At 39.4% G+C, this 128,948-nt stretch overlaps 8 protein-coding genes and 1 long non-coding RNA gene across 12 annotated transcripts in view; 5 read left to right on the forward strand and 4 right to left on the reverse strand.

Annotated features, from left to right (window-relative positions):
* The window catches only part of tlx1 (T cell leukemia homeobox 1), a 5,500-nt gene extending 4,765 nt beyond the window's left edge, over positions 1-735 (forward strand). The window contains exon 3 of the mRNA XM_067611079.1: positions 1-735. This exon is cut by the window's left edge and continues 327 nt beyond it. The gene's annotated coding sequence lies outside the window, so the exon portion shown is untranslated.
* A 6,133-nt stretch (positions 736-6,868) lies between these two features.
* Positions 6,869-9,997, forward strand: sdhaf4 (succinate dehydrogenase complex assembly factor 4). The gene is made up of 3 exons (XM_067609274.1): positions 6,869-7,038; positions 7,281-7,394; positions 9,416-9,997. Exons 1-3 carry the CDS (start codon positions 6,960-6,962, stop codon positions 9,523-9,525), a joined length of 303 nt encoding a protein of 100 aa, XP_067465375.1. The 5' UTR covers positions 6,869-6,959; the 3' UTR covers positions 9,526-9,997.
* Positions 9,998-10,939: 942 nt separating this feature from the next.
* cep68 (centrosomal protein 68) lies at positions 10,940-24,482 on the forward strand. Of its 4 annotated transcripts, none has more exons than XM_067609269.1 (9): positions 10,940-11,069; positions 15,811-15,896; positions 16,011-16,295; positions 18,071-19,162; positions 20,362-20,560; positions 20,792-20,991; positions 21,137-21,259; positions 23,002-23,098; positions 23,228-24,482. In XM_067609269.1, exons 3-9 carry the CDS (start codon positions 16,044-16,046, stop codon positions 23,395-23,397), a joined length of 2,133 nt encoding a protein of 710 aa, XP_067465370.1. In that variant the 5' UTR covers positions 10,940-11,069; positions 15,811-15,896; positions 16,011-16,043; the 3' UTR covers positions 23,398-24,482. The 4 variants fall into 4 exon arrangements, with proteins under 4 accessions (XP_067465370.1, XP_067465374.1, XP_067465372.1 ...); XM_067609273.1 differs by having other exon boundaries at positions 20,795-20,991; XM_067609271.1 differs by lacking the exon at positions 10,940-11,069 and adding an exon at positions 11,106-11,339.
* A 7,928-nt stretch (positions 24,483-32,410) lies between these two features.
* Positions 32,411-42,259, reverse strand: LOC137196585 (ras-related protein ORAB-1-like). The gene is made up of 6 exons (XM_067609275.1): positions 41,842-42,259; positions 38,477-38,549; positions 37,968-38,063; positions 37,157-37,252; positions 34,315-34,446; positions 32,411-33,658 (listed from the first exon to the last, which is right to left on the reverse strand). The coding sequence occupies exons 1-6, from the start codon at positions 41,853-41,855 to the stop codon at positions 33,458-33,460; spliced, it is 612 nt and encodes a 203-aa protein (XP_067465376.1). The 5' UTR covers positions 41,856-42,259; the 3' UTR covers positions 32,411-33,457.
* Positions 42,260-43,833: 1,574 nt separating this feature from the next.
* On the reverse strand, positions 43,834-52,788 carry LOC137196586 (calcium homeostasis modulator protein 2-like). The gene is made up of 3 exons (XM_067609276.1): positions 52,463-52,788; positions 51,552-52,172; positions 43,834-47,611 (listed from the first exon to the last, which is right to left on the reverse strand). The coding sequence occupies exons 2-3, from the start codon at positions 52,101-52,103 to the stop codon at positions 47,198-47,200; spliced, it is 966 nt and encodes a 321-aa protein (XP_067465377.1). The 5' UTR covers positions 52,104-52,172; positions 52,463-52,788; the 3' UTR covers positions 43,834-47,197.
* A 949-nt stretch (positions 52,789-53,737) lies between these two features.
* calhm3 (calcium homeostasis modulator 3) lies at positions 53,738-59,408 on the reverse strand. Its single transcript, XM_067611080.1, has 5 exons — positions 59,281-59,408; positions 58,714-59,066; positions 57,195-57,322; positions 56,958-57,085; positions 53,738-55,161 (listed from the first exon to the last, which is right to left on the reverse strand). The coding sequence occupies exons 2-5, from the start codon at positions 58,998-59,000 to the stop codon at positions 54,712-54,714; spliced, it is 993 nt and encodes a 330-aa protein (XP_067467181.1). The 5' UTR covers positions 59,001-59,066; positions 59,281-59,408; the 3' UTR covers positions 53,738-54,711.
* A 633-nt stretch (positions 59,409-60,041) lies between these two features.
* Positions 60,042-71,349, reverse strand: hells (helicase, lymphoid specific). The gene is made up of 23 exons (XM_067609278.1): positions 71,225-71,349; positions 70,586-70,683; positions 69,938-70,056; positions 69,655-69,777; positions 69,462-69,503; positions 69,340-69,367; positions 69,171-69,229; positions 69,036-69,077; positions 68,654-68,881; positions 68,115-68,297; positions 67,734-67,877; positions 67,108-67,304; positions 65,373-65,466; positions 65,009-65,170; positions 64,264-64,406; positions 63,822-63,966; positions 63,526-63,609; positions 63,225-63,344; positions 62,934-63,050; positions 62,176-62,335; positions 61,871-61,967; positions 61,687-61,763; positions 60,042-61,096 (listed from the first exon to the last, which is right to left on the reverse strand). Exons 1-23 carry the CDS (start codon positions 71,230-71,232, stop codon positions 61,008-61,010), a joined length of 2,559 nt encoding a protein of 852 aa, XP_067465379.1. The 5' UTR covers positions 71,233-71,349; the 3' UTR covers positions 60,042-61,007.
* Positions 71,350-72,949: 1,600 nt separating this feature from the next.
* Positions 72,950-94,109, forward strand: ncapd3 (non-SMC condensin II complex, subunit D3). The gene is made up of 35 exons (XM_067609277.1): positions 72,950-73,059; positions 74,471-74,643; positions 74,868-75,030; positions 75,355-75,521; positions 75,699-75,869; positions 75,958-76,019; positions 76,111-76,198; positions 76,299-76,432; positions 77,232-77,304; positions 77,523-77,648; positions 78,519-78,771; positions 79,001-79,039; positions 80,318-80,410; positions 80,570-80,643; positions 80,801-80,935; positions 81,038-81,258; positions 82,220-82,411; positions 82,515-82,612; positions 82,699-82,808; positions 83,643-83,750; positions 84,239-84,353; positions 85,260-85,355; positions 85,603-85,841; positions 87,002-87,081; positions 87,175-87,312; positions 87,530-87,663; positions 87,801-88,009; positions 88,127-88,237; positions 88,529-88,696; positions 89,508-89,620; positions 90,368-90,435; positions 90,556-90,603; positions 93,104-93,160; positions 93,285-93,336; positions 93,865-94,109. Exons 1-35 carry the CDS (start codon positions 72,999-73,001, stop codon positions 93,929-93,931), a joined length of 4,236 nt encoding a protein of 1,411 aa, XP_067465378.1. The 5' UTR covers positions 72,950-72,998; the 3' UTR covers positions 93,932-94,109.
* A 4,116-nt stretch (positions 94,110-98,225) lies between these two features.
* On the forward strand, positions 98,226-99,139 carry LOC137197590 (uncharacterized). The gene is made up of 2 exons (XR_010931466.1): positions 98,226-98,469; positions 98,939-99,139. It is a non-coding gene; the product is annotated as an uncharacterized lncRNA (long non-coding RNA).
* The last annotated feature ends 29,809 nt before the right edge of the window (positions 99,140-128,948 follow it).

Below are 128,948 nucleotides of genomic sequence, written 5' to 3' on the forward strand. Positions count from 1 at the left end.
TGCACGACACTGTCTGATAGATCTCTGATCCAGGGTCTTCTCCCTGCTCTTATTATCTCCCACCTTCTATCAGACAAGACGACTAACACGCTCTTAGATGGGGTCCCTCAGCACTAACTCTCATCTAATGAGGGTCCACAGTCTGATCTGGATCCCTTCAGAGGTCCTGGACTGAATCCTTCCTTCAGCCCTGCAAAGACATGACTGACTTTTTGGAAATATTTTTGGAGGCAAGAAGCCCGTCAGAGGATCACGCACAGACTAGCTTCAGTGGGTTGTTGTATAATAGTCGAACTATAAGGGACTTGATGTTTCATAAACAGCATATTTTCATATTTTATGTCTGACAAAATATGTGTGTACGTCTCTGCCATCAGAGTCTGTCAGTATTTATCTGCCATATTAATGGACTCCAATGCAAAATAAGAGAGCACTTGTTTCAGCACCTTTGTATGAATTCAAACATGTAATCAGACACATCACCTGACTCCATGTGATGATTTACACCTGATGATATCTGTTTATTTTACCATTTTATACGTGGGCCAAAAGGCCAACAAGCATCTGATCAAAATAAAAATAATATTTAATGGCATTTTGCGACTGCGTTTACCATGACACATTTCACATTTCCTTGAACTCTTATTTTTGTATAAACATTTTCCTATTCTAACCACCAGTCACAAAGAAAGACCAGTCATGTGTCTAGATGGTATATAATATTTTTTTCCTTGTGTGTACTCATAGTCTGCCATTGCATTTTGTTTGAGTGTGTGTGTGTGTGTGTGTGTGTGTGTGAAGAAGAGGTCGAAAGAGAGAGTGATGGGGTTGTAATGTATTAAAATACTCCTGGAAGGCTGTTTTATCAGAAGCAGAAACAATAAGAGCGAGACGTGTTGTACATGTTGTCTGGTCAATAACACAAGCTTTCTAATAAGTGACTGACACTAAAGGCTGCTGTGATAAATGAGAAGATTAGTGCAGCTGTGCAGAGGTGTGTGTGTGTGTGTGTGTGTGTGTGTGTGTGTGTGTGTGTGTGTGTGTGTGTGTGTGTGTGTGTGCATTTGTGCACCTTTGCATCTCTGTGTGCATCATGTCAGAGCGCACATGCAAAGACAGACAAGTATAGATGTGGTGCAAAATGGCCAAAAATGATACGTATATGATGACAATAATATATTTCCAGCAGTGAAACTGATTTTTCTCTCTGCAGAGTTCATCATGCAGTTAATTCAAAATCTATTTGTCACTTTTATTTTGCTTTGCTTACATTCTCAATCCATGTTCATTTTCATACCATACATATAGCGTACATACAGTATATTTAGTCAGTCAGAGTGAACTTCAATGCAAAATATAGTATTATCACCACACACATCTTTTTCTTCTTCTCACAGTTATTTTCAGTCACTGTTGCTGTAATGTTTCCATCAGTCACAGAGCTTCACCTGGAACAAAACATTTCCACAAATATGACATTTTATACTCTACATGTCTCAAAACGATGACAACACACACAATGCAGCTGTGTGTTTGATGACAATGGAGTCATCATCAGCCACAGTTGACAGCTATTATAAAACAAAGCAATATGACAAACAGTCAGACTAAACCACAAAGCAAATATGATTTTAAAAAAAGTGTAGGAGAAATAACAATTGATCAAATACATTGAAATAAATGTAAAAATATTTTTTTTAAAAAATTGATGAATTTGTTCTTTAAATCTTTATTCATCTTTCTTCCGTACATGTTTCGATGCTAAATACTCCTCCATACTTTCAGCGACAGAAACCATTCAATATCAAAATGTTCAGCTCTTTAAGGACATTTATGCTGTGACTTTTCTGCTTTCTAGCATATTCCACTGATTTTATATATATTTTTTAAATATTAAAATTTATAATGGAAAGTCTATGGGAGGAATGTTTAAAAGTTCGTATCTCAAAAACTTAAAGTGCTGAAGTACTCATACGTCATGGACAGGTATCCCATGTGGAAAGAATTAACGTATTAAGACATGGTATCAATAGCGCCACCATGTGGTCAGTTATCACGTGTTTCACGTTTTGGCGAATAACTCACCAACCATGAGGCTGGTATAACAACATTTGCAGTGTGTTCTGCTTAGACTGATATAGGCCACGCCCCTTTTGCGCCTGGAAAGATTTTCCATGATTTTGGATTTTTAGGTAAACACATTTTTTGCTTCTGTTGGCGCATATTTTATCTAATCTTAACCAAATTTGGCACACACCATATTTAGATGATCCCGAATAAAACTTATTGGCTTGTTTTTGGATATCACTCAATGTATATTTTGGTTACCAAAACTTTGAAGGCGTGTCCTGATGCAATTAACAGACCATAAGTCTTTAAGAATAAATTTGATTGCAATTAAATTTGTGAATGTTGCACATAGTCTTATTGCACAAGTGTGTAACGTTTGATACAATTCTAACCACAGGGGGCGCTATTGTAATATTATAACATGACATTTCTACAATAAAATTTGGTACACAAGTTCTCCATGTCGTGTATGTGCACGACGTACTGAAGTATGGCATCAATAGCCCCACCTTGTGGTCATTAGTAAAACACCACCATACTACTTATTAACTGCCATATCTCTCCAATGTAATATTCCATGGTAAACAAACTAAGCAAAGCTGTACAGATGGGGATGCTGAACAAGTCTGTATCATTTTCAGCAATACTTTGTGATTTATTTCAGCTGTCAGCATTCACACACAGTTTCTGCAGGAAATGCATTTTCTAGTTATAACAGGAGTTTCACATCAAAAATCCAAGTTGAGATGAACTCTCTCCTAAATGACATGCTATTTATGTCATCCCATCTTACTCTGACATGCTCTATACCCATGTATTTGAGATGTATTTTAATGAATGCTGTGTTTTCCTAACACTGGCCAGTCTATGTGGTCATTTTTGTGTTTACAAGTAATTTCATCTTTAACTGTTTTCCAGAGTGAAGATGGCTGAAAAAGTGACAGACTGAAATGAAATTACAATGGCAGTTGCCATGTGGGACAGAGGGCAAGAAAAGAGTCAGCTCTCACAATAAGGTCATTAATATAAGTAGGGTGTTTGTACACAAAGCACCAAGGCTTCAAGAAAATCTATTAAGATTATCTGAAGCAGGATCGGAATTGCCTTTTTTCTTTTTCCAAGGAAGAATATTGTCTACAACATATCCTCAGCATTTCTTTTCTCTTCTTCAAGCAGGCATCTCAGACACAGAGTAAACTTCACATTTATTTCTCTGTGTGCAAACACATTCTTAGGCAATTAGTGTAATTGTTTTGATCCATATAAACATTACACTGATGTAAAAAAAAAATGAAAAATGTACTTTATGTCGAAGAATTTAGGGGTATCGGCAGTGCCTGCTGAACCAGCTGTTGGGAAGTTGTGGAAGTGTGTATGTGTGTGTGTGCGTGTGTTAGGTGACATTCTCCAGAATTGCTTTCTTAAAGGTTAAAGGAGAATTTCATCATCCACTCAGAAATATCAGCACTGAGCTGCTGGAGTGGAGCTACAATGAAAGCTCCTGGAATTCCTTTCACACACACACACACACACACACACACACACACACACACACACACACACACACACACACACACACACACTAGTTTCTACCCTCAGGGGAGGAAAAGTGGTCACAAGAGCTGATAAAGATAAAGCAAGTTGAGAGAAATACACCACTCTGCACAGCAAAGGCACTTCTCTTTTCAGTATTTGTCCCACATAAGCTACTCAAAAGTATAAAGAATGTGCTTCTTTAAATAAAGACATCTGATTTCTTCTCCACCATATTTCTAAATTCTATGTACTTTACAAAAGAAAATTATTAAAATTCTGAAGGGATTTCAAGTATCATGAGTTTTGTTGTTGTTTGTTTGTTTGTTTTTTTCATGAGGTTTCATTTAGATTAAAATCATTCCTTGCCCTGGTCTATGTATATATTTCACTCTCCAAGTGTTGATGAGATTGAGATACACCATGGCCCAAAGTATATGGACAGCCCACATACTTCAGTGTATTTTTGGTCTGGGTCTGTTTCTCCTGGTTTGGGCGTTTAGGTTCCAGTGAAGAGAAATGTTAATGCTGAAGCAGACAATGATATTTCAGACAACAGTGTGCTTCTAGCTTTGAGGTCAAAGTTTGTCCAACATGACAATGCCTTTGTACACAAAGAGCTCCATGTAGAAATGCTTTTCCCAGTTTGCTGTGGAAGAACTTGACTGGCCTGCATGGAGCCCTGACCTCAACACTCTTCAACACCTTTAGGATGAACTGGAATACCTGCTCTGTGAACCAGACCTTATCACCCAACATCAGTGATGAATGAACACTGTGTCATAATCACAGGTTACACAATCACATATGCTGTCCTCATACATCTGCCATTTAATGTATATCCACATACATATCCTACATCACAAACCTTCATACACATCCTACATCACAAACCTTTGAAACTATCATTTGGCAAAAGAAAACAAGATGAACTTAAGGTCTTCTTCTGTTGTCAACATGACATCTCATTCATGACAACTGATCTATCTCCATGTCAACTGAGCAAGATCTTGAAAATAGGGTTGCAACCTAAAGAAAAATCTGGAAAGTGGACACTGAGTGTTTTTGATGTGAGGTCATATTAAGCTAAGATTTTTTAGCAGAACAATTATGGTGCACAAAATAATCTCAACTCAAAGGCACACACACACTCCTGGGTCTTTCAGTGCATTCAACAGTGACTCATACTTACACTTACTCACTTTCAATGTATTCTCTGTCATGGTGTAAATTCCAGTAACACAGCACTTCATTATACAGAAGCAAACAAACCACATTACTGAAGTTTCTGGGTCTTTAATCTTCAATGAATCAATGTGTCTTGGGAAAGTTGCTGTTAATTTAGAATAGTGTCTGGATAGTAGAGATAATTTGATCTGCTCTCTGAGGCTGTGGAGGATTCATTCCAGTACAGACTTGTAGGAACAGTATCAACAGAATGACACACTTACTGCCAAATTAGTGCATTTGAAATGCCTGAGTGGAAGATTTTTCTCTTCTTCTGCTACAGTCATGTACAGGAACATATATTCAAGGAAAACTGAGATAATCTTATTTATACAGAGGACACTGTGGTCATATCCTTTGTATTTTGGGGGATGTGTGGCAACTTCTTACTAAGTTTAATCTTTTTTTTATACTTACTTACTTATTTTTTTTACTTACTTACTTACTTTACTTACCACACAGACATGAGACTGATATCCAACTGAACATCTAACTCTAACATCTGAACAAGTGTATTTCACAAAATGTAAAAACTAAGCTTTACTAACCTTTGGTCACTTTACATGTGTCTGAAATGATCACATAGTAAAACCTTCAGCCTACTGGTGAGTCACCAGGCCAAATACACTTATTATGCATAAAAGACTTCAATACTTCTAAAATCTTGACTTTATTCCAATAGGCTTTTTCTCAAAAGGTCACTGTGCACAGTTGCAGCAGGTACAGTCAATCTTTTAAGTAGGAAAAGCATAAATTAATGATTTTCAGTGGTGAAGGAAGTATTCAGATCTTAAACTTAATGAAAAGTAGCATTACTTAAAAATAGAAATGCTCCCCAACAGGTAAAAGACCTGCATTCAAAATGTCAGCTCAATAATAGTATGCAAGCACTACTAGCAAAATGTACTTCAAGTATCAAAAGTAAAAGCAGGCTACTCATATTGCAGAAAAATGGCTCCTGTAAGTGTTATACTACTTCTATACTGATATAAGTTGCTTTTTACTGCTTTAATTAGTTGAGGTGCAGCAGATGAACTATGCTATTTACTTTGGGGTAGTTTAATCTATAATTGAGAGCATCATAAGTTTTGTACCAACATGTAACTGAATTACAATCCACCACTGATGCTTTTACAATAATGTAAGTACTGTTTATAATGGTGTGTGGTGATAAGTGTTCCTGAGGAATAATTTGTGACTTTTTTAATTGTACTACATTACTAATTGGTCTAAAGGACTTTGGTATGACCTACACATGTTTCTACACATTAAGCTATAATGACATGATGATGATAATGCTGAAAATACAGAAACAAAACAATAATGGGGCTACTGGCTAGGAGAGTAATGCTTCTTAAATGGAAGTCTGCAGTGCCTCCGTCTTACAAACACTAGATAAGAGATGCCCTCTGCTTTCTTAAGTTGGAAAAAATTAGTCTGTCACTACAGGGTACACCTCATAAATTCATAAAGATTTGGGGCCCTTTTCTGCAATATGATTTGAGGCTTTTTCGGTGGTGTGGCGGCAGGCAGCGGGGTTTTGGTTTTGGTTTTCTTAACTGTCTTGTCAATTTGTTAGGTTTGTCTCATCGGGTTTTTTTTAGTACCTCCCTCCATTTCCTTTTCTTTTCTTTTTTTTTTTTTTTTCCTTGTGTGACTTGTTGAGACACTGATTCAGATGTTCTCTTTTTTGGTCGTGTCTTCTATGGGATTTTTTTTTTTTATTTGAACCTATTTTTACCTCTTCATGTTTACAAAGATGTTTAGGGGGGTTAGGGTTGTACATGATGCTTTACAATTTCCTTCTTTTATATGAAACAATGTTGCTTGTAACCCTTTTACGATGTGAACTCTATACTCTGATACCTAATAAACAAAGATTTAAAATAAAAAAAAACAATAATGGAACAATCTTGACGTCAGATTGGAGACAATGATCGATTACTAACGTGATATCCAGCGGTCTGTCGCCCCCTAGTGGCATAATGGAAACATTGCAGTGCCTTGTAGCGAACTTTGTGACGCATTGTGATGACGAGCTTTACGTGGTTTTAGCTCGACAAACAACAACAACATCATTGTGTAAGTGTCCGAGAGAGAGCCTCGCTGTTCTCTTCTTAACAGTAGACATGTCTGTCCTGCGGTTCTGCGCCTCAACCAGCAAACATGTTGTTTCAAAGAGTTTGGCTTTGGAGTCTATTTTTACAGGTTAGTGTCTGCCTCAGTATGAGCTAACGTAACCCAGCAGCGGTACTGTCAACCGCTCTGCGTTCAAAACCTGCAGTTGTTGCAATATATTTAATGTTGGCAGAAGTAATATTCATACGCCGTAGGACATGGTGTAGCATCACTTCACAGCTGTGCTCCATCATGTAAGTCTGTCCTAAATGAATGCAGCTGTGCTTCAGTTTGTCACAGCAGTGTCGCGGTGTTGTCCTCTGTGTGTTCAGGAGGTTTCCGGGCTGCCAGCGGAGCAGCGGGGGACCGGCAGCCGCTGAAGAAAGCTCAAACCCCGCAGGGTCGATTCGACATTTCCGAGGAGAAGAGCAAGGATGTTCTGGAAAGTAAGAATACAGACCTGTCAAAAGAAGATTACAAAATGAGAATTCCAAACAGATACAATTGCAAATAGGGCGAAATATTAAATGTATAAAATGTCAACATTTAATTGTATTGTGTTTGGTGACCACTGCCCTGATGAATCTAATTTCAAAAACTCCTGAACAGTGAGATCAAGTGCAATCTATGCAAATAATGTGTTTATATTTGGCAGTTTAAATCCAATTATTCTTTTCAGTGTTTATTCCAGAAATCTACACTCCTCATGCTGGAAACACTTGAGGTTCACACCCTCCAGTAGAAAGACATGAAGTGATCAGTTCTACACTAATTATATAATCAAGTTGCATCATATCCTCAGATGAGTCCACAGCTAAACTATTGTGTGGAACAAATCTGCTTGATAAGAATTGTCAAAAGACCAGCACCGGGTGTTGGAAGCTGGTTTCCATTATGTTTCAACATCTGTATTGTTATATCAATGATGGATTTAGTCTACCCTAGTTTAGATAATGGGATGGACAAAAGGCCTCTCATTATAACCCAAAACAGCAACCACAGCATCCACAGCACCACAAACTACAGCCTCCAAAAGGACATAAAATAAATCAACTCCTCTGTAAAACAGATGAAAGAAAAGCTGAACAGTATATCTTTCATGGAGGCATATTAATGCAAGGCTGTTGTATTATACTGCATTAGCTGAATATAGCTGTACCTAATAAACTGACAACCAAGCTTACCAGGAGACAGAATGATCTTCATGTTCCATCTCTGCACTTCAGTGTGATTCAGTGGGCGGGAGAGGGAAGTGATGTTCACAGCCCAGTAATGTTATTCAATAGCAGAATTGTTTGAACATCTTGAACCACCAACCAGAACAGCTAAAGATCCAATCAAGCACAACACCTTCATGTTACACCCCTTGTCTAGAGGACATGACCGCATCTTCATACTGAAGCAATAAAAAGTATCTAATTTTGAGGCGAAGGAGCTACAATAACCTATCAGAAGGAATAATTAATCTTTTAAAAAAAAACAAAACGGACAACTAGCTACCTAACAGGGAAAAAAGTATATGAAACAAATAGGAGGATCAGCCCTACAACTGCAAGAAGAGAGAAAGAAAGAAAGAATCATGAATAGATACACTGTAACCTACAGCAAACACTATTTACACCATGAACACTGTTACAGGGTTCCAGCACTATGACTTCTGATGCAGACAATGACAATAAAAGGCAAACAGGTTTGGAGAACAGTGAGGAGAATGCTGCTCTCACCGTCAGCTGTAGAACCACAACAATTCATCAATTAATTCATCAGTGGATTGACAGAAAATTAATCTTAAACTATTTTCATCATTGAATCATTAATATAGTCATTTTTTTAAGTAAATATGCCAAAAATTTTCTGGTTCTCAAATAGGATGATTTAATGCTTTTTTGTCATACATGATAATAAACTCAATACATTTTGGTTTTGGACGGTTAATCTGACAAAACATGACGTTTAAAAATGTAATGTTTGACTGTGGGAACATTTTTTTCACTATTTTCTGACATTTTATAGACAAAGTGATTCTCACACACTCCTGACCAGTCCTCCTACACCCACACACAGACCATACACCCACACAGGAGAACATAGCAGAGACACTCATACAATTCCAGCAAAAGTTATTGTATTGTATTTAATGGGACAATGTACAGTTTTAAACATAAATGTTAACATTTGATATACTGCACCAGAGTTAACTTTAAAGCTAATTTACACCCACAATGTCAACTAGAAATTAATAATGTAATCATGTCAAATTAAAAGCAGGATTATTTGAAAAGACCATGAGATTAAATTTAGTTGTTTTTTAGCAGATAACACCTTAAGTTATCAGCCATCAGATTTATTCTATGAGATGAAAGATGATGAGATCAGAAAAAAATGATGTGTTGTAGAAGAAAGTAAAGCAGTTGTTGGAAGTTCAGCAGCATCTATCAGACTCATTCATTTGTTTGTTGTCCTCCAGAGTACCCTGATGATGTGAACCCTGTGACAAAGGAGAAGGGTGGGCCCCGGGGTCCAGAGCCCACGCGCTACGGAGACTGGGAGAGGAAGGGCCGCTGTGTGGACTTCTAGTTGACCTACCTGTACATGTTAAAACCTTGATTGTTTTTGCTGTAACCTCAAAAGTCAGAACTTCAGATCAGGAGGTGAGAATGAGGGAGAAGTACAAACTGTGTATGTGACTGTGACTGTAGATGTACTCACAGGTACCAAAGACAATTAGAAACATCAATATTTCAGCCAGTTAACTCTGCAAAAGAAAGTAGTTTTACACAAGTGTACATTAATCCACTCGCTCTTCCTGACTGTCTGATGACACATCATCCATGCAGACTGGACTGTCAACCAGTTCTCTGACACCATGTAGGAATACTGATTTCATGCTCATAAAAACAAAAGATCAACATAAATCACTGATATTTTGCACATTGCTGATGTTTTGTTTCAGATGAGAGTAAGACATGGTTCTAAGTGCTGGTCCTGTAAGTTTGTCCACAGGTATGAATGTTAAGACCAATTAAAGAGGTGATGACTCTGTGTTCAAGTCCTGTATGTTGATGGTTTTATTTTGAGGATGTATTTCACTTCACCTTACAACTGTATGAAGACAGATAAGGATACCTCAAAAGAAACAGCATCTGACTTTTTTCCAGAATAACCACAATTTCACTATTTTCTTACTAATAATTGCATTTATTTGGCACTTAATATTCAAGTATAATGTGATTAATCTGGCAAACACAAGAGTTTGGGGAACGCACACAGAAAAGTTTTTCAACAGCTTTCTCATTTCACCATTTTTGCGGTTTTCATTAATTCCAAATGGGATCTGTTGGTACAGACTGCGGTGGATTACCTGTGGTTTCATGTGTGTTTTCTGCTTATGTGGCTCCAAAGAAAAAGAAATCCTTTATTGATAGGTTACACTTTTCAGTATATTTGTGATAACTGTAGTACATCGTACTATTGTACTACACTGTAGCACTAGTAGCAGTATTAGTAGTACTGGTATTAGTGAAAGTACTTGCTACAAGATCCATTATGTCTGATCAGTGATGCTATTTTAAAAGATGCACATGCACGTTATTTAGCCTGCTAGAGGGGAGTAAAGATCTACATCAGCTTCCTCCTGATGAAAATTGAACTCAGCTGTATGTTATGTTGCCTTCAAATGCCATCAGCAGCATTGTAATTATGATATTCTCACCCCACACTATACAATAAATCAATAAGAATTTGCATGCATTTATCTGTTATTGTTTGACATTTATGCGAATTATTACCATAGTAGACATAAGTTATATGCCTGTCACATTTTACACGTTACATACTTGTTATTAACTTCGACACTTCTTTTATAGAAGGACTGGTAAGTGCTAAACACACGAAATGTGCATGTTTTTTGTTTGTTTGTTTTGTCGTTTTGTATAACAATTTGTTTGGACAGGGACTGTTAGCTAAATGTTACGAAAAGACTTGGAGTAAATGAATTCAGACAGTCTGGAGGCGGGAGAGGAGTTGAGGAGAAGCACGTGAAGGCAGCACGGATAGAGGAAGGAGACAGCTAGCTGCAGTAACAGTGCTACTGCTAACAGCTACACCTCGGTGTTAATGTGGTAAGAACACGTCTTCTGTATTGTTTGACACAGCCAGGGTTGTAAAGCCTGTTCGAGGAGTTAGTTCATGAGACTGTATCGATACTTTTTCGATAAATTACGTTATCGGTCTCTCTTCCGCCGACCTAAAACAGCTGTGGGCGGCAGAAAAAAGTGTCAAATACTTAAAATAAGAGATTGTACGGGAAGAAAGTACAATTTGTGCAACATAGTTATGCCGAATTCATTAGAAAAGCCCAAAGAATCGACCTGGTACTAATTTGAGGTCCAGTGAGTATCTACGCTTGACGATAGATACCCAATAATTGCAGGATTTTTGAAATGACTTCAATACGTGTGGCATATTTTTCTTATTCCTAGTCATACAAGCAGCAACTTCACTTTAGCTTTAATTCTACATCCCGTAGCTTTCTGTATCATATGGTTTCAAGTTTTCACAAGTCTTTGTCAATTTCATATGTCGAGTTTTCTTGTCAGGTAAGTAAATGAAGTCCGTTTGTGCTGTGATGCCGGTACAATGGCTCCTGGCTTTGTGTAGGTCACTAGTGTTTGCTGTCACTGCTTTGTTGCGATGGTTACTGACACAGTCCCACACTGACCACTGTCCCCTGTGTTTGACATAGATTTAATGTTGAACAAATGAACAAAGGCTCAAACATAAAGGCGCTGCAACTCATGTGTACAGGTGTGTAACAGTGATGATCCCTATGAGTGACACTGGGGTACTATGAACTGATGTGGCAGTTACTGGATAGACATTAAAGATCCCCTTCAGACATATATATATATATATATATATATATACACATACATCCAGACAGTGAAGCTCAGATATTCAATGTTAGGAACACATTCATGTTCCAAAAGCATGATGTTAATGGAAAAAACTTTACTGTTACACATATAAATCCAGAGACTATTCAACAATAAAAGATACATGTACACTCGTATCCTAGCCACGAGTGTATACTAAAGCCTTATCAGGTCCATTTTTGACCATTTATTGGCATAGTGGAGTGTTGATCGGTGTGGTCATATTTTCTGTGAGACAGTATAAATGTGGCCCTGCTGTTAATACTATGCTATCTATCTGTTTAACATCTGTGGCTGTGTTGAAGGAAATGTTAGTGGCAGTATTGGATTGACAGGATTTTTACATTAATGTGATGAAATTAGAGCTGCAGTGATTAATCGATTAGCTGCCAACTGTTTTAATAACCGATTAATTGTTTTGAGTCATTTTTTAAAGAAATTCTCTGATTCCAGCTTTTCAAATGTGAATATTTAGTTTTTTCGTTTCTTTAGTCCTCTATGACAGTAAACTGAATATCTCTGGGTTGTGGTCAAGACCAGAAAATTAGAGACCAAACGACTAATCGATTAATTGAGAAAATAATTGACAGATTAATCGATAATGAAAATAATCATCAGTTGCGGCCCTAGATGAAGTACTGAGATTTATTAGGTAGCCTATTACATTTCAGGTATTAAACATCTATGAACTGTTTCTCAATTGAATTTCCACAAATTTACAAATCACTATATATATATATATATATATATATGTGTGTGTGTGTGTGTGTGTGTGTGTGTGTATACATATATATATATATATATATATATATATATATATATGTATGTATGTATGTACAGACATCATGATAATAGATGACATACTGTATACCATGACAAAAGGTTTTATCCATATCGCCATTGTAAGTCAACAGTATACAGCAAATCTAGTGCTGAAATCAAAAACTAGTCAAACAAAACAAGACATTTGAAGATGTCACCTCTTTTTTCACACATGACAATATAAAAATTAACTGATCATGAAAATAATCATTAGTTGCAATCCTAAAGAACCCCTTAAAGATGTATTTGAAATGGTCCACGTTGTATCCAGTGCTGCTGTCTGTTTTCACACAGTAAGTGAATAGTGTTTGCTGTGGGATGTATACTTCCTGAAGATGCTTGTTGTACTTTAGCTTTACAGCTTCATGTTTTCACTAGTGATGTCACTTCCTCATTCACCGCTTCACACACAGTTTCTAATGTCTGTGACCGAATATGGGTGTGAATAGCAGAGTGTGACATGTACTGTAGCTGTGCATGTAGGTGTTTTCTGCTCAACAACATGATCAAAGATCCAATGAGTGCAGGATTTAAAGAGGAAGGTGTTTGCAGTGAATGCTATCTATCCCTGCTGTCAGAGTGGGTTCCACTTCATCCTGCTTATGTTTTTCAGTGTTGAGTTGGTCTTTGTTCTGGTGTAGCCTTTGACTGACACTTCCCTCTTGAGTCTAGCACCACCCTCTCTATGCCATCACCATGGCAACCAGGCAAACCACTTACAATGGAGGGTAGTGTGAGAGGAGAAGATCCTGACAGTCACACAGGAAGACAAGAAAATATGTAGTGATCATGTCATCACTGAGGCATTCTTCTCATTTTCACAACAGTACTGTACATAATGTTTGTACCCTTTATAAATCTTTGGGTTGTGGACAAAACAAGACATTTGAGGACGTCATCTTGGGCTTTGAGAAACATTGACCAATATTTTTCATTTTATAGACCAAACAACTAATTGATTAATCAAAAAAAGAATCAACATATTTATCAATAATGAAAATAATAGTTAGTTGCATTATTAGTCTAAAGTCATATGTTTCTACTTGTTCTGGCTGGCTGTATCACGCTGCCTCTCTGATTGGTTTCTAGTAGCAACCCAAGACCTGGGTCAGGCTGGCTTTGAATTATATTCTGTCTAATCAGGTCAAGAGGGATTCTGGGGTATTGCCACAGGTCTTGAGTGAGTGTGTTAGATGATCTATTTTGGAACATTTCCTAGAGAAACACTTGAGTTATGAAGTTAATGCACCCATCCAGCTGTAAACTATGACCAGCATGCTGTGATCCAGTGCCTGTGTGTCAGTGGACCTGTGGACAGTACTCTTCCTCGTTGGTCCAGTGAGCACAGGCGGGTCTGAGCATGCAGTCTTAATGAGATCAGTCAGGTGAGGAGTGAGCATTTCGTTACACTCGGGGACCCAACTGGATGCTTATCTGGCCTGCTGCTTAGTGATCCCACAACAACAGGTAGAGACATTCCACTCACTAAGCTACTGTAGGTGTGTATGAGCTGCTCAAACATGTCTTAATCTAGAGCAAATGTTCACAAGGACTGAACGATTAATTTAATCTGTTTGTCTGTATTCCTGTGTGTTCAGGCCTAAACTGTCCTTCATCTGAGGAGGCTTTGTCATGGATTACAACTGATCAGATGAGTGACAGCTGTTAGAATGATGACATTTGTCCATTATATTGTAGCTTTAAACATACAGTATGTTTACAGTTGCACTTATCAGTATTTTTATAGTAACAGTGATCCAATGAGTGTGGGATTTAAAGAGGAATGGTTTTGCAGTGTGTTATATCTATCTCTGCTGTCAGAGTGGGTTCCAGTTCAACACTAAACACTACCTGCCCAGCAGCAGGCAGATAAAGTTAGACACTAGCTGGTGAACATAGTGGAGCATTTAGTAGCTAAAGAGACAGATGTTAGATGTTTTTTCTCAGGAGTTGGTGGAGACCAAACCAGAGCTAAAAGCAGAGTGAATGTTGGACTTCTGTTCAGATGCAAAAACAAGTCCAAAATAATGCTAATGTTGCTACTAGAGCTACAACTAACAATTACTTTCATTTTCGATTAGTCTGCTGATTATTAAGTCCACGGTGACAAATTGCCTGGTTTGCTTGGCCAACAATCCGAAATCCAAAGATATTCAGTTTACGATAAGACTTAGAAAAGCAGCAAGTCCTCACTAATGATGGAACTGGAACTGGGAAATATTTGACTTTTTTTTGCTTTAAAAGATCAGTCAATTACCCAAATAGTTGCAGATGATTTCTTTTGTTGATCAAGTAATCAACTAATCATTGCAGCTCCAGTTGCTACATGTGTGCTGCAGAGTTCTGCTTCCATTTCTGGGCCAATTTGTTGCAGAAGCTTTCTGACTTGGACTGGGTTTGGTCATTTAAAATGTGACAAAGAAAAAAAAATAATTTTCATAATTTGTACATATATGTGTTGCAGGAGAAAGACAGATTGTAGCCAAGTTAGCCTAGTGAGTGACAGGTCAGTAATGGATGAAATTTTCATTGATAAATCTGTCAGCTGTTTTTTTGATTCATCATTTAGTTTACAAAATCATTTTTAAAAAATTTAAATGCCCATCAAAATTTCCCAGAGCTGCAGGGGATTTCTTCAACTGTCTCATTCTGTCTGACTGACAGACTAAAACCCAAAGACGTTTCATTTACAATGATATAAAACACAATAAAGCAGCAAATCATCACACTGGAGAACCAGGAACAGAGCGTGATTGACTGTAGCAGTGGGGTCAGTCTTAAAGGTGTGGCTGTGGCTCTGGTTTGGGTCTTAGTTTTAGGCCTGTGCAGAACTGATATGTAGGCAACTGTTCAGCTTGTTCTGCTGCCCCCAAGTAACCAAAAAATCTAATAATGGAGCTTTAAACTTCTTATGTGTAGAATTTTTGAATTATAGAAGAATTCCTAATTATTCGGATAACAAGAAATTAGGCAGTGTGATGAAAATAGGTGCAGCCAATATGTTGCTTTTGGTCAGAAATGTTCAAATGTGACACACAGTAGCTTTTACTTCTTTAGGTGTCTGTTAACATGTTCTTATATGTACGTCTGTCCTGTGTCATTACAGAGCTCCTGTGTGCCTCACCTCAGCAACATGTTGTTTGTTGTTGAGGAAACATTGGATAAAAAGCACAACCTTGCAGCTCCTTCAAGGTACGTGAATGAAACTTAAACTTCAAGAATATAATCATGAATTAAACGTAAATGATAAACAAAAACAACTTATCATATAAATCTGAAAGTTACTAAATGATTACATTCCTGTAGTTGACAGACCTTCCTAGATTCTCTTTTCGTCCAATGGAAACCAAAGGATGCAGCCAGCGATGGAAGATGCGTCTGCCAGAGTTTAAAGACAGCAGAGGAAAAGACACTGAGAGAGGCAAGACAGAGAAAGAAAGGAACGGGGCAGGGCCACAGAAAAGTGTTACTATGGCGCCCACCTCTAGGTATCTGAGTGACAGACAGTATGTAATGAGGAAGCCTCTCTTCTCCGTAGAACAACATACATCTATCTTAAAGAAGACTCATCCACTGAAGCACCCGCAGAAGGTGAGGAGGAGTAGAACACTCATTTATTTTTACTAGACTCATTCTTCAGTTTTACGTGTTGGTCTCTGTATGAATATATCCCCTGGTCATATTTCCATAACACTGCCAACTGAACTGAATACTGTCAGATCAACATAAAGGCTGCAGCAGCACAAGATTAAATACACACAGCCATAAAATCCTTGAGTTGTTCCATCTTCTTAAGAGATTTGTAACAAGTTGGAGTATTTAAAAAATGTAAAAAGTGTTATGAGATAAAGTCATAATTCTAGAAAATATAGTCCTAATATTACAGGAATAAAATGAAAAATTGAAAAAGTTATAATATATGATATACTATGAGAGTAAAGTCATACTTTTTATGAGAATATGGATGTCATATTTTTAGAACAAAATGTCATATGTTATGATTAGATAGATTAGATAGATATTAGATTTCATGTGCATGTTGTAACAATTTCCTTATTGTGCAGTTGCTATTTTTCCCTGCAAAAGACTGACAAAATACTAAAACATTATTTCATATTATGCTTTTTTACATAAAATGAAGATTTTGTCTCATGATTAGTATGACTTTTTCACATAAAATTACAACTTTACTTTTGTGATATTATTGACTTTATTTGAGAAATTCTGACTTTATTCTCCAAACAATACACATTTTTCTTAAAATATTTCTACTTTATTCTCAAGCTGTCTTTCTACTTGAGATTTTCTTTTATTTTTAACTATGCTATGTAATATTTAGGGGATCCAAGGGTGAAAAGAGGGTGTGAGTGTCCCCCACACTCATGATGGGATTCATTAAGGCTTCAACTGCAAAAATGTTAAAAATTCATCAATGCTGCAAACTCTGAGAGACCCGAGAATTCTCATCTTCCTTTTTTATCTGTACCAGTCAAAAGTAAGAACACACCTACTCATTCAAGGCTTTTTCTTTATTTTTACTATTTTCTACATAGAACAATACTGAAGACACCAAAATGATAAAATAACACATACGGAATCATGTAGTAAACAAAAAACAAACCAAAATATCTTTCACATTTTAGATTCCTCAAAGTAGCCATTTTCTGCTTGGATGACAGCTTTGCACACTATTGGCAATATCTCAACCAGCTTCATGAGGTCGTCCTCCAGAAATCAATTGATCAGAATCAACAAGCACTCAGAAAAAATATGTTTCTCTTTACCTCGTAGAGATGTTCTTGTCATAATGTGGATTACTACAGTAGTGGATGTGTACCCACACTACCTCAACACAACACAACTGATGGTCTCAAATGCATTAAGAAGGCAAGAGATTCCACCAATTAACTTTGACAAGACTCACCTGTTCATTTAAAACCATTCCAGGTGACCTCATGAAGCTGGTTGAGAGAATGCTAAGAGTATGGAAAGCTGTCATCAAGGCAAACAGTGGGTACTTTGAGGAATCTAAACTATGGAAGATATTTTAGATATTTAACTCTTTTTTTGTTTACTACATAATTCCATATGTGTGTAGTTTTGATGTCTTCTGTATAAGAAAAACCCTTGAATGAGTAGGTACTGGTGCTGTATTTTAAAACTCACTGCCAAGTCTATTGCAGCTCTATCCATCATGTTCGTGGCATGTTTGAACAGAGCCATTACAAAACGTTTATTTAACCCAGATGTGTGTGTGGAAACAGAAAAGCAATCATTTCAGCAGACAGATGAAGCCACTGATGTAACAGATTCCATGTCTGAAAATGACTAATCACTTTAAATTCTATCTGTTTCCTTCCTCACAGGAGAAACATTTAAGTGTCAGCAGGACAGAAGATCAGCAATATGCCAACATCAGCTTGTTGACCAGTGCAAGAGAAGAACTGACCCCAGAGAGCTTCAGCTTCTCTCACTGTGACCTGTCATCACCCTCAGCCTCCAGAGAAGAGCTTTGCTCACCCTTGGGTGTCTCAGACCTGAGAGGCAGGCTGTCCCATGAAAAACACACTGTTGGATCACCTTTCCCTGGATGCAGATCAGCTCAGCGGAGCCTCTCTAGCTCCTTCCTGGAGGTCCAGAGACTAAACCCTCCTCTGAGGCCGCCATTAACCTCCACTGTCCTATATCCTACTTACACCCCTCGCTCAGGTTACTCAAGGCGAGGCCAGACTGAGCTCAGGCTTGGGGGGAGGGAGGGGAGAGGGGGAGGGGAGACCAAACTAAATACATGCTCTTTTGTAGGACAGTCAAGGGGACGCACTATGTCTTCCTGTCAGGCAAACTACTGGGCTTGTGCCATCCCTAAAGCTTTGCCACCTTCCCCAGACAGGCACTCTGTAGGCTGGGATCCAAACAGAGAGTACCAGGCCCTGCTGGACTACACCTACCCTCTGAGACCAGGACATCTGGTCAGTGAGTGGGACCGCTCTGAGCTCCGGGGAGACTCTCTCCTCCAACCAGACCCGAACCTACAGGACTCAGGGATTGAACTGGACCACCTTTGTAGCTCCACCAACCTGTCGGGGTTAGACTTTTCCCTGAGCGGCACAGGGCAGATCAGAGAAGGGGGCACTCTTAGCGTGGGTCAGAGGTCACCTGACCTGCAGGGATTCTCCAAATCCTCATATGGTTTGCCCTCTGGTGCCCCGCTGTCTCTAACGCACCCAGCCAGTTTGTCCTTGGAGAGTATGGACTGCTGTAGAGACAGAGGTGAGATGAATAGTTACAGGAGTGGTGGTCACCATCATGAGCACCACACACCATCCTCCTCCACCTCCACTGCTTTCATCCGCTCCACCAGTGTGCTTCCTCAGTCCAGGCGTGTTGGTGTGGAGGTAGATGAGGAGTTCCGGCCTCTCCCAGAGCAGCTGGAGGAGCTGCAGCTTCTGTCCAGACAGGTCAGTGCTGTGCACACTCATGGACCTCTACTCACCCATACATTTCATTATCGCTAATCATGTTGCACATGAAACATTTTTACATCGTGTAACTTTCATCATGGTCTGAAAATCAACCTACACACACTTCACAGTGAACAATTCATTGCTTTTATGTTTCTCTCAGTTCTGTCATTGTTATATGATACTGCAATTGTGAGCCGGGACAATTTTCCAATTTTCCATTCAAGGATACCTCAACATCCAATAATAGTCAGCTACCAAAAAGCGATACACTGATGAGCTGTGATGTTGGAAAATCTAAAAGGCAACAAAGAAATGTTGCAAATTGTGAAAAGGATAATGTGAATTGTATATGTGTGTGATGTGATGAAATTTTTCTGTCTTTTCTTGTCTGTCCGCCATCAGACTGTATTTTTTACAATGTGTGATGATGATGTGGATCGTAACCTTAGTGGGACATTATTACATGTTGGGAACTCAATAACTGACTGTTGCCATGGCTACAGTTGTCACCCCTGCTGAGGTGAGACCCTTACCTGCCGTTAGTCACTGTGTGCTAACATGTAGCTGTCAGCAGCTGCTGGTGGGTTCAGATGTTGACCATCTCAGTACACAACACGCCCCCACCAACACAGCCTCTTGTATTGTTTTACACAGGGCTGAGGACTTCCTGTATGTTGCTGAACAACAAGAAAAAGTTGAACAAACAAAAGCAACAGTTTAATGAGAATAGGAATACATACATACAGTAGAAGATACAGGCATTCCTGTTTGCTTTTCTAGCACATGTGCAGTTGGCGTGCTTGCAATGTGTACAGTCTGCGCGGTCTTTTGGGCTGCACACAGGCGTCCACAAGAGAGGTTCACACACCCTCACGGACATAGGCAGGTGATGAAATTTATGTCACGCAGACCCTTGTGGCCACGTTGACATGAAAAACAATGAGCCGTAAAGCACAGCGAGGGATGTCACAGTAATTTCACCTCGTCTGAAGACATGTTTCCTTTCCTCTCTGTCCCAGTTTTGTGTCAAAGTCTGTTCCTACACACATTATAGGCTGTTTAAACAAAACTGCACTTTCCATTGAACCATGAATACAACCATGGAGGGACAGACACAGTGGATCAGTGTTACTAAAATGCTTTTGAGCTGTAATGATGTGGTTTGATTGTAAGGGTTTGGTCCATGTGTGCAGGTGAGGGAGGTGACGGCACAGCTGAGGCGGCCCATCACAGCCAGCTGGGAGTCTCTGGATCCAGGCACCACCTCCATCCTCTCCTCCATCACCCTGCCTGAGAAACAGGAGGCTGAAGAGGAGGAGGAGGTCAAAGAGCAGGAGGGCAAACAAGACACAGATGAAGGACACAGAGAGGAGAGCAGTGCTGCTGAGACAGGTATGCATTAATAATGAAGAAATTCTTCAGTCAGAGCTCATAACTCAGAGCTCAGATTTGACATATCTGTGCATCTTGCCTCCATCCCAATACGATGGTGGTGAAAGGAATACATTTTGTGATGCTCACAGCATGAAAAAAATGGCAGCAGTTATCACTGTAACTTCTTTCTACCAAAGACACAGTCCATGGAAATGTGTGCACGATGTCAGTTTGGTGAATGTCTATCAGCAGCTGATGATGGAGACTCTGAGGCAGTGAGGAGGAGTCCCGGAGCCTGGATGGAGTCTGTTGGAGGAGGTCTGACTCGGGCTAGTCTCAGGGAGGTGGAGGCTTTGGCAGAACAGCTGTGTGGCCTCACCCTGCCTGACACCCAGAGGAGCAGCCAGGAGGACCAGGAGCAGAGTGACTCCCTCATGCGACACATTCAGGTAGAGACAGAATCTGACCTGCCAGTGAAACATCTGATTGAAACTCTCTAAATGTTTTCATACTGACTAAATTCTGCAGGCTTTTATTGTAGCTGGACCATGATAATCTAAAAGCAGCCATGAATGTGAACCATGTATGTTTCAGATCTTCTGTTCACACCTGGGGCAGCTCATCCAATGGCTCTACACAGTGTCAGAGAAGATGGACCTGATGGCCCCGCCCACTGTGGATATAGACAGTGTGAAGTCATCGCTGGCTGAATATCAGGTGAGGGCCGAGCCTCGGCACCCTGTTATACTCCAAAACAGAGCGGACAGCGGGCACATGTGGTTCTGTTTATGCTACACTGGCTGTAAGCATGGGCAGATTGCACCTGTGGGTCTACTGAGTCACTCACTCATAAGTCACTTGTTTATTCTTATGTTCATAATAAGGCTGTAGGCTTGCTGTTGTCAGAGAGAAACCTGACAGTGAAGACCAGTCTCTGTCGCTAACGCTACTCATAAATTCTCATAGCGAGGCCAGGTAAAAAAAAAAAAAGGGGACTCTGTGTAGGAACGTAGTTGAGATTGGCCCTAAAATGAGAATAGCTGGTCCACCGTAAGTGAGCCTGGTCAGGTTAGGCTAAGCCATTGTTGCTAACTCTGGAGCTAACCCCGCAGTTGGGGAAACAACAGACAAGACTTTTCTTGGTCTTGAGAAGCTGCAGCATTTATTAACTGACACACTGTAGTCTGAACTGTACATTTACTGCCAGACTGACAACATACTGCTAACCTTTTCCTCTGCTCTGCTCGCATTCATCGTCACTTTTCAATCATAAGTAGCCCATTGATATTAATGATCATGTGAAATTTTTAGCAGGGAGGGGGGGTGTATTCATTTGGTTGCAATCTGCAGCCTCACTGCTAGATGCCACTAAATCTTACACACTGGTCCTTTAAAAAAAAAAAAAAAAAAAAAAAAAGGTTTTTACAGCTACATGTCTGTGTGGAAACCAGAAGCGTTGAGAAATAAATGCAGCTTTTGACCATCATATAAACAAAACAAACCCCCCAAAACATGACATCAAAACTTGAATCAGAATGATGTCACCAGTCATATTTATGCTGAATTAAAAACCTCTGGGTGTAAACACAAGAAATTTCAACATTTCAATTTACATTTTTTTCCATTCAAAGTTTCCTAGAACAGGTATTGTACTACTCACATGAGAAATGATGGCATTTCTGAATAGCCTAAATGGCATATATAAATATGGCATGTCTGTGTGACACATACAGTGACCCTGTAATCCTATAAATGAGGGAAATTAAAAACAAACAAAAAAGACCCTGGGGTTCACAGGATTACCAGAATAATGTTTTAATTCATAATTTGATTCATACTGATCAATGTTAACACTTCCTGATGTGACTCCCTATCCCTACCTTTCTTTAATATTGATAATTAATACATATATATACTATATATTCTCCAAATTCTTTCCAATACAGTAATTTCATTTCATTTTCATTTTCAAATGGGAAAAAAGTGAGCCCACCCTCAAACAAAAGTGACTTGCAGATTGTTTGAGTGGCACATGTCTGGACGTAGAGTCACAGCCTCAGCATCAACAGTCATATAAAATAGAGAAATTGAAGAAGCTGCAAACTGAGAATGTCATTTTTGCTTGATGAAGGAGCTAAATGATTGGTTAATTATCAAAATGTGTGAGCTGTTGATGGACTAATCAATTAAGTGACCAGTCAGCTCCACACTAGTGTTTTTCTGCTTGTACTCATTGCTTTCATTTAAGCAAATGCATATCCACAATCATTGCAATTTAAACCTTTGCCAACACAGACAGTGAGTAACTGAACTAGATAAAGTATCTATCTATGTGAAACTATCTTACTGTACATGTTCCAAGTGTTTCCTCAGCAAACTCAACCCCATTTTCTAACTTTATACTCACTCAGTGCACATGGTACAATGCTGACAGTTTTGTATGATGGTCTGGTTGTCAGAGTTTTCAGAAAGAAGTGAGCAACCATCAGCCACTGACCTCTTGTGTCCTGCACAGCGGACAACTTCTCCTCAGCTGCATCAACACCACCTCTCCAGGTGAGTCTCTCTGGTTTCACATCACCAGCTACATGTATTAACAGCAAATACTGCTAATACTGTATTAAGAGGAAAACTTCAAAATGAATCTCAGGATTTCTGTTTTCTGTCCACTCTCCTCCTCTCCAGTTTTAAGAGATACCCTGCTGTTGATTGAGAGGCAGTCTAGAGCTCTGGAGAGCCACACTGAACACTTCTTCTCCTCCATCCTGTCTGCCATGGACAGTCTGACCCAGCCCAGTCAGCCCAGCAGGGTGGAGGCCCCAGGCCCTGTGGGGCTGCAGGGGTCCACTCTGTGAACATTCAGTAGAAGCGCAGAACATGTCTGTGTGCAGGGATATGATTCGTTTCACTTATTTATTTCTTTATTTTCTTACTTTTTTCCAAAGATTATGTTTTTTTAATATACAGCTTTCATTTATGCATCACAAAAAAAAATCTTTTATACACATCAATGATCTAGAAGAAAATGTCCTGAGTTCTTAAAAGTTTCATGAAAGAAAAATTTAGGACCAGTATGTTGTCTGAACTAAAGTGATCACTTAAAATACTGCAGGAACTTGAAGTGCTCTTAAATGGTGTCTGAAAATTAAAAATATAGAGCTGTAAATTAGCACAGTAAGTCCCCTTTAAAGAGAGGGACAGCTGCATTCACTCTGTCATTTCAACACATCAGGTTTACATCTGTTTCTCTGATCCTGATCTCTGATCAGTTGGCAGCTACTGCAGGATGTGATCACCAGCCGGTACTATGATCCTTTTTATGACCTGATTATCTCACAGGAAACAAAAAAGTTTTTTAAAAACATTTTCTATTAGCTGGTTTAACAAGGTTATCAAATGTGTCCTTATGTGAAGTGCACTAGAACATCACACACACAGCCTTAAAACATTTTTATCTGTTCTCATGGACGTCAGTGTTATGTGTTCTAATGTTAACATGTATGTCAAAAGGTCAGTTCACCCAAATTACAAAAGATACATGTTTTCTTACTTCCCTCTACTCGTATCTATTCTGCAGATAGTTTTGGTTTTATTTGTCCAAGTTTGGACAATCTGAATCTGAGACTTCAGACACAGATATCCACCCCAGTACAATATAATATTTAGTTTGTGGTGCTTACAGCATTGATTTATATATCACCGTGGATAACCCACTGTGGGCAGTTGTCATTAGAACTACTTACTACCAAAGATATAGTCCCTGTTGGAGAAAATGGACAAATAGAAACTGAACAAATAAAACAAAAACTATTTGCGTGGCTAGTTATAGTCATTTGGGTGAACTGACCCTTTAAAAAAGCCTTTACAACCCAAAACAACAAAGCTTTTCACTATACTGTAATTCGATCAAATCACTAAATAAAGCTGGTTGTTTAACCTAGTGGTATGAGTGTCTATATCTGTCAATGTTTTGCTGTATTCTTTCCTGTCTGGTCTGCACATTTAAAGGAAAGGTTGTTTCACTGACAGGTCTGTCAGGTCAGACTAGCTCATTATTTCAAAGGCTTAAGCTTAGATTCATTTTTGGTTATTGGTAAATTATGAGGGGAAAACATCTTCTGATGTTTCCATATGGAAACATGCTGGTGTGTTGGTCATGCTGCCAGAAATACTCACTAGAACATCAAATGTGGATCAATTCATTGGCTCCCAGTGCAATACAGAATCAACTTGAACAGAACACAACATACATTTGATATGACAGAACCTACAAATAAAGACAGTGAACAACAGAGCAGTGTGTGGTACAAAACAGAAGATGACAGAAGATGCTGCTGGATAAGGAGGTTGGCAGAATATCCTGTGCAGATGTATATGTGTGAGTGAGAGTGTACAGGACATGTAGGGATATTATATATACACTTAAAAATATGACATGATTTCTTTATTTCCAATCTGTACATTGAGACATTAAACTACATACACCCCAATAAAAACTGGAAAAATTGAGGTGTTCTAAAACTTTTGACTCGTAGTGTATATACACATACAGTACATACATATACTGTATATGCATATATGCACAGTACTGTACAAAAGTTTTAGGCACCAAAAGTGAAGGGATGCTTTCAAAAATTATGCCATGAATAGTTTTTATTCATCAATTAACTTGACACAAAGTTCAGTAAACAGAAGAAACCTACAGTAAATGAAATCAATATTTGCTGTGAGCAGCTTTGCCTTTAAAACAGCAGCAGTTCTCCTCACTACACCTGCACACAGTTTATAGAGGAGTTGCCACAGTTCTTCTGTGGATTTAGTTGTCTCAGCTGCTTCTGTCTCTTCATGTAATCCCAGACTGACTCCATGATGTTGAGATCAGGGCTCTGTGGGGGCCAGACCATCTGTTGCAGGACTCCTTGTTCTTCTTGTTGCTGAAGATAGTTCTTTATGACTCTAGCTGGATGTTTGGAGTCATTTTCATGCTGCAGAGTAAATTTCCAGGGTGGGACCAATCAATTTGTGTCTAGTTTATAAAATTTTAAATGGTTTGGCTCCTCCTCCATTATGTGACTTTGTGTACACTCGCTCAGTAAGTTCTATTAGATCCTCCAGAATATCCTTTATACAAGATTGTACCATACCATTTCATCACACTACATTTGGGCAGTCAGCTTTCTCTGTGAAAGCCACAAGTCAGTGGAATGCCCTACCTGATGATATGAAGAACTGTAATTCCATCAGTATGTTTAAAATCAAATCTGCTAAAAACTATTCAGTTCTGTAACCACTGACTCTACATTTTATCTCATGTAGAGATCTTATGAACGCAAATAACATTGATTTTAATTTGACAAACATACATTAGTCATTTCTATACACACACACACACACACACACACACATATATATATATGTATAATATAATTTTCTGAAGTAATAGGAATGTAAAGATATAATGTTTGAGGAATTTCAGGTTGAAGTTTTCCTTTATTATGAAATAATAGTCATTGAATGTTTTTATGCTATGAAATAAGAGTTGTGTTGAATTTATATTTGAAGACGTTTCTGAAAGTAATCTGATCACATAGTGTTGCTTAACTTTATTCCGTTCGCTTTAGTATTAAACTTTTATTTCAGTGTAGATGGTTTGAGAAAGCTGAATCAATGAAAACTGGATGTCTAGACATTGTCTAGACGTTAGCCTCAAGTCACACACTTCAAGCCACTATCTCTCAACAATTTTCTTTATTATGTTATGTTATTATCATTTATAGGCCTTATTATTCTTTTTATCTAGTATCTTATGCTTTATCATGTATTCCCAAGATGTTTAGCTATTAATAAATGTCTTCATTTATCCTAAGAAGTTATGATTGTGGTTTTCTTTGAGCTGCAGTAAACAGAAATCACTGTTTGGGACAAGAACTTATGGTTATGAGACTGATTCATTGATTAAATTGAATAAGGGTTATTGCTTCCTGCTGGCACTAACAAATTTAACCAAAAGGGAGGTAGCGCCCAGATGACGTTATGTTTTATATTAATAAAAGTATTAATGTTACAACATATTCATTAAGCCTCTCCTGCTTAATGAATTTTGTACAAATACTCAAAGTATATATTTTGCTCTATTTCTGTGTGATGTGTTCGGCTTCTGATAGTTTAGAAAAGGGCAGAGAAGCACTGCTTATATTTAAATGTACAGTGCTCCAGCCCCATGGGTTAGTGTATTACATTATCAACATTGGCCAACTACATGGGCATTTCACAAAGAACTTTAACTTTGTGCATATACATAGAAGTGACTCTAGTCAAGGATTTAATTGACACACATCAACATTTGTTCTTCCAGCCAACAAGACAAGCTGAACATGCTAAACCATTCAGTCTCATTAATTAAAGGGAGAAAGTTGCACACCTCTACTGAGGATGAATGCACCAACCATACTGAGCCCAAGTGCAGAGCAGGGAGACTGGATTCTTAATACCTGCACCTTGCAGACGGATATACATTTACATACATTACATTACATTTATTAAAGATTGATTTTGAATTGAAAAAATATTATGCTCAAACTTTATTTGCATAGCCACCAGAGCATGTGAGCAGAGTTGAGTAAAAAGAAACTCCACTCCCCGGCAGCGTGGTTGTGCTCTGCCTCACTGCGTTACCGTTCTCTGCTCCCAGGAGGAAAAAACTCCAAATTCACTCCCTTTTTCTGCTAATCAGCCAAAAAACTGTAGTGTTTTGAATCAAATTATTTCAATAATCTGGACAGCTCTTGCTATTTATTCACCACAACAGGAAAAGATGATAGTCTCTATTTTAGATTTAAACAAAAAGGAATACAACAAAAATACTCAAATGTGTGTGTAATGCACACATCTAAAGACCTATAGCCTAATTATAGGGACAATTGGCCTACAGAAGGAAAACAGAACAATATTAGGCTAACTAGGTTATCACCCTCATGCATTTAGTGTCATGGCTAAATGCATGAGGCTCAGGTTTGAGTGAAACCTGTTCAAGTTCAAGTATCTGTTCTTATATATATGTCAATGGTTCAAGTGCACTCCTCGCTCAGGTTAAATTAATGGTGCTCTGCTCCCTGGTCCAGTCCAACTCCACTCCGCCCATACTCTGATAGCCACTGTACATCCTCTACAGGTTCTCATTCCTGTCCAGAAGGTGAACAAAAGACCATGTGTGTGTTTTCATCCAGTCTCGATAATAGAAGAATTTCTTTCTAAACAAAATGTGGTGTTTTAAACAAGAAACATGCACCACTCATGTACCGTTAATGCATATTACTAATTTGGCTTCTTCCCCAGTTATCGTTGGCAGGGACCATGGCTGCAGGGACACCGTTGTGGTGTGGTCCTATGGGTGTCCTGCCTGGACACCACGCCTGCTGTTATTGTTACTAGTCATATTTCTATGAATATTAGCCTCCTTCTTTCTCTCTCAACCCAACCGGTCAAGGCCGATGGCCACCCACCTAGAGTCGGATTCTCCTTGAGGTTTCTTGGCTGCACTAAAAATGTTGCCATTAATCAGAGAGGATCTTAACCAGTTTACATCGAAATCAATGACCTGCAGAACACCAAATTCTTTCTTTTTTCCATAAATCTACTAAAAAAAAAAAACCCAGGTTGCCATGTGTTCTCTAATACTGCCATCTAGTGGGCACTGAGGAAAACACACCACATTAAATGAACATGAACATGTGTGTGCATGTGTGTTTGTGCTGGAGTGGAAAATACTTACCACAGAATCATTGTTTTCTGCTGGCACAAGAGAGAGAGACAGTGAATTGTTTAGAAGATACCAAGGAAATGTTTCTTGCACAGGCTAGAGCTGGCAGTACTGACCAAGAGCCAAAGGTGTCTGTTGCGTACGATCTTCTGGATCTGACATGGAAGACGCATCACTTAAGTGGAAAATTCAAACAAGAGCTCTATGGTCTCGGAGAAGAGCTTGGTGTTATTTGCACACCGTCTAGTGTCAAGGGAACCTGCTGGATCCCTCAGTCCACAGAGCCCACAAAGTGTTCTTGTGGCATGGACAAGACAAGGACCTTGCCACTGACGAGGGCCAGTACTCCGTTGTTCTGCAGCGCATGGAGCACCTGGCTCTAGCATCAACAACAGCAGAAGTTCAAGGGCAGGCAAAGAAGGTCAGTTTTACACAGTAAATCTAATACCACTAGTTTTAAAAAGTAGGTTCAAGAGTCAAATGAACTTTAAGAATCAAGTAATTGACGGGTGGCTAAGGAATAAAAGTTTAACTAACACTTTTATTGTGTTTTTATTTACTTACCACTTAACAGGTAAAGCGGGAAATGGAGAATGCACTATTTTGTGTATTCTGCCATTTTCTCTCAGACATGTTTGAGGAGCTATCCTCACTTAGCCTCACCCTGTAAAGAAATGAACCTGATCCTCCCCCAAGCCACGTCAGAGTTGAGAAAGACAGTAACCAGACTAGAAGCACTAAAGTTTAGGGCAAAGGCAGGAAGCATGCTGGAGAAGATCCAGACCATGCTCGCTCAGCAGCAGGGTGATGAGAGGAGATTCCAGGCTTTTTAGGACAGGAGTTTGTTAGGATGTCAGAGAAATCAATGATCAGTATGAGAATCATTGTATTCATTACACAATAGAATGATTTGAGGATGTGGAGAGAAATGCAGTGAAGTCTTTGAAAAAATTATGGGAGACAGACAAATGGCCAGATATTCATTGTGGGTTGGTGTGTGTGTGTTTGTGTGTGTGTTATTTCTGTTAAAGAGAATAACACTGAAGGGGAATCTGAAAGGCTTCATGGGCTTCGCTAACACCAACTTCAAGCACTTCACACCCCACCATAGGAGGTGGTGGTAAAGCACCGTAATGCTGGTTGCCGCTATCACATGACTGACAGGCATCTCAGCTGGTGTTACACCGTATTTGGTTACCCATCGGATTCTGTGACCTGCAGTGTTGGAAGAAGCAGTCAGATCCGTTACTTAGGTAAAAGTAGCCTACCAATACAACAATGTAAAAATACTTAATTACAATTTAAAATTCTGCATTTAAAATCATGCTTAAGTAAAAGTATAGAAGTGCTACCAGCTAAATTTACTTGAAGTACTAAAATAAAAACACTAATTTTGCAGAAAATTGGGCTGAGTGATATATTTTAATGCTGTTTATGCATTTACTCATCAGTGTTAATGATGTACTTTAAGTTTATTTAATATACCAGATACTTTTACTTAAGCAAAGCATCTTCCAACACGGCAGGTTGACACAGAATCTGATGGGTCACCAAATACAATGTAACGTGCCAGCAGCCCCTTCATATCTCGAAAAAACATTGCAGCATATTAATAGCATAACTCTCTCAACATGACTCAGAATCTCCACCATTGCACAGTCTGAAGAGACGCAATGCATTCTGGTTTTGGTTGGTCATGATAATCCTGCCCTCAGGCCCTGACGTAAGCGGTTCTTTCTTCTAGAGCAGCTAAGTGTTGGTGCCACCCTGGAACCAGTTCTCCTGGTTTCCTGCCAGTTCTTTGGTTCTTTCCTTCTATAGCTGGTTTTGATAAGTTAAAGTTGGAGTTTGGGACTGCAACCAGCATGACACAGAATGTGACCTTTTTATACAACACAACATGTGGCATTTTCATAGTGTTTGAAGCTACTTAAAAGGAAATCAGTTCAAGGAGTTGAAGAGAATAAAGCAGATACTGTTGGTCAAGCAAGTTAATCATAAAGATAAATTTCACTCTGTTCTCTGATGGTAGTTGGTTACATTTGCCTCATTGACAGTCATTTACATATACTTTGCCTAATTACCCTCCTGAGCTTCTCTGCATAATTTTGCCATTGCAGGAAGAGCATGTTCATCATACATTTTAAATATTGCCAATATTGACACTGACAAATTGTACACTCATTCATGTGCAGTAAATTTATTATTACAGCCCACAAGTAGGTATACACTGCAAAAGCCAATAACTTCAGTGTGTAATTGTGGTAGTCATGGAGATTTATCTTCTTTATTGATTGTAAAAAGTACCCTGCTGTCCACAGAGGACTCATCCAGATATCCATGACAGTTGGACATTTAAGCCAAATAACACTTTCATTTACTTGGCACTCTGCCGTGGAGGAGCTCTATGCACACCGCTCTGCACAGTTTGGCCTTTTTCCTTTTGCACCTGCTGAGAAGAATTTTAGGAGTGCAGACACCTAAACTCACCAGTACTCTATGTAGTAAAATGACATACAGCAACATTTTGATCCAAAAAAAAAAAAAAAAAAAAAAGCCCAGCTAGATTATTTATATTGATCAATCATGAACTCATCACATCTCTTTTAGGCAGCTGGTGAGCTGGACACAAGAGGACGAAAATGACTGTTTCAAGCCTGTTTCCCTTTGTTTAATGATTTGATGAACAATCACCTCCTCTGCACATGAATAAAGGAAAAAAAACTATAAAATGTATCAATTTAATGTTGTGGTTGTTTTGATCTATCAATAATTAGTTCTACTCTTCATTCTTTATGCAAATTCTGCATTTTTAATGCACATTGAACATCATATTTTATTGTTCAAAGTATTTTTTTCTTCATTGTAGCTCATTAAAATAGATTTGAACAAATCAAAGAAAACAATGAGAGACAGGTGAAAGGCAGGATGCCCTCAGAGGGTCATACACCTTTAAGAAAGAAGTGGGGGTAACTTGAAGTGGGCGTAACTTATAGTCTCGCAGGCTGCAGACAGATTCTTTTGGGATGAATCACACACTCCTCTAATTTCTTCTTCTTTTTCCCTCCCATTTTCTTCCTCCCTTCATCTATCTCTTGTCCTTTTGCACATCTTTCATACTTCCCTCTTTCTTCCATTCTATTCTTTGCTCCCTTATCTATTTTTCCTTCCCATTATTTTAGTCCTTTCTCCTCTTTATCTCTCACACTTTCTTCCTTTCGTCCTCTTTCCTTTTCATCTTCTGTACCTCCTTTCTCCCATTCCTCCTGCCTTGCCCTTTTCACCTTTTTACTTTGTTCTTCCCTTTTCTGTTTTAACTACCGATGGAATGTAAGTACATTTACTGTACTATAGTATAGTTTATACACTCAAGTTCTTGTATTTTACTTTATGCTACTTTATACTTCCACTCCACTACATTTTTATGACAGCTGGAGTTGGTGGTTCCCAACAGCATATAAAATGTAGCTCCACCTCCAGCACATATGTCGAAATACTGCTTACATGTTACTACATCAGCAAATAATAACACTCTGACAGGGGCCATTCTGCTGCATTGTGGGTACTATTACTTTTGTAGTATTGCTATTTTTACTTTAGTAAAGGATGCTAAAAATCAATCTATTTCTCCTATAAATTAACAAGCAATTACATGACTTTGAGTATGAAATGCACTTTCAATTTTACTAAAGGTCTATTCTAAATGCAGGTATCAGTCCAGGTTTCACTGACTGGGATTTTCTCTGTAGACAGTAACTCTGGAGGAACCACACTTGTGAAGGTTTCTGGGAAGTCTGCTCAGTGTTATATCCACTGACATGTCTCATGCAGCATTTAGGATGTCATGTTTTAGAGAAGTGCTGACTCAGACGCTTTCTCCTGACATTCAACTGGAACTTTAAGGGATTTCCTGAGTAATTCTGCTGACTTGTGTTCAGTAGAAACTAGGCTGCACACTAGCAGTTTAGGATTGAGGTTAACGAGCTAACGTATGCACACATACACACATCTATAGCCGCTGTGTTGTGACCTGACCTTCACATAGTTGAGCTGTACAATGGAGCACTGTTCTGACATTCTTATCCATACAGCAAACACTGGTCCCAGAGTTCCTTTCAAACTGAATTCAGTTGCCTTTATTATGAAAACAAAAGAACATTGTATTTTATATATGCAATTCTGTACTGAGATTACACAGCAATTTGCAAACAGACCCTATGTAACTGGCAGTAGATTTGCCAAATGAATGTAGAATAAATAATTAAAACAGCTTTTCTACACATCTCACCAAGAATCGCAGACAGGTCTCTCCATTTCATACAGTCTGGTAGTACAATATTTATTTTCAGTTGAAGTGTTACATGTTGAGCAACAAACTTACAGTTGTCTTCAGCCACAAATTTAATGCAGAGATAAAGAGTCAAGACTATCCCAAGAATGTATTGAGCACTACAGAACTGGCAAATCAGATTTTACTTATATATATATACATAATGCTTATGTACATATACTGTTGCACTAGACTTAAGATGCTGGACAGTGAGACACACTGCTGTGCAGAAAATAAAACACACCTTGAAATGGGGACAGAGCGACAGACACATGCTGATATAAACAGCAACAGAATCATTGAAGGAAAAGAGAAACGACAGAAAAGATCCGTACAAACAGAAACCTTAATGAAACAAATTCAATTACCAACCCTGCTGTAGGAATGCAGAGAAACACACACATACACACACATATACACACACACACACACACACACACAGACCGTTCTCATGAATCTGCATTCAGAGGGCCAAATAAAAGATTAGTCTCTGAGAGGTCTGAGATGGGAGGTGATGGGGGAGTCAGGGCCGGGTCGAATGATCACCTATCTGTAGAATTTGTCATCAATAACAGGACAGTATGACAAGAAGGATGCTTTATTTGTTTTTGGTAGTGCGGCTACATTATGTACAGTACAAATACAGGCAACTTCATCTTGTTCTCACATACACACGTTGTGACTCATGTCTTCCCTGTCCTGTCTGGTTGTGGTGGGCCTTTGCTGGGACACAGTGGAGTTTAGAGGAGGGTGGCGGCCGGGCTGACAGGCCTGCAGAGGGGGAGGCAGGGAGGGAGGGTCAAAGTGGAAGTGGCTTCTCTCTCTCTCAGCAGCATCCTCCTGATGAAGGCTTGACAGTAGTGCCAGGGGTCAGCTTCACGTTGGGTTTCTCCCCTCCGCCGGCTGTGGCCCCGGGGCCCATCCTCTTCTTTATTTCAGCAGCCATGGTCATGAAGGCCTGCTCCACATTGGTGGCGTTCTTGGCGCTAGTTTCCAAGAATGGGATACCCAGAGAGTCTGCAAACTCCTGGACACAATGTAGGAGAAATGGCCGTGTTTAGGCATATTTTTTGTTTTTGCTAGTGCTGAGTGACAGGGCATGAAATGGCAGAGAAACACTAAGCATTACAAGACATTAAAGGGGACAGCAGAGAAAAACACAGGATCTACTGTAGTGTAAATGTGAGGAATAAGTCCAGAGTGTAACCTGAGTCCTGGATTCTGTGTCAGTACATGCTGGAGGTGTGTAAAGGCCTCAGTCTGCTTCAAACTAAATGCTTCTCATACTCTCTATCAGCATCTGAAAACCATTTTCTCACATCTGAATTGGGGGGGCAGCATCTCACAATTGTGATTACTTTCCAAAACAGACAATCAGATGTGGAGGTGTCAAAATAGGCATGGTTTGCACTTCTCTCTGTGCTGCAGGTTTCCCTACAAAGGCGCCCTCTAGAGAGAGACCTATCTGAGTTTATCACACTAAGGTTTTTTGAGTAACACATCTTAGATAAGTCATCTGTCAGTTATCTCCCATATCTCTTTATTGTCGTACTAATGAAAAGCTACTGACTCCCAGCCAGTAAATTGGATACAGCAAAGAAAATAAGGAAAGAATTCAAATACAAAAACTGTTAAAAGCATAAAAAGGTTATTATCAACACGTTATGTGCCTGGGAGCCTTACCTTTGCTGTTGTGTAATCCACCACCTTCTTTGTTGTCAGGTCACACTTGTTCCCAACCAATAGCTTGTTGACATTTTCACTGGCGTAGCGGTCAATCTCCTGTAGCCACTGTTTGACATTGTTGAAGGACTCCTGTGACAGGAAGCAGACAAACATTAGCACAGGAGGTTAAAGATCTACTACAGCAGCAGCTTTCACACACACTCATTCAAGGCGGCTGTATATTTATGCTAATGTGACTTCTATCAGCCTGCCACACTATTTATTGAAAGTCATTCTGTCACTCAAACAGCCCCAGTCTTTTCTATTCTGCTCTATTCATTTGTTGCAGTAAGCTAATGTTGCTGCATTAAGTTACTGTTGATACCAGCTCAACACAACAAATGTGCAGCAGTGGTAGGTCCTCACTGTGAAACAACCTCAAGACTCGCTGACAGTGCCAGTGAGCTAAGTTCACATTTTTAAACATTAAACACAACACTTTTAGCAACTCCTGTAAAAAAAAAACTACACTATACAGCAGCTTAATGTTTGGTTCTGGTTTGTGAGCTGGAACCATGCACAGGTGAAGTGGATAGATGAAGGGATGCAGAAACGTTTTACAGTGCTTCCAATATGTAATGAAGGAGCGATCAATCCTACATGAAGACTTGTATTAGACAAGGAAATCATGTCAGGATGTGGGAAAAGTTCCACAGCAGAAAATCACTGTTTTCATCAACTAGAAAAGCAGTGCAACTAGTCAACATCACAGGTGAAAATCTGCCTACTGAGACAAGTATCAACTGAGAGTCAAGTTCAGCAGCGATGAAGTATTCCCAGAGACTCCTGCTTATCATGTCCAAACCATTCCTGACTTGCTGTGTAATCACAAAAGGCGTTTTCTTCACCATGCAAATCATCTTCTGATCATCCACAAGACTCCTCGGTCTACCAGCTTGTTTGCCTTTTTCTAGTTTTCCTGTGTTCACCTGCATTTTTAAAACAAACCCACCCGATGATTTTGGCAAACCAATTACCTTTGATATCTCTCATAGATTTGAGCTTTTTTTTTTAGCCTCATTATTATCTTCTTCACGTGCATGGTCACCTCTTTACTCCTCATATTGACAGACAACTCCACCTCAGTCTAAACTTTCAATCATCTCTGAGCCACGTTTCAGCTCTTTTATGCTGAACTGATGTTGGAACGACACACAGCTACCCAACAAACATTTAGTAACCAAGTGTCCAATTACTTTTGAAACCCTAAGCACTATGTTTTAAAAATATTATCTCTCCCACACAGTCTTTCTATATTAAACCACCTGCTCAAATGAAATCTGAGACTTGGCACTTTCATGTAGTATCCATGACTTTATTTACATAATGTGCTGAAGCACAGAGCCTGAAGAACAAAACGTGGAACTGTTTAGACTGCTGTTTTAACTGAACTTTTTCATTACCAACACTGCTTCCAGGAAGACCCACCTCTCATTTCACCACCACCACTTATTAAACAATCTCCTGGTGCCAAGCAACATCCAGCTACTGGAAACCAGATGCATTTTTGTGAAAACCTAAAAGATGGAAGCTAGAGGCCAACCTTAAAAACAGATGTATTCCTGGCCAAATATAAACCAAACAAAAGATGCTAACAGTAGATAATGTTTCAGCCATCTAAAACATGAACATTTTTTGTTGTTTACCCCTGAATCAAATCTGTTTGACCCGCATTCAGAATCATTCAGTGAGAGTTTCATTCTTCCATTTGTGGAGGACAGACTGATTTCTCCTCATCACAGACCAGACAGCAGTGATTTGAGTAAGGTCTTAAACACTTATTATTGCAGTTAGGGATGTCAACGGTTAACCACTTAGAATATTTTTGACTGGTTACGCATGCATACCAGGGTTGGGTACCGAACTTGTTACTTCATGTTCAATCGGTGCCAAATTTTGGTACCTTGTGGGACTGAGAATGAGCACAGCCCCGAAATAAGTTTTAAAAACACACATTTCCAGACTGAAGCCTTTCAAACAGAGGCTCCAATACTGACAGGAGCACCAACCCGCAGATACAAAGAGATGTGACAGATCCATTTTACCAGCCTGCATGGCAGCAAGCAGCTAGTTAGCATGACTAGCATCATTAGCATAGCCATGCTTTGCAGTGTGTAGTCAATAGACTGTATAAAAATAAGGTGTAGCTGCAGTGTCTCCGGTTTAACAGCAATGGAGGCAGGTAACAGGTGTGTTTACTGTGTTTGTGTGCTCTGAAAGACGTCACGGCGTATCTGTATTAACAACGTAGGTGTTACTTTGTTATTAGGCCATAACCCAGTTGGTGTGCTGAATGATTGAGACCCATATCCTGCCAATTAGTGAGGTAGAGGGTGAAGGATTGAAAGAGCTAGTTCGGTAACTCAAGCCTGAGGACATTATGCCATCGAGAGCTTTTGTGACTAAACACATTGAAAACACTTTGAAGAAGGATGAGCTAAAAGTCAAGCCAAGCAGGGCAGTCAAGCTAGTTCTGACCACCAAATGCTAGACAGCTCTCCCAAACAAAAGCTACATCACAACTCTCTTAACAATGAACTGGTTAGTTATCAGTTATTGGGTGTCGGTCTATGGAAAGTAACCGAAACTGACATCCCTAATTGCTGTCTAACTCTGGTTTGTTTCACTGAATTTCAATGTCAAACCCCAATTTAGATGGTAGGAAGTTCAACCTAGTTCAATAAACAAATGACCATGTCTTCCCGTATGAGGTTCCCGTGACAAAATCTCATCTGCTAGTGTAGAAATGTATTAAACACAGAGTTTGAATGGTCAGGAGATGGTGTGTTGTTACACTGACCTGGTCTGTGACGTCGTACACTACGATGATACCATGAGCACCTCTGTAGTAGCTGGACGTGATTGTACGAAACCTCTCCTGACCCGCTGTATCCCACTGTCAAAGGAAAAAAGAGGGAGGTGATGACTTGCTGTGTGCTTACATTGAGGAAGACAAAAGAAACACTCTTTGATATTAAATATCTTTAAATTTGACCATTGGACAAACACAATTCAAGTATTAAGTGCTTCCTAACACAATTTTATTCTTGTGAGAGTCTAAAAGTCTCCTGGGATGTTCAAATTCTCCACCGAGAGCCACAATAACAACAGCAGCATTCATAGTTCATCACATGTGTCTACTCTCTTTACATGCGCATTCCTTTTTGTTCCAAAGGAGACGTCTGGTGATATTCTATGTTTTTGTTATTGTCAACAAATCCTTAATGACTCAAACCAACAATGAATTAATCTAACAATAAGTATTGTGTGTGTATCAAAGCCAGATATATCTCATTCCTCTGTGCCGTAGAGCTCCACTGTTGTCTAAACACACATCAATGACATGTTCCTTCCTCACCATGAACACAAGATTTACATATTTTGGGCTTGGAGATGACAGCCACATACAGATTAAGGTTTGGTTTGGTTTCTTCCTGGGATTAGTTGATAATAAGAAAATTATAGAATATCACCAGACTGATCCTTTAATGTTTAGAAGGGAAAATATGTTCTCCTTCCCTGTAAATGTGGCATTCTGGGTGAGCCAATGTTACTGAAGGGCACTAATATGAAAGAACTTAAAAGCAAAACTGAAACCAGAAGTTACTTACAATCTGAAGTTTAATGGTCTTTCCATCTAGTTCTATGGTTCGTATTTTGAAGTCCACACCAATAGTGCTAATGTAACTTTCTGTGTATGTGTCATCCTGGAGAGAGAAACAGAGTCAGAGTTAGACGGCTCACACATCCTGTTCACTTCCTGCTTCACTGTGCACACACATGAACAGCACCATCAGTCATTACTAACACTAGTGGAAAATAGACTGGAGGTTTCAATAGTATACCAACAGGTGAATGAATGTGTTACAGTTTGCTCATGTGAGCATCATATCCTGTGAACAATAACTTGAATAGTTTCTTATTCAGGTAATAATAAACCCAGTTAAGATAGTGAAAATATACTGTTGAATACTGACTGCTGCCTGCTTAGAGGGAAGATAGAGATGTTTTTTTTTTATTAACATTCTTGCATTTGTACAGAACTATACATTCAAGCTTGTTACACAACACAAACAACACATACATAGACTATAACATCATACATTTTGGGGAAACTTACTGCAAATCGGAGAAGAAGGCAAGACTTTCCAACACCAGAGTCACCAATCAGGAGCAGCTTGAATAAATAGTCACTGCAAGGTAAGGGTATGGGTTAGCAAAGTAATAGATTACCCATTTGACTTCATAAATAGCTGCCATAGTGACAGCCTGAGAACACACAAGTCAGTGATGGGTCCACTTCAGTCTAAAACCTTCTAGTTCTTTGATCTAATGTCCATTTCAGTTAGACACAAATATGCTGATGGGTCGTAGTGTCTGATAGTGTCATTACATCATTTGGCATCATGGTTGAAAGGTTCGCATTTTACAAGAAAAAGAAACTGTCAGGACAATGAACACTGCTGAGCTCAGCCATATTTTCAGAAGGACGTGCAGGAAGCCAGCAGATCATGTGATTGGACACATGAAGCAGAGCAGGAGGAGTGGAGAGGTTCTCTTTTCTTGACCACATATTGTACCTCTGTGCTCCGGTTCTCAGTTTAGTCTAATCCATGTTTAAGTAGGAATTCACCTTGGTTTTTAATCACATGGTCTACAGTAGTTTCAGTTTTGGTTCCTGGATCAGAGCTCCTTGCTCCTCCTAAGGTACTTCCCAGAGACCCAAACACAAGGGCTAGTTATGTCTACTATCAATATTAGGATACAGAATGGGACATTTGTTAAATGTTTTTGTTTCAATAAACAGTTGCGTTGCCCACTTCCTGTCTACTCTTTTTGTGATGAGTCAGCAAGAGAGGAAAAAAAGAACTAAACTTCATTTAATTTGCTGATTGTTTCAAAATTGTTACCAACAAAAAACCCTCTGACATTGTCTAAACATGAGTCACACAACTGTGTGGGATTTTGAGCAAAAAATGATGTCTCAGACAACATGCTTTTCAATCCATTACCAGTCTAATATGCTTCATATTCACAGTTGTTGAGATGCCATAGAGGCCCAAGCTTTTTGTTTCTGGGACTGAAAGTTTGGGATTACAGAGTCTGACATTGTATTCTACTGTGAGAGCTGCTCACTTTTCCTTCTGTGAGAGCGCTGTTCAGGCACAGGACAACTACCATATTAAGGGCAGGGCATTCTGAATTACATTCAGATGAACCAACCCAATGACCCACTTAAAACACATCTTGCAGCAAGGCAAGCATAAGCAGCCTACAGCCTGCAAACAGGTCTAAACTACATCCTGCTTCACTTACACCCATATCAAATTAGCCAATATAATGATAATACTTAACCTCCCAAAAACACACACAGAGTATCAACGCAATGTATACACAGGTTACTATGCCTGTCTAATATTTGGTTTGTCAAGTGTTCAGCCTTTTTCTGTGTCTAACTGTTCCTACTGATCCTCTGCAGCTCTACACTCTGATAAAAGAATCCTAAAACAACACTTTTTTTCTCTCCATCTCTAGGACTTCTCCTACAAATTATGGTCTCCAGGAGTGAAGTCCTGAGTGAGGACCTCTTGTGATGGTGGAAGAATAATGTGCAACTCCCTGTTTACATGGAATGCGGGTGTCCTGGTTACAAATAGATCCCAGCATGGAAACTTAATATTCTACCTTATTCACACACGCAACCTGACCTGAATGACTCGTGTCAGTCAATCTATTATAACTAACAATCACAATGTGGCAAAAAAACCCTACTGATATGCATCACCAGCAGAGGAACAGCAGTAATGTGCAACTTTATTCTCACACATCAGCTGAGCCGGGAAGTCTTATCCTGCCTCCCTAAACCGTCTCCAGTTCCTCTTCTTCTCATTGTAATAGATTCCAGTCATGCCCCCTTCGTTAAGCCTATGACTGGGGACAATGGCTGTCCCTGTGCAAGGCTGACGGCTCACTACTCACTACTCAACACATTTCTCATGCTTCCACGTTGGAAAGCCGCATCACCAGCGTACATAGTTACTGATGCCTATGATGTTACCATAGCAACCTATGCAGATAAGTCGGTGATGTCTGGACACACAAATCCAATATGATCACTTGCAAATAACAGTACAGATAGTCTGTCTTATAGATCTGATTTGAAAAACAAATTTGATTTGCCTATAGTCTGAACAAAGTCCTACATGCAAATTCCAATTACCATCACGCTCGTAACTATTCACCACAGTATCCCAAATACACCACTGATCAAAAGTCAAGCTGTGCAATTTAGAAATGCATACAGACACATAATTGCTTGCTCATCATTTCAAATTCAATGTGGTATTCAGCGTAAAGAACTGTGCTCTAAACTGTAATGTGGATAAAGATGCCTCCTTTTCATTTTACCATTGACTCTCATGGAGTAAGAAGGTTTTGGACCTCGCCTAGGGGTATCTAGTCTGTACCAAGGAGGTGAATCATTAATACACGATTAACAGTCTACAGAGGAATATGGGGATCAAATATCAATGTCTATAATTGAGTAACGACAAGATCATTTTTTTAGCTTAAAGAATAACACTGTGAAACAGCTTGCCAAATCAGGGAAAATTGTACTCATAACTACAGTCCACTCATCAATTTATGAATGGAGAGCCACAGAAAGACAGAAAGCTTAAGTAAGTGATTGCTCAACACTGCTGTGGTGAAATCGTGGGCTTGTCCTGTGGCATGTGACCTACACATGACTGAGACTGGAGGGGCTGCTTCAGCTCTACAGGACAACAATATGACTGAAAACTGAGTCATGCTCAACTTCAGGTAATGCGTAAAACCGGTTACCTGGCCGTAAACAACGGGTCATTGCCGCTTCAGTATCTGTTTGCTGACAGTAGCGAGGATATCAGTGGGCTATCAAATAAACCCACAACACTGAACCATAACCACCGACCAAACGTTACAAATGTCATCGATCAACATTTCTGATGAAGGAAGCCATTGTAGTTAAGTCGTATCCATTATAATTTTATGAATTCAATAGGTCAATTCTAGCTGCTACCGCTGATAATATAAATAGACTAACAGTTCCGCAGAAAGACAGACTCGCAATAACGGATACAGGTAGCGTTAGCAGTCAGCAAGGCACCTTTGTCCTGTATTTACATCTGTGCCGCTGCCCAACAGCTGGCTAACAGCTGGCTAACAATGTTCCTCAGAGGACTGAATGTACGCTTCGTAGTTTATTAAAACACAGCTATCGACTGATTTCTGTTCAACACCAACATACCACCAATATCCCGAGAAAATGTTCACAGCAAGTTATCTCAGGCAGGCATGAGGCTAATGTCAGCTGACGTTAGCTGCTAACTTAGCTCAACTGCTAATATTAAGTTATTTGCCAATAGCTGACTTACCTGTTAGCCCATGGCTAACCTCAGCTAGCTGGTGAGAATCTAACACAGTGGTCTTTATAATGATACTTACTATTCAGGATTCATTGTTGACTCGTTGTATAGGGTATCCCGTGTCGTGAAATGTCTCTTGTCCCGTGTCTGCAAATAAACAGCGCTGTCTAGCTAACACTGCTCCCAGAAACTGAACCAGAACCAGAAACACGGCCGGCTGGTTGCTGCTCAGTAAAAATCCAAAATGGCTGCAACTCCGACCAGGAAACAGCTAACATTAGCCAGCTGGTTAGCCGAGGCAGTAGTAACACAAAGTGCGCGGCTTGATTTTACAGATGCCTGGTCTTTTAGAAGAGACTGTTAACTCGTTCTCTAGCCGTAACCCGTCAGCGGATAAACAGGGGATGTGTATGGATGTCTCCCTCTCGGTAAGTGTGTCGTTACCGCAAACAGCAACCTGTCAAGCCCTCAGAGAGATTACGTCATTTAGTGAAACGTGGCAAAGAAGAGTCAGCGAGTGCTCTGTGTCAAGGTACACATAATACGCAGCTTCCGGTCAAATACTTCAAAATAAACCACACTAAGGTGCATTCTGTGCGATTCACTTCTTTTTAACAGTGATGCTTTTATTTTTAAAGACATGACGAGCTTGACACATCTGCTGAGTAAATGAGTTTACCATACCAGCTTCACTGCTGTTTATCCCAGATTGACACTCTATTGGCCCGTGGTCCCTAAAAGTATGTATCAGTGTGAACAAATTACTTTATTAGAAACATTCAATATAATCTAATAACATTGCAAACAAGTGAGCCGTAAATCCAGAAACTTCTCTCCTGAGTTCATGTCATGAGTCACGGTCTTGTTATCACTAGTCTTCAGAAATAGGTGTGAGTAAGAACGGTGGTAGCTCATGTCAGCACCTGTGCACAGGTACAAATATCATGAGTCATCATGAGTCAGTCTGATTAATGGTAGCAAATTATTTTTTCCAATCATACCTATAAAGAGTCAGTGGGTTTTAAAAAATATTTTAAAGGTACATTATGTTAAAGATATGCGTGTGCTTTTGTATGTTTGTCTGTTTTTTCAGTCTGCTGGTCTACAATGACAAACACAACTTTACCTCCTGCTCTACAACATGGCTACTGTCCACTTGATTCAAAGTATAGGTGACATTCTTTTTTATAACTCATTCCAAGTCAGAAGGCTAAAGTCCAGGTGTCGTCATCAGCCACTGGTGCCAAAATCCAGTTGCAAATGATGTTTCATTTCATCAAGTCAACTCTTAAGTCATCAGATTCATGACTCAAGGCTGACTCAATTGTCTTATGTCCACTTGAGTCCACACTTCTGCAATATAATAACAATTTGGCTGACATACTGTCTGATCAGCACAGGTAAGTAGTGTTCATGTTTGTGTGTTGATATTGTGCAAGAGAAAATTAAAGAGAAAACTTCAAATAAATATGTAATAATCAGATGGTCAGAGGGCTGTCTGGTTCCAAGTTTTCCTGTTTCCTGTTTGAAGTAATAAGCATCACGAATCACCCCTGCCTTGGGTCGGGCCCAGACCTTTAGGAAAGAGCTGGATCATTGTGGATTACAGTTTTTTATGATTGCTTAAGCATGATTTTGGAAACAGAGTTCATTTTGTCAAAACACTAATCACAATTCATGCAACCACACATACAAGTAGCAGAACACCTCATATCTTTTGCAAAATGAAACACTTCATTCAAAACTATGTAATAATTCATAAAAACCCCATTTTGTCACGGTATGGCACACACATGGTTCATATGAACTGATTGTTTGAACCACTTACAAACTGCTGTGCTCAACCTGAAACATCTCTACTTCTAACATTTCTACTTTTCTAATGATATAGTCTCACTTTGATTTCTTGAGTTTGATTTTTTCAGAGATATTATTAAAGTACATGAATATATCGACCAAACACAACACACAAGACCAGTACTGCACACCGATGAAATCAAGACTGGTGGTGAGTCTGTGTCTGTTGGGAAAAGGGAGGTTCTATTTTCTTATGGCTTCAGAGACTTTATTGTAATTATTATTCATTTCTCTCCACATTGTAACATCAGTCAATACATCTATGCATTTCCAAAGGTTGCATTTTGCACTGAAAATCAGAACAGAACATATTCCAAATAGAATGTGTGGTCACTGAGGATGTTTGTTTGAATTTGTCTGAGGCATATCGCATTATTGGCCAAAACCATGTTTACAATAGCTCTCTCTTGTTCCTCTGAGAATGTGGTCCCCTTCATCCTTGATGTTCTAGACACTCAATCCTATGTAGACCAATCAAATTACATGTAAAATGTCACAGGACAGTGTACAAGGCATTGTTTCAAACATGGAATGCAGTGAATTGTACTGATTTTACTTTAGAAGGTAGAGAAAAGTTGTTTTTCACCTGTGCTCTTGTCAAAAATGTCCAAATAACTGTTGCAACAGTATATCTGCTGAGGATGGGCTGAACTATCTGTCCGGCCTCTGTCATTGTCTTCCTCCAGGTCTACCTCTACCTCTTCCTCTCCCTACCCCTCTTCCTCTGCGGGCTCCCCCCTCTCATCCTCACTCTCCCTCCTCCTCTTCCTCTTATTGCAATGTTGCCTTCCATTTTTGTTGAAGACAGGTACACTCACCTGATGCCTTTTTTAAAGCTTACCCCTGATTGGTGAGTTTACACTTAAGCACCTCAGTTTCTGTACACTTGACGGCCATGTTTAATCAGTTGGTTTATAGGTGTGGTATTTTGAAAGGCAATGCCTTGAAATGGCAAAGTAGTGACATCATGTTAGATTTCTGTGTAATGTGGAGAAGTGTGTTTAGTGTTTTGCAAAAAGTGTGAAGCTGAGAACGTACTTATAGTTGTGCAGATCTGAGCTGATGTTTTGCTCCTTCACTAACTGTGTTAGTTAATCTTAGTGTGTAAGCAATCGTAAAAAACTGTAATGTATCTTTTGTAAGTCATCATATCTAATGGAGAGTATGTATAAAAAGATTCAGGCCACTTCCTCCCCATATTGCATTGCACTGCCCCCTAGTGACCCAAGGGTCAAAGTGAAAGAGCATGCCATAACAGAATCTCTGTGAAGACCTACTGGTAAGTCATGCAAATAAGATCAACTAAAATGATAAAGACAGTAAATATAGTAAGTAGTAAATATTAGGATGTCTACATAAAGATTTTTGTTCTTTATATTACCCACCTTAATTTTTGTGAAAAATTATTTATTACATACAAAAAAAAAAAAAAACAGAAAAAAAAAGAGACGATTTCAGTCAGGAAGGTGATTAAGACACACTTTGGTGCTAATACAATTCTTCATATGTAGCACAGTGGTACAGGAGCACAAGAAGGAGAGAAACAGAAGGGCACAAGTAACAAGAAAGACAAAATCTAAGATAGGAAGAAGAAAAGGGGGAAATCTATACAAAAAGTGTGTATAAAATACAGGAATTCCAAATTGCAACCCCAAGAAAGAAAAGAGAAATGTACTATTATGAAAATGATCTTTCAGGCATTCCTTTGACCAATTATGTGGCCCAAGGCTTCAGTATAAGCTATACAGTGCATACACTGTTTTAAAGGGATGTTACTCTATTTTTGATAAAATTCCTCAACATTTTAAATTTTTGATAAAATATGTTACTATAAAAATGAAAACAAATGAACTGAATTATTTTCTTCATAGACTACAACTTGTAAGATTAGAATGAAAAAAATAAATGAGAAAAAAAACCTGAAAAGGTGAAAAGCAGTGTTTCTCTGGCTATGGATTAAAGTTTCAAGCCTGTTTCACCTCCGATCACACTGACCATCACATAAGCGTGTGGTCAAAATTGTGCGCTATTAAAACTGTAACCACTCCCAACATGATGTCACAGTGTGAAATGATAGGAAACTGTCTGAAATAGAAACAAATCTCATCAGAAAAAAACAAACAAAATCAGTGCTCTGCTGTTTTCAACCCCTGAAGAATGCAAAAGGTGGTACAACATCCTGGAGTTACAGATTACAAGTAAGTAGCAGCTCCAACCCGTAAATTATAAAATAGTTTTTTTTACAAGGGCATAAATATCATGATATAAATGGTCCTCTGCTGCTGCCACCCTCACAAATGTTACAGTAACAGCAGGCAAGCTGGCTTCTCCCAGTCATCTCACATGTATTCTTTTCACATACTGGATAAGAGTCCAGGCCTGAAGACATATACACGCCCATATTGAGTCATAGTCATAGCGCCACCTACTGACAACAGGAAGTCAGCCTTATATGAGAAACATAATCCGATTTACATGAAATTTATATGGTGTGGTCTCCACATGATATACAGCAGCATGACATATGATTAGTGGTTGTTCTCTAGCTCCACATATACATTGTCCAATCTGCAGTAAGCATGACATGTTTGGCTTGAGGATTTCTACATGTCAAGGGAGCTCCAGTAAATGTATTGCTGCATTAATGACCAACAGGTGATCAAACTGTGATCAAATTCAATAAATCAGGTGGGTGGAGCAGTTGGACTTGTCAACAAATATGAATATGGTGCCTCTCAGATCGAGGGAAAGATGCTGCTGTAGGTTCCACTTATCTTTTATTTGCAGAGGAAGAACTCGTCTTTGGCTTTTTGAGTTTGAGACAGCAGGAAGAGATGGAGTCATGTGACCTTTCAGCATTGATCAGTTTTTTTTTTCTTAAGAATGTGGCTTACATTTCTTTTTACATTTGCTTATATTTTCCTCACTGTATAACAATAATATTCTGAATCTACTTGTTCCAACATTAATGTACCACGTGTCTTTATAAAGATGGAGCCAACAGAGTTGAAGGGGTTGAAGGGGAAGATTGTTAGGAAACCTGTGTCAACCGCTGACAGTGAATTTTTGCTAATAAATTAACGAAACACAATAATTACAGGTCTGAGGTTTATTTACTGCTCTTCCATCCTTACTGCTGTAGCACTATAGTTCTGTGCTGCTTGGCTTCTGCTACAGAATTTTTTTGGTATTTAGCACTTCAGCACTTGACAAGTTGTATTGATGAATTAAGGGTTCAGTATGCTTCAAATGAACCAGTTCTTACAAAAGCTCATTCAAACACATTGAAAGGTGAAAGCCCATCTTTTATAGAGAGTGATGTAATCAATCAAAAGGAGTTAAGGGTGCACACTTTCAAAAAGTCTCTCTTTGACAGCGTTCAGCATCACAATGTGTTTGGTGGCATTCATGGTTGTACACATGAAAAGTATCAGAAGAGCATGAGTAGAGAAGTTCAAATCCCACCTACTGTCATACCTCCACACACCTGGCCAATCACTGCATACAGATTGTCTAAAATGACAATCTGACCAGCAGTTTATTTGAAGCATACTGATGCCTTAATGGACAGAATACTGTCAGCTGAGCACATCCATCTCTTTCTCCATGGCCTCCATGTTATTCTCCAGGCTGTACGTGGCCCATTTATTGAGCCTGCTGTACAGAGGCAGTCCGTTCTTCTCCCTGTAGAGGTACACACCAGTCACTCTGTTCCACTCATTGCTGCAGATAGGACTAGCACTCTGGTGTTCAGCAAGCAACTCCTTTTCATCATTCTCCAAAGCCACGAAGCCAAAGAAGCTCTTAATGTTCTCAGCAGCCAGGAGGCGGGCATGGACAGCAGCTGTGCGTTGGAAGAGGGTATTTTCACTGGAGCGGTACTGAGACCAGTACTCTTCTTGCCGGTACCCAAAGGGAGAGGAGCAGCGCTTCATACACAGCAACAGGAACACCATCAGAGACATTCCTGCCACCACCAGCCAGCCAATCAGCTGTAAACAACAGACAGTCCCTGAGTCAACACTTTAATGCAGGTTCTGAAGCACTGGACCATGATAACTAAAACTCTCTGTATGCACATAGACAGAAATATGCATATACAATCTTTTCATCATGAAGCCATTCATATGCATGTTATGTTTTACACTGTACATCTCCACCATTGTAAACCTTAGCATGCATCCAATAGACTGGCTTCCACTCCCATAGATGAATGTAGGCACACAGGAACTGTTTGTATATTAATACCTATCTCTGTTCTACCAGTCTTTATATCTGTTCATGAAAAGAATGGCAAAGAGAAAATGCTGTGACTTACTGACGACAGTGGCTAATTATAGCACCTTTGTTATCACTAATTTATCACATGTACCCATAAACCATAATTGGTAGTGATTTCTTAATCATCAATAGCCAATATCAGAAATCAATGACAGCTAATTCACAATTTTTATTTTGCAGCTTTTTTTCTATTTCCAGCTGTCCAGCCCAATATCCTGTTCATATTGGATGATTACATACATGTAATCCTAAAGTTCAGTTCCAATGCTGGGAGTAGTGTAGGGAATAGGAGAGTAGGGGTGTGGAGGTGGGGATGGTGGATGGGCATGTAGCACATCTGACTTTCATGCAGAATACCAAAGTTCATATCTCATCGCTGTCCTGCAATATTTGCCTTTTTATTAACCGTAACAATGATCTTTCCCTAACTTTAACTGTAGCTGCCATGCACAGATATTGTAGGAAGTGAGAATCCTAAAAAAATGTTGGCACTGGATGTAAAAAAACATTATATGTGGTTTTGCAGAATTGTCCAATATTGACTGTTTGTCATGTCTGGCGATATGGTTGGTCTGTCAGTTACTATTCTCTCCTGTTGTTCCAGTATCTGCCTGTTCCCTCTCTGTTCAACTTTCCTGAGCACAATGTCTGGCTGTTAATACTCCGATCTTGTTCTCTGGCCTGATTTTAAATTGTGCAAAAAAAAGAATAAAAAATAAAAAAGCATCCATGTTGAGCAGTTGTCTGCAGTGTGGTCCTGCCTTTCTGCATCACCTGACCTCCACACCCACCTGCACACCTGCCTCTAATTCCTTCATTACCTCCTCAGTATTCTTCATACAGTATATACCTTCCCCTTAGCCGTCACCTAGACTGCTTTTTTAAAAATCCTTGCCTGCCTGTTTGGATGTCAATCTGCTTGGTTATGCTCTGTTAGACCTGGTTGTCTTTTCTGACTCCATGCTTGTTGCCTACCTGTCCTGCCTGTGAGTTGTGCTTTTGAGTCTAAATCCTGTGTTACTAAGCTGTCACAGATTTACAGCTGCTTACAGCACTCATATTGAGAGAAGCTTTACAAAGTGCTTCATAATGAAGGATTGTTTAATGTGGGTGGGAAATGGTGTATGTATGTTTATTGTGCATATCCCTGTATTCATGTGGGCATCTGCTGATGCAAAACTGTGTGCTACACTACTACTGTTTGTATTAGCATACAAGCAGGAATGGCAGATCCTACCTTCAACATGGAAATTAGTGCAATAGAGGAGCACATATAATGCAAATACATTGTGAATGGCTTTTGCAAAATGTCAGCGGGAAAAGGTGTTAAATCATTTTTTCTTAGTCACCATAAAGATTAATTATGTAATAACTATATAATAATATTCCTTATTTTTCTTACTGTCAACAAGTCCCATGGTAAAAACGAAAACCAACACTTTGTTACTCTCTCAACACCTTCTGACTTCCCAAGTCCATTGATCCCTACTTAAATGTTTAAAAACAGCTCACAAATATGTAGTTCCTAACAATGTAGTTTTTAACAAATGTGCATTTGTTCGGGCCTATTTTCAGCTGCGGATTAATGCATATTTGGTGCTCTAGTGAGTATTTCTGGCAGCAGGACAGTGTGTTGGTGATTGAGTCCAATTAAACTACAGTGTGTGTGTTCATGGTAATGAAGGCACATGTTCATTACTGGTTTGGGCCTGCATATGGGATTGGTTGACAAGAAGAAAAATATAGAATATCACCAGACTTATTCTTTTACAGACAGTTTGACATTTTTGTTTGCTGTCTTACTTACAATCAGATTGAGAACATCATTACCACTTTCATCTCTTTGCATCCAGTACAGAGATTCAGTAAGTCCAGGATGTGTTTCTACTTGTTTAGCAGAACGACTGGAAGTAGGGGGAAACTGCTTGTCTAGTTCCATCAAAAGTGGGAAAAAGGCACACAGAAAAATGATGCTTGGAGTCTTCCATCAGCTCCAAAGCTGTGTTGTTCACACAGCTTATCTTGGTTTTTTAACATGTGTGAGAATGTAAAAGGAGCTATTTCTTTACTAGCTTTTTGCTGTGACTGTGTGCAGCATCTCAAAAGTCATGATATCCTTATAGTGAGGCTGCCAGGTCTTAATTACACTGGGCCCTTTAGCTGATAGATTTTCCACAGCAGACAATCTGAAATGCAGGAAAAACACAGATACAATTAATAACATTAATGATGACTAAATTACATTTAGTTTTCCAAATTCATGACACTGGTATTGTTATTATGATTCACCAGTATGGCTTCCTTGTCAAAATGTCTGCTGTGAAAAAGGTCCATCAGTGCAATTTTCAACATATATAACCCATGATGTGGTTTATGGATGTTTTTCTAATATCAAGTGCCTTCTACATAATAGTAACTCTATGCTGTTTATGTACTGAAGTTATTGCTTCCACACACAAGTTATATAAACAACATAAGATGTAAAGCTGACACATCTGGAGTTGTTGAAAGGTGTATTTTTTAACCTTTGACAGATTCCTTCCTGTTCTAGTCCTTGTGTAAGTAGGTGAAGGATATCCTGGACCAACTGGACATACAGGTGAAATTAATATTAATCTTCTCATTGTGGGTTTCACAGTAGACCAGTTGTCAAGCAATTGTTTTAAAGGCCCCACACACCCATGGTACACCCACACCGATGTTTTCATTCATTTTGCACAATTAGACCTCTACTTACAGGCATGTGGGCTTACAACTTTATCATTCTTATTAGTACATAGAGATTGGTGACATCATGTAATTCCCAGCATTGCTCCACACAAGTTCAGCCTGAGCAGAGGTCTAATCAGCGGCAGTAATTGAAAACACCTGTGTGGCTTAGTTGGGCCTTAAAGGGAAAACGTCCCCTTTGCGGTTAGTTGAGCCATAGCTAAGGTAATGATTAAATCACACTGACTAAATATTGCAATAGCTCATTGTTCCACGTTGCTCCACACAGTTAATTTATGTCAAAGGAATAGTTTGATATTCTAGGAAATGTTTATTCACTTTCTTCTCGATGAGGACTCTCTGAAAGTTAAACTACATACTGGAACTATTTCTTGGTGAACAACAGCAAGGTGCAGTGACTGTGTGCTTCGTCCTGGAATCGTGTCATAACAGTGAGGTTGACAGGTTTGGTACCATCACGCTGGGCGGATGGATAAACTGTTGTTCATCAAGGAATAGTTCTAGCCCCTAACTCCCCCTAAAACCACAAATTACATTTCTGTTTCAGGTAAAACAAATGAGACACAAAGTGACACAATAATGAGCTGTGGAAGGGTTGGTAGGTGTATTTTTTTTAACTTTGGACAGAGCCAGGCTAGCTGTTTCCCCCTGCTGCCAGTCTTTATGCTAAGTGAGGCTATCCACGTCCAGACTCCTGCTTAGACATTACAGTGGAATTGATTTTCTCACTTAACTTTTGGTAAAAGAGTGATGAACATATTTCCCAAAATGTTGTATTCCTTTAATGGGTTTTGATGGCTAAGTAATATTTAAATGTAGGGGCTAGCATTAATTTTTATGCAGCTATGATGACTGCACGAAACCAATGTCTATCAAACACACAAGAGATAAAAGACAGTTGTAGAAAAGGTACTCTACTACCTGAGATTCATATTTCAGACGCCGCTCAATTTCTGCCCAGAAGCCTTGCAGCTCTGTTGGAACACTTTCTTGACACGGGAACTTCGCCATGATCTCTGAACCCTGGCCTAAGGGGAAGCCCTCCAGTGTATTGGGATCAATAAACTCACTGAGGGCACATGTGTATGCCTGACCCTGCAGCAGAGAGATAACTGCCCATGTTAGCGGTGCCACCACAGCTCGACCGATGATGGTTCCCAGCAGTGCAAAGGCTGCGGCTCGCGAAAGCTTACGGCAGTTTCTGAGGCGACACTCGAACACCAGGTCCCAGGTATTCTTGTTCATCATTATTCCTATTAGGAAAAATGCCAAAGCTGGAGCACCAATAGCAGCCAGGCCGTAGCGGTAGTTCCTCCCAGAGGAACATGGACAATGAAAGGCAAAAACACTGTACGCTGTCTGGCTGGCCACAGTGCCCAGAGCAATCAGACCATTGAAGATCATCACATCTTTGCTCTTGAAGAAGAGAGACACAAACTTAAAGTTCTCTGTTACAAGGGCAGCAGCAGCCATGTTGGGATGTTGGGTCTTTACTGAGAATAACACTGAAGAGCTGTGAGTTTGGTTTACAGCGATATCAGGCTACAGAGAGAGAAAGAGAAGGGAAATAAATGAGAAACCAAACATCTCATAGGAATTTCTGTTTCAAGCAAACACACTGTTTGGTTATTACAGCAGTCTGAAATGTGAATGACTGTTTTGTAAATGAATGGGTTATGTTTTCTGGCAGGAAATAAGTATTACAGTTATGTAATGCTTATGGCGTCGATCAAAAAAGATGCGAAAGTCTGTTGAAAACACAAATGAAAGTTTTTCAAAAATAAATCCAGCAACTTCAGAGACAACAAGGACATGCAGTCATGCGAACTCACCCTCTGGCAGTGTCCTGAGGCAGGACATGTGACTAAGCCTTAACAATCCATTAGCAATACATCCAGTGCATTGAAATCTCAGGAAAAACTGGGAAAAAATACGATGAGTCCAAAACATAAAATTAACTTTATACATGAAGGACTGAAAAGAGAGTTCCTTCTTTTAGCGTGCAACTTTGTGTCTCTGTCAGCAGGCTGGGCACAGTAATGAGTCACAGTCAGGAACTGCCCTCCAGTTTCCTATCCACAGAAAAAATGTGGTCTGTGAGTGAAAACATGTGTTGAAGATCATAAAGCAATATGGAGGCAAGGTGGAGCAGCCCAAGAAAGGAGAAGCCTGTATCTGACTAAAAGAGACAGTAATGAGCCACACTGTTGCACTGGGTGACATGTTCTTTCATTACCATGAACACACATACTGTAGTCTATTTCGATTCCAAACACACCATCCTGCAGCCTGAAATACTGTGGATTAAAAACTGTGGATTAATCCACCGTTAAAATAGTCCCCAACAAATACACTTTTTCCTCCTGTTTGAGTAACATTTGTTAATAACTACAGTGACCAGCTGTTTTGTGAAATTATTATATTATATATTATATATTATAAATATATCTGTAAGCATATTTTAAGTTTTACATCTTCAGTAGAAAACAATAGGTCTGGAGTGGTCCAGTTGAGCACTGGTTCCAAATTGTCCAGTCCATTGGAGTTGTATGCCTCCGAGATTATCAATTCCTTTTATCGACGCCGGCATGTTTTTCTGATAGTAGAGCATAGCAAAACAATGACATCAAATTCATGCGTCTACGCTGCTGGAAACTTGCAAAAAGAAGGAGTCATGGCGGAGAGGAAGAAATAGTCCAATGCGTGGCTTCATTTCACAAAGAAAGATAACAACAGTGCTGGTTGTAATGTCTGTAAAATGATCATTTCAAGTAAGGAATACCAGAAATATGTTGAAACATCTTTCTATGCACCATGGGCTTAAATTCCAGTAGTGCCATGTATTTGACACTCTATGCACGAGTGCCACTGCCCCCCCCCCCCCCCCCCCCCCCACCGAGCAGCGTGTCCGTTACCAATATCCTATGTTATAATAACATTAGCGCCATGCAGGCAGGCTTAGCAGATTTTTTCTTTGACTAAGAAAACCTAAATGAAAATGAATGCTGTACAAATATTCTCTCATTTTATCAATTTTAAATGATGACAGAGAGACTGCTGCTACAGCTAGCTCTCAGGCTACAACCAGATACTTTTTTTCCACATAGGAAATTGATAAGGAATCAATAAGGGAATCAATAAAGAATTGGACCCATAAGCAGAATCGATAATGTCATTGGTATCAATAAAATCTTATCAATACCCATCCCTATTGTTAACATATCATTGCTAGTGGCTCTATAAAGCTTTGAGCTAAGTGAAAACATATGAATGATAACATGCTGACGTTTAGCAGGTAATGTTTACTATGTTCACCGTCTTGCTAGCATTTAACATTTATCTAATTAGCACTAAACACATATTACAGTTGAGGCTGTTGGGAATATCGTTAGTTTTGCAGGTGTTTGGCCATAAACCAAAGTATTTACAAAGTGAAATTGTGACCTGATGATGGTGCTAGAAGAAAAGTCATGGGATCACCAAAGTTGTTACAGTTCATTCTGTGGGAGGACATGAATGTCAGAACCCAATGTTATGACGATCAACCCAATACTTATTACGATATTTCACTAAAAACCACAAATAGTTAAAATAATGGTGCTAGAGGAAAAGTCAGGGGATCATCAAAGTCAGTAGGTTACATCCTCCGTCCATCAATCCATCCTTCTGTACACAATTTCATCGCAGTCCGTCCAATAGTTGTTGAGATATTTCAGTCCGACCAACATTGTCATGCCGCTAGCGTATTTATTAGTGCAGCTTTAAAGCAAGTTAAATTAAACAGGGTCTTTGATTGAAGTTCCAAATGTTGCATGTTTTTTGCATGTTTCCATCAGTCTGTGTGAGTGAGCTCCAGGTAAAGTGAACTACCTGTATGCAAAATCAACTAGCCCAAACCCTTACATATTCAAATGACCGTCAAAACATGGTTTGCTCTTAAGAGCAACTATCTTAATAGTCCCAAACACAAACGAATGAAGTCAAAGGCCTTCATCATGACATGAAAAAGAAAAATGATCACATAGATTCTGTACTTCACCTGCATCAAACACACACAGCACTACACACCACTGAGTGTGTCCTAGACATCCGAATATAAAGTCTTCCCCTCACGGTCTTCCCAGGTAACACACATTCTGGGTCTGTAGGCAATCCTGGTCACGTCCAGTTCAGGTTTACTGTAGTACCACTTGTTGAGGAGCTGGTCCACTTGCTCTTCCTTTGTTATCCCATGAAGTCTCTCCTCTTCCTCATCCTCCCACTCATCTCTGGAGTGCTTGATGAAGGGTGGATGGGGGATCTGGAGTATGGTGTCCTCCCTCATGTCCTCAAAGAACTGTACCACACATTTCCGGGCAAAGTCTCGAGCATGGAGGACGCAGGTTTCGTCGAAGAGCTTCTGCTCCACATCGAGGTAGTTGCTCCAGTAGCGTGTCTGCAAAAAGGTGGAGTGGTCATCAAAACAGGGTTTGATGAGGCGTCCCAGTGCTCCCAGTACAATCAGGAAGAGGAGGATGGACCAGCCAACTGCCTAGACAAGGCGAGGAAGGTTAGCAACACCAATGGTTGGCAAAACCAATGAAAGCTATCAGTCATTTGATGCAGAGACTGTGACAAGCCCACAAAGGGCCATCAATCAGTAGCACCACAAGTCCCTGATACTCTTAAACATGGAGGGTGTAGGTGTGTGCAAACACAATAACAAAAGTCTGATCAGCTGACTAGTATGATTACATTTCTATTACAAATGACTGAAATACTAAACACACAACTTGCCATTTAATGTGAAAGTCAGTGTTTGTGTGTAGACACTATGTACATTGTTTTCCTGTCCTTGTGAAAACCACTGTGAGATAAGACCTTTACAGTTATTTTTGAATATCCTAACCTCCTCAAGGATTAAAGGATAATTCTGGTTTACTTTAATTTAGGTCTTTTTGGAAGGCTTAGACATCATTTCCATTAACTATGATACCATTGTACTAAAGTTAATAGCTGACATCTGGGAACATGGTGACATCACTACAACAAAGTCCAACAGGAAAAGAAACACAAGCAATAGTTTACCCAAACCACTCTATTTGGAGTTTAAACTGAAAGTGTACGCATCTGAAATGTTAAAGCAGGAAGTGGGTCTGTAAACTGTGGTGGATGTTTACAACAGACAGTTTGGGTCATAATTTTACTGTTCATCTTTGTTTTCTCTTCAAATAAGTTTGACTAGCCTGTGTTTGTTGCCCAATTAATGTAACCTTTGATTTCATTATAGGTTTGTCCCAAAAGTTGTGTGGAACATACCAGAAATACATTTCACTCCACATTAGCTACAGATTTCTGCTTTATATAGTAAAGACTGAAATCACAATAATTTGTACATCATTTTGCCATTTCCACTGTCAGTCAAGAAAATATTCAACATTTTATGGCACTTTGTATAATGACTAACAGTTTCTCCATTACACAGGTTCCCTTTCAGATGCACACCACTGACTGAAGGTTGTCATAACGTTAAATATACAAGGATCTCTCTCTCTCTCTCTCTCTCTCTCTCTCTCTCTCTCTCTCTCTCTGTGTGTGTGTGTGTGTGTGTGTGTGTGTGTGTGTGCATATACAGTACCAGTCAAAAGTTTGGACACACCTACTCATTCAATGGGTTTTCTTTATTTTTACTATTTTCTATTCTGAAGACATCAAACTATGAAAATACACATATGGAATCATGTAGTAAACAAAAAAAGGTCTAAACTAACCAAAATATGTTTCATATTTTAGATTCCTCAAAGTAGTCAGTGTTTGCCTTGAAGAGAAAAGAAGAAGAAGAGAAGAAGAAGAAGAAGAGAATTGCTTGGGCTAAGAAACACAAAGAATGGACATTAGACCAGTGGAAATCTGTACGTTGGTCTGATGATGTCATCAAAGCAAAAAGTGACTGCTTTGAGGAATCTAAAATATGAAAGATATTTTGACTTGTTTACACTTTTTAGTTCACTACATGATTCCATATTTTTATTTCATAGTTTTGATGTCTTCAGTATTGTTCTACAATGTAGAAAACAGTAAAAATAAAGAAAAACCCTTGAATGAGTATGTGTGTCCAAACCATTGACTGGTACTGTAGAGAAATACAAGGTAAATACAATATAGGTACATAATCTCCATATGTACAAGATACTGGACAGACTATTCCTAAAATAATAGAACACAGTGAGCAGTGGTCATGACATGGCAGAGCTATACAAGATTTCATACAATAAAATGGTACAAAAAAACCAACAACAACAACAAAAAACCAAACACAAACAACACACACACAGATGACTGGCTTACTTGGGAGTAGCAGCGAACATAACGAGAGACTGCTTTGCGGAAAGAGCTATTCCTGAAGATGATGTCCTCCTTGCAGGGTACTTTCGCCATGATTTTGATGACATCCAGTCCTGTGTTGTTGGGCAAACCTGAGGAGAGATACCACAGACTCAGTGCTACTGAAACAGTAGAGATTACTGAGAATACTCATTGAATATGTATATATGTATGTATAATGTCCCTGGTGTTTGCAGTTACCTGAGAAGAGTGCAGGGTCTACGCTCACACTGAAGGCACAGATGAAGATCTTTCCATCCAGCAAAGTAACCAGGATCCATACCATTGGTGCCAGCAGGGCCCTCTGGATCATGGCTGAGAACAGATACCTGCAGGAAGAGATAGGACCAGTTTTTGTCCTCTGAGCCTCACAATCTCTACAACTTCTAAAAATTATTCTCAGTGTCACCTTTTAGTCTGTAGCATAGTGTCAGCAGCATTTTTATGCTAAATGTAGTACTGAACCATCTGTAGTGCGCACTGAATACTAGATTTAAACAATACTACATTTCAACATTTTAGAAGAGAGAAGATGGACGCCACTCCTGAGTCAGGATATGGTTAGCCTAGCTTAGAAGACTGGCAGCAGAGGGAATCAGCTAGCCTGAAGTTCAAAAATGGATCACACCTCTACAAACGCCTCTAAAAATTTTTTTTAATTAATATGTTTGCAACCCGTCGGAAAAAATTAGGGATTAAATCAACTGAGATCCAAATCATGTTAAATAATTGTTCATTATTGTTGAGGCACTATGCGAAGTTTCAACTTCAGTTTCTTGTAGCTTGCTAACTTAGCAAAGTTTTTAGTGTGCTAGTAGTTTGCAGACCCTCACAGTTGCCATCGAGGAAATTAGAAATGGAGCCTTGATTTAGACAAGATGTTACAGAAGAGATGGTAGCAGGAAGTGTTGGTTTGCCAGCCAACAATCAATGCTGAGGAAAGCAGGAGGATTGAAGTGGAGGAGGTCAGGCGAGCCAGACTGAGGCACATAGCTTCAAAACAGAAGAAAAAAAGTGCTTGAGCTACTGGTACATGCAAAGACAGTAAAAAAGCACCAGTAATGTGCTTTGGTTGGGGGACTGGAGTGTTGTATTCTTGTTATGTTTGTTGTTGTGCTTTGGTTGCTTATGGTAATTTTGTTGATGGCAAAATAAATACATTTCAAGTTCTAAGGAGCCTGGGAGCCGTGCACTTCTTATTTTCTTCATTTTCAGGTGAGAAAAAACCCTCACCAGGAGTCTATTTTTCATTTCAAAGGATTTAATTTGTATTATTTAGGTTATTTTATTTTCTGGTTAATTTCAAATTAAGAAAATATTTTTTACAATTCACAACTGAGCCATCAATAAAACATTATTACCATTGTCTGGGGTCAGTTATTTAAATAGGTATAGTTTGAAGTGAATAAGCCTGAACTTAAGTGGAGTAGCTATTTCTGTTAGCAGGTCATAATAATTTCACTTGAAAGAGGTGAATCTTCATAAAATCTACATTGAGTAATGAACCCAAAAGTCCCCATCATTCTAGTCTAAACTTAGTCCACTGCAGCGTAGAGTGGATTGTTTAATCTGTACTCAAACAGAAATTGTATCTTGACTAACTACAGTTTATCCATCCAACAAACACTTCTGTGAAACAGGTTGCCAAGTACATTTGGTGGTTTAAAACTCTAGGAATACACATCATGAGTTGTTCATGAATTGGGAATGTCGGACTCACTTAACCACAGCAGGATTTTTGGATCTTTTCCCAACAGGTCTCATCCACTCATCCATCATGACGCCCGTATGTCGATTGACCAGGACCCCCAGGAAGAACAGTATGATGGGTGGGACAATCATCACTCCCAGAGAGTATAGTTTGTTGTACTGAGGAAGGCACGGGCAGTTGAAGTCAAAGCTAGTGTAGAGCTTGACGCTGACCAAGGCCAGGATGATACAGATCCCATTGGAGATGGACTCAGAGTTGGTCTGGAAATACTGCAGAACTAACTTCAGACGCTCCATAGTTTATACTGTAGGTAATGTTCAGGGTGGAAGTAGAAACAGCAAGATGGTCCCCCTGCTGCTGGGCTTAATTCAAACAATGATATTGACATAAAACAGAAATAGCAGTGTTACAAAATGCTTTAGCTTCTGTAAAAATACTCTTTAAAGATGAAAAGTCTGTATTTGCAGTCTGATTATTTAATTCAAATTCCAAACAATTCACCCCACCTCACAATATGAACTTATCTTTCCTGAACAAATCCACAGTTTAGCATTCTCACTCTCACTCTCAAGATACCTGTTATGAAGTGAGTCCTGCAGTGTTCCAGGGAGAGTCTGAGAACGCATGAATACACCTGACCAGGTGCAGAGCTGTCTGACCACACCCTATCTCTCTGTTAAAGGAGCACTCACATCAAAGTAGCCACAGTGTTAGTTCCTGGTAGGGCTGTATTGTATTAATGACTGGGACTGAAACTCAACTCTGAAAGAGATGGGACTGTAGAGAAGACAAACCACTGTTGGGATTGTACTGAAAAAAATATTAAAGGTCTCTTAAAAGATAATCTCTTATTTTCATAATTTGTTTTTATTGGCTATGATTTGAGGGGTGAAGAAATACAAGCAGATAATCAGACAAATAAGTTGGACTAAGCTGGGGGCTTGTTTCCAACCCCGTTGATGTCTTTGTTATTTCGCCAAGACTCAAGTTGAAATCAGATTGTGGCAGACACACTGTATTAATAACACTGCTGTGAAAAACCTTCAACATGGATCATCTAAAGACCACACACACTCCTATCTCCACACTGGCATTATCAAACAGCCCCCGCTCTGGAGAGCATTTTGGAAAAGCCATTTCTAGTGGTTGAGATGCAGGCTTGGTGTGGATACTGAAATAAAAATAGAAAACTATTTTCAATTAGGCATTCAAAGTGCACTGGCAAAAGGCCTAAAAGTGACTTCTCACTTTTTAGAACTTGGTTTTATAAAAAAAAATAGAAAGCATTTCTGCTCAGTACAGAACCTGACAGGATGATGTCAAAAAGACAAAACAGAAAGTTTTCAAATGATAGTTTATTTATATAAAAACACATGACAGAGAACATGTATGCTTTACCTGCATGAAAGTGCGTTGCTTACATTGTTTAAATGAAGATAGTTGGTTTTAAATGGCCAAATTCACTACAGCTTGGTTTTGTCAGTCAGGGGGCAGTGTCCGTGAGGAAAAAATAATCTATGTGAACACCAACCTCAAAGTGAAGAAATCATCCACAGAGTTGAAAGGACATACAGGATATATATAGATATATATAGAACTGGGAAGACTGTGAACACTTCCTAATATAACATTTTGATTGTGTTCCATGTGTGTTCATGAATGTATTCAACATGTGTTGTGGATTTCACTGACAGGTTCTAGTGTCCTATGATAGTCTTAATGCCATTGCAGTCTTCCCACCTGCCAGGGAATACATGAGATGAAAATAAAATCTCAGTTTCAGCCTTCAAAACCCCATTGTCAGTCAAATCCTAAAAGGGTACAGCATACCATACACCACAGATCACGTTCAACACAAAAAGCTCAAGAACAAAGAGCACTATTAAGGCAGTTAAGAAAGTAAAAGACAAAATACAGTATTTTCAGTCTACAAACAGCAGTTTCAGGATATTTTACAGCTCAAAGTTTCAGTCCGTCTACAAGCGGCAGCAATTGCAAGCCATCTGGATACAGCTTTAGCATTTTTTTTCTGAAGGAATGTCAGAGGTTGAATGAACAAATAGTCTGCACACTAGATAATGCTCCCATGAACATTTATTGGTAAACCACCAGCTCTTCTTGAAGATGAGTCACTTGGTTACATACCAATAAACGTTCATGGGAGCATTATTTGGTGTGCGCACTATTTTTCTGTTTTTCCACATGTTCTTCTGTCCAGCACCTTGTATTTATCGCTTGGATGTGCGTGCTTTTGTAAACTTTTTGGAATGTCAGAGGTTCACATGTGAATATTTCAAGTCTTCTCAGGTCAACATGATCTCTGATGACTCTTTGGCGTCGATCACTCTGAAGACTCCCACCTTCTCTTTCTTCAGGCTGCCCTTTTCTTTGTCTGAAAGTACAAAAAAAAAAAAACATGGTAAATGGAAAGTATACATGACAGTAAATGGTTAAGGCATCAGTTGACCCTAATGATGAAAGATCATCTTTTCAAACTTTAATAGCACAACAACAACAAAAAAACCCACATTAACCTCCAATTTTTGCATCGAGGTAGCAGCAGAAATCTTATGAAAAAGATTCCTGGAAACAGACTGTAACTCCACAACCGTATTTGAATTTCAACCATAGACACTAAGGTCTAAATTATGACCATGTCCACACTAAGCTGGCTAAAATTAATAAATGCATCTTCTTCTCTGTCTTGTTCCTCCATCCAGACTAAAATGTGTCTTGCAAACTGTGAGACATTCTATTCCAGAACTGCAAATCTGGATTCTGTAAACTTGAGGAGCACCTCGACAAGTTATAGCGATGCAATTTTCTGTGCTAACACGGTAAAAGCATGATGCTTTGATTCATCCTACATTGATATAAGAGAGCCTAAATATCTCAAAGACAATAGTAGGGTCTGTGTTGCCCCACAATAAATTTATATTTTTTAATTTATTATTTAGATTGTGCAGTGTTCTGTCTGCTCACCAAGCAAGTCACTGCGATCCAGCAGAATCTCCAGGTCCTTGTCACTGATCACCTTCCCTCTCGATGCTTTCACCTCCCTGAGAGGGACAAAAGTTACAGCCAAATAAATATCAGCTCATTTATAGTTATTTAAATTCTCAAAACATTTACATTTGTAGTAATGGAGCAGGATTCTCATACATACTTCTCAGTGCCTCTGGCCTTGAGCAGATCCATCAGCTCATCAAGATCAATGCAGCTTTTACCTTGGTTCAGCTCTGCCCTCTGACCTTTGAATTTATCTGTGGAGGAAAGCAACAAAAGAAAAAAGATTAACAGTCTACATTTGGGGAGTATTTCAGATGACCAAACCAATGCTTGCAATCTAAAATGAGACACAACATCAGATCGAACTGATCTGGGTTTAAGAAAATATTCTGCTGCTACAGTGTATGAAGGACAAGCTTGAGACAATAAAAGCTCCTGGTACCCCATTGAAGTGACACTCACTCTTGTGGATGACCATCTGCTCCAGCTTCCTCTTGGCCGAGGCTCTCTCAAGGATCTTCTGGTCGATGGTGTTGGCTGTGACCAGGCGGTACACCACCACTGGTTTGGTTTGTCCAATGCGGTGACAGCGGTCCTGAGCCTGCAGGTCTGCCTGGGGGTTCTGAGAGGGGAAGCAGGTATCACTACACGCTGACTAAAACTATAAATGTACACTTGTAATGGTAATGTTTCAGCTAGCAGCATGGCCGAATATCATCAACCTGCTGCAACTCTATGGATGGCAGTGTTGGTCCGTCAGTCCATCACTTTAGTCCAGACTCAAATGTCTCAACTACTATTAGCTACATCCCATGACATTTAGTACAGACATTCATAGTTCCCAGAGGATGAATTCAACTGACTCTACTGGTGATGCTCTCACTTTGCTCTAGCAGCATCATGAAGATGACATTTTAGTTTATTGAAAAATCTCAACTATTGTATGAACTGCTGTGAAATTTTGTGCAGACCTTCATGGTAACCAGAGGATGAATTTTGATCACTTTACGCTCTCAATTTTTCATCTAGGACCATCATAGGTCACTATTTCCATTTGTTCAATACTTTGGTTTGTCACCAAATACCTGCAAAACTCAGACTCAGCTGTACTTAATGTTTAGCAAATGTTAGCAAGCTAACACGCCAAGTTTAGAATGAATACAGTCTCAGAGAGCTGCTAGCATGACTGTAGACTCTTGGTCTCGTTCATCTGAACCCACCCAGTCACTGTCGAAGATGATGACAGTGTCAGCAGCTGTCAAGTTGATCCCAAGTCCTCCAGCTCTGGTGCTCAGCAGGAACAAGAAAACATCTGGATCTTTGGAAAACTTGGTCATCTGGAGGAGAAAAAAAGAACCCGATGATGCAGCAGTACAGACAGCTGACGTGTTCATATCAGTGTTTTGTTTTGCGTCATGGTTTTAACAAATGAGGAAATTACAGAAACCCTCTGTAGTGCGTTTAGGGCAGCCATCTAGGTAACCTCTATCATCTTGCTGTTTTAAACTCACATTTTCATCCCTGTCAGCATAGGACATGCTGCCATCCAGTCTGCTGTACTGGAAGCCCCGCAGATAGCAGTAATCCATCAAAATATCCAAGATGGACGTCATCTGGCTGAAGATCAGGACCTGGACCACAACAAGCAAACAGTCACATGTGTGACTTGTGAATACCAAGACACTGAATAAACAAAAGGCAACAGCAACGTGGGAACAAGACTGTTGACACAGCAGCACCACGTCAGCCAGAAATCTTGATAAACACCACCTTTATGTGGTTACATATTTAGCCACTGGTGCTGTGTTATACCTTGTGCCCCCTCTTCTTCAGTGCAGGCAGCAGTCTGTCCAGTATGAGAAACTTCCCGGAGCTTTGCACTAGCTGCTCATCAATCTGCATCATCAAAAATCGCAAACATCATTAAAATGACAGTCATAGCAACTGCTTCATCATGAGTTTCACTTCGTTTCATTATAAAATCAACAGACAGATACACATATTGTACCATTTGTGCTTCAGAGTGGCAGACACAAGAGAATACACCTGTAGGTGCTGGCACGCTCCAACTTTACTGTAGCAAACAAGTACATGTGAGTGAATGTTACCTTGAACTCCTGTGTGGCGGGGTCCAGCGGGTACTCAACCAGGTACGGGTGGTTACAACATCTCTTCAGCAGCATGAGAATGTTCTGCAGCTTCAGGTTGATCTGAGTGTCAAGTGGGCTCTGGACATCCAGCACGGGAGGGGAGCTGAGAAGAAGTGTGAACACATTACAGTCAGACTGGTGCACAGCTACAGGAGATCATTTCTATAGCAGCAGGATAGAATAGCGTGGAGACATGGAAACCAGCACATCATGTATTAACAGAACAAGCAAACAACTGAGGTCCATGAATGTAAATAATAACGTGATATTTTACTTACAACTAAGATGAAACAAAGTGAAGAAATAAGATCAGTGATGGCCTCTGCAGACAGGCATCACAACTTCATGAAATGATGTTAGTGTGAAACTACGATGTGAGCAGGCAGTGCTCAGTGCTGACCTATGCTCTTGCTCCTTTCGGACTCTGTCCAGATATTTCTCCAGGTCGTACGGAGTGTCTCCATCTGCTTCGCTGTAGTCCACCACCTTTCGACTGCGGCGCTTTGGCCTGCCGCTCGATGTCAAAGCCACAGGAGCCTCCGTCTAAAGACAACAAACTCTAATTACTCATAGTAAGTTTTATTAGAGCTGCAATGATTAGTTGATTAATCGATTGAAAGGAAATCTGCGACTGTTTTGATTGTATTTTGTCAATTAGGTATTTTGTCAAGCAAATATTATGATGATTTGATTACTCCCACATCACACATGGAAATATTCAATGTAATATATGTAAGACCAGAAAAAGCAGAAAATGTTTAGAGTTTTGGACTGTTGGAAAGACAAAACAAAACAAAAACATTTAATGACATCACCTTGTGGTCTAGGATATAATAAGTTACCAGACATTGTACAGTTTAGTACATTATACATTGATATTGCACATCCTCAGATATATCTGCAGTAAGCTAACAGCAGTCAGTGTGACGACCTGGCTGATTCATCATCATCATCATCGCCCACCAGGCCTGTACTGTTACAGGGGAAACACTGACGTTCAGTGACATGTTTTATATCTGATATTTATCAACAGAGCTACACTCCGTAGGAACAGCTTCTTTAGTCATTGCAGCTGTGTGATGGATGGATAATGAACCAACAGAGACAACCTGACATCAATACTAGTGAAAGCTCCGTGCTGTTACCTTTTCCTGGCCCAGCATCTTGCTGATGGTTTTGTTGACCACAGCAGTGTAGAAGGCTTCCTGTTTGGCAGTCAGAGGAGCGTAAACAATGATCTCCTTCTTAGGAGGAACCTCCAGCGTCACGTCTGACTTCAGCCTCCTCAGCAGGAACGGAGTCAGAATCTGAAGGGGAAAAAAAAAAAAAAAAAAATCAGTATCTTCAGTCTATTGTAATATAATGAGAAAAAAAGTGTGGCTTAACAGCATATTGCAAATAACTGCAGCCAATCACACAGCCGTCATATTAAACACACATCATAAACACATAATAACACGTACTGTAAGTATACTAGTGATCACACTCTGTAGTGATGTTTGGACTGACCTGGTGCAACATGCTCAGGATGTTCTGCTCACGCTCAGCAGCCACCACGTTCTCTGCCTCACCGAGGGTGTCGATGTCAAACCACGACTCAAAGCTGCATGGCAAACATGTCAACAAGAGATTAAACCAACTAGATACTTTCTGTTTACACAGGGACATTTTCCTCATCATTGGTTAGCAGATATCTATACCCTGCTGCAGCCAATCATCATTTCACTAAGTGGAAAGCTGAGAAACAGATGTCTGATCTAACAGCATATGAAGGCAGACAGGTCTGTACTACTGAGAATTATTCAGACATGAAACTAAAGTTAAGGGGAAATAAACCTAACTAAAGGACTTTGAAGAGAGTCATGTGTGAAGCTCTGAATGTGTGTGTGATACCAGTGATCATCAGACAGCTAAACGCCTGGTAAAACAAAGCGCTTTGATCAGAAGCCTGTTTCAGAAAGCAAGTTAAACAAACTCTGAGCCTAACCCTGAATTCTGAGTTGAGTAACACTGAGATGTGAAACTCAGTAGAGCGGAGCTCCAATACTACTATCTACCATGGCGACAGGTAAATAAAAGATAAAGCCTCCGTTTTAATCTAGTTGACGTAGAGCCTGAGTCAAAGCGGGAAAAGTGTCAATAAGTGAACACAAAGTTTCATTCAGTGTTGTCCATTCATTCATCATTTAGCAGACTTACATTTCCTTAATGGTGATAAAGTGGAATCTGACTGTATCAGGCTGCAGCTACGTCACATTTTAAATATATGGTTGTTCAGCTTTAATCTGACAAAACACAGACGGCAGCAACTGAAGATGAAAAATACATTTACAGATTTATTAAAATGTATAGATCAAAGACACAGAGACATGACTGTAAGCTCACAGTCTCATCCAGTAATGATGTGTTGGTGTTGAGGTTAAAATACAGTAGATTTTAAGTGTTTATCACGGTAACAGTTTAGTTACCATGGTAACTGACCCTGAGTTTAAGTTAGCTTACTTTCTGGAACTGAAAAGCCAGAGTTTCCCTCATCTCAGGGTTGACAAACTCACAAGTTTTCTGGAGCAGGCCCAGGACTGTAGTGGAGGGTAAACACACCTCTCAGACTTTCCATCACTATACAGCTGTTAGTATGCTCAGACTGGATCACTACTGCAGTTTCTGTTGTAGATTGTAGGAACGCTTGTTTAACTTCTCTGCTTGAACATTGTATACATGTGTGAGCACTGAGACAACAATTCATCCTAACCCACTCATGTTGTAGGAGTGTTAAAACAAATGAAGCTAGCAGGTAGACTGGCACCAGATTCATGGTTCAGCAAGCTGTAGTTAGTGTTTGTGGCTTGCACCCTCTACCACTGAATCCAAAAAACATGGAGATGTGAGAGATTGTGAACATGAGGGGAAGGGAACGAGTAAGTGTGTAAATTGTGAGGGAAAGTTTAATTTGCCGGTTGCAGTGCTGACTAGCTGTCACAGTGAAAGATTTCCCGTGGCAGCAGTTCAGTCACAGTATTCACCAGAAGACTACACAACAACAAAACTCACCACATTTAACTACACTTGGACAAAAAGCGAAGCCTCTACTGTTTCATTACCAATTTTCCATTTAACATCAATCTGATTTTCTAGTTTTGCTGCATCATTTAATCCTCTGAATAAAAAGCAAAAAGCAAGTGGTGGAGGAGTGTTATGAGAGGCCACAACAGGCAGTACATCTTTAAACTGTGATCAAACATACCTCTTGAGGTCATCAAAGACCTCTGGCAGGAGGAAGTTGAGGAGAGACCAGAGCTCAGCCAGGTTGTTCTGCAGCGGTGTTCCTGTCAGCAGCAGCTTGTTGTCAGTGGGCAGCATCTTCAGCTCCCGCACCAGCCGGCAGTTGAGGTTTTTGATCCTGTGGCCTTCGTCCACTATCAGGTACTTCCACTGGAAGCGCTGGAAAAGAAAAAACAGACATGGCCTGGCTTCTTATACAATACTTACAACCGCAGTCAGATTGTGACCTGTTGATTCACATGTGGCTGCAGCTCTGACGTCCTCTAGATGATCTTGTCAGGTCAAGTTTTTATAGTGCAAAACTTCAAAAGGCAGATTCCTGTCATTTATGGTGAAGCATTGCTTATAGCTTAAGGTGTACATTCAATTTACACACATGCTTCCTGGTTCAACTTCTGTTGTTGTCTCATTAATTAATTTGCAAATGACAAGATGACTATGTATGTATTATGGTATTTTATGTGAACTGATTTGTAGCTCAGGTGTAATCTCATGATAACAAAACTGATACTTTTTTGGACGGACTGGCCCTTTATAATGTTTGTATAATAAGTGTTTACGTTGCTGAAGAACGAGCAGTGATCCTACCTGCAGGAATTTTCTGTCGATCATGGCGATCTCAAAGGAGGTGACGACCACAGGACACATGTTGAGGGGCCCCTGAGGCCTGCGGATCTGCTTCTGCAGCTTGGCCCTCTCTGCCTGGGGCCCGTGGTAAAGCAGCACAGACACCTAGGACAAACATGTGACATGTTCAGATTGCTCTGTGTTACTGGTCAGCAAATGCCACCACAGCTAGTCCATATGCTTTTATTTTTCAAACCAAAATGTTTGATCAGAGAAATCTTTCCTTTCTAAAAGATGTTGACTAACCTTGAATACAATGAATAGAAGCACAAATGATCTTTTTATTGTCTAAGCCAGTGTGACAGTAACATCAGATTACATCTCAACAACACGTCCTCTTACCTCTGGTGTGAAGCGCTTGAATTCACTGATCCAGTTGGGCAGAGTGGACAGAGGGGCCACCACCAGGAAGGGGCCCATCACTTTCTTTTCTATCATCATGGCGATGTGTGCTATGCACTGAATGGTCTTTCCTAGTCCCATCTCATCAGCCAGGATCCCATTGATGCCATTCTCCCACAACATCTGACAAGCACAGAGAGAACAGGCTGCTGGCTTACACTCAACAGGAACACCGTCACTCACTGACTTCTACTGTGAAGAGACTGACGGGGTCTGTTTGATGTGCTACAAGCTACGCTGATCATGTGATGTGGTGCAGTGTGTAGATTCCAACCATCTGAAGGAAAACTCGCCATCTCTTGCAATTCTAACTTTATTTAAGTGCAAAATAATTACTGGAGCAGCCTTTAATCAAGGAGGTTTAAGGTTTCTTCTCATTAAAGGGAGTTTTTCCTTGCCTTGCTTGCTCATGGGGGGATGGAAGTATTATCTACTGAATGAATAAATCTGTTTCTGTGTCTTGGTCAGGCTGTTCTCACCCTCAGCCACTCGATGCCCTCGATCTGGTACCACCTCATGACTCCTCCGGTGAAGAAGTGTGGCTGCTGGGCGGGGACCGGCTGGCCGTTCACCTTCCTGTCAGGGTGCAGGAGATGCTTGGCGTTGTCTCGCACCGCCTCCGACAGACGATTCTTGATGTCCTGGTTGGAATCGCTCATCTTCTCGATATCCTCAGCTTGCAGTTTCTTCTGGGCGGGTGCCACATCCTAATATCAAATATTTGACACATATTGGTGGCTGTTTTCTTATTTGCCTTATCCTTATTATACAGTCCCACATCTCAAATTTCCCCTTATGGATTATTCAAATGTTATCCTACCCAGAACTTTGGAAAAAAGTAAACATAAAATGAACCGTTACCTTGTCCTCCACCTTTGCTTTCTTTGCCTGCGACATGATTTCCTGGAAGATGAAATCAGGCAAAACCCGTGTAAGCAGATCAGAAAATGACAAATCCACAAAACAAACAAACAAACAAGTTAAATGAGACCTTACTTCTTTTGACATGACATCTGCAATTTTGTAGTCGTCATCCCTCCTCCTCTTCTTTTTATCTAGTTAAAGAACAGGCAACAAACAGGCTTTAGACTTGTACTTGAAGTAGTGACTTTAATTCATTTATTTTCTTGATATGAACATCATAAGATCAGAACTCCTCACTCACCTTTTTCTGGTTCTGCACTGTTTACGTTCTGCATGAGAAAAGCAAAAATAGTTCAATGAATAAAGGTTACAAGAATATTTTAATGCTGAGCAAAAATGTTTTGGCAATGAACATTCACTCACTTTCTTTGTCTTCTTTTCAACTCTCTCCTTCTTGAGTTTCTCCTGGAATCATTGATGGAAAAACAGAATGTGAGGTGTTGGATGGATTCAGCCTGTAGCCAGTAAATGCACAAACCGCACAGGTAGTTACACACACACACACACACACACACACACACACACACACACACACACACACACACACACAGAGTACCTCATTCTGTTGTTGTTCCATTTTAGTCAGCAGGAATTTGGAGTAGATGTTGCTCTTCTGAAGAAGATGCTGCAGTCTCTTGAATCGCATGTCATGAGAGTCTCTCTGCCAGGATTCCCGTGCCTTATGGTGAGTGTTGCAAAATGATCAGACATTAATGACAGAGACTACAAATTTCAGTCACTACCAAAAAAGCTTTGACGTTCAATACTCAACCCAAGACATGATAGAAGAAAAAAGAAAGGAAAGAAAAGGGGAGGAGAGGAATTACTGAGCAACAAACCTTGTCCATCATCTCCTTCTCTTTCTTCTCCCCTTCCTCCATCAGCTGCTTCTCTTCGTCCTCCATTTCCTTGGTGATAACCACTTCGGACGTCATATTCTCAGATTTCACACCGGCATCTTCAAATTTAAAAAAACAACATTGATATTGAAGCTGAAGGAGTCGACATTACCTTATTATATTATCAGTGTCAGATATCCACTTGATATGACTAACTCAGACTGCTGAAGCCTCATATGAGCTTCAAATCAACTTTTAAATGACTATGTGGACACACTGTGGATTTTGGCCTCCATCACTTATATTGAAAGCACTTTTGAAGGATTTTTTTAATAACCAGCATGAACAGGAGGAATGATTACAACGAGAAAAACCTCTTTCAGTGATCATATGGGCACCTGACTGTTGTTTTAAAACACTTGAAAAATTGTGAACCCGTCCTTTAATGTAAGTATGATATGATTCCATGTTAATGTAGGTGAGGAGATTCATGGAAGCACAACCTGTGATAAGCGCCATCAGTCCCCCTTATTATGCCAACCTTAGATGACATGACAGTGACAATTAAACCTGGATTAGCTCAAGATAACCCCACAGTAAACTCCTCTGGGTCTGGGAGGTTATATGTTGGGCTGGAGTGTTACTGACCCTCCGCAGCTCCAGTCTCCATGGTTGTGCCCAGCGGCTCCTCAGACTCATCTGGTTTGGGGCAGTGAGGGGAGGCACTGCGAGTTACTTCCTTCACGCTGTCAGTGAAGAAGAACACAAATCAAATCCAGAGGGGGAAATTTTCCGGCTGGTTTTACAGAAGGCAGGACACACTTCATTCACATGTTTCAAACTTCAAAGCACTTCACTCGAACATGGTCTACACCGTCTACAACCAACAATATAAGACAGAAATAAGAAAAAATGATATATGGTGGTTAATTAATGAACACAAAATATTTCTACATTATACTCTACCAGCCTTTTTCTTTTTACTTTCTGTGGAGAGGGTGAGCAGTATTTAACTTTTTCCACCGTTTTTAGTATGAAATTTAGTGCAGTAGATTTTTAAAGCATTACATTTAAAACAGTTAAGTGAGCGAGTAAATCATGAAAAATTTGAATATCCTTGGCAATACTAGTTAATTCTTTAACACATACGGCTAGCTAACGTTAAGTAACGTCAAGTGAATGCTTTTGCATTATTTCCCACATGCTTTGCTCAATATTACAATGACCATATTCTAATCGACGTTGTACTATTTCAATGAAAACTAGAAGCAAAATTATTTAACTTACCAGCTCATTGTTACCAACAGCGAGGCAGAGGATGTAGCTAATATGGTTCGAAGTTACAACTGAACTAAAAAATTTTTCGTGTCCTGAACTAACTTACAGTAAAGGGATAGAAAATGAAAATGAAATGCACCTCCGGTTGATATCTTTCAAAATAAAACTGTGTACCGCCCGTTTACGCTGTAAAGCTGGCTGTACAGGTCGTGATTGTGTTTATTTTGAAAGCAAAAGTACCTTTTTCCAGTCGCTTTTCTACGTCAATTCGACTGACTTGACGCAGCGAGGGGTGTTGTTATGGGCGGGGCTATCATTCCCTTTCGCGCCAGTTTGGACTAAACCACTGCTTATAAAACAGGGTTGATTTTTGTTTACGAGTGTAGATACTGTGGTATTTTAAACGTGAATACGAAGGTCGGAGTAAAAATAACGATTTTTTTTATTATTTAGAAGTGAGGGTTAAAAGTTATTTACAGACTACAGAGCATTTCAGTGAACACGGAAAACAATTTAACAATGTAGCACCCCTCGAATTGGATATATGTACCAAACCTAATCTGATATTTCCCGCGAATGTAGATTGCAGGAAAAGGTTTATCCATATTTGTATATATTGGGTCAATAAAGTCATCATATTCCACACTGGCTTTGAAGTTTTTTTTCACTAGCTAGTCATATGGCCTGCAGATTTAATTTTACTTGCAGTAGGCAGAATTTGCAGGATTTTTGCAATGAATAAGCAAATGCATAATAGTAAATGCCTTTGATGTTTATAGGTGCACAGCCGACCTCTCGATTCATGTTGGCAGTGGTGGAAGAAAGTTTAAAAGTTGCAGTATCTCAGTACTCCACTACAAATAAAACTAATGTATTCAAACCTCCCTTATGTAAAAACACATAAGTATTATCATTAAAACAAGTAAGTCTTCATCATGCATGCAGAGTGGCCCCTGTCAGTGTTATACTATGGGATGATTATTACTAGTTTGTTAACAAATAAGCAGCATTTTAATGTTTCTTCAGGTCCAAGTGGAGTTTACATGCTACACATACAACCAACAAAACTTTAGTATCTGCAAAACAGTAAAGTAAAGTACAGAATGCCACATTGGATCAACCTGTAAATGAACTCTCCTGCAGCCTGCATTTGATTATACTGTATATAATATAATATAATATAGCTCAGGGAGACACAAAGTTAATTTATATGCCAGTTTACATCTTGATAAACTTTTTGCAGCAAATTTGTTCTACAAGAAAAATGTGTGCCAACAATTAATGTGAAAATTAATTTGATAGCACCTTTAAAAATGTTATTGACTGTATAGAGGTTGGGAATATGAATGTAGTGGTCTCCTGAAGTTCCTTCTTCAGGAAAGTATCAAACTCAATTATTTACCAGTTGTTTTGTATTTTAATAAATTTTAGGTGTTCTGCTCTGCTCTGCAGTTATTTAGTAAGGGCGATTTCATAAGTGTAAATGTTCTTGAAGGCTTCTGAAGAACAATTTATTAAAAATCCCCTCAGTGAAGAGGCATCTGCTGTATTCGCAGTATCACTTCATTAGTGTTAGCTAATGTGGTTAGGTCAGACTGCGGGTTAGGTCCATGGATGTATTATAAGATACAGTATATATGGTATGCAGTAGATTATAAAACATCCATGCTTAGTTCCCTCTCTAGACCAGAGGGGGCGGTGATGAAATTTGAAAAAAGGAAGAAGTAGAACGCTTTACTGCGCATGTGTAAAGGTCTGTAGTTTCGGCGCGCTGTTTCAAAACATGAACAAGATGGAGTTGATTCCTGCGCTGCAGTTTTTGAAGTTACATGAAATTCCTGAAGGTAAAATTGTGTATTTTGTGCGTATTCCGTTATATTGAATTGTAGGTTTAAATTTGAGGCCGCCTGGCTCGGATAAGAAGAGAAGATAGGGAAGATAGAGAAGATACCCTAACGTATTTATCGGGTAATATGCCGTATTCATGTGTACAGGAAGAACAACATTCTCAATCCCATTCACATATGTCGTATATTAGCTAATGCCACCGGGTTTGGAAGCAAAGCCACTCGTATAACGAAACATCAGACCTCATACCTAAACCGTTGGGAGCCGGTGGAAAATTCGGCAAACAACTGAACTGTCTCCTCAGAGGGCTGACCTTTCAGTCTGAGAAGAAACGCCAACCGATCGATGAAATGTATTTTATTTTATTAGAGTTTATTTTAATCAGGTAGCTCTTCGTACAACTGAAGAGTGGACGTCGGTAAAATACGCTCAAATGTGTAATAGCCTACTTGTACCAAAAAGTCACGAAGCTTAACCGAGGCAACGTTAAATTGACAGGTTCATAAAGGGACTTTGGCGCCAGGATCTCCACATAACGTTACTTTTCAATCTTACACTAAGTCAAATATTAGGAGTAGCTGTACGTACACATACACATGTGTACACTGAATATGAATTATAAGCAATACAAATACAGTCGACGTAATTGATGATGTCACGTCTGGGTGATCAGCTGCTCGACATTAGTCCAGTGGGTCGCTTCAAAACATTGCTGTCAAATCCCAGTCCCTCTGGGACAAACAGGATCTTCTGCCCGTTGAATACTATCAAAATGTGTTTAGCACAATGCATACAACTCACTCTTTTATTATCAATGAAAGGGGAAGAGAGTGTAATTTGTTGTCATCAAGGGCTGTTCATTTAATATTATTACATCCTATAAAAACGGATTAAAACTACTATGATGTAAGTGTGGCAGTTGATACAGAGTTGACAGGGCATTGTATTTTCATCAGCCACTTTTTCTATTTTAGTAGCCTCTTAAATGTCTGATACCAAATCTGATGGGTTTAGACTGAAGTTGTGAATGACTGTTTAAAAGGTATAATTGTTAGTTGCAGCCCTATTTACAAGCAGGGCTTAAAGTTCTCAGGCACCATGCCAGATTTCAGGCAAAGAGCAGTTTTAAATTCATATAGTACTTAATTCAATTCATTGTACACATTTCCTCCTGGACAACTTTTCAGGTGCACAAATATTTTCTTGCTCTAATCCCTGTTCAACCTCTGAAACGGCCATCACCAAACTGCTGATTCTTAAGCGTATGCAGCTCTCCCTACAGCTCCACACAACAGGGTTATTTAAAAGGCACAATCAGTATTGCTCTTATGAAGAAAACTGAAAACAGCCTGTCAGTGTGACTTCAGATCACTTAAAATGATCTAACAACTGTGTTGTGATTTCCAGCCTGGGTGGATGCAGTGTGGGATGTGGAATTCACAGAGAGCAAGCCACTGGATGACCCCATAAAGGAAGAGCTCACGGCTGCTGGAGACAAGGCCTTCAGAAACCTGTATCAATGTTTACTGGCTCATGCTGAAGAACAACAACAATCTACAGGCAGGGATGAAGCTTCACAGGTAAAACTGATCCACACTCTGCTCTCCTGCTGCAGGGAAAAAATGAAATTGCAGAGAGGACTGATTTATTTCAATGGCTATATATGTAGTTTAGCATGGCCATTCGTGGTCCAGTGTACAACTTAGAGTGAAGTAAGATACATCTGGTGTCCAGCTGTTATTTGCATATTCATCATTTTTGGTAGCAGCAGTAATCCATGACTGTTTCCCATGTTGCACTGCAGAGTATCTGGGCACTGCTGGTGGAGAACGGGATGTCGGTCAAGTCTCTGGTAGCCACGCTGTCTTTCTTTGTCCTGGCAGGGAAAGCCAAAGCGGCCAATGTCCGGCAGAGGGTGAGCAGCCTGCACGCAGCCTCGCTCTACCTGCTGCTGCTGGGAATCCCCGGTAAGAATGTGCTGGGAAATCTGGGGAACATACACGGAGAGAAGTCTGCTCACTGTTTCAGTCAAATGTCTCAAATGTTTAAATATTGCTGAGGTAAGACTTTATTGATCCCTAGAGGGTAAAGTCACATGTTACAGCAGGAAAAGAAACAGTCTAATCAAGTAGGAAACAGATAAAGAGCTCAAATAATACATACAGCAAAATAAATAAATGAAGTAAATGACTTTCAAAAGCTACAGTACTGTGTGTGTGTGTGCGTGTGCGTGTGCGTGTCAGTGTGTGAAAATAATGCAGTAATACTGTATATGTGTATGTTGCCTCCAGGAAGCATTGCTAACAAGGTCCTCCATGAGGTTTTGTTGGACACGTGTTTGGACATGACCTCTCACTGCTGGCCTCAGGACTCTGGAAAGAAACGCAAGAAGGACAACCTGAAGAGTTCTCAGGCAGAGGGCAAACGCTCCAAACCACACCGAAAAGACACCCCAGAGGTATCAGAAATCACCTCGACTCACAAGAATATCATAGGATATGATCCATTTACTTCTTTAACTCAGGAAATGTAACTTCACTTGCTTGGCTTGAAAGCTTTCTTGATAAAGGTTAGCCGTGTGGCAGCATTAGTCAGGATGGCTAGTAATGATGGTACCTGTGTCTGTTACCCTCAGATGGAAGTAGATGAGGAAGAGGAGGAGGATGAGGAAGAGGAACTTCATTTCTCTGGTCAGGACCTGATGAAGATCAGAGATGCTGTGGTTCTCCTGGTTCAAAGCATCCTCAGACTCCTGCAGACATTTCCCCTTAAAAAAACACCACAGAGTGCCAGCAACTGCACCCAAGTACTTACTGACTACCATCATCACAGCCACTTTATACCTCACTGCAGGACTCTGTCTTCATATCTGACCTGTTTGTTTTTCTCTGCAGATCTTCAGTAAGCTGCTTTACTTTGAGCCGGCCATTGGAGAGCTGACCTTTGCTGCTGGACAGTGAGTTGAAGTTGTTTTTGTTTTTTTCTCTGTGTTTTTGAAAATGTCTCCAGGAGGCAGGAGAGCTGAAGGTTGTCTTGTTTCTGCACAGGGAAATCACTAAGCTGAAGAGCATTCCTGAGATGGCTTTCTACGGTCTGCAGCTACTCTACTCACCAAAACACGGAGACCAGAAAGAAGTACTTTCCAAACCTCTCACTAAGTGCAGCAATGAACAATCCTGCTCCACAGCAGGCTAGTAGCAATGTCTGAATTTAAACCGATGTATCTGTTGTCTAGTCCCTGCGGAGGGTTTTCCACCGGCTTCTCTACGTGATCCTGATGATGAATAAAGGCAACAGAGGGAAACCCACCCTCCTCGTACCCAGCCAAGCCATCCTCGCTACCCGTGACCAGGCCATCCATTTCGTTTGGTAAACAGTGCTTTGATCAAATGTCAAACCAACTAGTAGAATTATTTTTCTAAATCTTAAGATGGTGTATAGAGATTTGAGTGCTCATTCTCCACTTTGGGAGTTGTAGTTCATCAATATAATCTCAACCTAAGGTTCACTTACTAGCTTCTTACAGAGCTTTGGAGTGCATCTCATGGTCTTCATCTGTGAATAGAATTGAATCAGGTGTCATCATTATCCTTTAAAGTTATAAAATAGCCACAAATGTCTTGAGTTAATACGAAGAATTAACTTCTTATAACCAATTGGGACAATTACATCTTACAATCCAGCTGTCAAGTCATAAGAATAAAATGATGACATGAAGTATTCCAGGTTATCAACCATTCCTTCTTTTCTTCTTCTCTGTTGGTGGAGTCTAAAGGTTGGAGGAAGCATTTCACATTAGGATTTCTCCTGCTAGTTCAGAATTGTGATATTATTTAAAATTTAACTGCACACATGAACAATACATCACTTTGCAAATGATCTAGGACTGCAACTAACAATTATATAATTATATTTATTATTGAACAATCTATTGATAATTGTTTTGATTTGACATTTAGTCTTAAAAAAAAGAAAATAGTGAAAAATGGCCGTCGCGTTTTCCCAGAGCACAAGGTGATGTGTTCAGGTTGCTTGTTTCATGCAACAGCAACAGAATGTTTGGCATTTTTACTCAGTTGTCAATTTTATCAAATTTATCAAAGCCATGTTCTTTTCTTTCAATCAACCGATCATTCACCTCTAACATGATGTGTGTTTGTGATTACAGTCACATTGTGGATGAGCTGAAGGAGCTGGCGCTGCCTTTCCTACAAATCCTCCTGCAGCATATCTGCTTCCAGGTGAATTCTCCAGCACATGCTGACCCACCTCTGCTCTGCAGTCGCCCTGTCAAGATAAAAATAGTGCAGAGCGCCCATTTCAACTGTTTGTGTTGTAGTTATGAAGGCACATCCCAACATGTTTACAGATGATCGTATTGGTAGAATCGTTTGTTGTTCCAGTGTTTTTTAGCTGATGTATTGCTGTGATGTAATGCGTCTGCTGTGGATGTTTTTAGATGGTGGAGAAAAATGAGTTTCGAACTCATGGAGCCCAGGCTGTGGGCATGCTGACGTCTCAGATGGCAAGTACAGACTATGCCTGCTTTGTCAAGTGGCTGTTTAACTTCTCCAGACACTCAAAGGTAACACCTTCCAGAAATTACAGCAACACTCACACACACTCTTGTTCAAAACTATTATATATAACTATTCCGCATTAAAATGTCTAAAAATGACTAGACCTATGTTATGTATTTTGTTTTGCTCTTACATTATCCCAAATGTTTCCATCAATTTTCAAACCAAGAGAAATCCAACGGTCTGTTTCATTTGGTTGCCTGTCAACGGCGTCATATCCCTACACCAAAGAGTATACGCCATAATCATCTTGTGCGTTGTCCGCCAGAAACTGGCAATAAATTGACTTTTATTCAGTTTTAAGCCACATTTTTACGATAAACTTTGTAGATCTTGGTCATTTTTAAGCATATCTTTTAACCGGATGAAGGATTTTAGTCATTGGATGTCTGGATCTTAAGTTGTCAGAGAAACAAGTTGACCCTCCTTAAGCCCTGTGTCCACCGAACACTGTCAGAGAAACACTCATTTTTAACGTGAACCCACTTTATTCACTGTTTTTACTGGTTTTAATCACCGGGTCTGTTTGTTCTGTTTGGGAGAAGCTGGTTGTTTAACAATCCATGATCCCACACTACTTCACATTATCATCAAACTCCGTCTTTTGTTATTGTTTTGATTGAGAGACCCCTCGTGGTAGAAATGACATATTGTGCATTCAAAAAGAAATGTGTTAATTACTTTTATTCTGAAGGCAAAATCCATATCATTTCTTTAATTATTTAAAAGATGTATTTCAAACACTGTATGTTGGTTAATTTTGTATATATGCCCAAACATATGATACAAGCTAAGCTTGATTAGCAACAGTCCTTCTTTCATCTAATAGGCAAATGTTAAAATTCAGCCAATAATATGGTGGACCGGTTCTGTAGATGGTGTGCCGGCTATTCTCTGTGGATGTGGTGATGGTTTTACTGGAGCAGCCAGAGAGGAGGACGGAGGAATGTGAGGACCCAGAGCTCGCCCGCTTCCTGCCACACAAGTTCCTGATCCAGAGTCTGCTGTTTGCTCGGCGGATGGACCATTCACCCACCGTCCAAGGCCACGCGCTCGCCTGTCTGGCCCAGTGTCTGGAGCTGCCTTCATTCAACGCCACCCGAGCCGTCCACAACCTCTTCTCCGCCAGTGAGAAAACACACACACACACACACACACACACACACACACTCTCTCTCTCTCCATCACATGTTCACAACATTTTATTTTCGAGGGCTCATTAAAGGCTCTCTGGGAACTGAAGGAAATCATTAACTGAAATAAAAGTCAGATTGAGAAGAAATGGGTTTATTAAAGAATCACATAAAAACTCCTTGAATACATCACAGCTAAAGTAACCTCTCTACTCTGTGTTTAGCTGGAACCCAGACCATGTTGGAGGGTGAAACCACAGAAGGTACAGTCCTTTGTCTCACTGGCTTTGTTCACGCTACTGCTGCTCCCTCTCTTTTATTCTCTAGCTTGCTTGACCATCATCACTCTCTCTCTCTGTTTGAAATCACAAACAACGTACTGCCTACATGCTCTATCAGTATATACTGCATACTGCCTACTAAATAAACAAATAAGTATGCCATAAACACTGAAGTATACTCAAACAAGACAGTCATGTGACTGCGTGTCATGTGACTGATGGCCAGCAGTCCCTCACATCTTTGAAATTGTTGCAGCAAATTTCCAAACAGGTGTTATTTGGATAAACTGATTACATATTGGGAATTGGTTACTTTCTTGCCTGAAAAAATATTAAAACTTAATAAAGTGACATTTTAACAGCTTTTAACCTGGATCAAAATCTCAGCGATTGCGCAGTCTAAAGAGATGCAATGCATTTTGGGGCAGTTGAATATGTCCGCTCACACTGCATACTCAGAAATTCTTGCTAATCAAGTATACATGCGGGCATTTCTTGCGTACATAAAATCCATGTCATACTTAGTATGAATACTACGTTAGTATGCCATTCCAAACACAGCCACATTCTCTCTCACTCATGCTCTCAGCTCCTTGGCACTATCTCTCGCCCTTTTTTAAAATGAATCAGGAAGCCGACAACAATTCCTTACTTTACTTTTAATGTTAACAAAGAGAGAGATGTCCTCCCCTTGTCTTAAATTGATACTACAGTACTTCCTTGTTTTGTGAATGAAGTGGTACACAAGTTGAAGCAGCTGCACTGTCCAATGTGTCCAATCAGTGAGTCATACCTGCAAACCCTGCACCCAAAGTTCATGTACTTCTAGAAAGTACATAAGTTTGTTTACGACCTGTCTGATTGCTCTTGTTTTTTTACCTGTCAGATTCCAGGTAATAAATCTGGGGAGTATCATGTTCTAGCCAATAGAAATGATGGCCAAAACTCTGAAAATTATACCCAAGTTGTAATAAACCAGTATTATTCTTAAAACTGTCATTAAGAAGAGATGGTGGTTGCAACAGTGCTGCCACCAGCAGTTTCAGCAGCAAAACCTCACTAAATAAAACCAAAACTAACTGTGTGGACAGATACCACTAGTGGTTAAATTTGAGATATGACATTGCTTAAGGTAAGTAAACAAGGCCTAAAACCAAGCATTCAGTGCTAGCTCTTTGAAGTTTGATACCCACGTTTGGTTCATTATAGTCCATGTTGTTTGAAGTTGTGGTGTTTGATAGATGTGACTGTGTGCTTCAGGAAGTCTCAGCTCGCAGCAGACTCAGAAAACCTACCGCACCCTACCGTTCAGGACTGTGGAGATCAGCAGCACTGACAGCTCAAGCTGTGATGGTGAGTCATTCACATGCAACAGGTATTTGGCAGCATTTTGTAAATTGAAGAGATGTGAAAGTACTGTTTACACATTGTACTTTTTATGTAGATTTATACACTCAATGTTTGAGATGAACTTAAGGAGATTTAAGTCATTATCTTATATCTTCAATGCAGCAAAAGAGAACCTGGCTCTTCTCCTGCGGCGCGTACAAGACCCCAAGACTAACGTGAGGAAATCCTCACTGCAGGTACTTTATCAGACGGCTTCATGTTTCAAATCAAAAGGGTGATACGTGGAATGAAAGATCATTCACTGTACATTATGTATGTTGTGCAGTGTGCATGTGGTGAACAAAGAGATGCACAGATGACCTTTAACCTCTGCGCTCTGCTGTCTCTCCTCAGGCCTTGAACGGTCTCCTGAAGCATGATGTGATCCCCATGAGCTGGGAGAACCTGGCTGTGCTGTCTGAGCGCTGCAGAGACCCTGCTGTGTCTGTGAAGAAGAAAGCGCTGCAGTGTGTGGGAGAGCTGCTTACTGTGAGTCTCAACCAGCAGAACACAGAAAACTCAGAAACACTGACAATAAACATCAGTAAAAGTTTCAAAGTCAAATTGTATATGTTTTACTTCCACCACCAGGCTAAACCAGAGTGCAGTGTGGTGCAGAAGGCGTGGCTGCAGGGTGTGGTGCCAGCTGTGGTGGACACTGAGAACTCGGTTCAGGAGAAGGCCCTGGAGGCTCTCGACGAGGTTTTGCTCAGCCAAGTCAAACTGTACTCCGCCGGCCGCCACCTGGATGCCGGTCAGAGGCTGACCTGGGACCTGCTGGGCCTGCTCTGCAACGAGTGCCAGAGCCTCAGGTTGGACCAACTACATTTAGTCCAGTTTGTGTTTCAAACTTCAAAAATGAAAATTTAAAGCAATTTCCTTAATTGATAGTCAGCCATGTTAATAAGCAATAGGCAATTAATGAATTTATGAAGTGGATGTTTTTACATAATAAAACTGTTTTTAAGTACTGATGTGACCGATGTTTGACACAAAATCAAAGTACATAATTTAAACATCAAGTTACCTGAATTATAAATTAAATAACACGAAATGACTCAACTAATCAATAAAATAAGAAAACATTAACCAATAATCAATTCTTCCAGCTTTATTAGAAAACTTAGATTAGATTTAATTAGATCAAACTAAATGTGTAGACATCTAATAATTAAAACAAACATTGCAGCCTTCAACATTAGATGAGCTGTTAGCACCGCAGCTACAGCAGGTGCTCTCTGCTGTCTGATGCTCAGCCTGCATTCACAGCTGCTTGCTACTTCTGTTGAAGATGCTAGTTTAGCATTAGCATGAGCCTCAGATAGCTAGATAAACTAGACAGCCACCACACAACAACTCTATGCTGCAGAGTTCATGAACACGACTGCTACAGTGAACAGAGCGGATGACTTATCAATTTGTTCAGCCCTTACTGTTGGTCAGCAAACACACTGGTAACTCATCTCATTAAACAGTAAGAGGCTCCCCCTTGTGGTGCAAGCAGGTACTACAAGAGATCTACATTTTTTGACAGCTGCACCACACATCCCTCGTCTTCTGCATTGACTTATTTTTCAATAGGTTAAATAATTAACTGCAATTAATCAATAATCGATTAATTATCCCACAACTAACTTTCATTATTGTATTTAGCTTGAAATATGAAACATAATCCTGAATGTTAGCAATAAATATCAGGTATCAGCAGTCATTTCTTAACTATCTTTACACCACACCTCTGCTGTTGCTGATATTGTTTTCCCGGTTCTCCAGCCGATATTTCAGCCGGGCCTTCACCATCTGGTCCAAAAAAAACAAGTTCACACAAACGTTCATCACCAACCTGATCTCACACACGGAGGCTGATCACGCTGCGGGGGCCTGGCTGCTGCTCTCCAAGGTTGTCGCTTCATCCCCCAGAATGCCTTACGGCAAGATCCTGGACGCCTGGGATAGCATGGTCAGGTGAGACTGGCAATATTTATTTACAGCACTTACATTCAGCCCTTGTTTAATGTTCAGCTAAAAATCCAGAGAAACCAAGTTTTTTTTTTTTTTATTCTCTCAGTTCAAAGGATGTAAACGTGACAACCTGCTGTCATATCCTGTGTGTGATGGGAGACATTGCTGCTCATCTGAACGACGATACCAAGAACAGGATAGTTAGTGAGTAATGACAGGATTGGATGATGAGAAAATTCACAGGTTCACTCTGGAACCGCCTGCTTTAATCTTCCTCTCTCTGTCCCCAGATGATCTGATGTCTTGGTTGAAGACTTTTACTTTGTCTCTGGAGATGATCAGTGCTGCAGTAGAGACTCTTTATCAACTCGGCAGCAGCGAAGACATCAAACAGACTCAGGTCAGAGATTTTGCCTTCTCACTTTACAACTGCTGATGTAATAATAAAGTCTTCTTTCGTGTATAGTTTTATAGTTAAAAATGCAGACTCAAGATATTAATAGTTGCCTCCGACTTCGGTACTTGAATTTATCATGCTTGTTCTTATTTATACATATTTTTCATTCTCATGAATACTTATTATTACTGTTCAACGTATCAACTTAAAGGTTGATTAAACTGTATGTCAGTGTTGTTCCACTGCCCCCAAGTGGCCAAAAAATCAGCTAATGCAGGTTTAAAGGTGCAGAAACTTTGTTTTAGAAATGCAATTCTTCCATAGTGTACATATGATACTATTGTGTACTGTCCAAAGCATTTGAGTTAGTAAGGGAATTGAATAACAACTAAAAATCTTTTCACTGAAGTCCAAACACCAGGATGGTTCGGGCATTTTAAGATTTAAATAAAATTGAAAGCCACATGGCTTTGGTTTCTATGGTGACGCACAGACATGGCACACAGAGAAATCTCACAGTCATAACCTGTATGTTTGAGACAGATGAGCTTTTGAACTGAAAACACTACGGATCAGCTTCAGTTCAACCCAACAAGAAACCAAATGCCAGATAGTAAGTTTGGAGTTTCAATAGGCTACAAATGAGGAATGAGACCAAAAAACCTTCACACTGCATCATGAATGACAAAACAAAAACTCACACATACTCGAGAGACTCCAATATCTAAGAATTAACAGTAGGACTAAGCAATGTTAACATCTTCAAATCACATAACTGAGCCCTAATCCTCAACACTTTCTGTTGTGTTACAGTAGAATGTGTTTTGTCTTCCTCAGGCTTTTCTGAACCAGCACTGTGGTGAGCTGGTGTCGGTGTGTGAGGCACATTTAGCCAGCATCCTGCTGAGTGAAAACGGAACCCAAAACCTCAATGAGGAGCTGATGGTGAGAACTACTCTATTATCTTTACTATGCAGGTCAAATCAGCTTTCCAATTCCAACCTGTCGTTGTTCTTCAATAAACACCAGTCTAAAAGAGTTTTTCTTTGTATTTTTATTTCTCACTGACAACTACTGTTGTGGTTTTGACAGACAAATTTCCCATAACCATGTGTTTCTCTGACCCTGACCTCTCTGTGTTTGGGGCAAGCAACTCTTAAAGCCAGGCTTTCAGAATACAGTCTGGGTCACATCGTTGGCTGATGTCTTATACTGGATTTTTTGACTGATGTTCAAATAACCAACCAGATTGCTGCCTGTGTGTCATTAAGCAGTGTGAACTAGTAGTGAGCTAGTTAAGCAACTGCTTAGTGCTCAGTATGTGCCAGCAGTCACACTACTCTATTTGTCAAAATCACAGCCCCAGGTGCTGCACTATCCCAGGTCAGTACCTGCAGAGGTTCTGATAGAACTGAAAATGTTCTGTCTTCCAGGTAAAACACCTCCACACTCTGGGTGTGGCTTCACTCCACTGTCCTGCCAGGGTGGGCAAGAGGACGGTCCTGCTGGTGGAATCTGTCCTCACCACACATTCTGACAAACTCACAGGTAGTAGGAGAGGATGGACATCTAAAAACAGAGACACTGCATTCAAATCTACAGGATCTGATATAACTTTCCACTGTGCTTGTTTGATTGAGCATGCTACATTCTTCCCTGAGAGGGTAAAGACCGATTAGTCCATTAATTGTGTAGTCGAAAATTAATAGGCAGTTAATTTTGATGACTAAATATTTGTTTTAGTCATTTTTTTAAAGCAAAAATGCAAAAAAAATGCTGGTTTCATCTTCTCAAATGTGAGGATTTTGAAGCTTTTCAAAATTTTAGATTTTGACTGTTGATCAGAGAATACAAGACATTGCCATGAGCTCCAAGAAATTATAACGGACATGTTATAGACAAAACAGAGAAAATAATCTGCAGATTAATCAATAATGACAATAGCTGTCAGTTGCTGCCCTAGTGGAGTCCTTTCACTGCAGATAATGTATGTGTCATAGAGGCAGGTGTTTGCAAATCCTGTGGAAGTCTATCAGATTTCACACAGCTCCCTCTGGATCCACAAGACTTTATACAACCTTTTCACATATGCAGTACTCTGCAGCACCTGTAAACACACTTTGATGTGTTTACTGGTGGAATTCCCCTTTAAAGTATCACTAGTGATTAGTGTCTTGCAGTGATTACTTTCTTAAATTCAGTTTTGAAGGTCTGTAGCTGTTAAATACAGATAGTATTCTAACTGGTCCAGAGTTTCTTTCTTTTTTAAGTCTAATTGGTATTAAAAATTGAAACGGGCACAAAAATATCTTAGAAAGTCAAATCCAATTTGATGAAGCTTAAAAATACTCATATAAATATTAAACTCCACCTCTTTCTTTTTGAGCAACCCTAGTTCTAGTAGGAAAAACCTGATATTGATCGATTATTGGTCTTTTCTGTTGTCACTGACAGACTGCCAGAAGGAGCTGCCGGCTTCGCTGCCTCTGTCCCAGTTCAAAGCAAACTCTCTGCCTACCAGAGTCAGAGCACATGGAGTCATCACTCTAGGTAAACTGTCCTCCTGCCAGTCTGTGTCTGGCTCCTCTGTCTCTGTCTTACTAATGGATTTGTTGGGTTTTCAGTGAAATTCAATTGTGATAATGTTATTGCTCTACAAATTTCTGTTGTCCAAAAGAAGTGAGACTAAAAGGCTTGTGACAGGACTGTATCAGAGGAAGCATGTGGCTTCTCTCAACACTGCAGTTAGTTATCATGAGCTTCATGTTTCCTCTCCCTTTGTGTCTGTCTGGGTCAGGTAAACTGTGTTTGCAGCATGAGGAACTAGTCCAGAAGTACCTGCCAGTGTTCGCCAGGGAGCTGGAGGTCGGCACGGAGGTCGCCGTACGCAACAACGTGGTGGTGATCATGTGTGATCTGTGTGTTCGATACACCAACATAGTGGATCACTACATCCCCAACATCTCCGCCTGTCTGCGAGACACCGAAGGCGTCATCAGGGAGCAGACTCTCATCATGCTGACCAACCTACTCCAGGTGGGAACTGCTCTACACGTTACTAGGCAATAGAGTGGTCTTGAAAATGAGTGAAAAAGTGTTTATTGTAGTTTAATAAAAAAAAAAAAAGAACATGGCTGATATTTTCAAATCGAAATAACAGCTTTTCCTGTCATAGGCAGAACATGTCTGCCTCTAACTAAGTGAATATCCTGCCTCAAATAACAGCAAGGCTCTCCTGTCAGTAGAGGTGATGTACACTTGTATGCACCCCTTTTTAAGGAAGCCTGTAATAATTTTTTTGAGATAATATTATGATTGTTTTTGAGTGTTAGCCGTTAACATGGGTTGTTTTACTTACGTATAAAGTGTTAGTCTGAATTGAGAGAAGGGACTGACAACATGTGTGTGTGTGTGTGTGTGTGTGTGTGGCAGCGAACCATGCAGGAGTTTTATTTTCTCTTTGTTGCTAGTTTGTACAGATATTTGCCATCATCCTGCAGCCTCACAATAAAGAAGCAGCCAGTGTGACAGCTTGTGGTCCATGTCCTTGCTTCAGCAGTGCAGCGGAACACAACACAGATAAAACAGAACTTTATGGGTGTGCAGTCAGTTGAAGCTGTAGCTCCAGCACACCCGTTACATTTGCAAAATGTATTGAGTTTTTGTTTGACTGTTTATTTTACGAGGACATTTAAAAGGCCCTGTCATGTCAATTCCGAGGGCAATTTTACATTTTTCATTTATTTCAAGCCCTGACTATAGTTTGTTTACGTAGCCTCCAGAGCCAGAGGAAGCTTCTTGAAGCTGGCCATTCAGAACAGGGTGGGCTCATCGAGAGGGGGGGCCTTAAAGAGACAGGAGCTATAAAATGGCCTGTTTCAAACAGAGGCTGAACTGAGGTATATAGGGCCAGTATACAATACATAAGGAGTTTTTAACTGTAAATCATGCAACAATATTCCAGCAGAGCCCCAGAATATAAATATAGACCTCTAAATGTGCAGAATATGTCCTTTAACAAAGGAAAGGTTGAGGCCAACAAAGGCAAACTAAGTGGTTTACAGCAGTCCAAAACAGATTCCTGTAACAACTGATGGACGCTGCCTTCCCCCTTCATGCTACTAGGCTGTTCTCTGGTTTCTCAGCGGGGTGTGTTTTCATTGTCTACTTTAATTGACTTTGTTCTTTTTTTCTAGGAGGAATTTGTGAAATGGAAGGGTTCCCTCTTCTTCCGCTTCATGGTGGCACTCGTCGACCCAGTGCCTGCCATCGCCAGGTAAATCACGCAGTGCATACATGGAGAGATTATCTCTAAGTTAAGAAATGTACCATAATATCAAACCTAAGCACATCCTGTTTCCTACCCCAGTCTGTGTGAATACTGCCTGTTCCACCTGCTGCTGAAGAAGAACCCAGAAATGTTCAGCCAGCACTTCATCGAGTGCATCTTCCACTTCAACTCCTACAGCAAGCACAAGTCCTACAACAAGTTCCCTCAAAGTGAGAGGTAGGATGTCGGGAGATACAACTTCAGTCTTCCAGTTCAGCTCCGACTTTAGTTGTCTTAGAAGACTTTAAACTCACCTGTGTATTCATATTGTTTTTAACTGGGCAGATAAGTGAAACAGTTTGTATCCCGTAACCATACATTGGACTATTTGTAATATTTATTTTGAGTTTTTGTTTGTTCATTCATAGATTTTTTTATACTTAAATCTATGTAGAGAAAAGGTTCGGTTTTCCCTAAAAGGAGCCCAGCACCGTGAGAGGCGTTTTCGGATTTACCGCTTTCTCCTGGAACACTTCACTGACGCCCAGCGCTTCAACATCACCATCAAGATCAACCAGACTGTCTTGGGTGAGCAGTCGGTCACAAATATTACAGCTAGAAAGGATTCTCTGTGAATTCTGGACTGTTAGGAAGCACCAGTTTGGGTCTTGAGCAGTATTAACTTGAAAAAATTACTTGCAACCTCTGTTCTTTTCCTATTCCAGCATGCTTTGCAGATAAGGAGCTGCCGCTGGATGCAGATGGTGCTGAAATTTTGTCAGAGACCTTCAACATCTTGAGTCTGAAGGAGATGAAGCTGCAGGCCATATCTGCTCCAGCTGGAGGTGCCTCAGGGGAGGAACCAGAGGAGGAGAACATGGCCACCATGGCCAAAGCTGTCCTGCAGGCTGCACAGAAGAAGGTGGTGTCACAGGTGAGAGGGTGGAGTCAACATCAGACAGCAGTTACAATACAAATTTGGTGATAGTTTCCTGTTAGAAAGTTCCAGCTATTAAATAACATAAAATCAATTTCCTGCTTTGATTCACAGGTCCAGAAGAAGGCCTTCATAGAGAACACTGTTCCTCTCATCATCAGCCTGAAGAGCCTGCTAGAGCAGAAACACTCACCAGTCCTGAGAGACCTCATGGCCTACCTCCAGGTGACACCACCTCTCTGCATATTCATTCCATTGCTGTGAGGGGAACTGGTGTGCAGCATGATGACATACACTATCATAAAAACAAAACCATGTACATAGATCAAACATAAGCATTAAAAGATCAAATATTATAAGGCAAAATTTATTGAATGCTATTATATTTAACATTCAAGATGTGCAACAGCAACAAGTGTGGATCTTGGATCTACAATAGTAGATGGCCATTGATTAAGAGGCTCTTTTGAGGCTAGACCCATCCTCTCTGTGACACAAGGCTGCTGTTACCATCAGGTGACGATGCAGGAGTACAGCAACGAGGTGAAGGAGTTTTTCTGCGGAGACGAGCAGCTGGCGGCTGAGGTGGAGTTTGCTCTGAAGACAGCTGAGAAGGAAAGAGAGATGGAGGAGCAGATGGACAACTGCAGCCTGGCAGGAGACGCCAAAACTCCCACTACACAGGTTGGAACACAAAACATACACAACAGAACTCTAATAGTGTTACACATCATAGTGCAATTTAAAAGTAAACTGCAATCCCTGCATTACTAATAATATAAGCTGGTGCAGTTTTCTTGGTTTTGGATTATATCTTGCAATTGCCACTATTCAATAACAATATTCAATAACCTTTTAAAGGTGCCGTGTGTAAGATTTAGTGGCATCTAGTGGAACGGACTTTTGGCAGAATTGGAATATAATATTCATAAGAGTGTTTTTAATTAGTGTAAAATCACCTGAAAATAAGAATCGTTGTATTTTCATTACCTTAAAATGAGCCCTTTATATCTACATAGGGAGCGTGTCCTCTTCCACGGAGGCCGCCATGTTGCATCGCCATGTTTCTACAGTAGCATAGAACGGACAAACCAAACACTGGCCCTAGAAAGGGTTTTTCGCAAGTTTTGCGGCCACACACTTGCAAGGGGACAGGAAGGGTTTTCAGTTGGTTGCAATCTGCAGCCTCACCACTTGATGTCACCAAATCCTACACACTGGTCCTTTAATTTGATAGTTCCATATACTTAATTTGCACTCAGTTGTTCCACAATATTTTAGTTGATTTTAGAATGATGATGTGGATGAATACGTGGAAAACAAGTTTTTGCAAATACTATGCTGTTTGTTTGTTTTTTAAATACTGCATTCAAATTTTAATTGATATTTACGGTTTGACTTGATTACAATTTTTAAATAAAAGTTGTACTGTTCTTACATTAACAAGTGCGGTCCAGTGTCTCTGAAGGTATAATGGTGATTCTGGTCTCAGCAGGGTTCAGTCCCAGGTTCTCCTGTCAAGTCCAGGCCCCTCGCTCCATTTATCTTTGCCACTCCACAGCCGCCACGTCCACGTTCCCTGTCTGCCAGATGGACACTCACTGACAGGTAGGTTTACATCACAGGCGCTGACCAACACATGTGACTCACACTGCGCACTGTTGTTTTTCTTTGATAAACAACCTCTGATTATATGATGCTCAAAGAACACAGACTTCATGAGTCCAGAATCAGACACCAGCATTGTATGCAAGTGCAGTTTGTCTTCAGTTTCGCTTGGACTGAGCAGGGGAAGTCACTAAATTTGAGATCTGAAATTTGCTTGAGTTAGGTTATCTATCCCAGTGAACATTATGTCTGCTTTGATTGTTGGTGCATTATTGTGTAGTATTCAAAGCAATGTCCACTTACAACTCTATTATCACACAACAATAACATAACTTTAAAAGATAAGCAGAGGTGATGTTCACTGTGATGGACTACCTAAATCAAAGTTTTAGCCTGCAAAAGGATTTTCATGCTGTTCAGAAGGATTGGAAAATAAATTGTTCAAAAGCTTAAAACACTGTTAACAGTAGGATAGGAGGCAAATTAACTTTATTACGCTGTGGAAAGTGTACTGTACAGTTTTGTACAGTACACATGATTTGAAGTAAAAGCATGCTAAAATACTGGGCTAGTGCTAAAAGGTGAATAAAATAAATAATCAACAATAATGGATCAGAAAAAAGGAACTCGTGTGTGTGTGTGTGTGTGTGTGTGTACCAGGTATTCCACAGGTGGTTGATGTAATGTCCTCTAAATGATGGAAACACGACTCTTTATGTGTGTGTGTGTGTGTCTGTGTGGTTGCAGGCATGTACACACCAGATCCAGGCTGGAAGAACACACCAAGTCAAAGTCAATCGCTATGGAAAGAACAGGTACGACGCACTTAAGATTTAAACTTTACATGTTTAAGAAAACTCAGCTGAACTTCCACTGAGTGCAGTGAGCTTTAGTTTGGAGTTGTGTGTATTCATGTCGTGTGACTTTGTTTCCAGTGATGCCTAAAGGAGCTGTGAATGACAGAGCTATCAGCACACCTAAAGGTATGAGCCCACAGCACTGTTTAAACCTCTACAACACATCCTAACACCTGTGGCCTTTTTCCATTGATGAACCATCTTGGGAGTCGAATCAAAGCACACCTGACCCGCCTCCAAGCAGGGAGTGGTGACGTCAGATGGACTTTGTCATCATTCAGGAGCCGGCTAACTTCTGGTTTAGCCCCCAGCTAACTTGAATGAGGATGATTCAATTGTATGGCCCTTCTAGACTTTCCAAATGTTCCAAACAAATTAATCAAATTCTGATAGTGAAACGAGTCATTTGAGAGTGGTTGTGATGCTCAAAAAATTTTATCCACCGTTTCACAGCCTCTCCTTTGACCACTAGTCACAGCCCGGCACACTTCCTGGGGGCTTGGGTAAACAGCACTAAAGAGGGCGCTGCTTTTAAACGTCATCGACTCAAGACAAGCGTGTCATCAGTTAAAGACACACCTTCAAGCGGGTAGCCTGCCCAGCCCAGCCCTGTCACGCTGGGCTGACGCACTGAGTCAAACCGAGTCAAGCCAAGCCAGTACATGTGTATGGAGAAGGGCTCTGCTGTTCAGGCTAGCTAGCTGAATAGCAGGCTAGATGTTTGCCCTTGTTAAGTGTTCGTGTCAAGCGGCTGCCGGAGGTACCCTCATATTTACTACACAGATATGAGACTGGTAGCAATCTTATCACCTAACTCTCAGCAAGAAGCCTATTTTCCAAAATGTCTGACTATTCCTTTAACATGATGTTTGTTTAATCCTTACACAAAACATTCATCCATTCATGAGCTACATGAATGGATGAGCTACAGCTACTTATCTTCTATAGCAGTGGTTCCAACTGGTCTAGCCTCAGGATCCATATTTTCCCTTAGACCTGGTCCAAACACTGACCAGTAGGGGTGGGTGAAAAAAATCAATACACATAAGAATTGTGATTCTTATCTCTTACGATTGTGCTTCGATTCACAAATGTCAGGAATCGATTTTCTAAATGTTAATTAATAACGTTACGTTGACGGATCAAAAAAGGCAGAACCAGCGCGCACACTAGAGTTATCTTGTTCATCTTCAAGAAAGTCAAGCGTTTGGGCGCTTTTTTATGTTGATTTAACGATTCAATAATAACCTTTGGGAGATGAACATGAAGTATATTATTAAAACTTTATACGCCATCAGCCAGGAGCAGCGAACTCTAGCAGTAACAAACACGCCCAGCTGACCAACACACACTGCAGCATTAAACAACTTAAACCATCTCTAGTGGGGTGAAGAAAATGACTCTGCTCAGTCTGTTTCACCTCAAAAACCCTGCATCTGTGTAGCCTCTTGGACAGTGGTGGCTTTCCCCAGAGATAACGGTGCAATAGAGAGGCTGCAGAGAGACATGAGGTTAATAGCAACTCAGTGGAGCAATCCACCTTTTTCTTCTGTTTTATGTTCTGTGTCAGTAAAACCAGCTGAAAATATTCAGTGTCAGTTTTGTTCGGCTGTTGTGGAGCAAACTTCCTCGTCTCTGAAAGACACAACAGTCAACATATGTGCAATGAGAGGGTCACATGATCCACAAAGCTGACATCAGTAGGTTACTACTTCTCACTATAGCTGCAACTAGGAAGCAGGTAGTGGTGTTTTAAAATACAAGCACTGTTCTAGACATTCACTAGATTTCAAAGTAAGGTTGTTTTTGTTTATTTGTTTTTTTAATTTGTTTTAAAGTTTGACCAAAGTGTTCACAACCCACTCACAATGAAAGTGAACCATGACCCACCAGTTGGAAACCACTGCACTAGAGGGTTGCAGGGGGCGACCTATCCCAGCTGACATTGGGCACCCTGGACAGTCACCAGTCAATCACAGGGCTGACACACAGTGACAGACAACCATGAACACTCACATTCACATCTACAGGCAATTTAGAGTCAGAATTTAAACTGCATGTTTTTGGAGGAAACCAGAGCACTTTCAGGAAACCCACATAGGCACAGGAAGAACATGCAAACATCACACACCCACACACCCCCCCCCTCCCCCACACACACACACACACACACACACGTACACACACACACAAGTAAAAATTATTTTTTGATTCACCACAGAACAACAGCAGTGTGTAAAGCCTGTTTTTGCTTCTCTGTGTTGTACAGTCGCTGTATGTGTGATACAGGCAGAGCATTGATTTAGAACTTTAGAGCCAGCCAATCAAAAAAGAGTATTTTCCATAGTTGGTGTACTCTGTCAGCAACTTAGACAGCTACCAAGATGTCAAGATAATAAAGAACATGTATTAACCCCAGTAATATCTGCAGCAGTTTCCTTTTTTTATTCACATAGTTAATCACTTACAGTAATTACATTTTATATGACTTTTAGCAGACATTGCAGTTGAATCTTAGTCTTGGCAGTATGGTGAAAGCTTTGTTATTTTGTTGTGTTGTTACCTCATTGACAAGAACTTCATTGTCCATCCTCACTCCCAAATGTTCTTTCTCACTCTGATATAGGTTGCAACGTCAACGTAACTTTTGATGAGGCAGTCAGCGCCATCTTCAGTGACCATGGTAGTAAGAACCTCATTATAAATCAATCCTAATTTCTGTGTTGAAGAGAAGTTTTAAGTTAGCTTTAGCTTTTAGGTGGTTTGAAGTTTAGGTTTAGATGAATGTGTCTTCTGTCTACTCACAGGTCTTGACAGGGAGACCAGTGTTCTTCATGTGCAGTCACCTGACCAGCAGCAGTAAGTAGCACCACTTTTGTCATTGTTCTACATAGTCCATGTTTCAGTGCCAGCTCTGCTTTTGCAGGCACCTTTTCATGTGGGCTAAAGGAGTGTACAGTACCAATAATGGCATCTAAGTACATTTTTTGTCTTTTTAGAAATCTAAACCAGACATACACAACCCTCCACACGTTTGATCTTGTGTTTCCAACACAATTCAAGAAGTATTTGAACATTAACTATGCTCAAATACAATAAATAATGTGTCTTTCAAAGTGTTGGTTCTCCCAAATCTCAAAAGGAAATGTTTTCTCACTTATCTCTAGAGATGCATTCCTGCCTCCTCTCCAAGATCAATGGAGGTGAATGGAATTGAGTTTGTGGAGCACAGAAATGATGATGTCCTTTTTTCAGTCTGGTTTATTCATGGAGAGCTGTTACTATTCTTCGATATATCATTTAATTTAAATGGTGAAGCTTCTAATATTATGTTGCATTTAAAGCTGTATAATATCCCATGTGTAAGGTGTGTCATGTGTGTTTCAGGGGGGCTGGTCTGAGGCAGTGGAATGTGCAGTCTCCTCTCCGTCAGAGGAAGTCAACCAAAGTTTAGTTGACATAAAGCTTCATTTCTTCATGTCTATTATTTATCTTTACTACAACTATCACCCTTTCTACTCCTTAAATATGAATTTCTGTCTATGTACTGTTATGTATTAATGTTCTATCATCCTTATCTTTCATGTTTGTGTTTTATCTTTTTGGTAATAAAGGTGACCTTGACTTCAGAATAGTTTTGTGGCCTGATTCTTGCAGGTGGGCACCATGTTGTCAACAAAATCTCTGTTCTCTGGGGAAATTTCCTATTTTTTGTGGCAAATTGGTATTACTATTGTATGTTTGTTTTTTCCCAGGTCTACAAATTTGGAAAGTCAGATTCAGTGAAAAGACAGCACTGCTCAATGCAAATAATTGATTATAAATCAGTAAATTCCACAGCAGTGTATACAGTACATTAATATGGAGAAAACTAAACCTCATCAGTTTGTGTTTCAGTATCACTGCATAGAGAAATGTTTGTACAAAGAGCATAAATCTCATAATCATCTTTAATCCTGAAATCCAATGCATAGCATGGATTTGGATGTCTGTGTGTAACAATCAGGTTACATCTCTGGTTCTGAGTCCAGGTGTTACTGAAATTTACATCTGTTGGTAGATTTCAAAACTCAGTCAGTACAATAACTGATGGCTCTCCATCTGATTATTTGAAAATTTCATCCTTCCCTTCAGAGTTTTGATCCTCCTACAGAGAGCAAGATCGTTGATGTATCCAAATTGCAAAACTCTGCAGCAGGTCATGATGGCGCTGGGCTTACATTGGTTACTGAAATAATTTCTTCAATAGTTAAAACACTTACTCATGTATTTACCAAGTGGAAGCTGTCCCTCACCTGAAATCTGGGGATCAGAAATCATTTTGCAATCATCACCCTATCTCTATCCTTCATTCGTTATCCTTGGTTTTTAAAAAATCTTGAAAGTATGGATGAATGCATACGCTTTGGGTATATTTTTGGATTTAAAAGCTTTTTAAACTGGAACATAATATTTTAGGAAAGATATCTGAAGAAGACTTAGCAAGACAATCTAAACAGAAACCAAAGTTTATGTGGAATTATATAAATAAGAGAACAAAAATGAAAACAACAGTGGGAGACTTATGTACCACTCAGAATAATACTAACTCCCCCCAAAAAAGACAAAGATATTGAAAATGCATACATATTGTGAGAATACTTCAGCAGTGTGTTTGTGACTGAACCTGAAGGGGACACACAGTACCTGAACTGCCAATATTGGAAATCCAGCAAATAGAAAGTTTAATAAGGACTACAGAGGATACAATACTGCTTTTTTCAGAATATTAACATCTATAAATCACCAGGGCCAGATGCAATACATCCTAATTCTAAACAGATTGGCTTGTGTGATTGTTGAACGTCTAACAGTATTGTATAATCAATCATTAGAAGAATCAACCCTGTGAATGGAAAGAGGCACAAATCAGTGCAATTTTCAAAAAAGGAAACAAATCAATAGCAGGAAACTAAAGGCCAGTTAGGCTAATATCTTGTAGGTAAGATAATGGAAAATCTAATTAGGACATATATATTGTTGACCATATGAAGTCAAACAGACTTTTTAGTAATAAGCAATATGGATTTTTATCTGGAAGATCAGTTACACTTCAGTTTCTCAGGGTTCTTGATAAGTGGTCAGCAGCTTTGGATAGAAGACAGTCAATTGCATATATATGGACTTCCAAAAAGCTTTTGATACAGTTCCACATAAGAGACGACTGGCAGAATTCAAATTATTTTGCATAGATGACAGAGTTACAGACTGGACACAGTGACCTACAGTTCCACTGGCATCTGTGCTGGGCCCTGTACTCTTTGTTGTCTATAAAAGTGATTACCACAAACCTTAACATGGTAAGGAAAATGGGCTACTTCCGCGCAACAGGTCATCTGGTCTGCTCAGAGTAAAAACAAGGATAAAATCTTGTGATCAAATGTTGAGTAATGTAGCGGTTATGGTTAAAAATCAACAACAAATGAGAGAAAAAAATACAGCTTCTGTGCTCCCAAGACTCGGCTGAAAGAAAAAAAGTGGTGCAGACACGAAAAATATTCCCATTGAAATACATTTGAAAGTTGTGCTGAGTGTCATTAAAAAAAAATTGGAAAATTCGTGTCCATGTACACGAATCTATAGATTAACTATCCGACCCTAGTAACTTTAGTCTATGTGTGGCAGTGTGAGGGTTGGGAGGACTATGTATGATAGGAAACCAACTACACCACTTGGGGAATTGCACCCCGGGAGATATGTACAACGGAGAAATGGGTATTACCAGTTACCAATAACCTTCAGTTCACAATTAGACAAGGCACACAGACTCTATTGAGGGGACAGAGACGTGATTCAAAACAAAAGTATTTTTATTGTCAAATAAGAAAACTGGAAAATGGTTGCTGAAAGACAAATTAGTGATTAAAAGACAATATGAAGTTGTAAAAATATTTATTACAAAACTATTTAATATAATTAAAATCTTTTACCATTAAATATAAGAGTGTTACTAATATTTTCAAAAAGACAAAAACCTGAATGGACTGAGGCTGTTAAATGGGGTGGCAGACTACGCAGAGGTGTGTCTAGGAGTGCTACCTTAAACTCACCACAACCTAAACTCACTCACACAGCAATGGGTGAACCACTTGTGTATCCCGGTGCTTTGAATCACAGCAAACAGTGAAGGGACCTCCTCCAGTAGACTGGCCCTCAGCACCACTAAACTAAAGAAATAAAGAGAACTACTAACAAGGTTAAACAAAATACAGATGCCAGTTGGTTCTACCCTACTACAATGTTTAGAATATGACACAATGGCAACACTAAAGGATGGGCAGGTGAAGACCTACAAAAGAAACATATGATTAATATTGTTCTCCACCTGCGTTGGCAAATTAATTCAAGTTTGGTGCGGGCCCTTCTTACCACCATGGTATTGAGAAGTCTATAAGCAGGAAGACTGACTGGAGGCACTAGCAAGGAAGCTAAAACAATGGTTCAAGTTAGCCATCTATAAATACAGCTACTTTCTATCAATCAAATAGCCTACATACCTCTGACCAGGGCACATGTGTTTTATATAATCTTGGCCTGATTAGTGGATTGGTTAGAGGAGGAGTCAAGCCTGGGGCTGTGTTCACTGACACTGCACGTGACACTATTCACTTGCACTAAGGGAGCATTCCCCACCACATATGGAAGCTGCCAGGACATTGCATCTTTATTTCCCACTGTTAGACTCTTATTAGACTTTCTTAGAGTGTAATTTGTGACACATTACAACAGAACTGTACCGTTAACTAAAGTGAAATCACATATCAGCTTTACTTTCTAAAATGGTCCAAACAACATCCTGCCTGACCCTGTTAATGTATAACGATAAACCAATAAAGTAAAATAACAAATAAGGAAAATCAAAATATATTTCTCACAGATTTTACCATATTACTCACGGATTTTACCGAGTTATGTGAGTCCAGTCAAGTCTAGTCTGTGCATTTTGTCACATCAGAAGGAGATTATCCACAGCTGCTCCAAGGTCCGAATAACTCCCAGGAATTAATTGCCCGGTGGTTTCAGCAAGAAAGCAACACAGACTTGTGTGCAACATGGACTTTAGACAAGAAAACAAGAAAGACAGATGACAACAGCCCATTTTCTGCTCAGACAGGGTTCTTCATGCTTTGTGCCATTTTGGACTTTCAGCATCGTCACCACATCACCACTTTTAATGGTAGGTGAATGAAGGGGTTGGTTTATGAGTGGGGGGTGTCTGTGACAGGCTGGATGGTAGTGATAGCAGTTTGCTACAGTATCTGTTATTGCAAAAGAATCCCTCAAATATGTTCTGTTGTTAGTACACAATACCTGCATGTTGTGAAATATATTCTCATACATAATAAGGTGAACAGTAAAACAAAGTACATTTACACTGATACCGTTTTCGATGCCTCGATCGGGTAGATATGAGTGCATAGGTGCATACATTATCATGTCATATTGTGTTTTATAATGAGCTAATTTTGTATGGCTTTTAGTTAGTTCTATCTTATTTTATCTGTTTTGAAAGGTGATATACAAATAAAGTTTCTTATTATAATTATCACATGTTTGTTGTACAGAACTGTTAATGAGATAATGGCCCTTTCATTATCAATTACAATCAGGGTAATTCCCACACCTGTGGCTTTTCAGATTCAATCAAATGGGTGGGTCTAAAAAGGCATGCAATCACAATGCATAATGATGCACAATGGCTGATTTGGCACTGTTGCAGGATGTGGCAAATGGAAGACTTTGGAGAGAGTGAATTTTCAGAGACCAGCAAGATATGCTGGCCAATGATGATGAGTGGCTTATGAGCCAGTTCCGATTTACATGACCTGTTCTCTTGGATCTCTGTGCTCTATTGGGCCCAGTGTTAAAGAGAAGCACCTGCAGAAAGCACACCGTGTCAGTCCTTCAAGTCCTGATGACACTGGGATTTCTAGCAACTGGCACTTTCCAGAGGTAATTGGCTGACAGGTCAGGGATATCTTAGCCAATCTTTAGCCATGTTATGCCAGACATGTTAGGAGGTATAATTGGTTTGTCGCATATGTACATAAAGTTTCCTTACATGGTGGGTGAACAGGCAAATAAAAAAGTGCAATTTGTAGCAATGTCCGGTTTCCCTAATGTAATCGATACTATTGACTGCACACATGTTGCTGTAAGGGTGCCAAGTGAGAATGAATTTGCTTTCATTAATAGAAAGCATTTTCATTCCCACAATGTCCAAATTTTATGTGATGCAGACATGTTACTAACAAATATAGTGACTCGATGGCCTGGGTCAACCCATGACTCATTGAGACACAGCAGTGTTGGGCGCAGACTCAAGGCTGGAGCTGTGCATGATTGCTGGCTTCTAGGCACAGATGATTAATGTATTAAACTCCAAATACTGCAGTGCCTAATCCATTTACTGACTTTGCAGGTGACAGTGGATATCCACTCAAGTGGTGGCAGTTGACCCCTTTCCCCAACCCACAGACTGCAGAGGAGAGGAACTACAATGTGCGCCACAGCCAAGTACAATGTAGTGGAATATGTCGGAATATGTCAAGTTGCCAAATAGATGATGAAATAGATATAACTGCTAATTTATTAAATAAATAATTTTTGACCACTTCCAAGAGCCTGGCAGGAGAGTGTATGAGTATTTAACTCTACTATGTAAGTTATATTCAAAAAGTAACGTCATTTTTCCAAAAACAGCTGTTGGAAATGGGCAGTTGTCTTATAATCAGGGTTGCCTTATATTCGTAGTATTATTTATATTCATACCTCAAGCCCCAGTATGTAATGCCATCGAGAGCTACTGTCACTAAACGCAGTGAAAAACACTTTGAGAAGACAGATGAGCTAAAAGTCAAGCTAGCTCTGACCACCAACTGCTGAACAGCTCTCACAAACAAAAGCTAACTTACATCACAACTTTTCTTAAAACTCCTCCTGGGTTCCCCAGTGGTACGCTGCCAAAACATTCCAGGTGGATCTCACAATCTAAAATTATTGTTCTGAATGTCAGAGTAAGTGGATTGTTAAAATATTTTGACAGTAATTGTTTGGGTCAACGGGCATATGCATGTAAATTGGAGACAGAGAACACCAGAGAACACTACACTACAAAGGACTTGTGAAAAGGCCTGTTTTTGAAAGGTCCAAGTGTTTTTTCAGAGGTCAAAAAGAAACTGAATAAATGAGATGCTTACTGGGTTGCAGTACTAGAGAAACAAATATGTAAATAAAAATTGCACTTTTTTAGTTAATTTATGATTTACTGTATACTTAAGAAATAAAGTCAAATTCTCTGAATCACATTGTGTCGAATCAAATCATGTATTGCACTGCATGCATTGGCAGTTGCTTCATGTGTGTCTTTAATGTACTAGTTTGTTGGCAATGCATCGAGATGCATCTTGCATCGGTTTCAGTAATACAGATGCACATCCCTACTGAACACACAACACATTACTTTGCACAGTGATATGCATGTTCCAGAGATAGTGTTACTTTGTTAAATGGTCAGCAGAGGGTGCACAAAATCAATATTACCCTGACTTAGTATATGCTCAGTAAACAAGTATACAGTATTTCAGTCATGCTTGCCCATTTCACCTACTCCTTTTTCCTCCTTCCCTGCCACTGAACCTCAGAAAGAGGAAACAGATTTTCAGGTCACAAAAAGGCCAAAATCCAAACACTAAATTCTTCGGTAAAATTAAAAATCTTTCACAGTAGTGTACTGTGTAGAGGTTATTAACATACTGTATGTATACAACAGACTGATAATGAGTTAGATGAAATATGAAGAGAGTAATCAAGGATCACAAAACACAGAATCAAAAGGATATAGGAAGACATTAATAAATGGAATGGCAAACTGAAAGTTGAAAGCCTTTTAAAAAGTATTTTGGAAAATCCCTTTAAAAAATGACTGTTATTATTAACCACCTTTAATGATCATTTTTTAAGTGTCATAATCAATTGATATTAATGTCTTACTTACTTACTTAGGCACATTTTTTTATTCTGTACAAGTATTTTGATGGCTCGATCAAGACTGTATACATTGAAAACTTTTTTCTTTCAAAAACAGTTTATGTTTGTGAAAAACAGAAAAAGAAAAACAGTTGTCAAAAATGGCATAAGAAAAGTTTGGACGGGCCCTGTATTCTGCTTGTTGGTTTTTCTCTTTTACTGTAAAATAAGAATGAATCACTGTGTGTGCATTATACTGGGCTCAGGTTATTACTGAGCTTATCAATGAGCCTGTGTGGGATGTAAAAACATGGAAATGACCCATTAACCCACTTCCTCCATCTGAGCTGCTGGTGTTTTCCTGGTAGATTACAGTGACAGGTTTTCTGGCGTTTGTATTGTTAATGAGCATGACCGTTAGTTCACTGTGAGGATGAAGTGTAGGGTAAACACACTTTAAATGTATTTAATCAAAATCTTTTGACATATCGGTTAGTTATTTACACTGTTACTGCAATAAGAAATGTGTCACAGTGTTAGGAGACACTGATTTTCAGTCCATTTAGTCCAAGACACTGATTTTCAGTCCATGTTCCATGCCATGTCATTCCAAACACATGCCATGTCATTCCAAACACAAATACATTCTTTGACAAGACAATATTGTCTTGTCAAAGAATGTATCTGCAATTCAAAGTCCAGCTGTTTTCCACAGATTAACAGAGCTAATAACAGTGAGGCAGAGTCACAATGGGATCCCACGGGGTGTGTGTGTGCCGTGTTCTGGCTCCGACGCAGTTTTGCTCTGTCCTCTGCATGGTGTCCTATCCCATGGGGAGCATTTAAGAAGCAGAGCGTCTTGATTGTGGGGAAGCTATCTGCCTTTTAAATTCAGTTGCACTCCTACTACAGTAATTATGGCAGCCTAGTCAAAGCTGAAAAAGCACCCTTAAGCTACTGTAAATACTGCAGTAGCAGGGCAACTAAACTGCTCAATTTTGTGTTTCTACTATGGTTAAGTAAACTATGTAGTTAAATGGTTTCTTTTTTATATACCTTTACTAGTCTTGTTAGATCCTAGTGCTGCATTTGACACCATTGATCATCACATCCTATTACAGAGACTGGAACATTTAATTGTCATTAAATGAACTGCACTAAGCTGGTTTAAATCCTATTTATCAGATCATTTTCAGTTTGTACATGTTAATGATAAATCCTCCCTGCATGCAAAAGTTGGACATGGAGTTCCGCAAGGTTCTGTGCCTGGACCAATACTATTCACCTTATATATGCCTCCTTTACGTAATATTATTAGGAAACATTCCATACATTTTCATTGTTATGCAGATGATACCCTATTATATTTATCAATGAAGCCAGATAAATCCAATCAGTTAACTAAACTCCAAGCATGCTTTAAGGACATAGAGACCTGGATGACCTGCAATTTTCTGCCACTAAACTCACACAAAACTAAAGTTATTGTGCTTGGCCCTAAACACCTTAGAAACACATTATCTAATGATATAGCTACTCTGGATGGCATTACCCTGGCCTCCAGCACCACTGTAAGGAATCTGGGAGTTATCTTTGATCAGGATATGTCCTTTAACTCCCACATAAAACAAATTTCAAGGACTGCCTTTTTTCACCTAAATAATATTACAAAAATCAGGCACATCCTGTCTCAAAAAGATGCAGAAAAACTAGTCCACACATTTGTTACTTCTAGGCCGGATAATTTCACTTCCTTATTATAACGCTGCGCTTACAAGTCTTTAAAGATTCTCCAGCTGATCCAGAATGTAGCTGCATGCGTACTGACAAAAACTAGGAAGAGAGATCATTTCTCCCATTTTAGTTTCACTGCACTGGCTTCCTGTAAAATCCAGAATAGAATTTTAAATCCTTCACCTCACCTACAAAGCCCTTAATGGCCAGGCACCATCATACCTTAAAGTGCTCATAGTACCCTATTACCCCACTAGAACACTGTGTTCCTAGTTTCTCCAAAAGTAGAATGGGAGGCAGAGCCTTCAGCTATCAGGCTCCTTTCCTGTGGAACCATCTTCCCGATTTGGTCTCTACATATAAGAGTAGGCTTAAAACTTTCCTTTTTGATAAAGCTCATTGTTAGGGCCAACCAGGCTTGCCTTGGACCAGTCCTTGGTAATGCCGCTATAGGCCTAGACTGCTAAGGGACTTCTCATGAGGCACTGAGCTCCTCTCTACCCCTCCTCCTCTCCATCTGTACACATTCATGTACCATTAATAGACTAGCAGGGACCATGGCTGCAGGGACGCCATGGTGTTGTGGTCCTGTGGGTGTCCTGCCTTGACACCACGCCTGCTGTTATTGTTACTACTCATATTTCTGTTATTATTATCGTTTTATTATTATTGTTGTTATGCTTCTCTGTCTCTCTCTCCCCTTCCCCCCCTCCTTCTTTCTCTCTCAGCCCAACCGGTCAAGGCAGATGGCCGCCTACCTAGAGCCTGGTTCTGCTTGAGGTTTCTTCCTGTTAAAGGGGAGTTTTTCCTTGCTGCTGTCGCCAAGTGCTTGCTCATGGGGGAATTGTTGGGTCTCTGTAAATTAAAGAGTACAGTCTAGACCTGCTCTATGTGAAAAGTGCCCTGAGATAACTTTTGTTATGATTTGGCGCTACATAAATAAAACTGAATTGAATTGAAAAAAATATTTGTCTGTTTTAATTGTGTTTATTGTTGATATAAGATCGGGAGTATGCACGGGGGGTTTTATTTTGAAAATTGACCGGATGCTCTGTGCTGTTTCTGTGTCTGACTTCCTGCCTAGCTCGATCTGCTCCATGCAGCTTGACGCGTCTTCTGTCAAAAACAGACAGGACGCGTATCTTTAGCACAGTAGAGTGGAGAGCCGCTTCTGGGACACTTCTGAAATGCGCTGTGGTGGGATCACAAGCATTTCTGTGTGGCTAGAGTGGCTGCAATCAGCTCTGGTGGCCATGTCAGAGCTGGAATGTCAGTCTGTCTCAGTGGCTAATTGTCACTGCAACTAAAATAAATATTTAAAACCCTGATGTCCAAAAGGCTTTTTCAAGACTGTCCTACTAAAAAAACCAACACAATAGGTTGTAATGTCAGTTGCCCAAAAGCGACATATAATTACATTTGAGTAACAGAGGCTATCTGGAGGCCGTAATAATTATGACAGAGGAGCAGTTGCACAGTTTAGATGACGTATATAAAAGTTGACAAATTTCCTAATTCAGAGGAGGTGGGGTGGTGGGAGGCTGTAATATAGTTTTTTTTAAAGAAAAACATAACTATAATTGTCCCTAACCTTAACCCTGAGTTATTATTATTGTATAGGAGTATGCCCAAATACCAGTATGTTATTCAGCAAAGCACAAATAGTGGAGTTTTTTTACAAATATTTGTTTCATGCAAATATTTTAGAAAATGATTTGTTTTCGAGAAGAAAAAAAACCCATGCCAAATACCAGCGTGCAGATTGGTTACATCACTATCTCAGTCTTTCTCCTCTGCTCTGCTGTTACATCTATCAGCAGGTCTCAATGAGGGGAGTCACATCCTCCTGCTACATGATGCACATTTCCTAATATGGACATCACTCCCAGAGTTGGAGGTGTGCCCCAGAGATAACGCTGAGCTATTGACACACGCGAAGTGCTCCCAGGGGACTCTCCATAACCTATTGTTCCCCTTCTCCTGTCCACAAAGTTAAGTTGTAAAAAATAGGCAATAAATGAAAAGTGCAAAGCAATAATCACCTTTGAAGTTCTTCCCTACACATTACAGGGTGTGCTGTCTCTCTGTGTCATGGGTGTATAAATAAGTAGAGGTCTGTCTGTAATGAGTTGATGAGTAAAGCTTTAGCTCAGTAGTCAGCACAGTCATCTATGATCTGGGAGACTCTATTTCGAGAACCAGTGTAGGGACCTCCTTCGTAAGGTAGTTTATTCATGAACACTTATTGTAACACTTTAATGTTCTAAAATTAAAAGCGTAATAAAAAGAAAAACAGGATTTTTAAACCTCTTTCCACTTTTATTTGAATACAAATACAAATAATTTTGCTGCCTCAACAAATACAGATACAAATACAAATACTGGGCCCTCTGCACATCCCTATTATTGTAGCCATGACGACGGAGGAGGCCTAACTTTAAGAAAGTAGTAACTTAACCTTAACTATAACAAAGTGATAATTTTAACCCAAACCATAATCTTTCCCTAAGCCTAACCAGACCTTAACCACAGCGTTGTCACATCATACAACATCATTATTTTCTAACAGTGATGTGTAACAGTTTTGGCAAGCACAGACAAATTATGTTGTCCTCCCGATTACTGCCAATAGGGTCACCAGATTAGAAGACGCTCCTGTGTGTCATTCTGGAGTCACATGCTCAAATGACATATAGCCTTTGTCTAATTTGGAAGGCTTGTTGTTTTCTTCACAGACAGCCATCATAAAGAGACGTCTGTAAAATGATGTGTAGCTGTAGTTGTGAAAAGGCCTATTGTTTGCTGACATGTTAGCCAGAACAATCTCACAATGATACTCATCAGTTACAGTCACAGTATGCAGGAGTGGATACATCAGTAAGAGGATTCTTTTAGTCTTTTCTGGAGCTTGACCTTGATCATGAAAAGGAAGAACTTTAAAATATTTCATCAAGTTACTTTTTGTTCCGATATGATGCTTGACCTAAGCAGCAACAGTTTCTCATGTTCATAGAGGCATTTTTAGATGATTTCAGAATCTCATCTCAATACTACTTTGATCCGGGAAAGAAAATTACAATTTTTTGCAACTTTTCTTTACTGCTAGTGTCAAAACCAAAGAATTACAATGTCCGCTGGTCTGTTTGTCCATTTGTTCATCCAACAGTGGTTCAAGGTGTTGAATGCATTTCAATACAATTCAGGTTTCTCAAACTAGGTATCCATCGTGGAGTTGAAAAGAGGCTCTTCTTGGTTGTAATCGAGCTCAGGGTCCAACATGTCACCTTTGCTGGGACAGAATGACAGTCGATCTCCTAGCACCCTGTCCAGTTCCTCGTAAAAGGGACAGTTTATCCTGTCCTTACCAGACTTGTTGTTTGAGTCCTTGGCTTATCTGAAAGCATTCTTGAGGTGTTTGATTTTACGTTTGCATTGCTACCATGATTGACTGTAACCATTACCCTCCATCTTTTTCGAAATCTCCTCATAATCGCTGCGATCATTGCAATATGAATCATCCAGTTTCCGTTGTACTGATTCTTTGGCCCAAATGGAAATTAGACAGCATGTTTTTGTGTGTACTCCATCCATGAGAATCAATTTTCAATGTGGCCCAGGACACATTCATGTGCATGCTGCTAAAAGAATGTGGCCATATGCGGCCCAGACCACCTCTGAATATGATCTGAACAATCGGATCTCAATGTGTCCTCAATGCGTCTTGGGTGTATTCACACCTGTACTTAGAGCTGTCCGCTTGTGATCAGATCACCCAAGACGCTTTTTAATGCCAACTGTGAACAGGGCCTCTGCCCTGCTTTCAACCATCCCACTTCTGCTCGATTTAGTTAACTCAGACTGCTGAAGCTGCATATTAGCTTCAGGTGAAATTTGGAATGCATTTTTACACAGAACAAGGGCTGTGGATTTAATCCCCCATTTCTTACAGTGTGGTTGCATTCTGAGAGAACAGCTTCAGGGTGAGTATAGAGCTGGGATTGTTACAGCGACCAAGACCCATTTCCACATCCATAATGGCACATCAGTATGGTATTAAGACAGACTTGAAAAAACCCAAACTTATCCTCTAAGTTCAAGTAAAGCTGTACATAGTTACAATAGAGATACTATAGGTTACTATTTGCTTATGATAATATACAACACCGTATCAGTACATGACCATTGGTAGGAACTACATTATCACAGAAGAGAGACTAATAATCTTGGAAAAGTATCACATTATCTTACTGGCAAATGTATCGCCAGTATATTACCTTAAAGGGGACATATTATGCTTTTTGTGATTTTCTGTCATTTATATACTGTTCTGATGTCAGATGTTCAACATGGTCACAGGTCACTTGAGGTGAACTAATGTAAAAAAGCACCATGCAAGTCAAAAACCAGGGCTTCACTCTGCTCTGAACACTTCATTTGTAAAGTTACTTCTACTTGCTCCTCGTGATTATGTCAGATTGTTTGCGCGCGTCCACAAATGGCCATCTGTTCCATGGCCTTTGTTACTAAGGTTGTTCCATGGGTTGTTCACGTCGTCCACTCTCATAATTCAGATCTGATTCAGGCTTGAACATGTACAGATGTATTTGAGAAGTTTCCATTTCCAGTAACGAAATCCTACTACTACTACAGTGTCTCCTTTATATAACTGTAAAATGGCTTACAGTGTTTTACTGTAATGTTTCTGAGAGTACTATACAACAATTGCTATTACAGTACCATCTATTGAGCAGTGACACAAAGTAACAGTAAGTTACAGGTCAGTAGGTTGCAGGTCGTCACAGTGTGTTAATATACATAGGCCATGAATGGTATTACAGTGTACAGTATGTGATTGTCACGGTGACAGAAGCCAGTATTGGTAAAGTATCTGTCAAATCCAATGTGTACTGTGTAAACAGACACTAATCAGAAGGAAAAAAAGAGTGAAAGCATTGCAATTCACTGTGTATGTTGTAGTTTCTTGTGCATAATGTACTACCTGGTTAATGATGTTTGAGGGTTTTTCGACACAGAAAGCTTCCTTCGTTTTTATTATGTATCTGTGCAGTTACACAACACTCCCAAATGTCCAAACATGTGCTATGGAGTTCACATAGAGGGCAGGGGTGGATCAAAAGTTGAACCAGTTTCAAGAAATTCTGACTGAAATCAATACAAATAAGATCTTTGTCAAAAGAGCTTAAGATAGCAGAGGTTTAAGTAAATATGAAACCACATGATGTTCCACAAATTGGGTTATAAAGGAGCAGATGCAGTGTAAATCCGCTGGACCCACTGCAACAGCATTACTCGCCATTTCAATTGAGAATCAATAGAGCTTTTAACTCACAGCTAAATGAAAAGCCCATCACAAAGGCTGTGGTGTAAATTGTGATTAGTGATATATTAATAAGTAAAAAGGCATATATTTTCAGCCAAATAAACAGCTGTCTGCTATTTTGTGATAACAAGTTGGGGATTACCTACTGAACATAGTTAAACATTTACGTTTACAGATTCAGCCTTAAAAATGACTTTGTACATGCACTGAAGACCTATACTGCAACTCTTTGTCCTGCCAAAAACTACATGCCAGGATTTGACATGAAATTTGCTGTGCGTTTGGCTATCATTATTATTATTATAACCTCACCTGGCTAACTTAATTGTCTGTTTAGATGATGACATATCTGTACTACGAGTTAATGAAAATGGCTGTGTGAATTGTGTTGAAGAAAAAAAATTTCAGTGTATATTCATGGTCTCCAGGGATCACCAACATTACAACAAAGTTTTACACTTCCACAAACATCTAATGAAATACTACAATCTTATTATTAATAATGTATAATAGTAACAATGATAATGGTAATAATAAAGAATATTTGACTTAACTTTAACTTCAAGCAGCCTACTATCTGTGTGATTAACAGCACAGGGCCATGTCTTACTCCCATTGGTCAGTTGGTACAGCTGTGTCTATTCAGGTTATAAGACACAAGGATTATCCACACTATTTGCTGAGTAAAAAACAAACAAGTCAACATAAAAAACAATTTAAAAAACTGTCCTGTTTGGAGTTATCACACTAAATACAAAATAAATGCAATAACATTCATGTTTTGAAATAAAAAAAAACAACAGACAACTGTGAAAACTCATGTATGTATAAAGAGAACTGGATACAGTGTCAGAGGCGGGGCCTCGTTCATTCCTATGAAAGTTGCTCAGTGGTGCATGAAGCAAAAAAAAAAATCGATTTCCTGGTATGAAAGTACCCGGATCTTCTGCATTGTGCGGCCCATAATAGAGCATGTGCACTTGTGACTTTCGCTGGCCGAGTTGGCTACTTCCGGTTTAGCCCTCCGGCTAACTTGAATGGGGATAAACCAATTCAATCATGCAGCTCTTCTAGGCTTTTGAAATGTGATCGGACCAAACAGATTTAATTCTGATAGTGAGACGAGTCGTTTCGCGGGGGTTGTGACGCTCAGAAAAAATTATCTGCTGATTTACAGACGTCTCTTTCACAATGTAAGTCTATGGGAAAAAGTCTTTTTGGGCTAGTGTGCATCACGTGATGTTGTAATTACACGGTTTGGCTGCTATGCCAAATTTACTTCAAAGCCTGGCGCCCTTCTTGTATCCAGTTCTCTTTATACACCCATGTGAAAACTTAGCTGAAAGTTTTGTCTTCTTCTTTTTTAAAAAAAAGTTAAATGACAGTTTCAATCACTAGTCTGTCACATGGCCCCCAGGCTCAAACTGTCAGTAGAAAACAACGCAGGAACTGAGCTCTCACATCTAGGAAGACCTCAGACACACCTGATACTGTATGTTTGCTTAGCTCTGAGCCTATTGTTAGAAGCACAAAGCTTAGTTTATTAAAAGCAGTGGGAATGCCTTATGATAACACAGACAGTAACTGAGTTACTGAGGTCAGAGCACATTTGGAAATAGCTGAGAAACTCCCATCTTAAATCTCACACTGACCTAATTCTTTTAAGTTCCACATAGACACACTGATGTAACGTCAACACCTCTGAATAGTGCAAAATTGCAGGTGGGACAGACTGTAAATACAAATAAGCAGCCTTGGACATGAAGATGATGACAGGTCCTCATGAGCTCAGTGTAAACCAGGGCTCAGAACAGCATGGATATTTTTAAAGACAGATGTTGAACATCAGCAGGCTCAGCTTAAACCATACATAAGATGAATATTACAAGCAAAGTTTACAAGCTTGGTCAAACTAGAAAAGCCTCTCAAACAACATGTACACATATCACTGTGGTAGAGGTCTTCACAGGTCTGTTGGACCCGATCCAACATGATGTGCAGTATACATTCAAAATAAAGACACAATCAGAGAGGGACCTAAGGTCAGTCAGACATGATCAGATTAGTCTAATTAGACCTGATCCAAAATACAGTCCACATGAACAGACCTAAACAGAGTCTGATAGCAGCATCATGCTCCACCAATTAATGAGCAGCCACTGTGGAAAAGAACAACTGCACATGCACATTATTCCTGCACTTCACAGTCCACACTTGTCTTGGTTAATAGGAATAAAGTGGAACCGTAAAATACCTCTATGTACACCATGGAACAATGAAGGTCTATATTGAAACACTCCCTGATTTTGTTTTTCTCAAATAACCTCTCATTTCTACCGTGAACATGAGACATTCACTGTAAAACACAACATCAACAATGACAGCTATTGCAGTGAGCAATGCTATTAAAACAAGATTGGTAATTAGTAATATATTGACTGTAAAACTCACCTTTTCTGTTCTTCCACTGAAACAAGCAGGTTTCTGACCAAATTTCCCCCCAACCCCCATGAAAACAGACAATAAGATAAATATAAGAAAAGAATACTGTATTCAAAAAACAGGAAGAAGAAACTATTAGCCTATAAGAAAAGAAATGTTTCAGAAGAGAGACAGGAGGACAATGTGCAGCAATAAGCTGCTTTCAGTGCTGGAAGAAGTATTCAGATCCTTAAAGTAGCAATACTGCAATACAGAAGTACTCCATTACAAGTTAAAGTTTTACTTGTCTTATACTTGAATATTATCATTATACATGCATTACCATGAAAATAACATTTCAATTTTAATTTTAACATAATCTTAACCACCTCATGTGCTGCTGGATAGTTTAAGTGATGTATCATGATTTATCTACTAGAGATCTTTCACTGGCTGTTCCAGGGTGCAGTTCATGTCAGAGAAGCAGAGGAAATTCAGGTAAATGTTTGCATCCGCAGTAATCACCAGCGTCTTCAATACCAGTAGTGGAAAGTAGCCAAGTACATTTACTCAAGTAAAAAAAGGCAGCAAGGGTGCGTTCCAATTGGGTGCTCAACCTCAAAAATACTAATCAGCTCAAAAGTGGAAAATGTTGATACACACCGCCTGTTAAGCTTCACATTTTATAAGAATAATGTGGCTGACTTGTTCAGATCTGCTGTATGCCTGTGTTGAAACAGGTCAATGCCTTCATTGTCTTGTATACAAGTGAATTACTGTAAATACTGTTCATGATCTGAGGAGGGCCTGTGGTCAAAAGGCATCAGCCATGATATTCTAATAAAATGTGAAGCTCTACAGGCATAGTTTGCTTGATGGTGTGCCACCTTTTTCCACTTTTGAACATTTACTCAACTTGTTCTACTACATGTATCTGACAGTTTGTATTGGTTACTTTGTAGATTCAGATTTTACACACAAAATGTGTGATCAACAAAGAAAATATGAGGCATTATTATAATTTAAACTACCCAGCAATAAATGAAGCAGTTCAAATGAGCTTGTTCTTGGATCTAAGTAAATGTAAGTAAAGATCTGAGTACTTCTTTGAGTACTTCTTCTGTCTTAGACAATACCAACATTCTTAATTAGAGGGAGAGTGAAAATAAGGCACAGTGGAGACTCCATGTCTGTTTGACTAGGGCCCCTAAAATCTCTAATTCCCCCTCTGGGTGCAAGCTCAGTATAACCATGTGAAAACCCTCCAAAACAGTGGAAGGGACTGGTATAATTGAAGTTGGAAAGAAAACACAAATAAAGTTTAAACTAAGATTATGACTGGTCACATAGAGGGAGGTAAAGGGGACAAATCAAAACATTTTAACAACCTTCCAGTCTGATCCTCCCTCCCACAGTAGTAAATTGCCCTAAATGGGGTTATTCTTAGGCTAGTCAGCTCTCAAGGCCTTTTATGTCCATCCAGTAATTGTCAGAGAGCACTCCTGAGGAAATCACTCTTACTCTAGTTGGCAGATAGGATCACGGATGTTGCCTCCTTCCCTTTGCCCTCTAAACGTGAGAAGGAAAAGCAAAAAAAAACCAAAATGTTAGCTGTGATGAAACCCTCGCATGTCTGTGTGTTTATGAGTGGGTTACTCAGAGTTTACCGGAATTGTGTAGAGGGAACGATGGGTGGGGTACAGTACTGTGTGTGTGTGTGGGGACGTGCATATGTACGCCTATGTTGGTAATAATTTGGGACTGATATATGTCCTCTTTGTCAATTTAACTCAGTTTTGAGACGTGTCTTCAAAAAAATTGGACTTGGCCAACAGGCTCAATGCTAGTTTTATTTTTGTTGCTGAATATCAAAATATTTCATCATCTTAATTCTCTTGGTTCTCTTGGTCCATTTATCCAGTCTATTTCATGTTTACGCACAGATATTACTAACAAACCAACATGAAGTCACTCACACAGGTCTTTAACCTGTCATCCTGCTGGACAAAATCGAAACAAAAAAAAGTTTATTCTGGTGACTGAAAAGAAGTCATTGTACAAGTATTGTGTATTTAAATGATCTGAAAGCAATTGCTGCTTGCAAGGTAGGAAATCAATCTAAAAAACATTGCTTTATCACATTTTAAAGAGATAAATTAAACGTGACAATAGACTAAACCATGGAAAAACCCCTGCTATGGTTCCTTTAAGGAATTGTGCAGATTAAACTCTAAGTGTCCATGTGCAACAGTGTTGATATCTTCAGAGTCATGACTTTGATGAATACTGTCTGTAAAATTGTATTTTCAACCATTATTTATGCCTCCTCCATCACTGATATCTTTCTTTTGCTCTTCTCTATTCCTGGAAATACATGCCAAAGTTGTGAATGTTAGACACTTGCAGAAAGGCAGAGATGGGTTATGAAACTTACTGAAACTTACCACACTAAATTTTTTATTTATGAATATCAAGAAAATATTAAGAATTTCTCTGCAACTCCCCTTTTCTATGACCCCAGTGTGAAATATATGAGAGATTACGATCAAAAATAAACAACATGACGTGTGTGCTGGGGTTAACTGTGTCAAAATATGCAGGAATGAGATTTATACCCCCCAGTTTATGATTCAGAATGTGTCACATACACAGGTCAAAAAATGAAACTTCAGCATAATGCTCTCTCCTGCAATGGAAAAAGGGTAGAGATCATGCAGTCTAATGGAGTAAATCACTTTCCAATCCAACACAGATGTGCTTTTATTATTTTATCAGCTCCAGAGGTATTAATTCAAGAGAACAGAGGCCATTCGGAGAGACACATGGTTTCCCTTATCCCCAAATCTTCTCCCTGACTGTAATCATTTCATAGATGGGCCAAGACACACAAGCTCAGAGTCGTTTCTTGACAAGACAGACTCTGCTCAGCTCTCTGAAGTCCAGGTTCTCAGGAACATGATGAACTCTGATAATATTATGGAACCTCTGGCCCTGCACGGCTCTCCCACCACAAGCCAAATGATACATCATTGACTCCAACAAGGCACTTTAGTTATACATCAGGGCAGGACTGTTAGAAAAGATGAAGATACACCGTTCAAGTACAGTACAGTTATCTTGTCTGTCTTTTTCTTGGTTTTAGCTATATCACTTATTCAATTTAATTGATTATTATTTAGTACATTTCATTATCTCAGATTCATGAGGTTCGATCCAGGCAGCAACTGCCACGGCTTGAGGCTGAAGCCAGCGTAGAAGTACCTTAAAGTGCAAGGCTACTGACGGCCACCAGATGCTCCAACTGACTCCCATTCAAAGAAGCCTCAACTTCTCTTTGGAAAGTCAATCATTTTGTTCAACAAGTCATTATAGTCTCAATCCCTTAATTCAGACCCTCTAATAAGTGTGCTGGTGGACATTTTGGAAATAATTGCTCCATTAATAAGATTTAAAGACTTATAGTAGCTTTGATGTCTGCTGTGTGGGCATTGATTGACATTGCTGCTCTCCCCTGCTCCAGGACTCGCACTGAGTCGCACTATTGTTGCAATACAAAAGTAAAAAGAGTACAATAGTAAAAACACAATTAATAACTGTCCTTTAAAATGGCGCTGTCAAAGTCCAATACCACTAATGGGCAATAAACAGTTCAGAAAGGGGAGTTATGTACCTAAGTTCTTGGGGGCAGCACAGGGGGAGGGAATTGTGATGGCTGTTGTCCTGTTGGCTTCTCTGCTTCCAGTCCAACCGTTCCTCCGCCTCGTTGAATCTGCTGCAGCTGCTGCGGGGAGAAAAAAAAGGACCTGCAGTTGTGGGTTTACACAAACAGCAGCTCACACAACACACAGGATGGGTTCACTTGGTTCACGTTCCTTTACTTACTCTATAGTGGGCGTTGAACCAAGTTTTTCCACCTCCCACCTGGCTCGTCCACGGCTGTCCATCCGGTATCTCGTCTTGGGCCTTACTCTCATTCTGTCTCACTGTCTTCCATCAGCAGACTTTCCCGGTGGAGCACCTCAACTTTGCTGTCCAGACTAATGGAACCCCCCTGGGGTCACATGGTTGAAAAAAAAACTTGATATGTAAATCTGTGTGAAAGGATTTGTAAACTGTGCGCATTGATTTCCGAATTGTGCCCTTGGATTCACAATCTGTGCACATGGATTACATGCCCTCTTCTGTTCTTCAGAGAATGGACCTGCCTTGCATAGACTGTAGTAACCACATCCACCCAGTGCGTTCAATTTTATCTAGATTTAATTGATTTAGCTTTGTGTTTTGGGAGTTTCACTCAGCTTTTATGTGTACAAACATACAAACAAAACTAAATCAATTTAACTGATGCTGATAAAACCTAAACTAAATAACAAAGTAAAGACATGCAAATGCTGAGATCAAGTGAATAAAAAACTAACTTTAAGAATGTCCCGCTGTGACTCTGAAGCTTGAGTCTGAGTAGTGGGGCATGTTACCAGAGCGTGAAAGGCACAAGAAGAAACAACGCGCACTCCTTATTTGAAAGGTCTCGGCTCCAAACAGAAAAGATGGCGCCAACCATAAACTGCAACTCTATGCTTCAAACCAGCTAGAGTGAAACCAAAAGGTGACTTCACACCTTGCTATGTCCATCTTTATACACTGTCTATGATTTTATCTGACCTTTTGTGAACAATGACTTATTAATATTTCTATTCTTCGACAAGTTAGTAAGTTAGTAACATTTTATGTATGTATTGTTTTGCATTGATAGCTCTAAAATCCAGGCACATCACTGGTAGGAGACCCTGGGGCAGACCCAGAACACACTGGAGGGTCTACATATCTCTTCTGGCCTGGGAACGCCTTGGGATCCCCCAGGACGAGCTGGAGGGCGTTGCCCAGTTGAAGGATGTCTGGGTTTTCTGACTCAGTCTGATGCCATCATGACTCAGTCCCGGATAAGCGTCAGAAAATGGATGGATGGATGGCTCTAAAATTTGAGAGAAGAAAATGTTCTGTCTAAAATCAATCTCTTGGTTCACTAAGTTTCCAAATACTAAGCATCATTTTTACCTATTTTTACCTTTATCTACCATGCTGGTCAGCTAGATTTCTAAGTGTTTACAGCTCATACTAATGTTTGTTAGCAATAATTAATGTTATTATTATGAAAATGCTCAAAATAACATATATTCCTCCTTCATTGAAAAATCCAGAATCTATAAATATGTGAAGATATTTTAATTTCAGAAGTTTAACTGCTTGACACAAGATGTTTCCTACTTCACTGTAAAGTCCATTTTCAGGGGTTGTGCACTGGAGGCTTCAAGTTTCCACATCACACTTGTGTAAATTGAATATTGGACCAGGATTGGCTTCCAAACTAGTTGTGATGTCACAAATCAGCATTATCAAATGCTTGTATATACCCAATGTCACTGTACTGATAACTTCAGCATGATCAGTAACACTGCAATAATAGTATTAGAGTCCATAGTATAAAATCAATAGAACAAAATAAAAATGAAAATAAATAAAAGTAAACTAAAAGAGAGGGGAAAAATGGAAGAGAAGTTTGATTCAGGAGAGATTATCCTAATACTCAGGGTCTATCAGAGTGGGATATCCAACCAATACCATTATCCTATAATCACTTTTTCTCTAAGGGTTCTCATGTAGCTCTAGCTCCTCTTCTACATATCTCAGAAAGGTTGCCAAATCTTATGAACCTTGCAGTGTGTGCATAATTTTTTCTAACCTCATATAACACAAGATATTTCTGATGCACAGCGTATGAGATTCAGGGGATGCGTTCTTCCATTTCAGTAGGATTAGGTGATGAGCAAGCAGTGTACAGAATGCTATGACGTCACTCTAGAGCTTGTTCAAAGAGTAGACATCAGAGGGTACTCCAAAGAGAGCTATAATAGGGTAGGGGTCTATAGTCACCTCAAGGACCTCTGAGAGTGTCTTAAACACAGAAGTCCAATAAACAGCTAGCTTGGTGTGGACAGGTTTAAATATAGCATCCCAAGTTTTGTCTGTTATGTTCTCACCCAGTTCTTGCTCAAATCTATGTCTTATGATGGTGAGGGAGGCGTTTTGTTGGGCAAACAGTGTATTATATAGGTTAGATATTGTGCCCTTAAATGATCGTACATGTGCTGATAAGGAGTCAATATCAGAATCTGGGAATTGATAGTACTGTTTCTGGACAAAAGGTTTGTTGTCTGATTCTGGATGCGCGGATAGCCAATGGAGAATTGGCCGAATACTAGCTGCCCAGCTGGCATCAGAAAGTTGAACTGGGCTCAACATTTGCCACAACACAACCCCACATCATCTGGCAAGGTGCTGCATTGGCGAATTACATACATACAATTACGTACATGCCTGGTGGATTACTTTGTAACATGAACGCTGTAGTCACCTGTTCACAATTGTTGCAACGAAAGATAAACATTTGCCATTGTGATGATTTCCAGAGTTGTAAAATTCTGTCTGTGAGTATTACAAACCGCTTTGCATTGTTTTGGCTTCTGATAAGTCCTTAAATGCAGTTACTCTCTAACTCGCCTTCCTGGATCATATTTCGTTGTCTCACCAGTACTTCCCACAACACGCCCCTACCACCATAGACCCCTGCACTGTAGTGACACACTGCCAGATTTGGTCTGAATGCAGCCTTAGTTTGATTTTTGGATTGAAAGTGACATTTGAGGTGACAGAAATCACTGGGGTCAAAGTTTCATCCTCGTTCAATGACCAGCTGAAAATAGCAGTATGTAGGGTCTTTAAGGAGTTTTAAACACTTATACTTAAAAAAGATGCTTGAGTGTAAAGAGCCGCCAGTTTTGCTGCTCTTTAATTTGACACCGTCCTCCTGGAATCTGTTGTTTTTGGAACTCTTGTTGAAAACAAACCTTACTCAGACACCTTTTAATGACAGGCTACTGTCAAACAACCTCACACATGCTGCATCAACACAACATGTACTTTTCAGTGATGTTGACGGTTTAGTTATTTTGATGTTCATAGATGATATAGAGAGATATGATTTTCCTTCTTCAAACCTGCTAACTCTATACTGGAGGTGGTGTATGTGCAGCCTTTTGTGCAGCTTTCCTTCTAGATATTCCCTCAGCATATGTTTAATTGGTAGACTTTTATTCATTATGGATAGTTAATGATGTTGATGTATCTGTTCATGTGGTAGGAAAATGTTTCCACATTCAGCAGAAATAATAAACTGCATTAGTCTAGAGATTTGATCATTAGAATAAAGAAATTGCCATATAAAGCTACCTGTGCTGCGCCATTTGTGGGCAAGTTTCATGAACAAAATGTCACCAAAGAGTAAAAAGCAGAACTTTTCACTGCAGAGCTTCAAGTCAATAAACTTAGGAACTTAGGAATTATAAAATTTATATAAAATAAAATAAAAACAAAAACAGTTGTTTTATCTCAGTAAATTGGCAGCCATGTGGCACATCACACTGATACAGTTATGAGCAGAATATTAATTTTTACATTAAGTTTTAAGTCAGGGGACTTCTGGTCTGAGCAATACCATGTGTGAAGATGTGTTAGGCTGAGTGCCTCACCAAATTTGATTTATTTGAGCAAAAATACATTACAATACATTGACCTGTGTAAAGTGTTCCTAAGTAAGTGTAAATATAAAAGAAAGAATAAGTAACACTAAAAGCAGTGTTGCAACATTAGTTTAGAATGTGATAAGCCCTGCCGTGCAACAAGACACAAGAAGCTAACATAGCTGCAGCTAGCATGGAGAGCTTGGATGACAAGACGGAAGCTAGCAGTGGCCAACAAGTGATTTTCCGTGAGGTAAGGAAACTGAATGCGTAGCTACTCTTGAAAATTGACGAGAAGGCAGAAACACAAGCCACTGAGATCAGAAATAAGTGTGAACAGTTAAACGGAATGTCGCCATCTTGGAGCAGAAGAATGAGGACTTAGAGGCAAGATCTCATTCGATGCACCTTGCACATAATCAGTGTGAGGGAAAGATGAGAGGACAGGAAACATATTCCAGAATTCATTTCACAACTGCTTAAGGATTCTCTCGGACTGGATAAAGCTTCCTTGCTGGACTAGGCACACCGTACTTCCAAGGGAGAGACTGGGAGATGACCAACCAGCAAGAGCACTGGCACTGAAGGGCCACTACTTCCAGGAGCCAGAGGGCTATACAGAAAAAAGAGATTGTAACTCTGGATGGTGGCAGGATACGTATTCAACCCGACTACACCCAGAGGATCACCGATGTCTTTGAGATGTCTTTGCAAAAGTACTTGAAAAGAAGCTAATGCCACCCAGCATTATATAAGCCATAATTTCAGTCTTACATAAAAGAGTCAAGGATCATTTGAAATGTGACTCATATTGGCCTATAAGTCTGCTCTCAAACAATTATGATTGTAACTAGAGCCCTTGTATCAAGACTCAACTCTGCCATACATTCTGTAAGTCGTCCAGACCAGTCAGGGTTTATCTCTGGGCGACAGCTTTCTGGAAATCTATACATATTATTTAACATACTCTACTTGCCTAATGGACCACCCTCACTTGAGGTGCTAATCTCCCTCCATGCCCATAAAGCTTTTGACTGCACTGAATATGAATATCTAAACTTAGCACAAAAAGTAAGGACGTTTGTGTTTGGTAATAATCTACCAAACACAATTTTCCTTACTTTTTGTGCTAAGTTTATTTGCAGTTCTGAATAAGTTTGGATCGGCCCCACTTTTTACTCCTAAAGGCATGCATCAGAACTAACAAGGTTATATCAGAGTATTTTCCCCCTTACAGCGGTACTATGCAAGGCTGTCTGATGCCCCTACTCCTGTTTAATATAGCCATAGAGCCCTTAGCCATCGCAATAAGAAAAGAGATAGGCATGGGTATAAACAGGGGTGGCCACCCCCATAAACTATCATTGTACGTGGATGACCTTATTCTTTATACCTCTGAACCTGACACATCTATCCCTAAAGCCTTGGACATTATATCTAAATTTGGGAAAATATCAGGTTATAAAATTAATTTATTCAAAAGCATAATATTTCTGATAAATTATCATGCACAGTTAGATTTTGATCTGTTCCATTTAAAGTACTCAGCAACAAATTCACGTACTTGGGTTTCATTGACACATAAATATAAAGATTTGTTCAAATGCAATGTGTTGCCAACGTTAGAGAAAGCCAAACAAGACTTAAACTGATGGTCACGTTTCCTATTTCACTAACAGGGAGGATGAATTCCGTCAAGATGACTATTCTACCAAGACTGCTGTTCCTGTTTCAATCTGTCCCTGTTTATTCCGAAATTTTTTTTAAGAATTTTGATAAATGCATCTTTTCCTCTATTTGGAACAAAAACATTCCAAGGATTGGAAAATCATATCTAGAGAGATGGAAGGAAGTGGGGGGATTGGCATTAACACATTTTTGCATTACTATTGAGAATTCAACATTCACAAAGTTATCTATTGGGTACTAAATTTCTATCAGGGCATTGGACCCATATCGGCGGCGATGGAACACTTTGCTTGTAATCCAGTGCAACCCATTCTCACATCAAAATGTGTAATAGCTACGTTGGTCCACAGTGCAAAATGTAATAGTTTCACAATAACGGCTCTAAAATTGTGAGATGCCTACATTTTTTTGGCCTATTCTTTTGATTGGCCTGCATCCACGTCACGTGACTGTCAATTTTCTCTCTGCTCAAACAAACAAAATGGCTGCCATTCCTTATATTCTCAGTAGAAAATGCAATATTTTAAAACTTTAAAGTTTTTGGCATTAAAATGCATTTTGATAACATTTCTAGCAATAAATGTGCTTTTTATTTTCATAATCTTCATTCAATGAATGTATATGATGTTTAATTTGTCAGTTATTACGAGATTTAGATTAAGATTTTTGCAGGCTTTCTATCGTTGCTATGGTGGTTCCTATGGATGCTGTTATTGCTGAAACCATGTAGTTGCATGCTGTGTAGTTATCTCAGCTATTATGTTATTTGTTATTTTATGTAACTGTTTGATGATGTTCTTTCAATAAAAAACATAGATTTTAGAGTGCCCCAGGGATTAACTGAATTTGAAATCCAGAATTTGAAGCTTTGCAATTGGCACAAAAAGCACCAGATCAGTGTATAGATGTATGTATTTATTTTATTATTATATTTAATCCCTATTTCATTTTTAATCATTCCATTTACATACCTGTTTGTTGTGTACTTTATGTTATTTGGTATGTTGTCTTGACTTCATATATTTTTGAAAATTTCAATAAGAAGATTTAAAAAAAGTTTTAAGTTAAAGCATTAATAAACATTCTCAAGTTAGTCAAGTGTTTTCCTTGTGAAGAACAGCAGACTATCTGTATTTGACTCTTGTGAGAGGTTAGGATCACTCCTGAATTTTGTTCAAGAGACGAAAACTGTTGAATGTGACAAATTCTCTGAAGTGAGTTGTATTTACCTCAAAAACAAATCTATGGTTCTTGCCTGAGGCCCATTATACTAAAAATAAGTTAAATTATGGTTGATAATTTATTAATGTGTTGTCACTGGTGAATATTTGTATATATAATCGTGTAGGAAAAAATCCAGCTACATCTGAGGAAAAGTCTTCTCGAACTACATGAAAACATAGTCCAGAACCACTGAAGAGCATAAGATCAGGGGTCAAAGGCTGAACAATACTTACCTTCTTTTTATAATCATATAATTTAGTTCCACATTATCAAAGACAGGTTAGAGGGGAAGAAAAACTAAAGGAAGGAATTTAACATAGGCAAAAACTGTGCTTATGTCCTCATTTACCCCAGCTCCTGCTCACTGTCCAGTTTATTTTATCAGTGGCTCACATTGTAACTCTGACAGGCTGCTTAGATAAGACAGGAACACTGTGGAAAACAACCTCAGCCCTTTCTTACTATGTTCTGTCATTTTCATCGGTAAAATTTCCTGTCATGTTAAAGAATAGATACTGTTTAATTACAAAATCAGACAGGCATAATTTTAAAGAAAATATACTCTTGAACATATGAGTGTATGAATTAGGTCAACAAATATATTGGCAACCTGCTTATTTGATTATATGGTTCCCATTCTTGACATTTTGTGAATTTTATACCCTGTGGATTTTCAATGAAGTAGTTTAGAGTTAAATATCCACACTGTAAAACAATGCAACAGGGTAAAGAAAGCACACCCTTTCCAGAAGATTTGAGGGTGGAGTTTTCCTTTAACTACTATGGCATACTGTGATAGACAATAGAAATCAATCACTTTTTTTCTATTGGATGGGCTGGTAATGACATTACTGAGGACAGTCATACTTCCCAGAGGAAGGTGAAAAAATTCACAAAATGTCAAGAATGAGAACCTTATAATCAAATAAGCAGGTTGCCAATACCTTTGTTGACCTTATCCATGCTCCTGATGGGATATATTCTGACTATATCACTGACTGATTTTGGTCTTTTCACCCATGCCACCCTTTGGACTAAGTTCAGCTTCCCAGCAAACTACAGGCTCTAAGAATAGCAGAATGTCGCCATGTTAGAAGTTCCATTTGATGCTTTTATCTAGAGGTGTAATATGATGCTTTTAGGGGCTGCTAGCATGTCTTTGTAGTTGAAGCTTCACTCATTTTTTTTGGCCACTTGAGGAGAGCAGAACAAGCTGTACACACAACATCTGACACATAATCATCATATAAAACGTATGGTGAACATGTTAGCAAACAAGTTCCTATTTGCTCACCCAGCAGACATAGAGCAACATTAACATTTTGATGTGTTTGTGGTAACTTGATTAAAGCAAGTCCAACATTCTCAGTGCCACCCCTGGCTCTTTAGCAGATAAAGGCTGCTAAAGAGCTGTTGCTGTCTATATCATTCTGCTGTTTGGTGCTGAGCAGGTAGTGTACAGTGGGTTTATGAGAGCTTTTTACTGCTGCCTGCTGCTGCTGGAAATGAGGTTGAAGAGAGCAGAGTTTGAGGTCTCATGGGAAAAATGAACCAGGCAAATCAACCATCTACTTAGGAAATTCCAAAAAACTTGTATTAAACAACAGATATACAGTATGTATGCATATTAGTCAAGATTAAGAACAAATTTCAAATGAAAAATAAATAAATAATAAATAATAATAATAATAATACAATGTTATTGAATGAAATTCAGCAACACAACATCTGTAAGCTAAGTAACTTCTTCTGAGAATTAAAATCAATTTAAGCCAATCAATAAATCAATCTCAATCTAAAGCTGAGAAATACTCAATCACTGTATCAATCCAAATCCAAATCTTAGCAATCACCAATTGTTTGCAATCACCAATTGTTCAAATGATATCAGAAATCAAACAAACTCAATCAATGAATATCAAAAATCTAGTGGTGTCAAAGGTCAAATCAAGCTACATCAAAATCTTAATTAATGGCAAAAGAATCAATCAAAGTTGAATCAATCAATCATTAAAGGCACAAACAATGGAAAACTTAAATGACAAAATTAAGATCTTAGATCAAAAATATAAAATATAAAACAAGAATCAAAATAACGATATACAATTTTATATACAATAACAATAATGTTATAATGTTATAATAAATAATGTTTAACTTCAAAGTTATCTGAGTCTTAACTATTCTTAAAGCATAGCATCATCTTAAAAGCAAACATCAGTCAATACAATTCAATCATCAATATGAAATTATCAGATTGTGAGTCAAGCAAGAGGAAAGTTAAAGTTAAAGGCAGTCTCAAACCACTCTTGGATGGAGGAGATGATGAGGAAGTCCATGAATAACACAATGCTTGACTTTTTATACCTCTTTGTTGGACCTGTATATGTGACTATTGATTCTACAGTATGGGCAAAGCTTCCTTCTTGTGCGACTTATTGCATAGCCTGCGGATTGTTCATGTCTGTACATGGACAGGATTGATGTATACAGTAGAGTGCAAAAGTTTTAAACACTAAAAGCAAAGTGAGGATACTTAAAAAATAATGCCATGAATAGTTTTTATTTACCTTAATACAAAGTTCAGTAAACATCAGAAACCTAAATGAAATCAATATTTGCTGTGAGCAGCTTTGCCTTTAAAACAGTAGCAGTTCTCCTCGCTACACCTGTACATAGTTTATCAGGTAGTTGGCAGGTTGGTTGTTCCTGCATCTTGGAGAAGTTGCTGCAGTTTTTCTGTGGATTTAGTTGTCTCAGCTACTTCTGTCTCTTCATGTAATCCCAGACTGACTCCATGATGTTGAGATCAGGGCTCTGTGGGGGCCAGACCATCTGTTGCAGGACTCCTTGTTCTTCTTGTTGCTGAGGATAGTTCTTTATGACTCTGGCTTCATGTTTCAGGTTGTTGTCATAATGCAGAATAAATTTGGGACCGATAAGATGCCTCCCTGATGGTATTGCATTATGGATAAGAATCTAAACATCTTAAGTGCCTAAAACTTTTGCACAGTACTGTATATCTCTTAAGCTTATATAGAAGTCCAGCAGATAGAGAATATCTATGAGATAGCTCTCTGCTAGTCAGAACTTGACTTGTCTTCCTCCTGCTCTCCTAATTGCAGCAGACCTATGATCTACTCTGGGGACGAGGGACCTATTGTTACCTGACCCCCCTTTCACCCAGACCCAGAGAGGTGGGGCGGTCAGTCATATGCTCTGGATTGCAGAGCAGCTTTGTATGTGCAGACTTGGCGAGTAGGTCAAGGCAGGGTTTCAAGGCCAGAGGTGCAGTGCGCAGATAGGCCATGACAAGATCCAAAAAGCCAAAGCAATGAGGTAAAAAAAGCTAAAAAGCTCCTCAGGGGATCTTCAGAGTTTCTACAGGTTTTCTATATGAAAAATCTTTTACATTGCATTGATTTGATTCAGAGTTAATATGAAAAGGAATGATTAGTGCAGCTTTAAGCACATAAGAGAGAGAGAGAGACTACACTCCTTGGGTGGTGAATGACTGAAATGGAAGTCCTCCCCACCCATTCCCATTGCAAATTTCACATTCATAGACAGATTTGCTTAAGATTCTTTGTATTAAAATGAGTTAAATCAGGTATTCAGAGAGCATGTATCTGTTTTACATAAACTAAAGCAGCACAGGACATTTGACAGTGAGTGTTGCCAAACGTAACAGAACAGGCAGGTTCAGATCTACTGCTGTGGAAAGAGGAGAGCTCTGTGATTGTGTTTTTACCACTTGACACAACCTGATCTGTATGATGTAATGGACTTCAATCAAGAACACCTGTGAAAACAATGACTGCATGAGTATACCCTGCTATTGTGAATTATTCACTCTTGCCTCATTCAGGCGCCACCGCCAGCATTCCTCATATGACAAAGATGACTAATGTAGTGATTCCACCTGAACACTATGGCAAAAAATCTCACACTTCCACCTCATCAGGATGGAGTGAATGTTTCTCAGTCAAGAAGCAGACCAAGGTTTATTAATCTTGAAATTGAGGCCCTTTTTCACCCTCACTGTAGTCAGAGTATCTTTGCTTTATCTGGCTTTATATAACCAAACAACGGCAATTCTGGCTTAATTCTGGTCTCCAGAATTTTCTGCCACGCTGCAGTGTTGTTTCAAACTGTGTGAAACTTTGCAAGATGGTTACATAACTGGCCAAGTGACAATACCTGCAGAGACTCTTCACTTTCACATCAGAGATCAGCTGAATCATTTGGGGCTTTTGGATTTGTCTCTGGAAGAGCTTCCAACCAAACACTAATGTTTTTAACCAGCTTGGCATTAGCACACACACTGTGCTGTGTGTAGTTTGCCGTTGTGATCACCACAATCCTATTTTTGTTGGCATGAGCACTCGTATGCATATTCCATTATCTGTGTTTTGACAACATCCCCAGCAAAGAGCAGAGTGGTTCCGTGTCATTATGTGTTAACAGAGAATAGTTGTCAGCAACATGGGAAACACGAGTAGTTCTGGTTTCTCATTGCATCATTTTATCCAAGAAAAGACTGTTGTGTGATTTGTACTCAGGAGCATTAAAAGAAAAGAATTTTTGCAAAAATTTGTGAACTCTAAGGCCAGGCCTCCTTCCACTGCATTTTTAATTATAATGAGTTATAATGTCTCAGCTTTCAAAATGTCCCTGCATGACAGCATTGTTGATTTGATTTAGTTCCTTATTGCAGCCCACAATACAAAAAGTACTGAATGGAATGAACAATATACTGATCATTTTGGTATTCTAACCAATAATGGGACAAAACTGGTATTTTTCCGTATTTTTCTTATTGCCAATAAATCCCATGAAAACGCCAAAACCAGTGTGTTAGTCCATTTCTCAATACTTTCTGACTTCCCCACCCTGTAGGGCTGGGCAATATATTGGATTAATTTGATTAATTCAAATTTCTGTTTGTGCACAGTGTAAAATGTCTTAATTTGAATATCTAATTATCATATGCACAAAATGTTTATTTTTAGTCAAAAAATAACAGTTTACAGAACTGTGGTGACTCTAGATCGACGTCCAGTTTTTGGCCTACTGTACTTACCTCCTGATTAAGAGGTTTAGATAATCTAGATACATTTTTGGCCTGTTTACTGTCTGATCATCTGACTGACATCTGACTTCTTTTTAGTGATCCTATTACTCTGCTGGGTACATTGTTTGCCAGAAGATGAGTATGTGCTGGTTGGATGTATAGCTTTGAGTTTAAAGAGATGTCCATATAACCCAAGAGAGCTCAAGAATCGCCACAACAACTTCTCCTTCTGAACTGTCCTTGAAGTAAACATTGATCAGTGTGGTCTGCATACAGTCTGAACTCTTCTTCTGTTAGAGAAGAGAGTGACACATTCTTTATCCTCCTGCCTTTGTCACCTTATCATTCTGCTACCCCCCCCCCCCCTCCCCCCTCCCCCCTTGTTTGTACCCTCACCACTCCACCTGTCAAAACAAAACACCTCTAAAGTAGCTGTTAACCTTGCACCACAGGGGTCCCTTTATTAAAACTAACAGAACAGTCCCTGCGTTAGTCAATACTCGCGCTAGCAGTTTATTTTAGTTAAGACAGGTGCTTCAAAGTTCACTGTGCTGTGCTTAAAATAGTTTCTGCAAAACAAAAGGAATTCCTTAAGTGTATTAAGTGAATCTGTTGTCTTATGGTTGAAAGTTCTCAGTTTTGTTGGGATACAGTTATCCACATTGTTATCCACTTAAATTTGTATAATCTGACTACTTCTACAGGTGCAGGGAATAAACAATGACCCTAGTTGACTAAATGTCTTTTTAAATGAAAATACTTCATTATTGCATAAATGTGTTTTTGTCAGGATTTGAACATAACATCCAAATTCCTGTTTTACAGAATACTTCCAATTTTACTTTACTTAAGATTATTTTGGGGTGTTTTGCCTTTAATTGATACACAGTAAACAGTTGAGACAGACAGGAAATATGAGAAGAGACATAGGGGAATGATATGCAATAATAAAATAAAATGTTCATAATTATTATTTAATCAGTGTGTTTATGTGAATTTACTGCATGTAACTGGTTAGTTAGATTTCAGTCTGTTTTCTTAAACATGATGCATACGAGAAAACCAGTTTCCATATCAACCCAGTTAGGAGATTAGAGAAACCTGATTTCCCCAGCTACAACACCAATTTGTTGTAGTCAGAGTTTGTGCATCTATTCTTGTTAGGACATTGCATTGACTTTCATTCATTGTGGACAGCCAAACCCAAACCCTAACCCTAACCTCAACATAACCTCAATTCACACCTTACCCCTAACCTTAACCAGGACCTCAGAAATGACATTTGGCCTCATTAGGACTGGGCTTTGGTCCCCATGAGGACTACTGGTCCCGACAAGGTTGGAAAAGGTCCCAATGAGGTAACAAAAATGCACACACACACACACACACACACACACACACACACACACACACACACACACACACACACACACACACACACAATGGTTAACACAGTATCCCATTGTGCCCACACTGTTGTTTAAATGGGTTTTATGGATTCATATTGCAATTATTATTATTTTGTACTGTGCAATTTCTAATAAAAAGCACAATTGCTTCTCTTTAATTTGAATTTTGAAATGTCTAAAATAGTTTGAAACAGAAGTGCAGCAGAGACAGAGAGACATCACTGAGCTTCATAGAGAGAGAGCAGAGAGCAGTATGCGGGTGTGTCTGAATTCCATTACCTTGCTTTGTTTTTCCAGTTAGTGAAGGAAAAACAAGGGAAAGAAAAAAAGCTGGGCAGGGTGATATCCAATAAAGGGTCAATATTTGGAGGGAATATGATATTTAAATAACACCCAGCAAACACTGACATGTTATTTGACCGTTGTTTGAACGTCCCTTCAAGGCGTACTGTAATGGTTCAAAAATAGTTCCAAAATGAAAGCTGTGCTGATGTTACCTGGCTGTCAGTTGGATGTTCTCCCTGGACTTATGTATACAGTTTATGTATACAGTGAACATTATGCAGTTTTATGCATACTATATGTCTAGATTAACAACATCATATGGTCTACTTTCTAAAATGGTCCAACTGACGTCCTGGTCTGACCTGGATGTCTGTTATACCTTTTAATAACATGTCATTTTCAAGATAATCCTGATAATAAGTTATATATAACCACAAACATAGCATAACATCACTATGCAACCAATGTTTTCTGAGTAGAAATACAATACAGTCCACTGCTGGAAGCTATGACAGTATATAAGTTGTTTTAGTGATTCAACAAACATTTTATTTCATATACTGTAAAGATTTCTAAAATCAAGAGTCACATTAATGAAAATGCCTTTGTTGTGAAATCTTTATCACATCATCTGATCCATACTTTGGTATTTCCTGTCTTATGAGAGTTAATAATAAAAGACAGCACTGATCACTTCCCTGCAGCTCTCTCTCTCAGGTCAGTGGTTCCTGCACAGACACTCTGGGTGTGGATAGAAAGAAAATCTCTGCTAAATCCTCAGGTGATACCGTATTTCTGCGAGGCATTTAGTAGAAGTAAAACCCACCTGATCTCAGCTTTCCCACCTTTTAAAATCCTAGACTAGAATTGATCTTTTGGTGGATATAATTCTGCAGGACCTCAGTTCAAATTATACACATACTGTATAGCACATAACTTTACTGACAACTGATGTTATTTGTTTTAGTGTCAAAGAGCAAAATGACATGTTGTCCACACACAGCAGGTGTTATCACCTGCCCCATGCCACAGGAATTTCATACTTACTGTTTCTAGAAAAAATAACATTGTTTTAATAAATAAAAATAGGTGTGGACCCTAATCTTGACCAAAATAGTTTAAATGTTTAAATTTGTGTAATTTATGTGCTATGCCGACAAAATAAAAATTTGTAGTCAGGTTACAGTTGCACTGTGTATCGACTCCTCTATAATGCTGTACACAGAGTTAAATTAAGTTTCAAGTCATGCGAGTTTGTTACATCAGTTGAGCTTGTTAAACATGTGCCTGTTCTATTGACATAGACAGTGCACTGTAAGTGGAGTTAATTGCCAGAAAAAAGTGGCAACATGCTCCACAACAATCAGGAATTAAGAATATCATGTATCCAATAAAACACATGATATGACCATACTGATTGAGCATCAGCTGGAGAATATTAATTCCTGAGTTTTTAACACACATATGCAATAAGCCATTAGAGTCCCAATATCTCTGTTTTGGGTGCTTTTCTTAGAAGACAGGCAAAATGCTGCACTCCCTGTCTGGAGATTAGTTCAGGTGAAGTCAGTTGAAGTGGTTTGCCTCTTCGTTCAAGCACTGGATGGAAATGGTATTGTCGATACCACCATGAGGAAAACTGAGATATAGCACAAAACCAGAAAAAAAAATCACCTTTTGTGAATTTGCTCATAATCTTAGTTGAACAT

The sequence above is a fragment of the Thunnus thynnus genome, chromosome 14, assembly GCF_963924715.1.
Source record: "Thunnus thynnus chromosome 14, fThuThy2.1, whole genome shotgun sequence".
NCBI lineage: Eukaryota > Metazoa > Chordata > Actinopteri > Scombriformes > Scombridae > Thunnus > Thunnus thynnus.

What these genes read in the sequence shown, in the direction of transcription:
- sdhaf4 (XM_067609274.1), top strand. Translation starts at nt 6,960, where the DNA reads ATGTCTGTCCTGCGGTTCTGCGCCTCAACCAGCAAACATGTTGTTTCA. An exon ending in TTTGGAGTCTATTTTTACAG is followed by an intron (nt 7,039 to 7,280) that starts GTTAGTGTCTGC and finishes CTGTGTGTTCAG; the next exon opens with GAGGTTTCCGGGCTGCCAGC. An exon ending in GAGCAAGGATGTTCTGGAAA is followed by an intron (nt 7,395 to 9,415) that starts GTAAGAATACAG and finishes GTTGTCCTCCAG; the next exon opens with AGTACCCTGATGATGTGAAC.
- cep68 (XM_067609269.1), top strand. Translation starts at nt 16,044, where the DNA reads ATGGAAACCAAAGGATGCAGCCAGCGATGGAAGATGCGTCTGCCAGAG. An exon ending in TGCAGCTTCTGTCCAGACAG is followed by an intron (nt 19,163 to 20,361) that starts GTCAGTGCTGTG and finishes CCATGTGTGCAG; the next exon opens with GTGAGGGAGGTGACGGCACA. An exon ending in CATCAACACCACCTCTCCAG is followed by an intron (nt 23,099 to 23,227) that starts GTGAGTCTCTCT and finishes CCTCCTCTCCAG; the next exon opens with TTTTAAGAGATACCCTGCTG.
- LOC137196585 (XM_067609275.1), bottom strand. An exon ending in AGACCATTAAACTTCAGATT is followed by an intron (nt 37,253 to 37,967) that starts GTAAGTAACTTC and finishes TTCCTTTGACAG; the next exon opens with TGGGATACAGCGGGTCAGGA. An exon ending in TGGATTACACAACAGCAAAG is followed by an intron (nt 33,659 to 34,314) that starts GTAAGGCTCCCA and finishes CATTGTGTCCAG; the next exon opens with GAGTTTGCAGACTCTCTGGG.
- LOC137196586 (XM_067609276.1), bottom strand. Translation starts at nt 52,103, where the DNA reads ATGGCTGCTGCTGCCCTTGTAACAGAGAACTTTAAGTTTGTGTCTCTC. An exon ending in GTCTGAAATATGAATCTCAG is followed by an intron (nt 47,612 to 51,551) that starts GTAGTAGAGTAC and finishes TGTTGTTTACAG; the next exon opens with CTGATTGGCTGGCTGGTGGT.
- calhm3 (XM_067611080.1), bottom strand. Translation starts at nt 59,000, where the DNA reads ATGGAGCGTCTGAAGTTAGTTCTGCAGTATTTCCAGACCAACTCTGAG. An exon ending in AGACCCTGCACTCTTCTCAG is followed by an intron (nt 57,086 to 57,194) that starts GTAACTGCAAAC and finishes ATCTCTCCTCAG; the next exon opens with GTTTGCCCAACAACACAGGA. An exon ending in ATGTTCGCTGCTACTCCCAA is followed by an intron (nt 55,162 to 56,957) that starts GTAAGCCAGTCA and finishes CGCCTTGTCTAG; the next exon opens with GCAGTTGGCTGGTCCATCCT.
- hells (XM_067609278.1), bottom strand. An exon ending in TGGAACAACAACAGAATGAG is followed by an intron (nt 69,504 to 69,654) that starts GTACTCTGTGTG and finishes CAATGATTCCAG; the next exon opens with GAGAAACTCAAGAAGGAGAG. An exon ending in CAGATGTCATGTCAAAAGAA is followed by an intron (nt 69,078 to 69,170) that starts GTAAGGTCTCAT and finishes TTCATCTTCCAG; the next exon opens with GAAATCATGTCGCAGGCAAA.
- ncapd3 (XM_067609277.1), top strand. Translation starts at nt 72,999, where the DNA reads ATGAACAAGATGGAGTTGATTCCTGCGCTGCAGTTTTTGAAGTTACAT. An exon ending in CCACAACCTCTTCTCCGCCA is followed by an intron (nt 78,772 to 79,000) that starts GTGAGAAAACAC and finishes CTCTGTGTTTAG; the next exon opens with CTGGAACCCAGACCATGTTG. An exon ending in AGATGGACACTCACTGACAG is followed by an intron (nt 89,621 to 90,367) that starts GTAGGTTTACAT and finishes GTGTGGTTGCAG; the next exon opens with GCATGTACACACCAGATCCA.